The sequence below is a fragment of the Amphiura filiformis genome, chromosome 5 (assembly GCF_039555335.1).
Source record: "Amphiura filiformis chromosome 5, Afil_fr2py, whole genome shotgun sequence".
Lineage (NCBI taxonomy): Eukaryota > Metazoa > Echinodermata > Ophiuroidea > Amphilepidida > Amphiuridae > Amphiura > Amphiura filiformis.
In genome coordinates this window covers 38,554,005-38,698,183 of record NC_092632.1, presented here as the reverse complement: position 1 = coordinate 38,698,183, position 144,179 = coordinate 38,554,005, and the positions used below count along the sequence as shown (strand labels likewise).

The 144,179-nt window shown below is 35.6% G+C and overlaps 3 protein-coding genes across 3 annotated transcripts; 1 reads left to right on the top strand and 2 right to left on the bottom strand.

Moving 5' to 3' along the window:
- Positions 1-45,119: 45,119 nt before the first annotated feature.
- Positions 45,120-45,659, top strand: LOC140152174 (uncharacterized). Its single transcript, XM_072174474.1, has one exon. It carries the CDS (start codon positions 45,120-45,122, stop codon positions 45,657-45,659), a length of 540 nt encoding a protein of 179 aa, XP_072030575.1.
- Positions 45,660-74,252: 28,593 nt separating this feature from the next.
- Positions 74,253-132,217, bottom strand: LOC140153097 (transmembrane protein 151B-like). The gene is made up of 2 exons (XM_072175715.1): positions 131,835-132,217; positions 74,253-79,491 (listed from the first exon to the last, which is right to left on the bottom strand). Exons 1-2 carry the CDS (start codon positions 131,865-131,867, stop codon positions 77,473-77,475), a joined length of 2,052 nt encoding a protein of 683 aa, XP_072031816.1. The 5' UTR covers positions 131,868-132,217; the 3' UTR covers positions 74,253-77,472.
- A 3,148-nt stretch (positions 132,218-135,365) lies between these two features.
- Positions 135,366-136,787, bottom strand: LOC140152173 (uncharacterized). The gene has a single exon (XM_072174473.1). The coding sequence runs from the start codon at positions 136,785-136,787 to the stop codon at positions 135,366-135,368; it is 1,422 nt and encodes a 473-aa protein (XP_072030574.1).
- Between the last annotated feature and the right edge of the window lie 7,392 nt (positions 136,788-144,179).

Genomic DNA, 144,179 nt, shown 5'->3' with positions numbered 1-144,179 from the left:
GTTAAGTTGACACTATTGTTGACCTAATCAAAATCATCAAGTTAATTATGGCCGATTAAAAGCAAATAATTGACTAAAAAGAATATTCAAACTGATCGAAGCTTATTGTTGCTCTTTCAAAAAATAACTCTGAAAATGGTAAACACTTCCCATTTGCAAATGGGTTTGGTATGAATTAAACACGTAAATTGCGTATTATTGTGTTTTTATTGCATGGATATCCAGAATAAGGTTAAGTTTACATAAGTTGTCTTCGTTGAATCTGAGTGTTTGAGCTTCAATGGTTGCTTGTTTGCTTGCCTGTGTTTGTTTGCTTGGTTGTTTGCTCATTTGATCTATACCCCTGCTCCAAATTCAGAAATTATTAAAGTAACCCTGTAATTGCATAATTATATGACCCAGTGTTTGTGTTTTTATCTGTATGTGCTGAAGAATGAGGGTAGGTAGGTTGTGTACAAGAGGGGGATGTGACTTGAGTGGGTGGGGTGTCTTTGTTTGGTTTGCACACGTCTATGATACAAATAAATGTATTGTAAATTTGTAAGGGAACACAGAATAAATTACGGTGGTGCGGTACATGCTTTTCATTTGTAAGGAATTGACTAAAAGACGTAGCCTTTTGAGTAAATAAGCCCTTTCGATATTTCAGTGAAGTAGTAAATGTGCTTGATAAGAAGTTGATACCTGGAACATCGAAGGCAATATGCAATCAATTTTCTATTAAAATGTATGAAATTGCCGGGAATTCCCTTTTGTACATATCAGGTGCAACATTTTCAGTTGCCGCATTGCTCAGACCAGAATAATGTGCAAAACAAAAGTACACACCATTTATGACAATTATTAATCCCCCCCAATTGAAATATGCATTGAGTTCCATGCTGTTTACGCCCAACGACATTTCCACTTTCTCTGGATTATAGAATTAGCTACAGGAAACGTGATCCTTTAACATCGGTGTATTAAGTCAAAGAAGTTTTTGAATAATTCACATTAAATCTAGGGTCGAGTTATTCATATTAGTAGTTGCATCGCGAGCGATGATCGATTGCGTTTGGCACTGGATTGTTGAAGCACAAAATACGTGTCTCTTCATTGGGTTGTAATCAGAGTTTTATCGCTAGCAATAGAAATATAAATGTAGGCTGATAAGATGCCGATTTCAATATCTTCGGGCACGTGCTGACGTGCATTTGACTATTAACATGATTAAAACGGATCACATAAAAAAACCTTTGACTAATCCTCGAGCCTCCAGTGCTTACAGCCTTAATCTTATTGACTACCATTCCTTACTCTTATCAGCACATTGAATAAAATACTGTATAACTTATCGTCTTGCAAGGTCCATAAAGTCAAACTCACACTGTTGAACCTATAATAAAATGAAAGTGCAAAACAGGGTCGAGCGGAAAAATTCAGAGCTACGAGTCACGTGACACCCACGAAACTTGTAGCTCTTAATAATTGCATTATTCAACATGGGTTTAAAACAGCGACGAAACATGATATTAATTACTGTGTTGAGTGGTTAGATGATAGTTAGTAATGATGGTATAAGAAATTCATATGTTCGACAAGTGCATGCATGGCAGGTGATTTCGACGAAAAAGATGCGTAGTTATGAGCCCCTGCATAATACGAAGATTGGATTAAAGCAAAATATTTCATTCTTTAATCAAGATTTACGTTCCATTTTCCTTTTATAATTACCAATTTATTGAAAAGTATAATGTTTGAAATGACTATATTTGCACTCTAATTTGATGTGATAGACACTGCTCTATATCCGTAGAATATTGCAGAATAGAAATAGAAGAATTGAAGTGAAAATTAGATTTCAGATTCTTGGATGAACTGTAATACAACAAGGTAAAATGATAATACGACATGAAAACCACAGAATGTAAATAAACCACATTACATGGACCAACATTTGCTGCAGGGTTGAGAGGCATCGATTCCTGGGCATTATTTCTTTTTCTTATATCCACAAACTAAGAATCTCTATCCTAACACTGGACATTATTTGTTTTGTAATACTGTGATAAACTAATCTAGACTTTTCGGGACACAACGTCGTAATTGCTTGTTATACCTTTTGCATGTAATATAATATGTTGCATCAATAAACTGGACGTTGCTTCGGAAATATCGGACGATAATGACCCAGATATGAATCTTAGTGAGAGGGAGACTTCAGTCTGCTCTGAGGCAATCTCCTATTGGTATCATCAAGTCATGTATTCTATGCTGCAGGGCATATTAGCAAATTGATCAGATATCTTGTCGACTGTCACTGTCACCAAACATGATTCGACTTGTACATTCTGGATTCCCTATTTGCAATGCTGAATATCTGGAACCAGAAGCCAGCGATGAACCGTTTAAGTTTTGACCAATCAAGCTTTGATAGCGTAAGAAGAACCGATGCAGTTCATGAAAATGAAAAGTAGCCATGGGAGTAACTCATACTATACCTTCCCTTTCAGAAAAATATTATCAAGAGTGTAAGGATCTCCTTATACTGAACCCTTTCTTTTCGTCGATTTTTTTTAAATAAACATAAAACTGTATAATCTTCCGCAGGTCATAGAATATTTATGCATAGAATGTTTATCGTTACTTATAACTAAATTGAGCTCATGTTGAGTAATTTTTTTACTCATTTGTTGAGTTGTGACCTATATGAGCTCAATGGTGAGTAATTTATTATTCAAATGTTGAGTTGTGACCTTTTTACTCAATGTTAAGTAAAACATTTTTTGCAGTGCATTACTCTTTCATAAGGCAGATGGGAATTTAGCATTGTTCATTACAGTTTTAACAAGATAGTAAAACATCATGCTTGGCATCAACAATTCAGTTAGCTTATTATGATCAAATCATATGAACAAAAATAGGAATATAATTTATACGATTAAGCTTAATTGTCATTTCATTAAATATCATAATTTAGATTGGTTTATGTTGTCATTGATTGTAAATACTTATAGGATTTATTAGTAGCAGGGATCTGCATTGGAGCATGTTTCTCCATATTAATATAGTCTTCACCTGTCACAACCCGTTCTGGAACTTTATTTTGAATGTATTTAGGTAATTGGGTCAAAGTATGTAATAAGCTATTCCACGAAGATTCCACAGCTTGTTACTTCAAGTCACCCGCATGACAGTTCCAGTCGTAAATAGCTCTACCCACTCCGGGGCAACTCCTGTAAAACCTGTAAAATCAGAGTCAGTCACGTTCTCTTTGCACCCTGTTTATGCGACTAAGTTTTTAATCTGAGATCTGCCTGAAGAAAGTATGATATAACTGAGAAGTTCACGAAATCATCCAGAAACGTAGAGCATCTAACATCCATAAATACTAAATTGGCTTTGAGGTACTCATACTGAAAGTTCAGTAGCACCAACTTCCAATGGAAGTTCAAACATACTCAATTAAGTCCGTGCCAGCATGATCAGGAGGATCTATTGCAACACTTATTTGTAGTCATACTTCCGGGCTCCTGAATCATTGATCACAAGAAAGAGCTTTCTCGTGTAAGGGAGTGTAACTTGTTGAACTGGGCCCCACCAAATATACATTAGTATAGACGCTTTCGTGTACACGTACTGGCTTCTAGCTTTGTGTACAAAACATCGAACTCAGGTAATTCGGCATTACTTCACACTTGTACCATTCTCCATGGTGCGTCTACCCTATTTCGTAAGCAATATCCATATCTTCCCGTATTGCCGAGAGAAAATTATTCGTTTTGTGTACCCTGTCAATATATTTATTTCCCCCTAAAGGATGGTGGGAATATTATTGTATGCAACGGAAATACGCGTTCAACTGCTCGTCTTCTTTTCCCGCCTTTCCTTAATAGTCATGATAGTAACTTTGTCAAATTGCCAAATGTACCCAAATTTCGGATATTAGGTACACGGGTAAGGAATATAATGCCATTTATTCACTACTATATAAATGATATTATAATATTTATATATAACTAAGTACTACAACTAATCTAGCAAGCACAAAGCGTAATTCTTTGATATGCACTACTTGTTAATTATATTGGAAACGCTTTATTTTTCGTTCGTCCCACGGCTTATAATTTACTATTCTTATTATTCTTTTATACTACTTATTAATGTTCTGTCTATTGTAGTTTCAAATTATCAAATACTATGTAGCTATGAGATATGTTGACAACATCAATATTTGGATTCTTACGTAAGATTGGAGGAGGACGGGTTTAGTGAAGTGGTCTTCTCACTCGCTTCTCCTCGCTGCGGCTCGGGTTCGATTCCCCGCGTTGCCACATGTGAGTTTGGTTGCCGATCCATGCTCGTCCTCGCAGGACTTTCTCCGGGTGCTCCGGTTTCCTCCTGCTTCCAAAATCAGACTTCTTCCCATATCCCTATCTCGTCATATTTGGTTGGCATCCCTGAATTTTTTTTAAGCTTCTGAGTACTATTGGGCTATGCCTGAGTTATGTGTAAGAAATGCTGTTATAAATCAAGTAATCAAAGCACTCAGGATAATCATTGTAACACATATTTATCATGTTTATACGGACGAAAACAGTTTTTTTTAATCAAGGAGGCGGAACTGAAGAATGCATTTGTATTATATGCATCGGGGAAGGGCTCAATAATGATATTTACATATGTTATAACCAGAAGTCGATTAAATTTCGGAAACAGAGCTCGTATAACAATGTATTTTTGTTTGTTTTGGATTTTCGCTGACTACAGGGATTTATTTTGGACAAAATAGAATACGTAAACATCTTCATCCGGTTTGTTCGTAACGCATTAAGCACTTTATCCTATACTTACATTGTTGGCCTCTTAGATGCAATATTGTAGTTATGTTCCTATATGCAATACCCATGGGCTCAGTAATTTAAAGTAGGCATTTTAGTTTTTATAGAATGCGACCTTAGGGAATGGGGCTTTTTATTGTGCGGCAGTAAACAATATTAAGAGACTTAACCATCCACAAATAGATGTTCGTATGCATATGGCAAGCCAAGGGGTCCAAAAGCGTGGAACAGCTACGCGTAGCTTCTTTCTCGTTACGAGCAGCTGTTTGACCAATCAAAATAATCAAATTTAATCACGTGGTTGGGTCGTTAGCTGCGCGTAGTATAGTTATAGGTATCCTCTTTCACAATTATTATCTTGTAATTAATTTACGGAATTAGCATAGATAACGAACGGGTAAAGGAGGCCAAATCACAGCACGTGTCAAGAGAACATGTTGCTAATGCCTGGCTAAAATGACACAAAGCATATTTATTTAGTGTTTCCAAGTTTACACCGTGTTTAATAGCAAGTAACTTTATACTCGGGCTGTATTAGCGGTGCAGGGGATATGAAGGTCAAACAACAACTACTACTGATGTAAAGCGCTGTGTAAAGATATTGCAGGGAAAGCGATATCACATGCCACTGTGTAAATATGGAGAGAGTAAAATGGGTCATCATTTTTTTCGGAACGGGTGGGGGGGGGGTCCTAAATTTACAAAAAGTCGGCGTCAATAAAATTGCGGCCCTCACTATTTCGGCATCAAAATGTTATGACCCCTGACTCCCACCACCGATACACCTTACCCCTAGACAGGCTAAAATTGTATTGAAATCAGTCTTTTTGAATACAATAAACACACTATCTGTAGTCATCTTGTGACTCCCTACATTTTGTCATTATCAATTTATGACCCCCTCCCCTTATTTTTCTTTCCAAAAAGTATGACCCCTATATTTGGGATCCCCTTCCGAAGAAAATGATAGCCCCCTAAATATAGAACAATCATCATTCTGTTCAGATATTACTTTAATAGCACCTATAGGCCTACCATTTTTTGCTGATATACCGTACTACAGATATTTTCATTTACAAAAATTAACAACGTAATATTTGTGAGAGAGGATGTTTACATCAGCTCCACGTGTTTAAAACCGCGAATCTGATTGGTTAATAAGCTGCACGTAACGAGAAAGAAGCTGCGCGTAGCTAGTCCCACGTTCTGAGCCGCTTAGCTTGCCATATATGCATGCTTACATCCGAGTAGAACATTTTCAATTTATAGTTAAAACTGGATGGTTATTATATTCCGCTCGATTCGTTTTTCTTTGAAGCTGGTAAAATTGCTGATTGCTTATTTCTTCGGAGTCGTAATGATTTGGCAAAAATTACTGTTGACCTAATTAAAAGCCTGATTGAAAACAAAAGATTAATAGACAAAATAATTTGTAAACCTTGTTTTTAGCATTAATTGGTGTTCATCGGAGGGATAATCGTAAAAAAATGTAGTTGCAAAATTTTAAAAGTGTAGGGGAAAGATGTGAGTTTTTCCATAAGGGTGCATTTTAGCTTCTTTGTTTAGGTGTGGTATAGTTAATTTTGTATTGATTTCCAGAATAAGTTGAAGTCAATTTCCCTAGTTATGCTCTAGTCGTTGTCAACTGTGTTTGCTCGTTAAAGCTAATTTTATTTTTGTCCATTAATCTTTTGTTTTAATCGGTCTCAATTAATTTGAGGCTTTTGATTAAGTCAACAACATCATTAACCTTTGCTAAAGTATTGTAACTTCTGAGCAATAACCAGGTTAAAATTTACTGAGTTTCAAAGAAGAACAAGTCAAGTGAAAAGTGATTGCAGTCTTGTTTTAACTGTAGACAAGAAAGTGTTTTATTTGGAGCATGCATACATACGAACATCTATTTGTGGCTGGTTAAGTCTCTTAATATTGTTTACTGTCGCACAGCAAAAAAACGCTTTCCCTTTGGTCGCATTCAGAACCAAACTAAAATGTTTATTTTTGAAATACTGAACAAGGGGTACAAATTTGAACTTGCTCCGATTTTAGTATTAAAATATAGTGGCGTATTGTTTATTGACCATAGGAGATTGTTGACCGTTAACTTCTACAACTCATAACAAGTACTTAAGTAAAGAGCTCATTTAGGATAACAAGTATTGTAACTTTTCTTGATTCTCATGTCAAGAAAAACATTTGCCACCATTTTTACCAAAATCGGAGCAAGTTGAAATTTTTACCCCTGTACAACCCAAAAAATGTGTCGTTCTAACCGAAACATTAGAATCTTTAGTAATATCTAGTCTTTAGAGGTCACTAGGGAGGGTTCAAATCCAAAAATGCCTCCACATGTTAAAATAAACTATGAACCATGTACTTGATGTTGGAACCTCTCATGTTTCTATAAGTCTATAAAGTGTACTCAGTTTGGGAGCTGAGCAGCTTAACTAATAAGAGGCTGCTAATGTAAGTCTAAGAAATGGCTTCATATATTATAAACAAACCGGATAAAGTTGTTTATGCTTTCTTGGAATTTATACGACCTCTGATTGTAACGATTGTATCACTTGTTAAAAAAAAATGTCACTTTCCCTGATGCCCCCGAATGCAGATAACAAGTGAACAAATTTACAAAAGAAGCAGAATATAGTTGATGTCATATGTGAGTCGTAATTTTCAGCAGGTATTTTAGTCCCGTTCCTGTATAAAAGGTGAGATTGCTTTATATCACATCCTCTGTCAAGATGGAACGACATCCTACTAGTAAGTTTTAATGATACTTACATAATATCGAATACTCGAATTATACCCTGCAACAGTAATATTGCCAAATAAGCTACTAACCTACATTGCTTCATTACTATTGCGCAAGGGAATTTAGCAGTGTTCATAACAGTTTTAACAAAGTAGGAAAATATTATGCTTAACAACAAACCATTCTGTTATTACCAAATCATTTTATGCAACACGTATGAATCAAATCAGAAACGTAACGGATTTACGATAAAGCTTAGCTGGCATAACTTGAAATATCCTAATTCCATTTTGATTAGTTTACTTTATATCGTCAGAGATTGTTAATACTAATAGGATTTATTAGTAGCAGATATCTGCATTGGAACATGCTGTTCCATATTAATGTAGTCTTCACCTGTCACACACAGTTGCTTTATTTTGATTGTCTTTGGGTAATTGGGTCAAATTATGTAATAAGATATTCCAAGGAAGTTCCGTAACCCCTTCAATAAATGGCAATCAGAGGCTAATTTCAATAGTGAATCCGGAGAAATTGTTGAAGATCTAAAATCGCAAATTGTGTTTTACAAGTTTAGTTCTTCTGACTAGGCCTATCGTTTGGAGCAGGGGACGTTGTAATTAATTGGCTTTGTGGTACTCACACTGAAAGTTCAGTGACAGCAACTTTCAAAGAAATTTCAAACTTCTCAATTACATCAGTACATCTTAACCATAAGGACATGTTGTAACCTTTTTTGTTTTCAAATTCTAAGCCATACTTCAATACTACCTTGTTGCATTCGGTTCCACTAAATAATGAACATAAGTATAAACCCTTTCATTTGCACTTACTGCTTGGTTTCTAGCTATGTGTACAAATTTTAGGTACTTCAGAATTGTACTCAGGAGAGGAGAGATACTATTCGTTTTGTCTTGCTTACTCGGGTGCTTCCCCCCCCAAACTGCAATAGTTTTCCATATACTCCCGTACTGCATCACATTTTTTTCAAGCATTTATATCTCAAATTATTTGTGGCATGTTCATATCGTGTTGCATATCAATGGAGAGCTACTTTATTCACCTTTACAATGACATCAAATTTGAAACAATCACATTTTTCAAGGCTGGGTGCACCTCTTGTGAATTTGGTGGGATCGTTAACAGAATGTGCCAAATTAATCATTATTCTGTGCTCATTATTCTGTGCTCACACATGTCACGGGTAGAAAACTCATACGCAGCCACAACAGACTGGCCACTCCTCCCTTGCTGCTCACAGGCTTGTCATACGTTGGTATGGGATGGCATTCCATTCTTCAACCAGGATTCTTCACAGGTCATTCAATGTTCTTGCATTGGCTACTCTAGCATGCACAGTACACCAAAGCAGGTCCCACAAGTGTTCAATCGGGTTGAGGTCTGGGCTGATGGCAGGCTATTCTATTCTTTACTCTCCCATATGCTGTAGGTCATGTAGGTAGTCGTTGATTACCCTGGCTATGTGGGGTCGAGTCCCGGGCGGGTGTTGTCACCTTGGAGGATTCTATTAGGTCCCAGATTGCGACGATAGGGGATTGCAGCTTGGCACATTCTGTTTGAGACCCAACAACATTCACAAGACGTGTACTCAGCCGTGAAAAAGGTGGTTGTTTCAAATGCGGTGTCCTTGTAAAGGGACATAAATTAGCTCTCCTTTGATATGCAACGCGATATGAACATGTCATAAATAATCTGAGATATAGATGCTTGAAAAACTTTCCAAACTTTTATTGAGGAGATTATCTATTGTATATAGTATTAAATTATCAAATACTATATAGATATGAGATATTTGACAACATCAATAGATTGCTTCTTTTGTACGCTTTAAAAACAATTTATTTGGGGGGGGGGGTTGGAATAGCTCATTAGATTTATGTTCCTATATCCAATACCCATGGTCTCAGTAGTTTAAAAGTAGGTATTTTTGTTTGTACTGAATGTGAAAGGGGCCTCTTTATTGTGCGGCAGTAACCAATATTAAAAAATTAAGAGACCTAACCAGCCACAAATGTAGGTATATATATATGCTAAGCTCTGAGTAAAACACTTCCCCAGTTTTGCAGTTAAAACAAGATGGTGATTACGTTTCACTCGACATAGTTTTCTTTGAAGCTGGTTAAATTACAACCTGGTTATTTCTTAGGTATCATGATACTTGAGCAAAAGGTTAAGTTGACACTATTGTTAACCTAATCAAAATCATCGAGTTAATTATGGCCGATTAAAAGCAAATAATTGACTAAAAAGAATATTCAAACTGATCGAAGCTTATTGTTGCTCTTTCAAAAAATAATTCTGAAAATGGTAAACACTTCCCATTTGCAAATGGGTTTGGTATGAATTAAACACGTAAATTGCGTATTATTGTGTTTTTATTGCATGGATATCCAGAATAAGGTTAAGTTTACATAAGTTGTCTTCGTTGAATCTGAGTGTTTGAGCTTCAATGGTTGCTTGTTTGCTTGCCTGTGTTTGTTTGCTTGGTTGTTTATCTATACCCCTGCTCCAAATTCAGAAATTATTAAAGTAACCCTGTAATTGCATAATTATATGACCCAGTGTTTGTGTTTTTATCTGTATGTGCTGAAAAATGAGGGTAGGTAGGTTGTGTACAAGAGGGGGATGTGACTTAAGTGGGTGGGGTGTCTTTGTTTGGTTTGCACACGTCTATGATACAAATAAATGTATTGTAAATTTGTAAGGGAACACAGAATAAATTACGGTGGTGCGGTACATGCTTTTCATTTGTAAGGAATTTACTAAAAGACGTAGCCTTTTGAGTAAATAAGCCCTTTCGATATTTCAGTGAAGTAGCAAATGTGCTTGATAAGAAGTTGATACCTGGAACATCAATTTTCTATTAAAATGTATGAAATTGCCGGGAATTCCCTTTTGTACATATCAGGTGCAACATTTTCAGTTGCCGCATTGCTCAGACCAGAATAATGTGCAAAACAAAAGTACACACCATTTATGACAATTATTAATCCCCCCCCATTGAAATATGCATTGAGTTCCATGCTGTTTACGCCCAACGACATTTTCACTTTCTCTGGATTATAGAATTAGCTACAGGAAACGTGATCCTTTAACATCGGTGTATTAAGTCAAAGAAGTTTTTGAATAATTCACTTTAAATCTAGGGTCGAGTTATTCATGTTAGTAGTTGCATCGCGAGCGATGATCGATTGCGTTTGGCACTGGATTGTTGAAGCACAAAATACGTGTCTCTTCACTGGGTTGTAATCAGAGTTTTATCGCTAGCAATAGAAATCTAAATTCACGTTGATACGATGACGATTTCAATATCTTCGGGCACGTGCTGACGTGCATTTGACTATTAACATGATTAAAACGGATCAAATAAAAAAACCTTTGACTAATCCTCGAGCCTCCAGTGCTTACAGCCTTAATCTTATGATCTACCATTCCTTACTCTTATCAGCACATTGAATAAAATACTGTATAACTTAACGTCTTGCAAGGTCCATAAAGTCACACTGTTGAACCTATAATAAAATGGAAGTGCAAAACAGGGTCGAGCGGAAAATTCAGAGCTACGAGTCACGTGACACCCACGAAACTTGTACCTCTTAATAATTGCATTATTCAACATGGGTTTAAAACAGCGACGAAACATGATATCAATTACTGTGTTGAGTGGTTAGATGATAGTTAGTAATGATGGTATAAGAAATTCATATGTTCGACAAGTGCATGCATGGCAGGTGATTTCGACGAAAAAGATGCGTAGTTATGAGCGCTTGCAAAATATGTCATTTTTTTTAAATCAAGATTTACGTACCATTTTCGTTTTATAATTACCAATTTATTGAAAAGTATAATGTTTGAAATGACTATATTTGCACTCTAATTTGATGTGATAGACACTGCGCTATATCTGTAGAATATTGCAGAATAGAAATAGAAGAATTGAAGCGACAATTAGATTTCGAATTCTTGGATGAACTGTAATACGACAAGGTAAAATAATAATACAACATGAAAACCACAGAATATAAAGAAACCACATTTCATGGACCAACATTTGCTGCAGGGTTGAGAGGCATCGATTCCTGGGCATTGATTCTTTTTCTCATATCCACAAACTAAGAATCTCTATCCTAACACTGGACATTTTTTGTTTTGTGATACTGTGATATAAACTAATCTATACTTTTCGGGACACTAATTGCTTGTTATACCTTTTGCATGTGATATGTTGCATCAATAAACTGGACGTTGCTTCGGAAATATCGGACGATAATGACCCAGATATGAATCTTAGTGAGGAGAGTGAGACTTCAGTCTGCTCTGAGGCAATCTCCTATTGGCATCATCAAGTCATGTATTCTATGCTGCAGGGCATATTAGCAAATTGATCCGATATCTTGCCGACTGTCACTGTCACCAAACATGATTCGACTTGTACATTCCGGATTCCCTATTTGCAATGATGAATATCTAGAACCAGAAGCCAGCGATGAACCGTTTAAGTTTTGACCAATCAAGCGTTAGAAGAACAGACGCAGTTCATTGACAATGATAAGTAGCCATGGCAGTAACTCATACTATACCTTCCCTTTCAGAAAAATATTATCAATAGTGTAAGGATCTCCTTATACTGAACCCTTTCTTTTCGTCGATTTTTTAAAAATAAGCATAAAACTGTATAATCTTCCGCAGGTCATAGAATGATTCAGATTCAGATTCAGATTCAGATTAAATTTATTTCAAATTCGTGGCCCGTAGGCCAAATTACATGAAATATTACATTTGCATTGTTTACATTAAAAGACATTAAAAAGCATATAAAATATACATAAAAACACCATAACATTACTCAAAGAAATTAATTGCACTTGTTGAGACAAAATCTCACACTCACACTCATACTGCTCACACACCCCTACATCTACACACACACCCCACATACACCTCCACCCAAACTATCAGCCCTCCATATACACACACCCCCACACACCCCAGATGCTCAAAAGAATTTAATTTTATAAAGCAGTAATTGATAAATAACATAACAAAATATTGCACATAAATTGGACCAGCCAAATTAAAAGGGACAAATTGAATACATCAAGATAAAAATGCTGTCATAAAATCACAGTTAAAACACACCAGCTGAATATGAACATGATGAGATGCACTAATTAAGTAGATGAGTGAGATAGGGTATTGAACTGTTCCCATATCTTTTTGGTTTGGTTCTGGGGACCTGATACTGTTTAAGGGTCATATTGTGGGTCCTCATATTGTGTGGAAACCATTCTGAGTACCTATCAGATTCGACACATTTTTTAGCAAACTGTGTACAGAGATGTAGTCTTCTATCATTCAAGGTTTGGAGTTCCAACTGATCAAGGGAATCTGTGTAGGATGAGTAATTAGCACCAAGGATAATGCGGCAAGCCCTCTTTTGGATGCGCTCTAATTGATGTGCCTGGTCGTTGGTAATACTACCATGCCAGACAGGGCTGCATATTCACATGTTGGGCGAACATAACCAATATAAACAGAGACTAGGTCACCAGTTGGAACACCAAAGCGTTTGAGACGTGAGAGCATGTACAACCTTCGACTGCTTTTTGATACCATATTGTTAACCTGAGACTGCCAGCCAAGATTGGACTGGACAGTCAGCCCCAGGAGCTTAGTCTCAGACACCTCCTCAAGCTCAATCCCAGCAATATGAAGACTAGGAGGTACAGGAGGTTCCCTCATGAAACAAATCTGCATCACCTTGCACTTACTCGGATTGAGCTTGAGATGATGGTTTTTTGCCCAAGCATCCAAGTCCTGAACATCGGGTCTAATCTGGCTGACTTGTTTAGCAGGACGAACCTCTCCAAGGGTGAGATCATCGACATACTGAAAGCTTTTAGTCAGAGACTCCTCAGAAGCATTGTTGATCACACCAAGAAATGTGATGGGCCCCAGCTTAGTTGTGACCTTTTTACTCAATGTTAAGTAAAACATTTTTTGCAGTGCATTACTCATTCATAAGGCAGATGGGAATTTAGCATTGTTCATTACAGTTTGAACAAGATAGTTAAATATCATGCTTGGCATCAACAATTCAGATAGCTTATTATGATCAAATCATTCTATACAACATGTATGAACAAAAATAGCAATATAATGTATACGATTAAGCTTTATTGTCATGTCATTAAATATCATAATTTAGATTAGTTTATATTGTCAGTGATTGTAAATACTTATAGGATTTATTAGTAGCAGGGATCTGCATTGGAGCATGTTTCTCCATATTAATATAGTCTTCACCTGCCAACCCGTTCTCGAACTTTATTTTGAATGTATTTAGGTAATTGGGTCAAAGTATGTAATAAGCTATTCCACGAAGGTTCCACAGCTTGTTACTTAAAGTCACCCGCATGACAGTTCCAGTCGTAAATAGCTCTAGCCAATCCGGGGAAACTCCTGCAAAACCTGTAAAATCAGAGTCAGTCACGTTCTCTTTGCACCCTGTTTATGCGACTAAGTTTTTAATCTGAGATCTGCCTAAAGAAAGTATGATATAACTGAGAAGTTCACGAAATCATCCAGAACCGTAGAGCATCTAACATCCATAAATACTAAATTGGCTTTGAGGTACTCATACTGAAAGTTCAGTAGCACCAACTTTCAATGGAAGTTCAAACATATTCAATTAAGTCCGTGCCAGCATGATCAGGAGGATCTATTGCAACACTTTTAGTCATTAAATTTGTAGTCATACTTCCGGGCTCCTGAATCATTGATCACAAGAAAGAGCTTTCTCGTGTAAGGGAGTGTAACTTGTTGAACTGGGCCCCACCAAATATACATTAGTATAAACGCTTTCGTGTACACTTACTGGTTTCTAGCTTTGTGTACAAAACATCGAACTCAGGTAATTTGGCATTACTTCACACTTGTACCATCCTCCATAGCTCTCCATGGTGCGTCTACCTTATTTCGTAAGCAATATCCATATCTTCCCGTATTGCCGAGAGAAAATTATTTGTTTTGTGTACCCTGTCAATAAATTTATTTCCCCCTAAAGGACGATCGGAATATTAGTGTATGCAACGGAAACACGCGTTCAACTGCTCGTCTTCTTTTCCCGCCTTTCTTTAATAGTAACATTGTCAAATTGCCAAATGTACCCAAATTTCCTTGTGGCAATGTGTAGTCGGATATTTGGAACACGGGTAAGGAATGTAAGCGGTGACATTTATTCACTACTATATAAATAATATTATAATAAATAATATTATTATATTTCTACAAATAATACATCTAATGTAGTAAGCATAAAGCATAATTCTTTGATATGCACTATTTGTTAATTATATTGGAAACGTTTTTGCGTCCCGCGGCTTATAATTTACTATTCCTATTATCAGATTATGAAATAGGCTCATCTGTAATGATAAAATGGTTAATATTGCAGCTTTGTTAATTTTGCAGTGGAATATTGCTGCTTTGAATATTGTAGTTTCAAATTATACTAGAAATGAGATATAATAGATTCTTATGTAAGTTTGCGAGAGGGCGGGTTAGTGTAGCGGTGTTCTCACTCGCTTCTCACCCCTGTGGCCTGGGTTCAATTCCTCACGTTGCCACATGTGAATAGCAAGGTTTCTCCTGCTTCCAAAATAGGACCTCTTCCCATGTCCCTGTCTCCTCATATTCGGTTGGCATCCCTATAATTTATTAGCTTCTGAGCACTATTGGGTTATGCCTGTCTTTGGCCGAATGTTGTAAATAAAAAAAGAGATATGTGTAAGAAATGCTATTATAAATTAAATAATACAAAGCACTCAGGATAATCACATTTTTATACGGACGAAAACAGATTTTTTTGTTCAATCAAATAGGCGGAACTAAAGAATACATTTGGATAATAAGCATCGGGGAAGAGCTCAAAAATGATATTTACATATGTTATAGTCAGAAGTCTTGTATTTTTGTTTGTGTTAGATTTTCACTTACTGCGGGTATTTATTTTGGTCTAAATAAAATACGTAAGCATCTTCATCCGGTTTGTTCGTAACGCATTAAGCACTTTATCCTATACTTACATTGTTGGCCTCTTAGATGCAATATTGTAGTTATGTTCCTATATGCAATACCCATGGGCTCAGTAATTTAAAGTAGGCATTTTAGTTTTTTATAGAATGCGACCTTAGGGAATGGGGCTTTTTATTGTGCGGCAGTAAACAATATTAAGAGACTTAACCATCCACAAATAGATGCATGCAAACATCCGAGTAGAACATTTTCAATTTATAGTTAAAACTGGATGGTTATTATATTCCGCTCGATTTGTTTTTCCTTGAAGCTGGTTAAATTGGAGCTTACTTATTTCTTCGGAGTCATAATGATTTGGCAAAAAGTTAATATTGACCTAAGTAAAAAATTACTGTTGACCTAATTAAAAGTGTTAAGTTAACAAAAGGTTAATATACAAAAGAAACAATTTGTAAACCTTATTGTATGTAGCTTTTAATTGGTATTCTTCGGTGTGAAAATCGTGAAAAGTGTATGTGCAAAATTATAAAAAGTGTAGGGGCAAGATGTGAGTTTTTCTATAAGCGTTAGTATTTGCATTTTTGCTGAACCATGAAATGGTATCAGCCTATACAAGTGTATGCTATCTACTTACTAGCTTACTTACTGACTAACATTTTGGTCTGAAATGGATATCTCGAAATGGCTCTTTCTATCGTACCCTGAAGAAGCACAGTGTTTCGAATGAAAAACTATAACAATATGCAAATATTATGCTTGATAGGCCCTACAAATTATTGCATCACCAGGATATGATAGAAAGATGATAGAAAGAGTCATCGGTACCTAACCGAGCACAATAGCGATATAGGACCAAATTTGCCTTGTTTATGTACCTTAATCTAGCAACACAACTATAGATTAGCTTTCAAAATTATTATTATTAATATTATAATTATTATTATTATTATTATTATTATTATTATTATTATTATTATTATTATTATTATTATTATTATTATTATTATTATTATTATTATTATATAAAGGCGGAAAACAAATCTTTGCTCTGTGTGCCTTCTTCGAATCCGAACTACCGGACCCTCTATTCTACTCGTTAATGGTGTCCTGCTGTAGATGTTTCATCAGAGAATCATAAATCTTTCCTGAACTCATCATCTGGTTTTGTAAGGTGAAATTGCTTTACATAAAAGAGTGTGTCAAAGAGGAACAACATTCCGTTTAATGATATGGCGAAAATAATCATGTGTATATTACTCATAATTTACAAGCCTGAAACGGTGATGTCGAAAATCGTACCCATTACAAAAACTTATATTTAGTTTAGCTACAATTACATGTAACTAACCTAAAGTTCTTCATACTCTTTTTAAGACGAATTGGCATTTATTCATAACAATTTTAACAAACTGGCATTAAAATATTCAATTAGCTATTCATTAAACTATTCAGTTAGCTTCTTATGAACAAATCATTCTATACAACATGTATGAATCAAATTAGTAATATAATGGATTTACGATAAGGCTAAACTGGCATATCTTGATATATACCCAAATCCATCTGGGCTACAGCTTTTACTTTACGTCGTCAGTGATTGTAAATACTAGTAGGATTTATTAGTAGCAGGGATCTGCGTTGGAACATGCTGTTCCATATTAATATAGTCTTCATAAAAAGCGGCTTTGTTTCAATTGTCTTTGGGTAATTGGGTCAAAATATGTATTATTCTTATCTTGATATACCCAAATCCATTTTGGCTACAGATTTACTTTACATCGTCAGTAATTGTAAATACTAGTAGGATTTATTAACTACAGTGATCTGCGTTGGAACACGTTGGTTCATATTAATATAGCCTTCACCTCCCACAAAGAGTTACTTTGTTTCAATTGTCTTTGGGTAATTGGGTCAAATTATGTATTATTCTATTCTAATGATGTTCCGCAATCCCCTCAATGAAATTCATCCACAAGACAACTCCAGATGTAAATAGTTTTATCGAATCCGGGGAAACTCCTGTAAAATCATCTAAAATCAGAGTCACTCACGTCCTCTTTAAGGAATCGGATAGCAACGTCTGCACAGTATTTTTGTGGGACCTGAGAGTACATCAGACACACCAGTTTGCATTCTGAATGTCTTTCTAATATCAAATAATTTAGATTGATTAAAATTCGCGATATAATACAAATTTTATTGCAAATTATTCAAATTTGATAATTTTGATATTCTTAATTATCCAAAATTGTCAGGAAAAATTGTTTGGGAAAAAATGTATATCTACAACACGAGGGTCAAAATTTTCAAATGATGGATGGCTTTTCCTCCCAGCTGCATAAACTGCTACAAGCTACATATCATTAGGTTCATAAAGTTTACTTGTAGAACTGTTAAATGTCAAAAATATCAACTTTTAATAATTTGCCATAAAATTTGTATTATATCGCGAATTTAAAAAAAATGAGGAGTATGTTCCTCGTATTCAGAATGCAATTTTGATGTGTCTGATGTGCAAAAAATACTGTGTAAACGCTGATATCCGATCCCTTAAGTAGCACCCACTTTGTAGCGACCATATTTTTTTTCAAATCTGAGATCTTCCTGTAGAAAGCATGATAAAATTGAGAATATCTCAAAATATTACCCAGAATCAAAGAACATTTAAATATTCCGTAAACAGTATGGCATTGTGGAACTCGTACTGCAGTCAGCAGGTTCAGTAACAGCAACTTTAAAAGGAAGCTCCAAGAGGATCTATTGCAACCCTTTTAGTTATCAAACTTCCGGGCTGCTGAATCGTTGATCACAAGAAAGAGGCGTTGAACTTGTTGAACTAGGTCCTACCAAATGTAGTACATTAATAAGACCTTTCCATTTGCATTTACGGCTAGGTTTTCTAGCTTTGTATACAAAATATCTGAAACGCGAAGTAATTCGACATTACTTCACACTTGTACCCATCCTCCATGGTGCGTCTACCCTATTTCGTAAGCAGTATCCATATCTTCCCGTGTTGCCGAGAGGAACTATTCGTTTTGTCTTTCCCTACCAATACTCATTCTATTTACCCTAAAGGACGACGGAGTCTTATTGGATGCAACGGAAACACGCGTTCAAAGACTTGTCTTCATATTCCGCCTTACTTTAACAGTAACTTTTAGTAAACTCCCTTGTGGCTATGTTTCATCGGATATTAGGTACACGGAGAAGGAATGTATGCGGTGCCATTTATTCACTGCTGTACAAATAATATTTCTGAACACGAATAATATCTAATTTAACAAGCATAAATCATAATTCTTTGATATGCAGTACGTGTTTCATGTATTGGGAATGTTCTTTCGTTCCCCCGGCTTACATATTATTTACTTTTCCTGATATGTATTGCGTTCACCTGTGACGATTGATTGTCAATATTGCTGCTTATTAAAGTTCTGTATATTGTATAGCGTCAAATACTAGGTATAAAATATGTTGACAACATAAATAGTTCGCTTCTTTTGCAAGTCTATAATAATAAAAGGTGCTCATTAAGTAATACGAAGCACATAGCATAATCATTGTAATCACAACACAAAATTAAAACGAACGAAAGTCTAATTTTGTTCAATCTTGGAAGCGGGCGGCAGAATGTGGATAATGAACCGTGGTTATTCGTATTCTGGGGCATTGGAGTATATTACAAATCTTTTATCCAGAAGTCTGTTAAATTCCAGAAACACAGATCATATGTCAATATACATTTTTGTTTGTTTTGCATATTTTCTCATTGCAAGGATTTATTCTGGTCTAAATATAATACGTAAACAACTTCACCCGGTTTGCTCATAACGTACTAAGCCCTTTATCCCAGACGTACATTGGTAGCCTCTTAGACGTAATCATGCATTATTATAGTTAATGTTCCCATCTCTAATACCCATGGGCGTAGCCATTTAAAAGTAGGCATTTTAGTTTGTACTAAATGCAACCTTAGGGAAAAGGGGCTTTTTATTGTGCGGCAGTAAATAATATTAAGAGACTTAAGCAGCCACAAATAGATGTTGGAAAATATGCTAAGCTCCTAGTAAGACACTTTTACATTTACAGTTAAAACAAGATGGTAATCACCTTTCACTTGACTTGTTTTTCTTTGACGCTGGGTAAATTGTAACCTGGTTGTTCTGTAGGAGTCATAATAATGTAGAAAAGGGTTAAGTTCACAGTATTGTTGACCTAATCGAAAGCGTCAAGTTAATTGAGGCCGATTGAAACAAAGATTACTGAACAAAAAGAACAATTGGTAAAACTTATTGAATACAGATAGCCATGGGTCAAAGTTCATTACCCACATGTATTTTATCCTGCTTCGCAAATAAATGTAAGGCAATATTGCAAGGAATACAGATTCAGTTAAGGAAAGTTAATAATATACCGTAGTGTAGAAATAGGGCAGTGTGTGGATGGTTAGGTGTTACAGATTGAAAGAGGTTTAGGGAATTGACATCAAGGGCTTCGATTCGTAATAATTTTGAGGTAGCTTGTGGTTGTGGATTCGAGTCCCTGCAGGCGCTTTACCTTGCTTGCTTCAGCGTACCCAGATGTAGTGGGGACATGTTGGGGGATATTTACCGAGAGGAGTTGCGCTACGATTTCGTCCTTGTTGAAAAGAAATGATGTTGATCATAATATACAAAATGTAAATAAGACGATTAAAATATTCCAGTCAAAGTTCAACTACCCTTGCTAAAACTGAATTCCGGGACCTCGTAGGGGAATAAACAATCAAATTACTCTCTTAGGCGGCCGTGTAAATCGTGCGCAATTGCAAGAATTTTTGTCACTGTATATAATCAGTTGCAGCATTTTCATGTCTAATCAGGTGCAATAAGTGTCTACTTTTTAATTACTCAGATCGAAAGAATGATGCGAAACACGAATACCAATTACTGATTTACATTGAGTTCGGGAAGGTTTGTGCACAATGTATTACCCAGAATTCGCTGTTTTTGTTGTTGAACTTTGTAAAAATATTTCCCAAGAAGTTGTATAATAAACGTTTTAATGATTTAAAATGTCGAGTCTAGAACGTCGAGAACGTTTTCTGAAACCTTTTTGACAACATTATAAAAAATCGTTGTGAAAACATTTTAGAACCGTTACTAGAGGCAAAAGTTTAGCGTTTTCTAAAGAAAACTATAAAGGTTTTGTGTTTGCTGGGACGTGCTCACCGTGTCTAAGATTAATAAGCATATGCATTAAAGTTATTCCTAAAATTCCACTAGTTCTTTTTATCCAAGATTCTAAAGGAAACATGACGCTTGAAAGTCTGTGTATCACAGGTATTTGCACATTTTTTTTATCAAATCTAGGGACGCGTTATAATAGTTGCATCCCGAGCTATGAACGATTGCGTTTGACTTCTGACTTTGAATCGTTATCGCGCCTTTGACGCAAAAAATACTTGCCTCTTTCGCTGGTACCAATGTAAGCATGAACGTTATTTGGAGTTGATAAGTTGACGATTTAAATCTTAAACTAATCGCATAAACTTATAATTCTTTGACTAAACTACTTTCAGCCTAAAGCCATAATATAATGATCAATAACTCTAAATGTTAATCTTATCAACACCATTGAATATTATTCTGCATATCGTATCATATTACAAGTTCCCTGTAAAAATCGATGTCATTTGAGCAAATTAAGATCACAAGATTGAGCCTTTTTCAATAAAATTTGGAAGTGCGAAACAGGGTCGAGAGGAAAATGCAGAGCTACACGTTACTTGACACCCTCGATCTTTTACCTGTAATGATTCCATTATTCATCATGGGCTTAACACGGTGACGAAACATGATATCAATTACTGTGTTGAGTGGGTAGATGATAGGTACTAATGATGGTATAAGATATTCATGTGTTTACCATGTGCACGCGATTTCAACGAGAGGGACGTATAGTTCAGAGTTTCAACTCAAGATGTACATTATTTTGATCTTATATTTATACCAAAGTGCATTTAAAAGGGCATTTCGTGATCCACAGCATCATCACCCTCCCCACTTTCCTAAAAAAAAAGTTGGGATTTTTATACCACTTTAAACCTCTAGCTACATAATGTTTATGTACAAACAATTTCTTGCAGATTAATTCGTTTAGCAAAAATATTGTGAAATTTAAATTACGTTCTGCTACACCAGAACGAAATTACAACACGTTTATGGAGCAGTGTAATACAGGTAATCGGAATCAACTGAAATTTTGGGAATGAGCTTTTTTCGTGGATATCAACTGCAAAATGTCATTAAAAGAGGATGTTAAGATCACGAAATATTCCCTTAACGAACTTGCCGATTATGATGGGATAGACACTGACCTTCTACAGAGTTTCGAGTTGTATCGCTCTTTTTACCTAGTCTCAAAGCCGATGTTTATGGTTTATATTATCGTTTCCAGCTCACTACCTTCACGAATTGGCTGCATCAGGCAGAGCCAAGAGCAAACACATCATGTATGTGATAAGCTTTTCCATATCCAAACAGCACGAGATATGCAGTCTGTACATGAGACTGACGTCCCCTCCGAAGGAAGAAATACTATTATGGTTCATTTACCCAATACCAAATTCACTACGATGGAGAGTGGAAGTCTTGATTTTAGTACACAGATATTTCCAATTGTTCAGAAATTTTCCAAGTCAATGCCCCAGCAGAATACCACCGCCGGGAACTCAACCACTAGGACGCCCTCTCTCATGACAAGATAAAAGACGGTTTCCCAAATCCACTTGGTCTCCTCACTACAGATTAAAAACACACCACATTTCATGGATGATGGACCAACAACATGGTTATGAATATCCTTGTCTTTAGGTTACATTACACAATGGAAGAATCTGCTTATTCTAAGCTAGATGTTCGAATGTGGAACGCTGACGGGTTTGTTGAAATCCGTTGGATATGGCATGTGTCTTCCAAAGGGGTAGGGCACTATATAGATTGTGCAGTAAAAAATAGTTTTGCCCTTATGGGACACTTATTGCTTGTCATACCTCCTTCTGTTTCAAGATTACAATTTTGCTTGTAAAAAGGACTACCATATGCAGAAGCTGAGATATGAGAGTGGAGGCAGAACTTTTTGAATGACCCTCGAAAGATAATTAGCCACAATATAATCTTGCAAAGAAGAGACTGTAGTCTGCTTTGAGGTAATCTCCGTTTGGTGACATCAAGTCATGTATTCAGTGCTAGGAGATCTTGTAGACTGTCACAAACAAATAGTATAAGATTAAACTTATACTTACGTTCTATTTTTGTCAATTTATAGAACTCTGTAGTCTTCCACATATCATGGTAATGTTTATCCTTACATTATAACTTACTTTTCTTGTTTGTCAATTAGCAGTTGCGATGTTAAAGGTAGAATGTACTGTACAATATAGCGTGTATACTAAGCAATTCCGTATTTATTTTCTTGCAAAAAGTGTCCATTATTCATTATCGTAGCATAAAACAGAGGTCATTTTTATTTTCATCACATCAACAGATGACAGTAATATGCCAATGATTTAGATTAAACAAATATGCGTGCCAGTTAGAATTACAAGTACACGTGCCTCCCCTGATTTCATTATTTAACCCAGAGTTAGGAAAAAGCGATAGAACATGATATCAATTACCGTACTGATGAACGCATAAATGACAGAATGTAATGACGGCGATAAGATATTCATGTACTCATATAGCAAGAGGCGGCATTGTTGAAACACGTTCGTTACAGGTATCTTGAAAGCAGCTGATACACGATAGATGGCTTTTTCTTATTCTTATTCTTACTCGCCCTTTTGTATCTACAAGTATACCCAGTGCACGTTTCTTTTTCTTCTCTCTCCGACCTTCTTTTATCTCTTTTTATTTACCTCTCTCTATGTGTATCCTGGTTTTATTATACTTCTTCTCACTCACTCCCTCTCTCCCTTTGTCCCTTGTCATCGTCCCTTTGCTTTTTATCACTCGTCTTCTGTCCTCCACTTCTTCAATGTCTTTCAACAGCTTTGCTTTCTTTTCCAATTTCCAATTCAACTATTTATTGATTGATTGATTGATTGCATTTCCTGCCCAAGAGAGAACTCTTTTCTTTAACAAATGCTTTTTCCTGAAAGTTTATAAATTCATCATCCAAAAGCAGAACCATCTATTAGCTTCCAGAGATGGAAAAACAAAGCTGTGGCATTATCGTGATAAACATGACGCCAAAACCAGTATTGAAGTAGATTCGGTCAAAAGCAACAATATATTGTCTGGAAGTGTGCAATATACGAGAATCACGAAGAGGTCCTTAACATTCACGTATTATGCACTTGCTGTGTTTATTTGCTCCTCAATTAGGTTCTCTGTCGCCACCCAAACTTTTACAACCTAATGAATTTGTTTTGAATTATCCGACCACCAAATCATTAATACAAAACGTTCCTACATCACTTCAAGGCACTGTTATTATATTTGAAAAATAATGCACATACAATATCAACAAGGTCGTGCTTAAGTGACATTATTTTAACGATTATTTCAAAGAATGTTTCATGTGATACATATAGTTTCTTTGAATGCTGGGACGTGACTTTCATCTTTAAGGTGCTTGAACGCGTCATTGCCAAACAGCTCAATGAGTACATGTCAAAACAACATCTTCATGAACCATTGCAATCCGCATATAAACAAAATCACAGAACAAAGACCGCTCATATAAAAGTCCGCAATGACATTATGTGGGTCATGGAAAGACAGGGTGTTACCGTTTTGTTGCTGCTGGACTTAAGTAGCGCGTTTGATACCATGGACCATGGAATGTTAATCGCAAAACTTCACGATATTGTTGGAATGGATAGAATTGTCTGATCTGGGGTCTGTTCCGGACATCTGTTGTTCCTGATATACACTCTGCCTATTGGCCCCCATAACCCGCAAGTATGGTATGGAACTGCATACTTACGCCGATGTTAAACAAATTTATGTATCTGTGTTTCCCAACATCTGCTCATGGCGTTAAATGTGCTGTCCTGAAGTTCAGGAACGGATCTCCATAAATGTCATGAAGCTTATAACGCCGAGAAAACTGAGGTTTCAGGGCCCAGTTGGCTAAATTTAATGTTCCTTCTGTGCAAATTACGGGTGTCAACATTCCTGATCAGTCCAATCCTGTCAGAAACCTTGGGATCATGTTTCATTGCGATATGACCATGTTGCTAACATTTCCAAAGCTATCAAAAACTCATTAATATTGGTCGTGCCAGCAAAATGCTTACCACCGAGGCCACTAAACTCGATGTCTATAACATTTTACTAATTGGTCAAAGTGGCACTCTCCTACAGCGTCTTCAGAACATTCAACGCACCGCGGCTCACCTTGTTATCAGAAAGCGAAATTTTGAACCCATAACCTCCGACCTCATCGACTTGCATTGGTTTCCCATTAAACAACGTATGGACGTTAAAGTCCTTGTTATGGTTTTTAAATCCATCCGTCAACAACCCCTGAATACATGTTTAACGTGCTTTAAATTCATACTTGCTCCAGATGGCTCAGTTCTACATCTTCTTCTGAACCTCAATTTGTAGAACTTCGGACTGAACACTCAATTTTTGCCGACGGGTCATTTTCATGTCACGCTCCTTGCATTTGGAACCAACTGGCATATCACTTCAAACTTGCTGGCTCTTTGGATATATTCAAAAAACTGTTGAAACACCATCTTTCCTTAATTGCTTACAACGAATGACATTTTTGCTTTTAAATTAATGTAGTAGTAGTAAACACAGCCAAATTAAAAAGTCGCCACTAGTTCCCTCCCCATTTATTCAGAGTCTGGTGAGTTTATGGTAAACTAATTTATATAATAATTTTCTATGCACTTTCCTTCGAAGATTGATACCAAATTTGATATCAAAAGTTTCATTATCGTGAGCATAGGAACCTTTTAAAATGTTGAATGACAAAAATCTTCTCGTCCGTCGTGTTGTACTAGGAATTACATGATGCTCACTGACAAACAAAACATGCTAGTGTCGGGTGTGGCTGACGTGACGCAATGTTTCGTTCTGATACTCGCTTAGTAGATAAGATTGTGTTATTGACAGTTGTTTTTAATGATGATTTAAATAATTGATTGTGAAGTCTATAGGAAGGAGTAGAGGAAATTTAAAATGAAAGACAACGAGAAAGGGATAAAATACTTACTGTCTTCTCTCTCTGTCTTTCTCTCTTTATATCTCCTCTATCTCTCTTTCATTCTGTTTTAGTCTCGTTGCGTTCTGATTTGTTGTTTTTTCTTTGATTTTCATATATGACAGCATTTATTTCCGCACATAACTTTGGATTCCTTGATGTACTTGGATCTCAAGATACACTAGCACACATTTTTTTTAGTTTTACTCCTTGAAAACTGTTTTTTACTGCGCGTACTATTGTCATTTTTCCAAGTTACTCAGACAAAATACGCAGAACAAATATAATGCTTTTAGTGGTTCGTCTTTTTTGCTCAGGTTGAACAACCTACCGGATACTAATTCAAACATCACGTCATGTCTGTCTGTATCAGATAAACCAAGGTTATTCATTTTATTAGTATAATCAAGATAAACTCAACCAGTCTGTTGAACGGCTAGATTTATATCTTTAAGAGTATATTATTTTTTATATAACATGTTATTTTTATTTTCATGATGAAGAGGTATAATGTTGTTTCGTTTTATCCCCTTAAGTCCTATGTGTTATCAGAGATGGGTCATGTACAGGCCCGTAGCCAGCATTGTCAATCTGAGGTGGCAAACGTCAGTATCGTCCCTATTTTTCTATGCCTCTCCTTTCTTTCCCTTTTCTTTTTCGCTCTCCTTCCTCCACTTTCCCTTCTCTTTCCCCTCTCCTTCCCATTTCTTTCTCTTTCTCCCTCTTCTCCCACTTTCTCTTCTCTTTCTCCCTCTCCTTCCCGTTCTTTCTCTCTTTTCTCCCCTTCTTCTCGTCCCTATTTTTCCGCTTCTTCGTCCCCATTTAAGGTGTCCGAGGGGGCAGTCTGCCCCCTGCCACCCCGCTGGCTACGCTACTGGTCATGTATAAGAAATCTGTATGAAAGGTAAATATTTATTTATTTATAACATTCGGCCGAAGCCTAATAGTGCTCAGAGGCTACTAAATTCAAAGGATGCCATCCGGATATGACAGGGATATGGGAAGAGGTCCGATTTTGGATGCAGGAGGAAAACCGGAGCACCCGGAGAAAAAACTGTGAGGACGAGCATGTATCGGCAACCAAACTCACATGTGGCACCGCGGGGAATTGAACCCCGGCCACAGTTGTTAGAAGCGAGTGAGAAGACCACTACACTAACCCGCCCTCCTGTTTACCCTGTTTACATCGACTCACATGTTTTAAATATTATTTAGTGGAATTAATCACTTGACAATAGTATGGAATGCATACTCTGCATGTTCGTTTTAAAATTGTTTGATTGGCTTAACCCGATCGACCCTAAAAGTAAGCCCGACCCTAGACTTTTTTCTTATTTTCAAAGAAACAGTTCAAAGACCTTTATCCTACGCAATTTACGCTTAAAATGTATATGTAAAAAAAGTCCGATGTCCACTGTTGACTTGCATTTATATACCATTTGCGTACAAATCCTTGCACAGATAACAATTTCAAAAATGGTGCTGCTTTCACCAATCACTCACTTTCTTCAGGATACAAGCTTTGTTCCACCTGCTCCACGTTGACAGATGTGTTGTTTCAATAACCAGACATCAGCATGTCGATAGAAGAATACATTATACATTCCCTATTACATTGAGAAGGATAAGCCCTTTCGTGTACTCGAAATCTCCTTCATTGTATATTGCTGGATTAATGACACAAAGAGCTGTATGGTGACCTTTCAAAGTTATCGGATAAGATCAGACAGAGAAGGACTCGGTTTGCTGGTCACTGCTATAGAAGCAAGACAGAACCTATATCTCAACATATGGATGCCGAAGCATGGGAAAAGGAAACAAGGAAGGCCTGCCCTAACATATGTCGACATTCTGAAACAAGACACCGGACTTGAAACAACTGACATGACAACAACAATGCAAGACAGGAAGATATGGACGGCCATCACAGTACGAGGACACCACTCGACATAAGCAGGTAGGCAGGTAGGCAGGATTAATGACGCATTATTTGTTATGCAAAATGACTGGCTTACAGGCATGGGCGTCAATCCAGGGGACAGGGGGCCGTGTCCAAGTGAAATTGCCCATTTGTTGTTCTTTTCAGCCACTTTTTGACAATTTAGGCCGATTGTCCCCCCCCGCATTTCAATCAGGATTGGTGCTTATGCTTACAGGTACCATTCTTTGAAGGCACATAGAATATAAACATATTTAAAGCTAACAACCACTTTCTTCATACAATCTACCACAAAAAGATCTCTTTGGTACCCAACTAGTAGAACTAGAAAGTCCCATCTATTAAAAGCTCATTCTTTCACATTCACCTTATTATAGCCACAGGGGTTGTTGGTATTATCCAATGCAATCAACATCCTGTGAGATCTGGGAATATTTCTAAATCCATAAATACCTCTGACTGAAATTCTTGTTGAATCAACTTGATAACATGAGAGGGGATTCCCATCTTTCATGAAATAGCTTTACATGTAAACATATTAAAAAAATTCAAATTAAATTACATTGAAAGCTAGACTGTCATTTGCTGGTACACATTCACCTGCTATACATGCACATGCTCCGGTATTGTTCTCCGTGCACTCCCGGGGACATTTAACTTTTAATATGACCTCTCTATTTATGTTATTTCGCTTCTGACATGTGTCGCAAGCCTTTGTTTGACAAAAGGCACATGAAACGCACCAATACCAGCTGTGGATGTAGGCTTGGAGGCACAAATGGGTGGTTGGTTAGCTGGTGGAGTAATGTTAACAGTTTCTGAATATGGCACAATAAGGGCAGGTGCTTTGACCTTTGCTGAGTGACAAGTAACACATTTAGTAAACACACCTGCTTCCACCCTTTTTTACACATCATTTTATATAGGCCTCATAGACGTCTTGAGTTGAGTTGCAGAAACATACCATTAATCACGAACGTATCGGTTGTGTCAAACGTTTTGTCGTTTTTACCTTCATGTATTTTTAATTTAAAGTAAATTATCACATAAACTCAATGCATTAATGTTGTACGAAAAGTTATATTCGTCATTGTGCATTTATTTAAAATAGTGCATTTAAAAATGTAAAAACAACTGTACTATTACCATAATTTTGTAACACAAATTTTAGTGCACCCCACAAGAAAGCCCCAATTATCGGCAATCCGCATTCTACATCAGTTATTACTAGATTGCTGTTGGTGAGATTATTACTAAACGTTGACAACAAAGTGACAAATATGGGTTAAAGAGGCCATGTGTATCAAAAGACATCATTTGTATAAGAGAGGAGTCGTCCATGTCATGCATATGATGTGTGTTAAGGCATGCCGAAAAGAACATGTTAAGCTCACACAACAAAAGCAATTTCATCACCACCTTTATAAATTGTCCAAACGTAAACAGGTCAGAGGATAACATCATTTAAGACTAGATATGGCAAACATGTTATGACAATCTCCATTAAAAACATGTCCGATAAGCATCTGAACAACAATGGTAAACAGGTTAAGAAAACTCTTCTTAACACTGACGAGTGTAACCACCTTGTCAGTTTGAAGATAATATTTCCAGATAAAAAGGCTTCGAAAGAATAGCCGCTTCAAATTAATACTACCTTTTGAAAAATATATGCCCAGGACATACTTGACATTTCCAGCAAAATCTGGTATTATGTTACATTCATTTTTTTTTATAGCCGAGTGTCTTTTAGCTTGCTCTTTAACTTTTGTAGGGTTATACATTTAGTAGTGTTATTCATGTTGTTTCGGATCCCCTATTTCATTTGTAATGTTCTCATAAAATGAAATCAGGACATTAATTAATTATAATGGTTAGTAAGAATGTTAGCTCCATTACATTACATCCATTTTACTTGCATTGCTTTTTATTCTTGATGGAAATCGCGTTAGATGTTTGCTAAATACATGAAACAACGCAATTCTACAAGTGCCAATGAAAATTAATGTGAGAACAATTTCACACAATAATATCCGTTACAATGCCATATATCCACGTTTATTTTATTTGAGACTTTCGAAATCTACTTGGCCCGACAACCTGTCTCAATTTCATGTCAAAATGTCAGATGTTGGTCGCGGGTATTACATATGAATCTCCTATCTAACTTTGCCCCGAAACTCTATTCATTTACTGAATTAGTGGCGTAGCCCTATAGACCTATCCCAGCATTCAGGAATTACTGAGCTTTTCGTTTTACTAAGCATAGATCCGGTCAATGTTTGGCATAGTTAGAGGCAATGATCTTATCCTGGATCACTAAAGCCTAAGTACATACTTCAGTGGCAAAAGGCAGGCGACTCGTTGGTTTTCAATGACAGTGATCATACTTTCTTGCGCACCATCGTACAAAATAAAGTCATGAACCATCGATGTTTCTTATGGACTGGAGTACAGTTCTGGCGACACACCATTCCAAATAAAAGTTCATTGCCTAATGTGAGAATGTTGATTTGTATGGTATAATGTTTATAGGAGGGTCTCCTAACCAGTGGACCAGCTCGATATAAACAAATAACCAGAAAACATACTAAGCTACTTTGCAGAGCTGCCATTTGCATTAATTCGGAAGAAACTGCTTCTTTATCACTAAAAATATGCAAAAAGCACATTGATGTGACTTATTGATTGCAAATTTATATAGTAAAACTGTGCTGCATGAAGAAATATCGGATAGAGCAGCTGTCGAGGTACTCACAAGGCGATATACTCACCCCACCCATAGACCCCTATATATAGTATATAAAGTTTATATTTCTCACATTTGGTGCTTCCTATTTTCAGTGAAATAACATATAGGCGAAGTAAATTAGGAAACTGATTCCTTATTTTAGTTTCTTAAAACTGTGTCCAACATTAACTTTCTACCATATTCAAAACAGTGATTATTCTTTATTTCCGTGAAAAATGTATTTAAAATCAAATGTGTGCCAATTATTTAGGTTAAACATATATGCTTGCCAGTTAGTATTACAAGTACATGTGCCTCCCCTGATTTAATTATTCAACACAGGTTTAAGAAAAAGCGATGAAATAAGATATCAATTACCGTACTACTGAATACATAAATGACAAAATGTAACGACGGTGAGTCGGTGATAAGATATTCATGTACTCATAAAGCGAGAGGCGACATGATGCAAACACGTTACAGTAACTGGAAAGCAGCTGATGCACAATGTCTTTATCTTGGTTCTTTTCTTTACTCGCTATTTCCAATCTAGCAGTATATCCCCTTTTAAAGGGTAGACTAGGTATTGTAGGTCGAAGTAACCAAAATAATCGATTTTCGTTATCTAGATCAATTTTTTATTGATGTTTGACATTGACTTTGAAATGTTGTTCTTTCAGCCCTCTTTACAACATAACTAAAAAACAACAGGACCTACAAAAGTATATCTGTGATATTTGAATTCTTCTACACATTCGCTATGAAATGATCAATGCAATTTTTGCCAAAGCTTACTACCATTCGCAATTTGCTGTGAACCAAATGGCAACAGTTTAAAATAGTTGCTAACCTTAATCTGCCTCTTTCCTTCCTTTATCTCTTTTTACGAGCCCAATAACTCTCACTCCTTCTATCCTGCTTCTATATTCTTCTTGCTCACTCCCTCCCTCCCTCTTGGCCATTGTCATCTCCCGTTTACTCTTTCTCACTCATCATCAGTCCTCCACTCCGTCTTTCATTATCTCTCTGAAATTGATAAATCTCTCGTTGAAAAGCAGAATAATCTATTTGTTTCGAGAGACTGAAAAACAAAGACGTGGCCTTGTTGTGATTAACATGACGCCAAAAGGTGTATTGAAGTAGATTCGGCCAAAAAAACAAAAATATTTTATCTAAAAATGTGCTATACAGGGTGTCCAAAAGAAGTTGGCCTAATCGAATGTTGTGATATCTTAAAATGTGTTTTAACCAAGCATTCAATGTTTACATAATGTGAAAGCCACATATTTTAGCTTTTTATGTGATAAAATAATTCGGAAATAATGATATCAGAACCTTAATATTAACTCTCAAGACAATTGAAAAAAGAACCTTAATATTTAATAACTCCATCTCTGTGTTTAGAGTATTATACACTTCTTGTGCTTTTTTGCTCCTCAATTAGGTTCTTTTTCACCAACCAAAAATGTAGTGTTTAGTTCTGAAATCAAACTATATATGAATGACCTTTTCTCTTCTTTTGCATCAACGATGGGAAATGACAGACTATATGCCTATATAATCAAGGGTGTACAAAACCACCAGGAAATAAACATCAACATGTTGGATAGAATATTTCAGCTTATCATGCTAACCGGAAAATGATCTTTTGCGAGACCCAAGGAATAATACAACAAAATAGCAATGACAGTCCATTTTATGGACCAAATGAGATTTGACAGAAAAAATAATAGGAACACACTTAGTGTTTGTTGTATTCTTGTCACTGTTGACTTATGCAATAATTGCTAGTAATACTAGATATACGATGTCATGAATATGCCATCCTACAACGACGGATGGATAGAAATCATCAGTCATGAATATTTACTATCAAACAAATATAGTGAAGCACCTGAGGAGGTTTGACAAACCGAATATTAATTGACCCGGGGTGTGTAAGATTTGATATTTCCTCGTGTTTAAACCACATCATACATTCAAAGACACGATGCATGTATTCCCGTCATGAACGCCAACAAGTCTTAACAACCGTACAAACCTTTTAAAATGTTGAATGACAAATATCTCTTCGTCCGTCGTGTTGTACTACGAATTACATGCTGTTGAATGACAAATAAAAATTGCTTTACCATGTAGGGTGTGTCTGACAAACGTTACACAATATTAGAGAGCTTGCGGAATGAAGTTATTTTAACTGGAACGGCAACTTCAGAAATATCGATTGGATTTCTTGCTCAAATTTACTCCAACGCGAACGTATGGTTGGTTACTGCAACAACAGCGTCTTGTCGCTTAAACTCGGGACATGTGTATCAATGTGCGTTCAAAAGAAGGGCATGTGTAAGAGCTTGTAACGACTACATCCATTAGTCAAGTGGTTATTAGTCCCACTTCAAGACAAAAGACTCTACCTTAAGAGCTTCGTTTGAGTAAACATGAATGAACTCGCGATACCACTCAACATGGATTATGTCGGGACCCAGCGTTAATCTCCTTATCATATTATTTTGAAACTAGCTATACGTTTCAATTAATATTCTTACGATAGTTATATATAGGCCTATATATAATATTATTTAATAAAGGATCGTCAGCTTTGTCAATTTCATATTCCAATTTACTTCGCAAAGCCTAATGAAATACATATTCTTTATTTCTTTCCCCTCCTTCTGAATCTCTCTCCCCCTTCCCCTCCTGTTTCCCCTTCCCTACCTTTTCCTTATTTTCCCCTCCTTCTTGACCCTCCTATAATTACCCACTCGCACTCCTGTTTTCCCCTCCCCGGTGATTTTGTCAGGGTTTTTCTGTTAGGAGGGCGTGGGCCGATTCTCAAAGGGAAAGGTTTTTACAAAAATGGGCTTAAAATGGCAGAAAAAAAGGCCTAAAAGCGTAAAATATCACGACGGCCAGCATCCAAAAGGGGAGGGTCAAGAAGGAAGACAAGATGTCCCACGGGGGAGCCCCCCCCCCTTGGCTACCAGCAAAGCACCTCCCTGTCCACTTCCAATGCCCTCCCTCTCCTCCTCCTTACCCCCTCTCTTACCAGGCACAACCTATGACATGTTATATATAAAAATGTTATGCACCTGCTTTACTCTTCCAGAAGTATCGTATACTGCTGGCTCAAGTAAAACCAGACCATTTTACGGGAACTTAATCCCCTTGGCGTTGAAGTCAAGCTAAAAACTTGGTTCCGCAAACTGATTTGGTGTACGCCATGAGCACACACAAAAGTATATATCAAGTGTGACGTTTGGAACAAAAATTATTTTGATATAAATCAATCAATAATTTTCAGCAACATGTAGCATGTTTTTTACCCAACCAACTTAGATTTCCAATAATTGGTCTATTAACTGGATAATACATAAGTGGTAATTAGGTAGTCTATGAGGAAATAGGCAAACTATTGTTCTAAATTATGACGTATTTCATCATAATTTACGGCACACTATAGATTCTCGCGTTAACTTTAACTTCAAGCGGCTTTAATGGCAGAGTGGTTTTGAATACATAATGATCATAATCCTCTATAATCCTCTAGACGTTAAAGTTTGTGGTTAAAGTAACTTCATTCCGCAAACTCTCTATTGAGTTTAAGTATACGTGTAGTAGATTTTTACTCATCTGTGAGTATTGCCTTTACTTTCTTTTTTCTCTTTCTCCTCCTCTTCCTGTAGCACTTATTTCCGCACATAATTTTGGGTTCCTTTAAAAGGGAAATGGTGAGTGTATTACCCATTTTGTAGTTGTACTTGGATCTCGAGATGCGTCTTCATCGTAATTGTATTGCTCCCTGTTGATTTCGAGGGTAGAGAGACAGAAAGCTTTAACACACAATCACCTGCTCACACAAAATGGGCAAAACGTCGCCAGGATACTATAGAAGATACAGTCCATTAATCATAAAAATTAGTAATAGAAAACAAAGGAACTTTCTGGAGGAAATATTGATGTTTTTAAGACTAAAGCAAGGAGCCATCCTCTTTAGTACAATGTTAAAGGGTATAGAATAAGGATTTCCAAATCTGGAATATCTCAAAAAGTTATACTGTCAGCTTTATGTTCATTTTGTTCACAACCCTCAATTTGTTAAATCCAAGTGTCATTGAGAAGGACATTACCCAAATGCCCCCCCCATGTCCCACATTTCCTAAATGCGTCAGCATCGATACTATAGCAGGATTTATATTCATCCTGTGAGATTCATCCCGATTTTGTTCATACAATATTGCAGATGTATTACTTTTTGCATCACTAAATTATACAAAATCGTCAAAACATCAATGACTTCAATACGTCTTTCCTGTAACTTTACAATAGCTACTTGCTACTTGCTACTCGCAACTTGCTACTTTCAGTCTCTCTCTCTTCCCAACTATCCCCCTCTTTCTCTTTCACTATACATCTATGTCTCTGAGTAGCATATTTTTGCACACCTTTCCACTCCTCAAAAGGCGTTTTTACAGTCATGGACAAAAGTTTGGAATATTTTTATTTTTGTCTCAAATGCAGTTTTCAATCATATTAGGAACAGGTTTATTGTTCTGGAGTAGTTCTCGGTTGAATCTAATTGAAAGATATGTCGTTTGATGTTTACATCACACAGTTGGTCAATTAAACAAAGAATTACAATGGAAGGATCACACAATCGTAAGACTTTTGGGTGGTCTCTTTGTATCACAAATTTAGATTAAAGACACTAGCAAACTTTATTGTTTAAACGAAAAGATAAGATAAGTCTCTTGCTTGAGAAAACACAACTCACTATTTGGTGTGTCCACCACTTGCCAGCACAAGGTCATGTACACGACGTGACATTCCCTCGACCAGGTTTGCCAAGGTTCCTTGTGGAATATCTTGGAACACGAAATTGTTCCCGAAGTCTCTTTTTGCAAACGGAAGCATAACTGTATCAAGAAAATGCAGGTGTTGGTCCTGGTTCATGTGTCCTTTTAGCATGTAGAAGTATGATTGTAACCTACTGTGAAATGCTCCCCATACTGTGATTCCACCACTATCTTCCTGGACTCTAGGATACAATCCTCAAGCAGGGCTTGACCAACCTGTCTTCGGACCTTGAATCGGCCATCTTTTCTATAAAGGAGGAACCGGGCCTCGTTACTGGAGATCACATTATGCCAGTGGCCTACTATCAAATTTCTATGTCTCTGTGACCAAAGCAAGCGCGCTTGCCGATGTCTTTGCAGAAGTATCGGCTTTCTTATTGGTCGTCTTGCGAGAAAACCTGCACAAACCAGTCTACTTTTCACACGTTTCCTAGTAACAGGCGCGTTTATGGACCTCAGCATTCTGTTCGTAGCCGAGATGCAAGCTCCGTGCGGCCATTGCGGCAACGTCTCAGGAGAGATCGGTCTTCCCTGGCGGTTGTCTTTCGGGGCCGACCCGACCTTGGTCTAGGTGTAGAAGTTCCGGTTTCTCGACGTCTCTTTAAAGCGGCACCAATATCCTTCTGTTTGTAGCCGCGATAACGTAAGTCAATGTCGCGGGCGTATAAATCTGCGCTCAACTTGCACCCCGTGATTTGAAATATGGTATACTACAGACAGATGCAAAAAAGTAAAGCTGGTTTCTTCACACGGTAATGCAAAAGCAATGTAACCTTATGAAACATATCGCTAAAATAATTGCGAAAAGGATGCCCAATGGTTCATTGGTCAGGCATAAGAGGCCATTGTCCTACATTACGTATTGTGTGATATGTAATGGTACCTAAGATCTTGCCAGACACCCGTGATCCATTTTGCATGGCTGACGGGTCACTGGTGGTAAGAAATCAGCACTTAAAAACAGGGCTAGGCAAAAAAATAAATATATTCCAAACTTTTGTCCATGACTGTACTACACCTGCTTTTATATTGCCTTTTTTTCCATTACCAAGATTTCCTCACAAAATATGCAGAAGAAATAAGACGCTTTTAGTGGTTCGTCTTTTTCCTGTGGTTGAACGACCTATAGGATAAAAACATCACGCCTGTCTGTCTGTATCAGATAAACCAAGGTTATTCATTTAATTAGTTTAATCAAGATCAACTCAACCATACTGTTGAATGGATAGGTTTGTATCTTGAAGTGTATATTATTTGTATGTAACATGTCTTTTTTATTTACATAAGAATGATATTACTTTTTATCCAGATATTATGCCGAAGTTTTTCTCTTTGGTTTTATCAGAAATGGGTCATGTATAAGAAATAAGCATTGAAGGTCAATACCCTGTTTAACCGACTCGACATGTTTTGTTTATAGGAATGAATCACTTAACAATTATTTGTTTTGTTTGTTTAGTTTTATTTCGTTCTTTTTTGCCTGGGTTAATCAATCAGTGGATGTTTTAAGGTATCCTCTGTTCTTCCATAATCTGCATGCTCTTATTCAAAAATACAACAAGAAATTGTCTTTCTATAACATAATTGTTATGATAAAACAATGAGGTTATTTTTATTATCTACGTGTAATTCTGTTTTCTAATTTGGTTTTTATATGTTCGTTCTACTGATATGTATTGCATACTACATATAATGATGCGTATTCAAGATGTCCTCATCAGGTCGATTACTGGAAGCTACACTGGAATTTCATCCAAGAACGCTAGAGCTGGCTAGAGTACTATACATGGACATCCTCCGGTATTCATAACAGGTGGTTGCATTGTTCTCCATGCACTCCCGGAGGCAGTTAAACTATTATTGGGAGGCCGCTTCTGGCACTTGTTGCAAGCGTAAAATATGTGTAAAACTATATACCTTTGTTGGACAAAAACGGGTGACCCGCAGCTAACAATACATCTGTAGATGACATGTTGATGACATCCAACGTAGGTTTGGCGACATAAAGGGGTGGTTGGTTAATTGCATTCATCCTGGTGGATCAATGTTGACAGGAACATTCTTAGTTCCTGAATAATGGCACCACAAAGCAGGTGTTGTGACCTTTGCTGATTGTAAAGTAACAAATTGAATGTAACACACCTGCTTCCACCCTCTTTACCCATCATTTATATTATAGCTCCGTATAGACGTCTCGAGTCGAGTTACAAAATCACGCCAATACTCACGAACGTGTCGCAGATTAAATAAGATAAATTAGCTTTAAGCCGACTCAATAGATTGATTCATTGACAACCTGTGTCAAGCTTTTTCTCGTTTTCACCTTCATGTACTTTTTGAAGTAAATTATCATAATAACTCAAATGCATTAATTAAAGAATGCTTTAGGCGAAGTCTTAATAGTTGTTCTCCGTGCAAAACATGAACTTTGCAAACTGAAAACCCAACAATACCATATCAATCACACTTGAAGAACTATTATATTATATGATACTATCCTTTTTCTTGACTACTTGAATGTCAAGAATTGTTAAGAATCATTGACTTCAATTAGTTCTTGTTGAGGGCGAGAGATTCTTCACTTAGTTCAATAAAGAAGGAATGGTACTGAGAGAATCGTTGTATTCACGTGCTGAATTCATAGTTCACTGCTAGCGTTTGGTGAAAAGTCATTAAGGAGGCCTTACTGATCACATTATTGGGTAAAAAGGAATCGCTTATGGCTTGCGACTAGACCGTGTCACTTCGGCTAAATTTTCATCAATGCAGATTGTATTATTGTAGAAACTTCAATTAAACAATATTTCAATTCTTAAAGCTTACTGCGACTACGTGTTCAACGTTGCTTTATAGTATAAATAACAACTTTTATTTATTTATTCATTTATTTATTTATTTATTTATTTATTTATTTATTTATTTATTTATTTATTTATTTATTTATTTATTTATTTATAATGCTCTCTCTTTATTGGGATTGAGCACTCTATTTTAAAGATTCATATTTTTATATAATATTTGGTTTGTCAAACTCTCCAGGTGCTTCACTATATTTGTTTGATACTAAATATTCATGACTGATGATTTCTATCCATCGGTTCTTTGAATTTTTATACGCTCTCCCTTTATTGGGATTGAGCACTCTATTCAAAAGATTAAACTATGAGTGAAAACTTGTTATCTGTTTATTAATTAATTTTTATTTATTTTTATTCATTTCTTTTATTTTTTCTTTAATGTTTTGTTTTATGAATATGTGATTTATTTATATACACGTATATTTTTTCGTTAAAATATTATGTTTGTGTGAGTGTGCATTAAAGTGCATTGAACACTTCTACAGTGGGAAATCAACAAAAGAAACAATGAATTCTGCCAGTACGACATGGCTGCATCTGGATGAACTATAAAATCGATAAATTTGAAGAAAAATAATATAAATAGGTTCTAAAAAGAATTCAAACGAATGCCGTTAGCACAAGTCAATGTATGTCCATGAAAATGGAGCAGAGAGATAAAATCTGTTGCTTTTTAGGTTGAACCTGGAGGCAATACTGTGCCATCGTTTTAACAGTCAACAGTTTGCAATCTCTAGCCTAAAAAGCTAGGCAGGTGAAGCTCACAGTAAATGAGATTAAAGCACCACTTATTCTTCACTGCATGAAGAAAGCTTTTTCAAAATTCCAAGATGATGGCTATTATATTTGGGAAATATCACAAATGCATTCATATGATTGATTTCATGATAGATATCGTAAAACACGACGTGCCAGTAAGAAAAGGCATCTGTTAAATTTGCTTTTATTATTTACAATGCACATGTTGCTGGCTATGTGCGTTAAGTGTACGCTTCATTGTTTGTCATACGTTGAGGATTTTAAAGCGACTGTAGTCAGGGTTAAGTTGCACTAAAAATGTGTCTGTTATTTTGTTATACTAATCTGCATAGCCCAAAACAGCACCACCAACGTCAAGCTCCAACAGGAAGCAGACGAGGATTGGGAGATTTGGTCAGTCGATTTGAGAAAGTGTTACGATGTAGCACGAAACGTCATCATAGGTATGTTTAACATCATTTTACCTAATTTGCAATTGGATTTGATAACAAGAAATTTGGCAAATGATATTTATTGACAATCCTGATGAACTTATTTACGGATAATCTGCATATCTTTGTGCATAATCTGCAATGATTGAAATAAAGAACGTCCCTTCCACGTATGTTTTGCAAAATCTTAAATGGCGCAAACTGTATCCTTCTTAAGCTCGAGTAATAACAAAACATGGATGTACATGTAAATTGTCCATTTTACAAAGTAACAACTGTATTACATGTAAATATGACGTTGATGTTTTAACATAAACTTTAGTGCGCCCTAACATTAACTTTATCAGCCGTCCGCATTCCACACCAGTTATCACTAGATTGCTGCAGATGGGATTATTACTAAACGTTGACAACAAAGTGACAAATATGGGTTAAAGAGGCCATGTGTATCAAAAGACAAGACACATCATTAGTATAATAAGAAAGGAGTCATCCAACGTATGTCATGCATATGATATGTGTTAAAATATGCCGACAAGAACATCATGTTTGGTGTTATGTAAGTTCATATAACGAAAAACATCTTTATAACTTATCCAACCGTAAACGTCAGTGGGTAACATACAGAACAGATACAAATCTCAAACAGATGCAAACATGCTCGATAAAATCTCAACAACAATGATAAACTAGTTAAGAGAACTCTGACGAGTGTAACCACCTTGTCAGTTTGAAGTTGATATTTCCAGATAAAAAGGCTTCGAAAGAATACCCGCTTCAAATTCATACTACCTTTTGACACTAAAATCCATGACATACTTGACATTTCCTGTAAAATCTAATAATATGTTACATTCAGTTTTTTTTATAGTTGCATTCATTAATTATAATGGGTAGTAAGTAAGCTTGATCCATTTCCTTCATATTACTTGCATTACTTCTTGTTGGAAATAACGATAGATGTTCGGTAAAAGTGGCAATGAAAATGTGAGAACAATGTCACATAATAATATCCGTTACAATGCCATATATTCACGTTTATTTTATTTGAGATTTTAGACGACTACTTGATCCGCCAATCTGTCTCAATTTCATGTCAAAATGTCAGATGTTGGTCGCGGGTAAATACATATGAATCTCCTACCTAACTTTACCCCGAAACTCTATTCATTTACTGAATTAGGGGCGTATCCCTATAGACCTATTCCAGCATTCAGATATTACTGAGCTTCTCGTTTTACTAAGCATAGACCCGGTCAATGTTCAGCATAGTTAGAGGCGATGATCTTATCCTGCATAACTCAAGCTAAGTATATTCTTCAGTGGCAAAGGCAAGCAAATCGTTTGTTTCCAATGACAATGGTCATATTTTCTTGCGCATCATTATACAAAATAAAGTCACAGATCATCGCTGTGTTGTGAGCATGTTGACATGTAAAGCTGTAGTAATGTTTAACAGTTTCATAAAGTTTTTTCTTTTTTTTTTGCAATGCACTTTTTATTAAGGTTGATCAACCCTGTATTTCAAGTGCGATTACGGTATGTTAATTAGAGACTAAAGGTGTTGTTTTAGCCCTGTGATGTAACTATCGTCTCATATAACACGGGCGACATTATTTTAAGTAAAACAACGAGGCAAAGTTGTTTTACGCCAAAATAGACCAGCTGAAATGATAACACATCCAGAAAAATATAAGATACTTTGCATAGCTACCACTTGTATTAATTTGGAAGAACCTACTTCTTTATCACAAAAAAAAATGCAAAAACCATATTGATATGAATAATTAATTTCAAATTAATATAGTAAAACTGAATTATTTTACATGACTTGTGCTGCATGAAGAAATATCGGATAGAGCAGCTTTACAACTTGACTTCACATGAATGTCCTTGTACTCACTTGGCGATATACTCACCCCTACACACAGACCCCATATATAGTATAAGTAGTAGTAAGAGTATGAGCGGCGTGAGCCGCGAATATTCTTACAAACTAGTAGCACCCACCAAAATGCTCTTATAAGTAGGAGGTGTGCTCTTATAGCCAGTTGTCCTGGTCTCAAACTTGTCATCAACTCCAATATGTTTATCTATATATAAACCTGTCACCAACCATGCCAACTCCAATTCCTTTACCTTTGACAAGAGTTGATCTACATGTAGGGACAAGGCAGTTAATTGGGTAATTTATTGCATGGGTCTGAGCATAGACCATTTAAAATGGTCTATGGGTTGAGGGAGCAAGTATATGGTCATTGTATGTCTCTGGACTGGGTTTGACAGTTTGTTGTTGTGACAGCCTGGATTCCTTCCTATACATGTTTGCCTTGCTTTCTTTCCTTCTTCCTTTTTTTCTTTCTTCATTATTTTCTTTCCTATTTTCTTTCTTACTTTGATTCTTTCTTTCCTTCTTCCTATACATATCTTTCTTTCTTTCTTTCTTTCTTTCTTTCTTTCTTTCTTTCTTTCTTTCTTTCTTTCTTTCTTTCTTTCTTTCTTTCTTTCTATCAAAGGGTACGGTGTGCTACTAAGTTGGTATATCTCACATTTGGTGCTTCCTTTTTTCAGTGAAATAAATATATAGGCGAAGTAAATTAGGAAACTGATTCCTTATTTTAGTTTATTCAAACTGTGTCCACCATTAACTTTCTAGCATATTCAAAACAGTGATTACTCTATATTTCCGTGAAAAATGTATTCAAAATCAAATGTGTCCAAATGTGTGCCAATTATTTAGGTCAAACAAATATGCCTGCCAAATAGCATTACAAGTAATAAATAATAAATACTGAACTTATAACGCGCACAAATTTCCAAGGGATGCGAGGCGCGAGAAGAAGACAGAAGGAAGGGAAACATCATATTTGGGGGAAGAGATAAGTTTTAAGGAGACTTTTAAAAGTCCCAGTGCTATGGGCCATTCTGATGACTATTGGCAGCTTATTCCAAAGACTGGGGCCAGCCACAGAAAAGGCAGTATCCCCAGCCAGTTTGAAGGTTCTAGGGATGACAAGCGAGTTACCAGCCGATCGGAGATAGTATGAGGACTGGCGGATATGGAGCAATGAAGAGAGGTAATCAGGAGAATCCAGATTGACACATTTGTAAGTGTGGACAAGCGTACGAAATTTAATTCGTTCAGCCACAGGAAGCCAGTGAAGCTGGGCAAGTAATGGGGATGTGGAAGTGAATCTGGGCTTCTGGAAGATGAGGCGGGCAGATTTGTTCTGGATACCCTGCAGACGTTGAATGTTTTTCTGAGGGATGCCATTAAGGAGGGAGGAACAGTAATCTATCCTAGACAATATAAGGGCACGCACAATGTTATTACACGTGTTGAAGTCAATGAAACGTCTTATCCTGCCAAGATTCCGTAGTTGCCAATTAAGGGACCTACAAAGCTGAGTGACATGGTCGGACATCTTCAAGTCACCATCAAATACAACGCCAAGATTTTTTATTGAGGCGGAGGGTTTGATAACATGCTCATCGAGGTGAAGAGTGTAAAACTTCACCAATTCATAATGAGTAGCAGAGGCGGCAATGAAATATTCAGTTTTTGCCATATTGAGCTTGAGTACATGTGCCTCCCCTGATTTGATTATTTAAACCAAGGTTTAAGAAAAAGCGATGAAATAAGATATCAATTACCGTACTACTGAATACATAAATGACAGAATGTAACGACGGTGAGTCGATGATAAGATTTTCATAGAGCGAGAGGCGACATGTTGCTATCCAGCAGTATATACCCTTTTTAATCTTACTCTTTCTTTCCTTTGTCTCTTTCTATGAGCCCAATAACTCTTAACCCTTCTATCCTGCTTCTATAGTCTTCTTGCTCACTCCTCTCTCCCTCCCTCTTGGCCATTGTCATCTCCCGTTTAATCTTTCTCAGCTGCTTTCTCACTCATCTTCAGTCCTCCTCTCGGTCTTTCATTATCTCTCTTCCTTGTTTCTCACCCACTTTGTTTTCTTTTCGAATTTCAATTAACTATTTATTTATTGATTGATTGCATTTCCTGTCCACGAGAAAGATCTGCTACAGGTTTTTCTTTTACTAACGCCTTTTCTTTGAAATTTATAAATCCGTCGTCGAAAAGTAGAATAATCTATTTCTTTAGTGAGATTGAAAAACAAAGATGTGGCCTTGTTGTGATTAACATGACGCCAAAAGGTGTATTGAAGAAGATTCAGCCAAAACACCGATAATATTCTATTTATACAGGGTGTCCAAAAGAAGTGGGCCTCATCGAATATTGTGATATTTTAAAATGTGTTTTAACCAATCATTCAATGTTTACATAATGTGAAAGCCACCTCTTTTAGCTTTTTATGTGCTGAAATAATTCGAAAATACGATATCGGATGTATAAAAGACTCTCAAAAAGCCTCTCAGGACAATTGAGAAAAGGTCCTTAATAATAACGCCATATCTGTGTTTAGAGTATTATGCACTTGCATTTTTTGCTCCTCAATAAGGTTCATTTTCACCATCCAAAAATGTAGTGTTTAATTGTGTAATCAAAATATGAATGTTCTTTTTTTTTTTCTTTTGCATCAAGGAAGGTCGGACTTTTCGAATTTCAATTAACTATTTATTTATTGATTGATTGCATTTCCTGTCCACGAGAAAGACCTGCTACAGGTTTTTCTTTTACTAACGCCTTTTCTTTGAAATTTATAAATCCGTCGTCGAAAAGTAGAATAATCTATTTGTTTAGTGAGATTGAAAAACAAAGATGTGGCCTTGTTGTGATTAACATGACGCCAAAAGGTGTATTGAAGAAGATTCAGCCAAAACACCGATAATATTCTATTTATACAGGGTGTCCAAAAGAAGTGGGCCTCATCGAATATTGTGATATTTTAAAATGTGTTTTAACCAAGCATTCAATGTTTACATAATGTGAAAGCCACCTCTTTTAGCTTTTTATGTGCTGAAATAATTCAAAAATACGATATCGGATGTATAAAAGACTCTCAAAAAGCCTCTCAGGACAATTGAGAAAAGGTCCTTAATAATAACTCCATCTCTGTGTTTAGAGTATTATGCACTTGCATTTTTGCTCCTCAATAAGGTTCATTTTCACCATCCAAAATGTAGTGTTTAATTGTGTAATCAAAATATGAATGTTCTTTTCTTTTCTTTTGCATCAAGGAAGGTCGGACTAAATATAATCAAGGTGATCAAAACAACCTGCCAAAAAAGCTGCTGATAGAGTAATAACATGCTAACCGGAAAATGGTCTTTCGCGAGACCCACGAAATAATACGACAAAATAAGAATGACAGCCCTAACCATTTTATGAACCAAACGAGACTTTACAAACAAATTGGGAACACTAAGTGTTTGTTGTATTCTTGTCACTGTTGACTTGTGCTAATAACACTAGATATACGATGTCCTGAATTTGTACTCCTACAACGACGATGGATAGAAATCATCAGTCATGAATATTTACTATCAAACAAATATAGTTAAGCACCTGGGGAGGTTTGACAAACCGAATATTAATTGACCCACGGTGTGTTATATTTGAAATTGCTCATGTTTACACCACATCATACATTCAAAGACACGATGCATATATTCTCGTCATGAAAACCAACAAGTCTTAACAACCGTACAAACCTTTAAAAATGTTGAATGACAAATATCTCTTCGTCCGTCGTGTTGTACTACGAATTACATGCTGCTGAATGACAAATTGCTTTACCAAGAAAGCCAACAGCACTCAAGCATTTCTTCAGCGAAACATCAGAAGCTGCCCACAAAAGATCAAAGCCAGATGTTATACTACACTTGTCAGGCCATTGCTTGAATTCTCCTCAGCTGCATGGGCTCCTCATCATAAATCCGACATCAATAAGCTGGAGTCAGTTCAGAGGCGTGCAGCCCGTTTTGTGATGAGGGACTATCACCGCACGAGCAGTGTATCAAACATGCTCAGGCAGCTTAACTGGCCAACTCTCCAGCAACGCAGAGACACGTCCAAGCTTGTGATGTTGTACAAGAGCTATTATGGTCTTGTTGACATACCACCATGCCACCTTGTGCTGCTGTCATCACGTACAAGAGGTCACAACCTAAGATTTGTGATCCCTCGAGCCTCCATCTTGGTGTACCAACATGCATTCTTCCCCAGTACCATCCGGATGTGGAATGCTCTTCCAGCTTCCTTGGTCACCGCTCCATCCTGTGAGGCATTCAGAGGAGGCCTGACCAACATCATCCCTTAAGCATCATTGGAGTTTTTAGCCGCACTGTACAGCACCTTCATCTATTTTCTGCACCTTTTGTGTTTTTCTGCACCGCACTTGCTCCATGGATGTGATAATACTCGGCCACCGAGGGATACATCTCACCACAAAGAAGAAGAAGAAGGGTGTGTGGACAAACGTTACACAATATTTCGTTTTAGTATACGTGTGGTAGATTAATTGTACCCATCTCCTCATCTGTCAGTATTACCTTTGCTTTGTTTTTTCTCTTCTTTTTTTATAATATGGCACAATTATTTCCGCACATAATTTTTGTTCCTTTACGAGGGAAATGGTGAGTATATTACCCATTCTGTAGTTGTACGTGAATCTCAAGATGCGTCGTCGTTGTAATTGTATTGCCCAAGTAATATTGCTCCCTGTTGATTTGTTAAGTCTAATCGTCATTGAGAAGGACATTACACAAATGTCCCACATTTCCTAAATACGTCAGCATCGATACTATATAGTAGGATATTTCTCACATCTATATTCATCCTGTGAGATTCATCCTGGTTTTGTTCATACAATATTGCCGATGTTAATTTGCATCACTAAATTATACAAAACCTTCAAAACATTGAAGCAACACGTCTTTCCTGTTGCTTTACAATAGCTTGCTACTTGCACGCATGACTCCCCCCTCCCTCACACATTCTATTCCCACTTTCTCTCCTTTTCTCCCCTCTTTATCTGTCTTTCAGATTAGCATATTTTGCACACGTTTTCACTCCTTAAAAGACGTTTTTAATGCACATACTATTATATTGTCTTTTTTCCATTACATAGATTTCCTCACAAAATATGCAGAAAAAATAAAACGCTTTTAGTGGTTCACATTTTCCTATGGTTGAACGACCTAAAGGATACTATTTATATATCATGAGTCTGTGTAGCGGATAAACGAAGGTTATTCATTTAATTTAGTTTAATCAAGATAAACTCAACCAGTCTGTTGAATGGCTAGATTTGTTAACTTAAGAGTATACATAAATTAAAGAATGCTTTAGGCGAAGTCTTAATATTTGTTCTCCGCGCCAAACATGATGGTTTGCAAAATGAAAAACTAACAATATCATATCAACCACACTTGAAGAACTACTATACTGTATGATACTATCCTTTTCTTGACTAATTGAATGTCAAGAATTGTTAAGAATCGTTGACTGCAATTAGTTCTTGTTGAGGGCAAGAAATTCTTCACTTGGTTCAATAAAGAACGTACTGAATTCATAGCTCTGTGCTAGCGATTAGTGAATAGTCATTAAGGAGGCCTTACTGCTCACATTATTGGGTAAAAAGGAATCGCTTCCAACTAGACCGTATGACTTCTAAATTCTCATCAATGCAGATTGTATTATTGTAGAAACATGGCGAATACTTCAATTAAATAATCTGTTTTAATTAGTTTAATTATGTATGATTGTATTTTATTTATTGATTGATTTGTTTATACTTTTTATTTATATATGCGTGTATTTGTTGCTTTAACAAAATACGTGTTTGCGTGAGTGTGCATTAAAGTACATTGAACGCTTCTACAGTGGGAAATCAACAAAAGAAACAATTAATTCTGCCAGTACGACATGGCTGCATCTGGATGAACTATAAAATCGATAGATTTAACGAAGAAGAATATAAACAGGTTCTAAAAAGGATTCAAACGAATGCCTTTAGCGCAAGTCAATGTAGGTCCATGAAAACGGGGCAGAGAGATGAAATCTGTTGCTTTTTAGGTTGAACCTGGAGGCAATACTGTGCCATCGTTTTACCAGTCAACAGTTTGCAATCCCTAGCCTAAAAGCTAGGCAGGTGAAGCTCACAGTAAATAAGATTAAAGCACCACTTATTCTTCACTGCATGAAGAAAGCTTTTTCAAAATTCCAAGATGATGGCTATTATATTTGGGAAATATCACAAATGCATTCATATGATTGATTTCATGACAGATATCGTAAAACATGACGTGTCAGTAAGAAAAGGCATCTGTTAAATTTGCTTTTATTATTTACAATGCACATGCTGATGGCTATGTGCATTAAGTGTACGCTTCATAGTTTGTCTCCAGTTAAATTGAAGATTTTAAAGCAATGTTAGTCAGGGTTGCATTAAAATATGTCTGTTATTTTGTTATAGTAAACTGCATATCGTTTTATATAAATAGAAAATCCAAGATATACATCCAAAATGGTTGAAATCATCCAAAGGTAAAGTGCTCAACCAAAAAATGGGAGCTAAATAATTAATTAATTGGACTTACGAAACAATTCTGTAAAGCAATGTAGCGGTATCAAGTCCAATTAATTAATTATCGTTTTATATATACATGTATTATTAAAAGAACTTTTGTTGAGAGTTGGTAGTGATAAATGAATTAATCATGTCACTTCTTACTAGGTTCACAGAATGTACAGACGATACCACTTTATTTATTACTTATACCAATTCTGGACTACAAACATTCACCTGCCAAGGTACGCCAGTCCAGCAATGCCTCGAGATCTATTGTAAATTGCACATTTATAATAGTATCACTTCAAACATTAACACTTCAACATGCAATTTCATATAAAGCTTGAGCGTTACAGGGTTTGCGCACTCATCGCTTAGCTAGCATTTTGGGCACAACGAAGTTTGGCGGCTGCATAACGAAATTCTCTGGAGGTACAATATTTGCCCTTTATGAGCGACCAGCAAGTGTAGCGGAGTCAGTACTCTCTGGTTCTACCTCATTCATTTTAACCTAAATAACACTAACCTAAGTCAATAAATCCAAAAGATTGTAATATAATCAAAGTCGTGGATTTTACTGTAGGAAACTATGGTGGGCTTTGATGGCTGGCCTTTCCCCTAGGGTATGATGGTGGGTTAACATTTAATCAAACATTTGCGTAAAGGATAGATATACTATTACCTCAAGTTTTTGAATAAAGAATACCCTTCCACTTCGTATATTTTGCGAATCTTGTATGACGCAAACTGTATCCTTCGTAAGCTCGACTAAAAACAAAACATGGATGTACATGTAAATTTCGTCATATGCGACATTGTCCATTATACAAAGTAAAAACTATATTACATGTAAATATCACGTTAATGTTTTAACATAAACTTTAGTGCACCCTAACATAAACTTTATCAGCCGTCCGCATTCCACACCAGTTATTACTAGATTGCTGTAGGTGGGATTATTACTAAATGTTGACAAGAGAGTGACCATGTATCAAAAGACGAGACATTAGTATAATAAGAAAGGAGTCATCCAACGCATGTCATGCATATGATATGTGTTAAAATATGCTGAGAAGAACATCATGTTTAGCGTTATGTAAGTTCATATAACAAAAAACACCTTTACAATTATACGGCATGTAAAACTGGGTCATTGTTAAGAAAAGTTTAAAAAATGATGGCGCTATTTATCTAAAATCTTGTTTGCATCTTTACAAGGGGTAGACACTTGTAAAATGGTATTAGAACATCAGCAAAAAGACTAACAAATGAAGAGGAAATTTTCAAAAAACTTTTTATCATGAAACTTATATTATTTGGCTAATTTAAATTTAAAATATATGTAAATAGCGCCCTCAATTTGCACACAAATGTACAGTTTATAGAATTAAAATTACCACAAAAAAGCAGAAAAAGATGAATAATCTAACATAGAAATGAAAATCTATGTTAAAAATTGCTACAAAATAGATGTATACGAGTATATACCATGTATACAGTTTATTAGTGTGATAGCTGTTGGTATTATTCAGGTCTAGAATTGAACATTATTAAAATGTTTTGTTAGCAATATTAATAAAAGATCACATCAAACAATCAAGATAAATTGTCCAACCGGAAACGTCAGAGGGTAACATACAGACCAGATATGTCCAACATGTGATACAAATCTCCAACAGATGCAAGCATGTCCGATAACAATCTCAACAACAGTGGTAAACAGGTCAAGAGAACTCTTCTTGACACTGACAGGTGTAATCACCTTGAATCAGTTTGAAGTTGATTTCCAGATAAATGGCTTTGAAAGAATAGCCGCTTCAAAGTCATACTGACTTTTGAAAACATTATGTTATGGACATACTTGCATTTCCAACAAAATCTGGTATCATGTTACATTTAGTTTTTTATAGTATTTTAGCTTGCTCTTCAATCTTTGCAAGTTTATACAGTTAATAGTGCTATTCATCTTGTATCAGCTCCCATATTTCATTTGTAATGTTCTCATAACATGGAATCAGAACATTCATTAATTATAATATAAGAATGATCTTTTACTTTCCTTTTATTTGCATGACTTTTTTATGCTTGATGGAAATCGCGTTAGATGTTCGCCAAATACCTGAAGTTGCTTGCTACAAGTGCCAATGAAAATTAATGTAAGAACAATTTCACACAATAATATCCATTACAATGCCACATATCCACGTTTATTTTATTTGAGACTTAAGAAGTCTACTTGGCCCGACAACCTGTCTCAATTTCATGTCAAAATGTCAGATGTTGGTCGCGGGTATTACATAGGAATCTCCTACCTAACTTTACCCCGAAACTCTATTCATTTACTGAATTAGTGGCGTATCCCAATAGACCTATCCCAGCATTCAGGAAGTACTGAGCTTCTCGTTTTACTAAGCATAGATCCGGTCAATGTTTAGCATAGTTAGAGGCGATGATCTTATCCTGGATCACTAAAGCCTAAGTGCTATTACATACTTCAGTGGCAAAAGACAAGCGATTCGTTTCCAATGACAATGATCATACTTTCTTGCGCACCATCGTACAAAATAAAGTCACGGATCATCGCTGGCTCTTATAAAGTACTGGTCTGGCGACACACCATTCCCAATAAAAGTTTAAAAGTTCATTGCCTAATGTGAGGATGTTGACGTTTATGGTAGTAATGTTTTCCTACAATTATGCACTTTTCTTAAGGTTTATGAACGCTGTATTTCAAGTGAGATGTATGTTAATGCATTGTACGTCTGTAAATGTAACAGCACAGAAAGCTAGGGAATGGAAAATGCTTCACCTCTCATTGCGTGATAGACATTGCAAACATACAGAAATCAGAAAAGTAACCCAAGTCAAAGATATCTTGCAGAAGTTTAAAGAAACAAAATGGAGATGAGCAGGTCACTTATCAAGAACTCAGGGTAACAGGTGGACGAAGAGACTTACAGAATAGCAGCCAAGGACTGGAAAGAGGATAAGAGGAAGACAAAAAAAGACGTTGGAGAGATGACATCACCCCCTTTATGAGTACAACAGCTTGGGAATCAGCGTCTAGGAAGAGAAGTAGAGGGAAAATGCTGGATGAGGGCTTCACACAGCAGTGGGTGAAACAGCCTGATGAGTAATGATTGTACGTCTGTACTTTTCAGTTGATGCAAACAATTAGTTAATATAAGTTGTATAATTTGTTTTCGTACCCCTCTCCCTCTTAATTGTGCACCACCGAATTGTCGTCCTTCCTCTATCGTGTATTATCTGCTTGTCTATGTCTACATTTGTCTCAGTCTTTATCCCAGGTCTGCTTGTCTCTGTCTCTATTTGTCTCAGTCTTTATCCCTGGTTTTATTCCACTAGCTTTTTTCACAGATTATGTTATATTCAGCTGTCTGCACCAACTAATTTTGTCTTTCCGTTCTTCGGAATCCCTCAAAATAGGTCTCTAGCAATACCGTGGATCTCCTAATTACTAGACCAACTCGATATAACCAAATGACAAGGCAACCAGAAGAACAAAAAAGAACATACTAAGATACTTTGCATAGTTACCATTTGAACCGTACTTTTTTATCACGAAAAATATGCAAAAACCGCATTGATGTGAATTATTGATTGCAAATTTATATAGTAAAACTGGCATACTTTACATGACTTGTGCTTCATGAAGATTATATCGGATATAGCAGCTATTCAACTCGACTTCACATGGATGTCCGGGTACTCACATGACAATATACTCACCCCCATCCAAAGACCCCATATATAGTATATAAAGTTGGTGTTTCTCACATTTGGTGCTTTCTATTTTCAATGAAATAATATACATGTATAGGCGAAGTAAATAAGGAAACTGATTCCTTATTTTAGTTCATTAAAACTGTAAACTTTCTAGCATATTCCAAAAAAAAAGAGTTACTCTTTATTTCCGTGAAAAATGTATTGAAAATCAAATGTGTCCAAATGTGTGCCAATTATTTAGGTCAAACAAATATGCCTGCCAGATAGTATTACAAGTACATGTGCCTCCCCTGATTTGATTATTCAACACAGGTTTAAGAAAACGCGATGAAATAAGATATCAATTACCGTACTACTGAATACATAAATGACAAAATGTAACGACGGTTAGTCGGTGATAAGATATTCATGTACTCACAGAGCGAGAGGCGACATGGTGCAAACACGTTGCAGTAACTGAAAAGCAGCTGATGCACAATGTCTTTGTCTTGTTCTTTCGTTTACTCTCTATTTTCTATCTAGCAGTATATCCCATTTTTAATCTACCCCTTGCCTTCCTCTCACTCCTTCTATCCTGCTTCTATATTCCTCTTGCTCACTCCCTCTCTCCATCTCTTGGCCATTGGCATCTCCCGTTTAATCTTTCTCATTCAGCTTCAGTCCTTCTCTCCGTCTTTCATTATCTTTCTTCCTTCTTTCTCATCCACTTTCATTTCTTTTCGCATTTCAATTAAATATTTATTGATTGATTGATTGCATTTCCTGTCCAAGAGAGAGCTCTGCTACAGGTTTTTCTTTAACTAACACCTTTTCTTTTAAATTAAATCCGTCGTCGTCATTTAAAGTGTTTAATTTCTAACCACAATTATATAGCTACAGGCATTGAAACATTTTCCATTACCATTTTTAAGAAATTTGTCTTCTATTTTGATTAATATTTTATAGGCCTATATGGATCATAATATTTTTTTATCATCAAATCACATTGATTCGGTACAATTTAGATGGAATAATCCAAAATTAAGAAATACTGAAACCAGTATGCAAGTAAAGTGTCAACAGATGTCCCCAAAGAGCATTAATGTAAAAATAACATGGGTCCACAAAACTGGTTCTATATATAGGCCCCCTAACACTTATGGGTCACAAATGCTCAAATTATTTCTTGATGGTAATCATTCAAGATCAAGATTTAGGGATATGTAGAACATTTGGAAAGAAAATCATGTTCATACTATCTTACAATGTACCTTTGTATCCATGTGTAAAATAAAAATGTACGTTTAAAAGCATTAAGAATGAATGTGTATGTTTTCTGGTTAGTAGAGGCATATTCACGTAAAAATATAATAATTGGGCTTTGCAGAAGAAAATTCGAAGAATGACAACATCATCACACACATGTCAAGTGTCAAATATCACTGGCTTGTGTTGCACTGATTGTGAACTCCCTGAGGTAATTACTACCTATTAGGAGGGAGACCAGTTCACAGTCATTTATAGGTCAACCTCCTCCTGCGTGCCAGTGCTATGCAGCAATTTCCAGTACACAATGTTATTACCATCGTGCAATTAGCATTGTCCCATTGTGCAATTTTGCACTATAATCAGCAAAATTGCACAAAGAAACTGCGTGCATTTAGTGACATGATCCCTTAGTGAGATTGAAAAACAAAGATGTGGCCTTGTTGTGACTAACATGACGCCAAAAGGTGTATTGAAGAAGATTCAGCCAAAACACCGATAATATTCTATTTATACAGGGTGTCCAAAAGAAGTGGGCCTCATCGAATATTGTGATATTTTAAAATGTGTTTTAACCAATCATTCAATGTTTACATAATGTGAAAGCCACCTCTTTTAGCTTTTTATGTGCTGAAATAATTCAAAAATACGATATCGGATGTATAAAAGAATCTCAAAAAGCCTCTCAGGACAATTGAGAAAAGGTCCTTAATAATAACGACATCTCTGTGTTTAGAGTATTATGCACTTGCATTTTTTGCTCCTCAATAAGGTTCATTTTCACCATCCAAAAATGTAGTGTTTAATTGTGTAATCAAAATATGAAAGTTCTTTTTTTTTCTTTTGCATCAAGGAAGGTCGGACTAAATATAATCAAGGTGATCAAAACAACCTGCCAAAAATCATCAACATGTTGGATAGAAGCTGATAGAGTAATAACATGCTAACCGGAACATGGTCTTTCGCGAGACCCACGAAATAATACGACAAAATAAGAATGACAGCCCTAAACCATTTTATGAACCAAACGAGACTTTACAAACAAATGGGAACACACTAAAGTGTTTGTTGTATTCTTGTCACTGTTGACTTTTGCAATTGCTAATAACACTAGATATACGGTGTCCTGAATTTGTACTCTTACAACGACGATGGATAGAAATCATCAGTCATGAATATTTACTATCAAACAAATATAGTGAAGCACCTGGGGAGGTTTGACAAACCGAATATTAATTGACCTGGGGTGTGTTATATTTGAAATTGCTCATGTTTACACCACATCATACATTCAAAGACACGATGCATATATCGTCATGAAAACCAACAAGTCTTAACAACCGTACAAACCTTTTAAAATGTTGAATGACAAATATCTCTTCGTCCGTCGTGTTGTACTACGAATTACATGCTGTTGAATGACAAATAAATATTGCTTTACCGTGTAGCACAATATTTCGTTTTAGTATACGTGTGGTAGATTAATTGTACTCATCTCCTCATCTCTGAGTATTACCTTTGCTTTGTTTTTTCTCTTCTTTTTTATAATATTGCACCAATTATTTCCGCACATAATTTTTGTTCCTTTGCAATGGGAATGGTGAGTATATTACCCATTCTGTAGTTGTACTTGAATCTCAAGATGCGTCGTCGTTGTAATTGTATTGCCCAAGTAATATTGCTCCCTGTTGATTTGTTAAGTCTAATCGTTATTGTGAAGGACATTACACAAATGTCCCACATTTCCTAAATACGTCAGCATCGATACTATAGTAGGATATTTCTCACATCTATATTCATCCTGTGAGATTCATCCTGGTTTTGTTCATACAATATTGCAGATGTTAATTTGCATCACTAAATTATACAAAACCTTCAAAACATTGAAGCAACACGTCTTTCCTGTTGCTTTACAATAGCTTGCTACTTGCAAGCATGACTCCCCCCTCCCCCACACATTCTATTCCCACTTTCTCTCTTTTTCTCCCCTCTCTATCTGTCTTTCAGATTAGCATATTTTGCACACGTTTTCACTCCTTAAAAGACGTTTTTAATGCACATACTATTATATTGTCTTTTTTCCATTACATAGATTTCCTCACAAAATATGCAGAAAAAATAAAACGCTTTTAGTGGTTCACATTTTCCTATGGTTGAACGACCTAAAGGATACTATTTAAATATCATGAGTCTGTGTATCGGATAAACGAAGGTTATTCATTTAATTTAGTTTAATCAAGATAAACTCAACCAGTCTGTTGAATGGCTAGATTTGTTAACTTAAGAGTATACATAAATTAAAGAATGCTTTAGGCGAAGTCTTAATATTTGTTCTCCGTGCCAAACATGATGGTTTGCAAAATGAAAAACTAACAATATCATATCAACCACACTTGAAGAACTACTATACTGTATGATACTATCCTTTTTTTTTTTAATTGAATGTCAAGAATTGTTAAGAATCGTTGACTGCAATTAGTTCTTGTTGAGGGCAAGAAATTCTTCACTTGGTTCAATAAAGAACGTACTGAATTCATAGCTCTGTGCTAGCGATTAGTGAATAGTCATTAAGGAGGCCTTACTGCTCACATTATTGGGTAAAAAGGAATCGCTTCCAACTAGACCGTATGACTTCAGCTAAATTCTCATCAATGCATATTGTATTATTGTAGAAACATGGCGAATACTTCAATTAAATATTCTATTTTAATTAATTTAATTATGCATGATTGTATTTACTTATTGATTGATTTGTTTATGCTTTTTATTTGTGATTTATTTATATATGCGTGTTTTTGTTGCTTTAACAAAATACATGTTTGTGTGATTGTGCATTAAAGTGCATTGAACACTTCTACAGTGGGAAATCAACAAAAGAAACAATTAATTCTGCCAGTACGACATGGCTGCATCGGGATGAACTATTAAATCGATCAATTTGAAGAAAAATAATATAAACTGGAGGCAATACTGTGCCATCGTTTTACCAGTCAACAGTTTGCAATCTCTAGCCTAAAAGCTAGGCAGGGGAAGCTTACAGTAAATGAGATTAAAGCACATTTATTCTTACTGCATGAAGAAAGCTTTTTCAAAATTCCAAGATGATGGCTATTATATTTGGGAAATATCACAAATGCATTCATATGATTGATTTCATGACAGATATCGTAAAACATGACGTGCCAGTAAGAAAAGGCATCTGTTAAATTTGCTTCTATTATTTACAATGCACATGCTGATGGCTATGTGCATTAAGTGTACGCTTCATAGTATATCTTCAGTTGAGGATTTTAAAGCGATGTTAGACAGTGTTGCACCAGAATATGTTTGTTAATTTGTTATAGTAATCTGCATATAGCTTTATATATATATATTATAGAAAGAACTTTTGTTGAGAGTTGGTAGTGATAAATGAATTAATCATGTCACTTCTTACTAGGTTCACAGAATGTACAGACGATACCACTTTATTTATTACTTATATTTAATTATGGACTACAAACATTCACATGTTCACCTGCCAAGTTACTTCAGTCCAGCAATGCCTCGAGATCTATTGTAAATTGCACAAGTTGCACATTTATAATAGTATCACTTCAAACATTAACCCTTCAACGTGCAATTTCATATAAAGCTTGAGCGTTACAAGGGTTTGCTCACCCATCGTTTGGCGAACATTTTTGGCACAACACGTTACACGCTAAACGAAAACTACAACACAATTTGAATCGAAGTTTGGTGAGTGCATAATGACGATGATCTGGAACTTAGGTACAATATTTTGCTCTTCATGAGTGCCACGCAAGTATGGCAAGGTCGGTACTCTTTGGTTCTACGCCATTCATTTTAACCTAACTACCAAGTTCAAAGTCAATAGATCCACAAGAAGTTAATATAATAACAGTCATGGATTTTACTGTAGGAAACTATGGTGGACTTTAATCATGTTGGCCTTACCTCTGGGTATGATGGTGGATTAAGATTTGAATCAAACATTTGCGTAAAGGATAGATCTACGATTAATTCAAGGGTTAGTACAAATGCTCTTCGTGGGACAAGGGATACATACCAAATATATGTACATGGTCCATTGCATATATGTTATATGGGATGTTATTTTGTTCAGTGCAAATGGAAATAAACCATGGGTGGACATTGTATTTAAATTCACGTCATTGTCCATTCTGTATTAAACTATGACATTCCTATCGCAGCACGTAGTATGTGGGCCTATGTTTGAATAAAGAACACCCCTTCCACGTCGCTTTGCAAATCATGTATGGCGCAAATTGTATCCTTCGTAAGCTCGTGTAAAAACAAAACATGGACGTATAAACATATACATTGCGTCATATGCCACTTTGTCCATTTCAACAACTGTATTACATGTAAATATGACGTTAATGTTTTAACATAAACTTTAGTGCGCCCTAACATAAACTTTATCAGCCGTCCGCATTCGACACCAGTTATCACTAGATTGCTGTAGGTGGGATTATTACTAATGTTGACAAGAGAGTGACATATATGGGTTAAAGAGGCCATGTATCAAAAGACAAAATACGTCATTAGTATAATAAGAGAGGAGTCATCCAACGAATGTCATGCAATGATGTGTGTTAACACATGCCAACAAGAACATTATGTTTAGCGTTATGTAAGTTCCTACAACAAGGAACACCTTTATAAATTGTCCAACCGTAAGGGTAACATACAGACCAGGTATGTCCAACATGTGATACAAATCTCCAACAGATGCAAACATGCCCGATAAAAATCTCAACAACAGTGGTAAACAGGTCAAGAGAACTCTTCTTGACACTGACAGATGTAATCACCTTGAATCAGTTTGAAGTTGATATTTCCAGATAAAAAGGCTTTGAAAGAATAGCTGCTTCAAATTCATACTGACTTTTGAAAACTATATGCTACGGACATACTTGACATTTCCTGCAAAACCTGGTATTATGTTACATTCAGTTAAGTTTAGTGTCTTTTAGCTGGCTCTTCAACCTTTGTAGGTTTATACAGTACACAATATAAATAGTACTTTTCACCTTGCTTTGGATCCCTTAGTTCATTCGTAATGTTCTCATAACATGGAATCAAAACAGTTAATAATTAATTAAGAAATTCTTTTAACACCAAATAATGTGTCCGAGGCAGCAAAAACGTCCATTTAAGAACAATGGTTTCCACATTTCCTCATTGACTGCAAAATTACTTGTCATGTATTAGTTAAAAGACTAATGATTGGAAATCTAATTTGGTTTGGGTAAAAAAAGCACACCACATGATGTTGAAAATTAGTGATTGCATTAGGTTAAAATATATTTTGTTCCAAACGTCAAGCTTGTTATATACTTTTGTGTGTGATCATGACGTAAACATATCAGTTGGCGAAATCGCGTTCTGCTGAAAACTTCAATGACAAGAGGATTAAGTTCCCGTATAAATGGTCTATATTTACTGAAGTGAGCAGTGTAGCACACTTCTGGAAGAGTATAGCAAGTACTTATATTTTTCAATATAACATGTCATAGGTTGCGCCTGGTAAGAGACGGGGTAGGGGGTAGGTGAGGGGCATTGGAAGTGGACAGGGAGGTGCAGTGGCTGTCGCCGTGATATTTTATCTTTTTAGACCTTTTCCCCCCATTTTTGTTAATAATGTTTCCCCTTGAAAGTCGCCTCCCCCGTGCCCTCCTAAAAGAAAAACTCTGACAATGTAATGCCACTGGGGAGGTGGAAACTAGAGTGCGAGTGGGGTATTATATAAGGGGTAAAGTTTGAAAGAGCAAGGATAGATGGAGGGGATATTAGCGCTGGGTTCCGACATAATCTTGTTCAGAAGTGTAGCGAATTCATTCATGTTCATTCAAATGAAGCACCTAAGGTAGTTTTTTGTCTTGAAGTGTAACGAATAACTTATGACGAAACAAAAGGTAGGCATTTTGATGCAGTCGCTAACAAGTTCTTACAGATGCCCTTGTTTTGATCGCCCATTGACAAGCGACAAGACGCTGTTGGTGCAGTAGCGGTTGAAGAAAAAACTCTATTTCGTAAACTCTCTATTGGCTGAGGTGCGGCCGAACCCAGTATTTAAGCGTTTTTACTGGCGTAACGTTTTCAAATTTATTTGTGTATAACCCAGTTTGTAAGTACGGGTCATCAACGCTTACACAAACATAACTATTTAGTCTGAACACAAGTCTGCATGAAAGACACGGCCAAGTGTGTGATATGTCTTTCGTAAGAGATTGCTGTTTACATACGTCATAATTACTTTTACTGAAAAAACATTTGCACTTTTCTTTCCAATACTGTCATATTGTAAATTTTCAAATGGTGAAGGCATTAATTCAATATCTAAAACAGGTACTTTACCTGATGACCCCATTGTGGCATTGGCTAAATAAGCTGTATTTCCTCTCAATAGGGTTGATTTATGGGGTTTTTTTCTACTATTTTGTTTCCTTAGGTTACTGACTAACTGGTTTTCCGAACATTTCCGATTTTCATTTGAAATGGTATGTGCTACAAGTGCCAATGAAAATTAACGTGAGAACTTTGGTTAAGTTTATTACGTATGAATCGCCTACTTAACTTTGCCCCGAAACTCTATTCATATTTACTGAATTAGTGGCGTATCCCTATAGACCTATTTCAGCATTTAGGAATTACCGAGCTTCTCGTTATACTAAGCATAGATCCGGTCAATGTTTAGCATAGTTAGAGGCAATGATCTTATCCTGGATCACTCAAGCCTAAGTGCTAAGTACATACTTCAGTGGCAAAAGACAAGTGTTTCGTTTTCATCCAATGACAGTGATCATACATTCGTGCGCACTATCTTAAAACTAAACCCTAGGACCATCGCTCTTTCTTGCAAACTAGCGACACGCCTTTCAAAATAAAGCTTAAGTTCATTGCCTGCTGTGAGGATATTGACTATTATAGTAGTTTTGTTTAACTCTAGCAATATTCAAATTAAGATTTAATTTAAATCTGGTCAACCAGACCTATTTTTTGACGGACGAACCGACGTTGCGACTGAAACCTTCAGTCTTCAGCTGGGTTGAGATGCAAATGACCTTGAGTGCCGGACACTTCCGGTATAGATGCCAATCGACGAGGAATGTCCTTTATGATTCTGTCCCAGCCGTGTGAGAGTTTGGCCCAGACTCTTCTTCCACGGTTGCTCCGCCCTCACCCATATGGCCTCTTTCACACCACGCTCAAACCAATGCTGCTCCCGATCTAAACATTTAATATCTAAAAAGAAGAAAGAGACCACATTACCATTAGCTGCTATGTGCGACAGATTTATTATGATGTAGGACTAGTTAACATCTCGTACCCCTCGTAAATCCAAGTAGTTTTTCATTACCCTTATCCACCATCGGAAATAGCATTCGTAAAATAGGCACGGTACTATGTTCAATTTTGGAAATAATGAATTGATCGATATTCAGGTAGTGTATTATATAAACTGCACAGCTAAACATGCCCTCTTGTAAACTACAGACAAACGATATCTATTGAATGATAGCGTGTTCTGATTATATTAGGAAGATATGTCCCACAGGCAACGCCATTAGGTTGTTCCCATAAGAATCTTGACATTGTCCATGTCTAGCTTTGATAGATATGAACACGGGATCGTGTCTTTACTCCCATCAGTTGCGGGTCTCACCGTCTTTTATTACCACGCCACCAGGCCTTTTAGTTTCCAAACATGAAGTGGTTAATATCGCTAGATATTTTAATAGCAACTCACGAATCCAAAGACGGAACGTGCCTCAAAATATTCTCTTTTTCAAGACATGTGTTCAAGTTTGTGACATGTTTGATTGATCTATCTAGCTCATAGAATTGAAAGAAATACAACATCCTTACAACGAATAAATAACAACGGGCAATGATTTAAAAAGAAAAAGATTTCACAATAACACAACACAGAACAGGTGACAGCATTACAAACACTTGTTAATTGTTGGTTATACATACCTAGACAAAATGCAATGCTTTGTAACCACCATTTGAACAGGATTTAGCTAAAGCAAACAAAGACTAGAGGTATTTAAGAATTCTATAGACATAGGTAGAAGCTTATTATCCTCTTCTACAAAAGGATTATTGATTGATTTAAAAGGTGTTTGACTGGCACTACCAAAATGAGATACCTGTAGCACCAAGTAAAGTCGGCAAATTGTATTTCGAGTTACAGTGCAAAATGTGCATAAAGGTTGTATTCGTATGTACCTAATGTTTGTCCTACATGTTTCTCATTTTAGTGTCAGTCAAACGCCAATCTTTAATCCTATTGTTGAAAAGGATAATAAGCTTATACTTATGTATAGAGTTCGTAAATAGCTCTAGTCTTTGTTTGCTTTGGCCAAATCCTGTTCAAGTGATGGGTTTAACTAACAATCAACAATGAGAGGACATTCCTGAACCTCGTTGACTTGGGGATGATTTGAAGTGACCGCCAATTATGACAATTTGATATGTAATACCAGCGATGTAGAAAAAGAGAAATAATGTGGCACCAAAATAATGTACCCTTTTACTGAAGCAGCAAAATTTAAGAAGCCATAACTCCGCTTCTGGATATTGTTTGAAGTCAAATGATATATCATTGTATAGCTTATGGTATATATTTGCTAAACACGAAAGAAAACAAAATTGACCAGGGCCGACTTTACGAGCGTTTCGATGTGGACGGTCACATTTTACACCGTAACTAAGAATACAATTTGCCGACTTTACGGTTCATTCGTGGTGTACGGTCACATATAGAGTTTAATAAGTTGGTGCTTGTTGTTTCCAAGCAAACGGGCAAAAGGAATTGGGAAACAATGGGGCGTTGCCGGGAAAAACATTTTTTAATTATTCATTAGCTTCCCGACATCCTATTATATTTTCAGGTATATTTAAACCAAGAGCACATGCAAATAAACAACAAGTAATGTCAATTATACTAATTACATATTAACACATAATATAACACAAGAGATGATATTAAGGAAATAATACCATGAGCATAACTTACATTTACAGACAAAACTCTCATCGTGTGTTTAGAAAGATGCTGCTAAAAGGATTTCAGAAGCCATTATATTTATGACACTTCCCCAATATTTTTTCTGGTGTTTACTATTATGTGTAGATTATATAATTCTTAAGATTGGTATTACATATTGCTTTCTATACACATGCATTCGTTTTCAGACACCTAAAGGTTACCATATGATGTCCAAAAGTTTGATTTAAAGAGTGATTTACCTGCCTCTCTCATATTCAGATTTGCTCCCGGACACGAAAATCATATAATATTTTGCACATCATACGCACGGTTATCATTCATCAATTACCCATCAGCATCACTCATAGTCACGCTGTGCATATATTTTCACCACATATAAATACATTAACGAAAATGCTATTTATCGCGAGTTCATTCACCGAAGTTAATACTCTTTACACTCCCAATTACATTATAAAAATGCACCTCATTTGCATGGAGAATTTATCGCAGAGAGAGGAGAGAGACCACCTTTACCATTAGCCGCTATCTGCAACAGATTTATCCTGATGTAGGACTAATTACCGTCTCGTACCCCTTGTAAATCGAAGTAGTTTCACATTTCCCCTATCCACCATCGGAAATAGCATTCGTAAAATAGGCACGGTACTATGTTCAATTTTGGAAATAATGAATTGATCGATATTCAGGTAGTGTATTATATAAACTGCACAGCTAAACATGCCCTCTTGTAAACTACAGACCAGATATCTATTGAATGATAGCGTGTTCGGATTATTTTTAGGAAAACATGTCCCACAGGCAACGCCATTAGGTTGTTCCCATAAGAATCTTGACAATGTCCGTGTCTAGCTTCGATAGATATGAACACGGGATCGTGCCTTTACTACCACCAGCTGCGAGTCCCACCGTCTTTTATTACTACGCCACCAGGCTTTTTGGTTTCCAAACGTGAAGCGGATAATGTCGCTAGATATTTAGCAACTCGCGGAACGTGCCTCAAAATGTTCCCTTTTCAAGACATGTGCTCAAGTTTGTGACATGTTTGATTGATTCAAGCATATATCTAGCTCATATTAGAATTGAAAGAAATACAACATCCTGACAACGAATAACTAATAAAGGTGAATGATTTAAAAGGAAAAGGATTTGACATTAACACGAAACAGAACAGGTGAAAGAATTACATACACTCGTAACAAAACCTCTTGCTACCATGAGACGCGCCTTTTAATGTGCGTACATTTAATGGCTTGCAAGTTTCTATTGAATGTGTAGTGAACAGAAACCAACCCTACCAGCCATTATTTATGTATGTTTTTTCTGACCGTGCCAAACATCTTACTTGCATGCAGAAACGATCAAGCATTTCCGGAAAATATATCGAAACGTATCACTCCTCATACAACCAAGTGCTGCTGTTGCTCGAATCTAATTAATTTTTTAGCCAGCGAGGACGAGTAAGTTGTTTTTTGTGTTAGTGTCAGGTATACGGTAAGCTTTATAGGTTAATTCTAATTGGAGACGAATTTAGCTCCAAGTATTCAATAAATGCCACAGAGTGATTCACACAAATTTAAGTGACACATTATATTAACGAAAGTAGACTAAGCGCTTGACACAAATCTCTATTCGTTTTGTTTCTTAGTCCTTGGCTCTGTCCAATCAGTATGCCATGTTCAGGAAAAGAAGCCCGGAAGGCAGGGTGTAAGATATATGCCAAATCGAAGAAAATAGCTTCGGAGAGTATCACAATCGCGTCCAGCTCATTAGATTCCTGCGGCATATAATTAGAGTTGAGAGGAAAACAGTTCCTAATCAAAACAATGTCGTCGCAAGTATAGGTACATTTCGGTTTTTCCAATAAACAACGCGGCATCAACAACACCGGTCTTCTCTTACCAGCTTTGTAGGTCGCGGTTGTATTAGAGAATAGTTTCAAAGCATATCCAGAGGCAGTGGGACCGTTCATGGTGGTTGTAGAGACGGTTGCTTATTATTATCAACCGAGGCAAAAAAGAGTGTGATCAGCTATCAATCAATTTTGGCCGTGTATGCCGCTAGATTAGACGACCAACTGTTGCGGCTTAATAAGGAATAGTCTAGCAACCCATTCTGTTTTCTTTGACAAAATACAGCGCCCTCGTCGGCCTGTTTTACGGAATGTTTTCTCGCATACTCATACTTCTGTATTTAAAAATGTTCATACCTAAAAGCGGTTATAAGTGATTTGCCAAACCAGAACAGCCTAAAATGTATTAATATTGTTGTATTTTTGGAAAAAGCATAAATGGAGCAGACAAACTGATCAAGGTACAATCTCACTTCGAATTGAGAGTAGAATAAAAGTACGTCCATACTATTATTATCGCGCGAGCGAGGCTGTCGAATTCGGACACCATTATCAACATACGTACGGTAGCAGCCAACGCTGAATAAAGCAATTTACACTTTACAGAACGAGTTAATGGAATGGAGTGAGACATTGTGATTAAATTGGCCGATAGAATTTGACGGTTGTTTTAATAGCTCTATTTAGACGTTCATAAATAACTTGTAGGTAATTAGTAATTGGTAACAGCCATGTTTAGATATTCGGTTTACTTAAGATCAACTTTGAAACAACTTTTAGCCCTTTATTAACGGCCCATGTCCTCACGGTAATCACCATCGACCATCAGCCCATTTCACTTAGGTGCGACCTTGCATGACGGTCGTAGGTAAATGCTAATTATATAGAAGAAATCTTAATATTTGGCATAGCCGTTCAAGAGGATCTTTTCTCTGTTCTCTTAAATATCGAAGTTATTCAAGTTTACAAGTGATTTAAATATGCTCGAAATTTCAAATTCATTTAATTCTGATTTCGGCACAAATTGTCTTCCGCTTGAGAAACTCAAAATCCAAACATTACGAGTACAAACTTTATTTCTCTATACTTTTCTATGCTTAAATGGAATAAAAGGATAAATGTTAAAACTGATACTACTATTGACATTTTATATATAGACGCATTTGAAAGTAGACATTTCCATTTCAGACTCATTTTAACTACTATACTGTTACTGGAGAACACATTTTCCACAAATTCATCGATTTGTAACGTTTTTAGTTAAAGTTTATGCGTCATAGCTATAATATTAGACGTCTCAATACGTATCCTTGGGCACAATAGTTAAAGGTGCAGGCTAAAATGTTAAGGGCTCAATACCTGGAGCAATACCCTTGGCAATACCGAGAAAGTTTAAAATATAGTATTTACGTACCGTGTTTTGTTAACTATTATTCTTTTTATTCTTTTTTATAGATAAGGGTAGATAACATAATACTGCAGAAAATACATAATATACCAAAGAAATTTATTATCAACTATAATTGATTCTTTGAATTTAAACTTTGAATTGGACGCTTTATTTGAACCTTTTTGATTACTTTTTCTAAAATAAGTATAAACTGCAGCTAATGGTTAAAATAATTTCGTTTAAACAAGTTTTACATTTATTTTATTTGCCCAGTTGCGACTGTTCGTGCGGTCATTGCATCTTATCTAAATAAGGAAACTATTAGAATCGCTTCTAATAGAAACTGTCTCTAAATACACGGAAATCCTCAGAGGACTTTATTGAGAGGTCATGGTTAAAAACAATTGATTTATCTTTAGACAATCATTGAACAGGACGTTGAACGAAATCAATAAAAAAGAGACAGAAAATATGTTCAAAAGGTCAATGTTGTCTTCGACACGTCCCTTTACAGAGGAGTTCACATTTGCCTTTTTAATATTGGTAACATATTATATTAAAAAAATTTCATCAGTTCAAATTCTGTCTGAGACTTGAAATATTGTGTTATTGCGATTTATTTAAGAATATTATTGTGTTGAGTACGGCATAAAGGAAACCAAAGTGCTTTTTGCGTTCAATATCACACAGCAGCAGACGTTTTTAGTCAATGATGATTAGTTTAGAGACAGAAACAAAATGTTCCCGTTGACGTCACGGTATTTGATTTCTTGAAGTTAAGACTAAATTCGGCAAGTTCCAAATCGGTACATTGATATTTAGCTGGGAGGAGTAAAATGTAGGCTATCAATTAAATCACACTTTCTTTGGGATTCCTGCATCCCAAACATATGAGAGTACTTCTAGACCATTTTGTATATCATGAAGACGTTGTTGCTTTGTTTCTACAGACTGTCAGGCCTATGTGTTATGATAGTCAGTTTCGAAAAGAGTAGGATGTTTGTTACTAGGGAGGCCTTTTATAGATTAGCATTGGATACCCTTCTGCTGCTTAGGGATGAAATCAAAACTCGACCAGCGGTCGACCGCCGGTTCCAGGCAGTATTGTCAGGTTTCTATTGTTCTAAACAATGGAACGCGGTTCAGCCGCCGATAACGAGTCGAGTTTTGATTTCATTCTTCAAGCAGTCAAATCGAATAAATAAATAAAATAAACAGGTCCTTGAAAGACACCTCTATCCTTTAAGGGGGTACTGCACCCCTCGATAAATTTGTGTCTATTTTTGCATTTTTCTCAAAAACTAATAAGACAGTGGTTACAAAGTTATGTATATTATAGGGGCAAGGAATCCAATTACTACACTGGAATTTCAGTCACCCAAGCCAAGCGGTTTGTTATTTATGATAAGAAATAAGGTACCGCTAGGATGTACCTCGTTTCCTATCATATATACTGAACCGCTTGTCTTGAGTCACTGACATTTCAGTGTAGTAAATTGGATTCCTTGCCCCAATAATATACATAACTTTTGTTACCAGTGTGTTACTATTTTTTGAAAAAAATGCAAAAATAGTCACAAATTTACCACAGGGTGTAGTACTCCCTTAAGTGAAGAAATAACATTAAAGTTACACAAGCACCAGTATGCTTAGAGTGTGACAAAGAAACAATTGATAGATCTACTCCAAAATCTTTTTCAATTACAAAATGCTCTACATTTTGATAGCACATAAATGTAATGATTCTTACTATCTTGTTACACGTAGAGCTTATAATGTCGATTATTGCTTCGCCTCAGTGCTTGGAAAAATATCATGCCTGTCATTATTAAAAGGCGATATCGTCATTTAAGAATGCGCGTGGATAAAAAAAAAATAATTCTTTTATTCAATCTGACATTTGAAAGCTACTGCGGTTTTCATGACATAAGGTTGATGGCATTGCTTTATCACGTAATTTCCTGACATCAGCCAGGATTATGTAAAGTATCATGATTGCCAGTTTTACTCATCACTATATTGCTGTTAGTTCACAATCACGACAATTGATAGTCGCGTTCATTACTCCTTATAGTTTGTATCATTGTGGAATATGGAATATGAGTATGACCATGGTTGAACATGGTTGAACCATGAGTATGACCATATCAATTTAAACGTATTTTCTGGAATTTCTTCTTTGAAATGTTCAAATGTGGTGCAAACAACCTTTTATTTCATTTAAAAAAATGACTTTAACCCCAAGTTTTCAATGCTCTACAATGTCAAAAGCAGACAGCATGACCAGATCTGAATATTGAAGCCAATCTAAAGACACGATTCTGTTTATACTGCCCTACAGTTATCACCATCAGACATTCAAATCAAGATTTTATAAAATATTTACATAACTTTCCGACATGTCTACACTACAATGTACATAACAGTATTGAAAATAAGTCAATTTTATGTACGCGTTTAAGGAGTATCAGTGATCAGTATGCTTCGGCTATATTTATAAATACGTATTTATAAATACGCACGTAACCACCTCCGCGCTGCTTGTAGACAGTAAGTCTCAAAGTGACCTTCTACTTTGAATGCAAAGGCGCGATGCAGTAAACAACACGAGACTACTGTGCAGCAAAATTGTCTATTTTGTTCAACTTTGTAATTATAATGTAAACGTTTCCGTCGATAAATATTTTTTCCGTCGGCAAATACTTTCAAAATGTTGTTTTTCATAACATATTACAAATTCGAAATCCCCCATGTATAATAATTTTGCTATTAAATTAGTACTTAAATTTGAAGATCTAAGAGTTCCTATCCTTTTCTGTGTAGTGGGCAATGGCATGAGGATTTGGTCACGCTTGCTATAATATTTTGCAGTAAAGCTTTGACGAGCGCGTACTACCGTTGCAAGGTCAGAGCTAACAACGCGTACGGCGCAAGGTTCATTCATCAATTTCGACTCGGCAACAGCAGATCGCATCAACAGCCAATCAGAAAAGTTTCAACATAGTAAATACGCGATGTTGGAACGGCGGATAATAATTAACACGAACAGAGCGGGCTATAAGTTTTATATACTTTTTGAAATATTACATGATAAAATCGGCTTACATAATTATTGATCGTTTGGTTGTACAGTTAGACATTTTGTACGGAAAAAGTCTGAAAATCCCTGTCACGTGTTTTTATTTGTTTATGTTATTTACAGACAGTGACTCAATTCCTTTGATAACATCCACCAAGGCATCGGTTGCTACATAGAAATCCCAACTGGTGGCCTCTGTTTACTACAAATATATAATAGATTCCGAGTTGTGAAGAATGATAGTGAGATAAATGTTGAAGCAGATGCATGGATGCTATTGTGCAAACTAATGCCAGTATCAGTTGACCTGTGTTGTACTCCGTGAATGGTAAAGAACTCGTAACTATGACAGGAAACGGTTTAAATATAGCCTTATAGTCATTCCTAATACAGAGATACATGCCCGTAAGCGTACCATATTTGACAGCCTTTCGATTCTTTAAGTAGATTTGCACGGAGATAATGCTTCAATTCCCCTGGATGACAATTCATGTGTTTTAAACATATTTCATGTTCAAAATATATGTGTTTGGAAAGATAGTTCTTTTTATATTAGCATTTGACTTAATTTTTATAGTTTTAGTTGTGATTAATACACTCGTTAGATTATACTTGGAATAATTATGTTTTCCTTTTTAGTAAATGGGCTAGGCAAATCACTGTTTCATAATTATTGTTTTCTGTTGAGATATTCTGGTATGATGCTGGGATGATGAGAGTCTACTCGGGTAGCTTGTCAGCAATCTATTTTGGTTATTGCCTTCTTTCAACAGTAACGATAGCGATTGAATAAACCTTTTTTATGCCATCGTTTACATACATCGTATATGTCACAACACAGGCGAGGCATAATGATGTGTACACACAAAACACCCCCAGAAGCCAAAAGCACTAACTTTGCTACCATAGTCACCACAAAAGAGGCATGTAGGGGTGCGGCTGCACCTTACCGCATGGTCCTCCAGTAGAAGTGTACTCTATACCCAGCAAACACAAAAATGTTTTAAAACGTTTTAAACAGGTTATATTTTGGGTTTTAATAACATTTTACTAACATTAAAACATGTTGGGTATATAAAGGTCATGAAAACGTTTAAAACGTTTTGCATGAAACATACAATACAACAATGTTTTCAAAATGTTATTGTAAAATATTTTTTGCAAACATTTTTTGCCAAATATTTTGTCAACACTTATAACATTATATTTGCAGTAGGTTATCAAAAAATGTTTTTTCATGTTATGAAAACGTTTTATACCCTTTATATGCCCTTTATATTTAAACGTTTTCAGGCAATCTTTTCTAACCTTTTCGATAATGTCGAAAACGTTTTGTGTTTGCTGGGTAATCAGGTCAAAATGTGCAAGTCGATCAAATCTATTACAGGATAGAAAAAACAACAACAATTGGACCACTTTATATGTAAAACTGTTTACATAAATGGGAAATTTCGACCCTACGTCTAATGTTTACATCCTACGTAACACTTCAGCAAGAATGATCAGTGTAATCCAAAAAAAAATCATCTAAATATAAGAAAGTACTGTTGTCAGAAGATAGATAGAGAGAGAAGTGCCACTTTGTCTTTGAATGGTATTTATCATGGCATTCAGTTTCCTTGAAATATATTTGAAAGCTATTGATTATTTTATTTGGTAACGAAATCCTTTTAGGATTTAGAAATGCATTTAGGCACACAAATATTTTAAAAGTCAATTTATCTTTCGTATTTCATTCATGCAATGACGTATGCATTGTTGATACATTTATCATTACTTTGATTATAACATTGCATTTGATATGAGAGCTTGTTTTGACTTCTTCATCTCTTTGCATTATAGGAACGTACAATAAATAAAAGTGAAATAAGCATAGAATAAATTGACATTTCCGGTATAAAGATAAACAAGAGTCGAGTAGTGCATAACCAAAAAACAGTTTCAAAGAAGTCTTAGTATTATCCTCGTAATCTTAAGGAATCGGATATTAAAGTTTGCACAGTATTTTTTTTGTGGGAGCTGAGAGTACATCAGATATATCGAATTTTTTTGATAGGGTCATAAATTCAGGTATTAATTTCTAACATAAATCATTTGATGGAACTTCCTAATAAAAAACAAAGTGACATATACCTCCTTAAGGCGTGTTGGAGTAGTCTTGGTCATTCTTTAAAAATCAATTTTTATTGTCTAAATAAGGGGATTAATGAAAACTTGAGGATATGAATGGGTATGGAATGCACATTCTAAAATTGCTTAATGTATTGACGCTCTTGAGATATAGGGTCCACAAGTTATAAGTTCCCCCTTAATACTTTTTTTGATAAAAATCGAAAAATATTTTACGAAATGAAAAAGTGTAAAAAGGTATGTGTAGCCTTATTTGTTTTACACATATGGGCCAAATTATAGCGTCACATATCATTGCGTTCAGTCACATTGGTTCATTATGTAAAAAAGACACCGTTTTTAACGTTGTTAAAAGTGGCATCTGAGTCCATAGGAATCAACTCTCAAACAATACAGTAGGTCAGGCCTATTCATGTGTTTGTTATTAAAGAAAACCTGACTGCTTTGGACTCAGGTGCAACTTTTAAAACGGTCTTTTTTTACACAATTAACCATTGTAACTGAACGCAATGACGTGTGACGCTATAAATTGGTCCACATGTAAAAACAAATATGGCTACTCTTTACATTATTACATTTTGTAAAATATTTTTCGATTTATTAAAAACATTATTAGGGTGGAACTTATAAGTTGTGGACCCTATTATGTGTCGTTTTATAAAAACAATACTTTCAGACACTGCGCCTGGACATTACATGCAAATAAAAATAATTGAAACAAGATTCATTTTAGAAAACATACAATAATACAACTGTTTATCGTGTTTTATTTAAATTCTTATGAATCCAATCAGCTAAATTAACAACATCTAACCATGATAACAGACGCTACATGTTATTTCAGTTTTGTTGTTTGCAAACAGAAATGTTATCAGTTGGTTTGATTTATAAAATAAAATGCTTCAGAATCCATGTTCAGGATTTAAAAAAATGAGTTCAAAATACAATTGCAGGGTGTCCCTGAAAGAACTGTATCGACAGAAGCTGAATTTTGTAGGTATTTTAACGCATAAACAAAATTTTGACAATTTGAAATAAATGAATTTTACGGAACTACCTCATTTCCGTTCCACGGAGTCAAATATCTATATCAATGACAACAGACGCCTCATGCGCTAATGATGCGCAGTGATTAGCACTCCGTATTCAGATCATCGATTGATATTTGAATCCGAGAAAAGGTTTGAAAATGAAGGAGTTTCGTAAAATTCTTACATTTCAAGAACGGTGTGGTCGATTGTCAAAGTATGCGATAGTTGAATTATTCTTCAACCACACTAGTTATTTAGTTATGTTTAGTTGTTGCGTTAAAATACCCAAACAACTAAGTTTCCGACGATACAGTTCTTTCAGGGACACCTTGTACCTCACATTGTGACACACGCACGCCCTGTACACCCCCTATACACACACAACAATAGTCACACTCGCACACGCACCCCAACAAAGGCCTAACATCGAATGTTGACTTTTCAGTTTTTTACTTTTAAGTCGTTTATGTCACATTTTCTATTAGGTGAAAGCCAGTATGGTTACAACAATCGCCTTGCACATATTTGTCAATACAAAAAGGTGGTTGATTGCCGCATGCAAAATCTTTGGATATAGTTTATAATGTCAATTTATTTACAATGTTTATTCATCATAATGCCAAAACTTATTCACGATCAAATTGTACAAACCACATTCAGTGTGCACTAACTGAAGTCAATTCGATGGCGTAGTGTACGTAAGAATATGATCATTGCTAGGTCAACTGGCTCACGCTTTCTTTGTTACGAACCACTGATCGAAAAGATCTCAATACAAAGCCTTTGGCATATCATAATTCCGAACAGGTGTATGTGCCCAGGCTTGAACCAGTAATCAATGGCTACTAACGTGCACTACGGCAGCGAAATACAAACGACTCCAAGATATGAATTATGCAACACTTACTTTTTACCACCAGTACATGGTACTTTGGCACGTCAAAATAATTGCAAGGTTTGAGGCTCATATTATGTTATTTTTGGTCTTTATAGAAATACATGGTGTCATTGTAATAATGCACACCAATGGAGCAAGTAAGCAGTGATGTGGCACGACAGTTATTTTGGCACACTGATATAAATATTAATACACAACCGGAACAACCAGTTCCGATGCGTTTCTCTCTTTCTCTTATGTGAAGGTAGCGGTGACTCGTATCACAGAGTTTGGTAAAATCTTTGTGTTAAGTTTCCAAAGCAACAGTTGTAATAAGCGTATCCTTCTTGATTGCCAAATTGTTACTTGGGCCGGCAAAGACCATGAAAGCTATCTCCCGGCAGGACCATACAACTGCGGTTCCAGAAGTGCAAAGCAACCAGTGTTTGTATTTGGCACACACTGAGTGTTGACCTTTTGAATTGGCCAATATCCCGATGTGATGCCTTCCGTTACCTCCTCCCCACATCCACATGGCAGTAGCAAGGACAACCTTCGTGAAATTATATGAAAGCTCTAACCATCACTTTACTCATACAAATGCATATTTGAAATGTATCGTCAAAAGTGTGCAAAACATTACAGGATAGAATTTGTACAGTATTATCATATGACTACATATAATGTCGTTTTATCACAATGATAATTTTGAGTGCATTATGCATTATATCATAGGTTTCTTTAGTGCATATTATATTACTAGTAATACAGCATAGGATTACATTCAAAATCAAACCAACAAAACTAGTTTTAGTGCTAGTAGAGAAACGGGAACTAATGAAATCCGTTGTATGCATGCGATACTATTAACGTTCGCTTGTCCAATAACACTGTCGCTAGTCTGAAAGAAATAAAAGGTTCGCTATAATCTAAGACAGAATAAAAAAGACTAGTTTGCGTATGTTGTAACTATCACTCAAACTCTCCATGACCTTTGATTGGTTAGTACGCTTAAAAGGAAGCTCGGTTCATCTGGTGCCTTTATCGGAGAAAAGGAATCGCATAAAATGGCGATAAATTACTGTACTTTTACAAAGTTTTTCTAAGCATTGTTGACACGGTCCCTTCAGGAAAGAAAATGTCCTATTACTAAGACCAACTTTTCAGACGTATGTTTGAAGGCGCAAAGCTAACAATAAGGCATGCTGTTTTACCACCGCGTTCAGAAACTCAAACATCACGACAACTCGAAAACGTCAGACGAAAACTAGTCTTTTTAAAATTCTGTCTCCGAATATAGTCCGAAACATTCAATAGTTCGCTAGTCCGACAGTTAGGTTACATACTTGGATAAATGTTAAGGTTGGATTAGGGTTAAGGGCTGGGGTATGAACGTTTGGACAGTATTTATTTTGGGACATTAGAGCACATCAGACATATCGAATTGCATTCTGAATACGAAGAATGTCATTCTGATATCAAATAATTTTGATTTTTGAAATTCGCAATTTAATACACATTTTATGGCAAATCATTAAAAATTGATATTTTTAATATTTAACAGTACTTGAAGTAAACTTTATAAATCTGATGATTTATACTTAAAGTGTATGTAGGTGGGATGAAAAGCCGACGATCAATTGAAAATTTTGACCTTTCGTATTGAAGATATGGATTTTTTTGGGAAAAAATCCATATCTTCAATATGAAAGGTCAAAATTTTCAATTGACTGTCGGCTTTTCCTTCCTGCTACATACACTTTAAGAATATATCATTAGATTTATATAATTTACTTCGAGGACTGTTATATATCAAAATTTGAAAATATCAAATTTTTATAATTTGTCATAAAATTTATATTATATTGTAATTTTCAAAAAATGAAAATTATTTGATATCAGAAAGACATGCTTCGTATTCAGAATGCAATTTGATAGGTCTGAGGTGCTCTCATGTCCCACAAAAATACTGTCGAAACGCAATAAACGCTCATTTTAGATCCCTTAAGGCAGGGTTTTGGGATATTGTTGTGGTTATGGTGAGGGTTTAGGGTATTAGCAAACATTTCGGACTAACGCACCTTGAGACGAACCTTAGGACAAGCGGATCCAAACCAAATCCATTTTTCTTTGAACAGTTTAACATTCCAGACTATTGGGGCCCGATATCAACAAAATACATCAAGGCCGCAGGGCTGGCAGGCCCGAGGCCGGAGACTCACATAGTTGACTTCTTTACTAATGTAGTTTCAATATAACACATCGCATTATTATTTTATCCATTAAACGACGCATTGCTCTGGCGGTATTCAACACTCGAAGAGAACCTCTTCGCGAACTTCAATTATGTTAAAATTGAAAATACCACGCATGTAACTTCAAGTTGCGCAAGGTCTTTTTGGGAATGGTGCATAATTGAAATCATCTCCTTATATGAATGCACATCTATGTAGTTGGAAAAGGTTGTCTCTTTTCATAAAGAAGCATGAAATAATATTCTTCACTCTCTACCTTACCCTCCTTGCCCTTTCAAAAAATTAGCGTGGTGATAGATTATCCTTGGGTGTTTCAATTTGCTTTGTGATATCAGAATAGATTCCTTTTATTAAACTGTAACTCCCCAATCATACTATTTGACAGCTATTAGAGTATGTCACTGATGTACTTGTTGCAGAGTTATACCCCTGTGGCTGATGAATTATGAGTTCTTATATGAAGAATAATTGAAAGAATAATATTTGATCACAAAGTTGACTTGACTCGCAATCCAATTTCAAATGATTGGACTGTAACGTGTCTTACTGTCCCACACCCGTGACTAACATCCAAATTTAAAGTTTAGTACAACTTTTGCATTGCAATGACATACATAAAGTTAGTGAATGCAAACATACAACTAAATTACTTTCTTTACAAGATCTAGTATCTCGTACAAACACACTATGTTATCGTTGTATTGAGGATCACCGTCCAATTCAAACCAAATATGTGTTAAGTATCACACAATCTTGAGGCTGGGGAAATCATTGCGGGTGTAGCGTGTGCTGTTACCCTGTTTAAATGCATGTACTTCACGCATTCGTGAATTTATATTCTTCTCTGGGTTCTCTTGTCTCTCATCGCTCAATATTCGCGTGATCAATTAAGCTTAATTTATACTGCAATCTGTAGCGACGAGCGACTGATAATTAACCAATAGTGTTGATCGTTTTGTCGTACGACAGATATGATCTTGATGATCAGACAAAAGTCATATATCTTTGACAGTGATGGAGTATAAATCAAGCTTTAGAGAATAGTAGAAGGGAATGCGAGCATGAATAATGCATCTTAACTTCGTTTGCATCCATCTCGTATACAATAGAGGAAATGCAACAGCCATTCTAGACATCAGTTGCAATCATACTATAGTAATGACAAATATGGGGGAGCGTGATTATGCGTTATGTAAAAAGCCCGAATCAGATTTCAGTTTAGTAAAGTCTTATAATACTAAAAAGGGAGCCTTTTATGACGAGCAATCAGAATTTTGCGAAAATAATAGAGGTACAACAAGAGCGTTTTACTTGTAATGAGCTTTTAATGAAATATTATGTATTCAATATGAAAACGAAAGCACTTTCTCGCAAAGATGATCATCTACCAAAATTATCGATAAATTCATACGTTTGAATGTTAAGGTTAAATTCCCAAAAAAATTGCAATTCCATTGCGCTGTTTTCTTTCTCTATTCTTGTTTGAAATGCTCTTCACGTTTTTGCATTATTTACATTACTTGTTCCCATTTGCAAGTATTCTCAAATTACTCACGTTATATAAGGCTTTTATTCCTCACTTAATGGTGTTGCTTTTATCGTTTCTAACCGTATTTTAGTTGTGGCGTAATCATTTTACCCGCTTAATCTTGCTTTACAAAACACCCACATCTGCTCCAAGGATGCATGATTTATCACTCTAGGGGCTTTATGCATACTCGTAGGCTTTATAGGTCACTATAATTCTCTCTACATCTCCGGTGCCTGGTTTAGGTGAAATAGCAAAATAATCAGCACTGACCTTGAATAAAACTTGTTACAAATGATGCGACGCTACTAGATTTTAAAATTAACAACCACAAGACTCGTGTGATTAGTGAAAGATCGGTATTTGCTAAATTACGACCACTTCGTCTCAGCTCAAGTGATAGCATTTCGTGCACATGGAATGTCTGCTTTGGTAACCACAGCTTTGAAAACCTTACATAATAATTTACCTATAATGAATAAAGAACCGTCTCTTTTGACGGCCTCATATGTGATACCTTTGGCCTTGAGGACTTTCAGCAATATTTAACAAATAATTGCTAGAAAATACTTAGTGGCACATACGATAACGTTTAGATGGAAAGGAATGAATCAGCAATGTTAGTAATTTATTTGATGATATATAATGCATTCTGAGCATTGTTTCAAGCTATAATTGAAGACCGAATTAAAAAGACTAGTTTGCGTCTGACGTCCTGTCAACCAGACCAAAAATGCCGTACTGCGCAGGACAGCAACCAATCACAACGCGCCGTTGCCCTGGCGTCAGACGCAAACTAGTCTTTTTAATTCGGTCTTCAATTATACCACGTATCATAATGTCCTTTCCTTAATTGTTTTATCAAATTATGGTCCAATGATGATTTTAAAAAAGTAAGTAAGCTGTCATCCTTTTATCCATTGTAATCAGATTTAAACAATCGCTCACAAGTGCTGTATCTTAATAGATTAATTTCAATTTAACATGTACTGTTGCTTGATATAGAAAGACTATGTTATGAACTATAAACACTCATTTGAAGGTAAATATGCTTTCTTACTTTGATATACTTTGTACACTGTGCGTTCAGTTGTAAAATAACAAATGCAACAACAACATCAACAAACAATAACATATTTCTCGTATAAACTCTGGCAGTTGTATCAAACATTTGGTTTAGAAATTATAAATAACAAAGGTCGGAATAAGAAAATCCTTCTTCAGTAAACTCCAATGAAGTTTCAAAAAGTAAAATATATAAAGTCTTAACTCAAAATTGTATAGACATTTGGTATTGGAATATAGTAAATACACACATACTGATTAACATTTATATTGAAAGTCACCAAGGCAAATGGAAGATCGTCATTCAATTTCTTGTCATAAGGAAGTTTCAATATTCATGCTCTCATCTTGACCTCCTGATGTTTGTCCTTCAGACGTTTGATCACCTGATGTGGACGCTGGACCACCTGACGTTGAGACCCCTGAAGCTGCCGAAGCTGTTTTTGGTCTTGATCCTCGGTGCGACTCATTTGATGCCGATTCTTGCGATGGCACTTGCATTTCTATAGCAACTTCATATGCTGGTGGGGAGCATCCTGGAGTAACAGGTATGTTGGCACGACTGAAGGCAGTCGGTGTTTCTGGTATAGCAGTAGCACGGGCTGCAGGAGGGTGGTGATGTGGCCCTTGTTGATGACATAGTACTGTTCTAACACCTTTTGAGTCCACAACTAGACAAGACTGCACTGTTCGTTGATGCTCCCCATCGCTTCCACGGTCACCACTACCAAGCATCCGGTTTCCTAAACACAGCGGTAATGACGTAGGTCTCTTGCGTGATTTATTTGGTCCTATTTTTTGACCATCGCCAGAACAGCTGTTTTTTCTAGTTCTAACATCAGTTTCATCAGTAAATGATGTCGTATGTCGGACATCCCCGTTAGGACTTTGTATTCCTGCACCGCTAGACCTAATGCCACCGGTAATGCCATTAGGTGTGGTACCGTTTTCTATAGGTTTTGCATTCCCATTACTTAACTGGTGCATAGAACCAGACCCTGTGGCGGATGGAATTAGTTGCATATTACTTGGTACGTGACCATTAGTTCCTGTACTGATACGATCTTTAAGTGGTATTTGGCTTATACCTACAATAGATCGATAAGCCCGTCCGAAGGCTCCAAGAGGACCTCCCAGCAATGGTGATGTCGCAGACAATCTGTGAGCACTGCTAATGGATGATGTCCGTCCTGACCTGCCATTGACAGTTAACCGTCCATTGCTTAACAAACCATCGCTTGCTCCGAAACTTCTTGATGTAGTAAGAGTTCCATTTGGAGTCTGTCCAGGTCTGCGACAATTACCATTAGCAAGATCCATAAGTAGCGCTTCAGAATAACTAGGTACAACATGTCTGTTCCCTCGAATCATTGACTCCAGACTTCGATCGCTATCTGCTGTGCTAACCCGTGTTAATTGCATAGTTTCTCCATTCCATGTATCGATAGTTACCATTCCACTGGCAAAATTGGTCCCAAATAACTTTTCAATTTGGTAATCAACCAGAGCAGTTTTATATGAAACAATTAATCTATACGGCCATGAAAGCAAACATAGTGATAGTGTCCAAAATACTGTTAAAGAAAAATACCAAGGAAGCTTGTTCGAAAATGCATACGACACCATTTCGTCAGTAAATTCCACATCGGTCAGGCTTAGACCTTCGCGTGTCTCCATATTTTCATCACGTCCATCGTTCTCGCTGAAAAAACGAGCACGTTGTGAGAGATAATCATATTCGGCTTCCTCATTCAAAAACATGAAATTTTTCGTGAAAGTAACTCGGGTAATGGGATAGTCTTCTAAACAAAGTAGATGCTTCGAGACGTCTTTAACACCACACTCCGTGAAATCGAAAGCACCCGCCGCAGAATGTGTATTAATACGCTCATAATATTCCTGTGTTGTTGTATACGTATCACCATGTCGATATCTTGTCACTTGACGTGTATGGCGATTGTAATGATACGAAATAGCTCGCCACCATACCACAGGATACGCTTCCCGTATCCTCCTAATTCTATCATAAACCGTATCTGTATCCTCTTTATAGTAAATCTCAATACGTATCTCACTGTACCAACATTCAACTAAGTACACCAAATATAAGAGCACCAGGAATGCGATGGGAATATACATATAGCCGTCTTCGCAAGGACTGTCTTCTAGTTTTACTGCCATTCCTTTGTAAGTGTAAGCAACCACTTCCACAAGAGTAAGCTTGCACCAGAGTACCACCGCTAAGCTGCCGTACATGAGAAGAGTCAAAATGAGGCATTTCCAGTGGGTCTCGTCTCGCAAGGCACCGCATAACGAACGTCTGATTGGTCTTTGCTGTAACGACAAAAAAGAAAAGAAAGAAAACAATGATTACTACTGTGTTCTAATTTTACAAAAAACATTGTAATACCAATCATTTACAGAGACACATGGTGACCTTTGACATGGTCTAAAAAGCGTGATACAGTCATGGATGTAAACCACTCTGGATGTTAACATTAATATCACGGGCAAGGAAAATACCACTCCTTACTTCATCCAAGATGCATGCTTCATCATCCATCTTGAAGCAGTTTTGTAATGACATACAAAATTACCAGCAAAGACATGAGTGTGTAATTTACCCAAAGTAGGTAATCACGAAGGGGGTATTCCCAATGGAAATAACCATTTGCGTTTCAATTAGGATACATATTTTTGGTAGACGGGTAAAGGTATGCGCATGCGCAAAGTTCATAACGGTGATGCTGGAATTTGATGAATCGTAAAGCTGAATTTAATTTATATTACATCGCTAAGCGATAGCGATTGGTTTTTAGCCAATGAGGTGAAGAGCTACTTCATTTGTCAAATACCAATGGCTCGTCGCTCAGCGATGGAGTATAAATTCAGCTTAAAACGTCGTAATTACTTCATTGATAATGAGACACCAACCGGTGATATTATTTGTTATGAGCAGTTGAAACAGGTATTTTAAACGTAAATAATGACGTTCCTGTAGCCATCATGTTATATTGCACAAAACCGTAAAAGTGTAATGGCTCTCCAGCTTGATTGGTATAGCTCCATGATCAATGACATCGTTTAAATATTGATGTGAAGTTGCTGCAATTACATTTAGCATTGTAGACAAATTATTTGTTATGGGCAGTTGAAACATGTATTTTGAACGTAAATAATGACGTTCCTGTAGCCATCATGTTATATTGCACAAAAGCGTAAAAGTGTAATGGCTCTCCAGCTTGATTGGTATAGCTCCATGATCAATGACATCGTTTGAACATTGATGTGAAGCTGCTGCAATTACATTTAGCATTGTAGACAATTCCCTCTATTTCACGCATGGATCGTTTCAACATCGCTCTGACATTAGACAGATAAATTATTATATATGTTGTCTCTTATATGTTTGGTGAAATTCCTGGGTGTTAGTTATTTCAAGGTTGTTTCGTGTTTCAAACAAAGTCGGTCGACAAGCCCTTGCCTTCGATTTATCACTAGTCCATCGACCTAGCTAAAATAAGAGCCCATTTGCAAACAAGTTCGAAGAGTCGATGTTGTTTTGAATTACAAACAAGTTCTTATTTGCTTGTTGGAATACAGTACTCATCAACTCAAATATAAAGCACTCTCTGTATATGATCCATCTGTGAACCGTGAACCAAACCTGCTGATTATGTTATGCATTACGACTCTTGTTCCAAAACAAGAGGTATAGTGTTATATCGATTAAGTCTAAGACACCCCAACAAACACGTAAACTAACACTTCGCACGTGAGTTTAGCACAAACTTATACATAAGCGATCACATGTGGGGAATTTAAAGAACATGCTTTGGAAAATGGTGAGGGCATTTACTATTACTGGATGACCTACATTTGGGAGTAATTGTCTTAACGATTTGTAGGATAACCAATTGGATATTATGTAGAAAATGAGCTACGATGCTTATCTAATCGATCTAATTAGACATTTTGGAGACAGCAGCGTACTTTTCCAAAGGAGAGTTTTGCCAGGAGAGATTTTATCAGGAGAGATTTTAAAAAAGGAAAAAATTTTCTTGGATCATTTACTGTCACAATATGTGTTCTTATATATTGTATTTAGAAATTACTTAGCAAAATGAATGCTAATCCTTATTGTATTGTTTATTCATCAAAATTCAAATTATACGTTCACAAACTGACAGTTCAAAGCAAACTACTTGCAGAATATAATAATGTATACGTAGCGGTAAACGTAAATAGAAAGCAACATTATACTTCTACGCAACTCAAATTTGGTACACTCACCGGAGCACTTTCCCGGGTCACTTTTACCGGCGTCTTCAGCGGATGTTATTGCTCTGAAGATTTGTTGTTGGTAGTGATGTGATTGAGACACCTCCGATAACGACACAGATGTAGATGACGTCAAACTAGCAACAACAAATCTTCAGAGCAATAACATCCGCTCAAGACGCCGGTTGACCTGGTGAAAGCGCTCCAGTGAGTGTACCAAATATGAGTAACGTAGAAGTATAATTTTGCTTTCTATTTACTTGCAGAATACGTAGTATAATATTGTGAGTTTCGAATTCAAACATTAAGATAAAGGATGAGCCACATCTAGCCATTTGATAAGAAGGCGTTTAATAGATTTGCTTAGGAAATGAAGTACCCGTATGTTAATACTCAAGAGAAAACGGGGTTGACTATTCAAATACATGCTCAGCAGACCTGTACTGATATGGATTCCCACCATTTAAGGATATGTTAGATCTAAAACATGCCATTACCAATGCAAACGCTACTTCACACGCTGACTTAAATTATATTAAAATTAAAGTTCACAGGATTGCAGTCGGTTCTTGTTTAAGTCTCCACTAAAAAGCAAATTCTGTTGACATTCAAACATTCAAGGACATTGTAACTGTAAACAAGACCTGAATTGCATACAAAAATATACCTGTATGTCAAATAAATAGTCGAATTGAGTAATTGAGAATCGCTGAAATACTAATTGCTGACGGCATATGGCGATAACATGTCAATCTCTCCTCTTGATTCATATAGAATTAAAGAAGAAAGTGGAAACGTGTATTGAACTTTTGTCAAGTAAACAAATAAAAAGGATTAGTTGACCGACTTTAATTCACATTTGAGAAAAAAAAAGGTTATGCTACATCGAGTCATATCATCCTTTATTTTTCATAGATGTTTACGAAACTAAAGTATTCGTCTTGTTTTTGACATTAAGTTCAAAACACATTGTTATTGTGAAATTAATAAAGGAGTAGGGTGAGAAATAAATATTCAGGCTATTCCAAGAACATACTCCTACTTTAACCAAATACCTAATAATGGAAATTTTTCTTGTCATATTCCTTCTTTAAGGTAAACAGACTCACGTGATCCAAGTTTCTATAAACCAGTGATCACCCAATACGTAAAACCGAAATTAGAAATAACTGACCGTAATTTCTTGCACAGAATGCTTTGTGGTCTCGATTTTCAGATAAAATCTTTCTTCGTAAATGAGCAGATGTGTCTTTTTAATTAAAATTAAATAAATTCAATTTTCTTTTTTAATTATATTTCTCTTTCCTATTCAGTTTAAGCTTAAACTTGGTCAATTTGACGACCCATAAAGGGATTTAGATATCTCTATCGGGAATTGCATCATTGCCTTAGCGCTGGACTATTTCCCAACCTTTGTGAAATACAAAGATATATATTCCCACAGAGAGTATCCTGGCAATATGTCTTAAGGAAGTGTGTAAGTTTGCTAATATTTACATGAGCTTCAAAATTTGACATACTTTTACCTGACTATTAGGAGAATCAATGATTCTGGCTTATTAAACGATTGCTTGTTGGGCGTCAATGTAGGTCACTTAGATAAGGCGTTCTCATATTTATAGTATTTTTAGCCGGTTTAGCCTTGATAAGATCGTCCTAAGTAACGAGTATTTAATTAAGTAAATACGTCTAAAGTGGTCCTTAATGACTAATAATAGACCATGGTTGCATTAGTCATAAACAAACGAGCATCGAGATTTGTGATATACGATTTTTGTTTCATTATGACGGTACGTTAACTTATTACGTAAGTGAGAGTGTCATTCACATTAGATAAATATATTTGTAAATTTTGAATCTCCTAAACTAATTAAAGCAGTATCCGTGGCCTCATTTCATGTGTTAAAATGTTTTACCCTAACAATTGTGGCTATTTATTGATAATTGTTAAAGCAAATGAATTATAAATGCATTTTCATATCACTATTACCAATCCTAAACAGCGCACTCTTCGTACTTCATGTATACAGAAAGATTAGTTAACTCGCAATACTCTCAATAGTTAACTCTCAATACAAAAATGTTAACCTCCGTAATTTTCAGCTGTTACTACTACAGCCTTCGTCAATGGAATGTATTTTTGGTCAAAATTAGAATATATACAGTCAGTTGCACTGGACGTCATAAAGGTACTTACTTCTTGTGTCATTAATATAGAAGGATTAATCAGTAATATAGAAGAATCACAATTTTCTATTATGAGCAGTTACTGACATTGTCATACATTATTGTCTATAGTAGCCGTGATTATCAGACGTCCAGACATTTTGAAGACTGCACCTGCAGGACATGAATTCATATAGCTACTCTCCATAATTAAAACGCTTGAAGCATTTCGTATGATTTGTTTCCGAGAATATGCCAAGTATGTACCAATTGCTCTAGGACTGAACAAGTATATGAATACTACATTGAATCATTCAGGTTTTTCCAATAATACATAATAACGGCAAAATTGAAATACGACATACCGTTTTGTTACAAAAAAACCCGATTACCTTTGGCAAAGGTAGCCTTGAATTTTGTCAGCAGCTCCCAGCTGCCATTATTTGATATACTTTTGTGTTTCCTTTATGATACCGAACAAAGTAAAATTGTAAGCACTTCATTTTGAACTATTGCCTGTTTTTAAAAATGGGCATCAGGTATATATTTATGTAGTAATCTTAAATTATTAACTCTTCGAGGTCACCCTAAAATTGGCGCCGGGAGAAGCAAAGCATGTGCATTATTGTACATGGACATACGACCTCCATCGTCAAGTGGTCATTTGTTGTACTAACACTAAACATAAGGCTAAAATTATTCTCGTAAAAAGTGCCTAGTGCTTAGCTAAGGATGCTTGAATAGCTGGAGTGGTCGTCTGCTGGGAGTTGTGGATGTGCACCACATCATTAAGGCTATATTTTTCTTGAAAAGAGCTAATTCAGGAGTGGAAAATACAAACATAGGAGCGGGGGGAAATACCAGCAGGCGCCATTTCTATTTATTTGTGTTTTTCTAAATCAAAACAACAATGTTTGCTATCACTCAAGTTAGCTCTTAAAAGTGAAATTTGAAGCACGCACAAAAGTTATAGCGAATCGGTTTGTATATTAGGTCTGTTTAGATCTATTCAATTTACATCAGGGCGATTCTACTACATGTAATACCTTTGACATTCCTTTCTGCATGTATAGTAAAAAGTATTTATTCATCATGCCCTTTTTTTACAAAAAGCATTTAATCATGCTATTTAACATCATCAAGGAACGCTACAACCCATTGCATCCACAATCTCTCCTTAGATAACCTCATATCCGTAGAGTGTGAAGATATTGATACCCAACACTTGATAAATGAGTTTCAATGCAACTAATTGTCCGGTCTTAAGCAGTAAAGTCACATGGTTTGATGAAGTCTTTGTGATTACTTTCCAAACCAACAGCATTAATAACCGTTGATAATCCATTGTGACTTACAGCGGATGACAGCGGTGGCAAATTGAGGAGGCCATTGGCATTATCTTCCGGCAAGTCCATACGGCTTGTTTTCGCTGCAGGTTCCGGATATGGAAATTCAACCTTATGTGCATCTTTTGCACACACACCTAAAGTAACACTTTATTATAGAGACAGATTCATTGGAAGCATTCGATTTGTAACCTATGCCACACTACACGCATTTGATCACACGTCATAGAACTGCTAAATGAACATTATTAAAAGTATAACCTGCGGCAATCGATTTCAATTCCAGCGTATAGCAAATAAAGACACATGCGGCTATATTCGTTGCGCAGGTGTGAAATACTGTTCAAAATATATAATTTAATCGGTGCCTAGAGTGTAAAATGTTACACGGGACAGAATTGGCGTTGTAGTCATAAACAAATGATGATTTACTTCGTGACATTCCATTTTGTCTGTGCGCGATAGAAAGCAATATAAATGATATTTACGTTTTTGTTTATAGTATAATAATATTTAAAATCAAAATGTGGAAATCGGTATTTGTTCTGTAAAAATGAAAATGTTTAGCATAATACATTATGCAAAGACTTACTCTTAGCATTATTTTGCTGATTGACATGTAAACAGTCATTCGTAAGAAGTTAATGTAGTATATCAAGTGCACCGTTTCCCATAGGAAACATACATTTCATCAAGCATATCAATATTTGTCTTTTATCAAAACATCCCTACTCAAGATGTCACTTTAATCCGGAAGCAATGGATCATGTTATGGCATGAGATCATTGGCTTATTATGTTTACATGGTTTGAGAAGCCAAAACTGACATTAATGTATTCTGGTTCGTGTTGTATATTTTGCGTGAAATGGAATACTTCTTACGGATAATTTGTATTTTCTTTAACTCTCAGACGTTACATAAACATGGCAGATGCAACATATCGCCATTTCTATGATAAGATTATGAAACTGACAACTAATTCGGATAATTATTATCACTTTAATAGTAGAGTATCAAGTTCATACATCGTTACTACAAACATAATCATTACCATGGTTACGTGGTATAGATTCTGTTACATAGCAACCATTTTCATATCAATAACATATTATAAAAACATGTCAAATATGTTAAATCAGTAAAGGCATCATAAAAAGCTCCAAAGTAATTAATTTTATATTGAAATAATCATGATTGATGAATTTCTGGTGAGTTCTGACGATATCTTTTCGTGTATGTGTAAATGAACACTTGATATAAACATAATTATGATTGATGAGTTTCTGTTGAGTTTTGACGATATCTTTTCGTGTATGTAAATGAACACTTGTCATTGCTAATTTAAATAATTGCTGGGTTATTTCGTACGTGGACCTTATTAAATTGACCCAAAAACAGTACTTATATCATTTTGTTTTTGAATAGGTGGTTTCCTTTCGGGCCGTCAGATCTGCCAGACGTCTCCTTAATCATTTTGTTGTTCTTGATGTTGATAAGAATGTAAATCAAGCTTATCTAGAACTTATCTAAGTCAAAGCCTTAGTGAACCAAACATACTTTATTAGGTAACGATCAAAATTGAGACGAAAGAAAATGAAACACACGGGAGTTTAGACAAGTGTACCTATGTTATTGTGACTCACAGAGCACATATTGAATTCACAGAAATAGAACTCTTACACAATCTGAAACTTAATCTGTAGCTATCTGTCAACTCGACTTATAATAAGACATTTCACAATGTCGTGTTCTTAACTATACGCATTTGTCATTTTCGGTTCAACCAACCAACCTATGGCTGCCGGTATGTGGCCTCATATCGATTAAATGAAGCATTTAGTATTGAGTGCAAACGGTACTGTAAATAAAATCTAGCACCAGAGAAATATGCCCATTATATGGCCGATTTTACACCGGTATAGGAATTGATTGACATTGATATCAAACACATATAGAACCACAATTACATGATCTGGTAATAACCCAAATGGTAGCTTATTAGTCCAATATTAACTTGTATAGGTAATATGTTTTATCCTTATGGGAGCATTTAATTTTTACTTCTCATTTTAAATAATTGATTTGAGCTGAAAACACTTAATAATGTCCATTGCCGAAACGGTGCAAATAGTTTTTCAATAGCAGGTTAAATTGATAACGTAGACATTCTCGTTATAAATCTTAAATTTTTTTAAAAATTAATTAAAAAACCACGTGAATTTGTAAGCGATTGCAATCCCTTTTATTTAATGAACGTCTTTGAAATCATATCAAATCAAACCAAATCCATCAATCAAGTCCCACCCGCGTCACTAAGATAAATAACTCTTGTTATTTCATACAAATATATAACTGCCCTATACATTTTAGATTTATAATTTTGAAAAAAAAAGTACATTAAAACACAAGTTTGGAAATGCAAGGGATAATTTGGAAAGCTTTATATCACGAATGTAATTTGAATCATAAAAAATCGAATAAACTTAATACAGATATGGACTTCTCATATATGACACAAACGCATACAGGCATAAACAGATATCGATAACAATGCCAAGAAGATTACATCAAAACAGCAACAAATGTCACATCAACAACAGATATGGATGAACCAGTGGAGAAAAAGGAGTGAATTAAATTTATCTAAAAATAAAACGCAACGCAACAATAACACTTATTGCAGAATTAGATTGGCAAATGGCACTCGCTCAACACCTTAGTGTGTTGTATCTGGTAAAATATACAGTATAGAAAATATTTTGTGTACAAACCAGCTTTATAAAATCATAGTCGGATAAAGGCGGGTTAATACCATAATTTCGTAATTGGACAGATAAAACTGTAGTAAACGTTTTCATGGGAAGACTCCCAACAATAATTATCATGTAAATTACATGCCATTACCTTCGGAAATATTCTACTTATATTTGTTCGAGTGGCAGCAAGAAACACACCGCTAATGTACCCGAGAAAGCAAAACTTGGTCCTCTGTCTGATTTAATTTAAAGAAAAGTAATAGTTTCAGTGCCACGAGCTTGAAATCTCACCATGAGAGTATGTAAGATTTGAATTACTGATTAGCGTCATTTTCTGAGAGTAAATATTTATATGGAAGTACTTTACGAGGCGGCAATAACACATGGCTGTTTTTAATCAAGCAGTTTCTTCTTTTAATGTATATTTTGATCAACGAAGCCTTAAGATATCTTGCTTTGAACATATAGCTGTGATAAATAATGAATTAATAAATGGTCTGGTTTGTTTTTAGATAGATGGATGGTACTACAAACACAACTAATACATTGCCGACATGTGTTGTAAAATCTAGAACGCCTTTAATCTAAATCTTTGGAAGATAGAGACATTGTAAAGCGAGGTGGGGTACATGTAATCCCGGATAATGAAGCGACTTATTAAGCGAAACAAAGTGAAGGGAAAACAGCGCAGTACTCTTATTAAAGCTCCATTATATAGTGTCTTCAGTGCAGTGCATTACTTGATAGCGGGTATTTAATGTAAAAAGGGAGACTCTGTTGTTCATCTACTCCTCCAGGGAATGTAGCGTTTTGACATGTTCTTGACGAAATGCAACAAAAGACTGTCTTGTAAATATACAATAGTGGTATCGGTGCTTTTAAGTCCCTCTAAGTCTGTTGGATATATCGCAAGAAACATTCATTATGACACAACAAAAAAGTTGTAGTTTATATTATCTCTGCTAAATTGTTCATTTTGCTTGAACTTATACAAGAGCAGAGTGTGTAGATTTGTGCATATTTAACATTAAAAAAGCTCGCAATACTACATATTATATTATGCATATATTTAGTCTTGATTGGAATGTAAACAGTCACCCATAGGAAACATACATTTCATCAAGCATATCAATATTTGTCTTTTATCAAAACATACCTACTCAAGATGTCACTTTAATCCGGAAGCAATGGTTCATGTTATGGCATGAGATCATTGGCTTATTATGTTTACATGGTTTGAGAAGCCAAAACTGACATTAATGTATTCCGGTTCGTGTTGTATATTTTGCGTGTAATTGAATACTTCTTACGGATAATGTTTATTAACTCTTAGACATTATATAAACATGATAGATACAAAAACTGCTGCCTTATTTTCATAAAATTATACCAAATCTGAAAAATATGAACTTTGAATACTATTATTACTTCGTGGAGCACCTGGTCTGTAGTATAAGGAGTTATATAACTGCAACAATGGTATACATCAATCTGCGTTTGTTACCAAAACATGACAAAAATGTTCCCATCGCTCCATACCTAACTGTATTTATCAACTGCTTTAAAAGGGTGGTTTCATTTCGGGCCGTCAGACGTCGCCTAAATCGTTTCTTTAAATATTTATACAAAATGTAATTCAAGTTTATCTAGGACTTATCTAAGTCTAGTCCTTACGTGAACCTAACATACTTTATTAGGTAACAATCACTAATTGAAATCGAAGGAAAATGAAACACCGGGGAGTTAAGAAAGTATACCTATGTTGTTGTGACGCACATATCACACATTCGAGCATTACAGTATTCACATAAATAGGACCCTGACACTTAACCTGAAACTTAATCTGTAGCTACCTGTCAACTCTAGTTATGATAGAACATTTCATAATGTCGTGTTCTTCACTTTACGCATTTATCATTATGGTTCAATATGGCTACCGGTATGTTCTCTCATATCGCTTAAATGAAACCTTCAGTATTGAATGCATAATGTAAATAAAAGTTAGCACCCGGGCAATATGCGTATTATAAGGCCGATTTTACACCGGTAGTAGTAATTGATTGACATCGTTATCAAAACCACATAGACCCATAATTATTATCTTGCAGTAAATTGGCAGATTATCTGAACCATAGATTATGTTTATGAGAAAATTTAATTCGTTTCTTATTCTCATTTCAGATGTCTTGTGCTGGGTGCCAATTATTGGGCTGTGAATGTGGTCCATGAAGCTGTTCCATATCATTGCATTTTGCTGTTGCGTCAGTTGGACAACTGATTGGTTACTGACATGTGTTTAGAGTAGAGCAATCCTGTGTGTAATTTTGGTTAATTTTGATGGGCCGGATTTTAAGATATGACCTTGTAAAAATTGGTGTTTTTTTTTGGCTTAGTGTATATAATATATACCAAGTTTGTATACAGAAAACACTCGGTGTACTGAACAAAAACACTTAGATGAACCAAATGGCGTACATGTTGAGCCAAACACCATAGGTTTGGCACTAATAATTGCCTGAAAAGAATATTAGATTGCCTCACCAGTGCAAATAATTGCATTTGATAGACCAGTTAAGGCAATCAAAGACGTAAGCAATTTGATGTGAGATTATATATAATATACTTTCTACTTTCAGATATTAAATTGATAACGTAGCAAATTTCTTTACTAATCTTATTTAATTGCATCTGGATTCATAAAAATTGCATCTTCTGTCCAGGTCAGGCTCATTCAATAAAAAAATTTCAGCGATCTCAATCACTTTTAATAAACATCTTTAAAATCAAATCAACCTCATCAATCAAGTCCCAGTCACGTCATTAAGAGAAGTAACACTTCTTATTTCATATCTTTCATATCAGTATAACTGCCAAACACATTTTAAATTGATAATTCTAGAAAAAAAATACAACAAAATTAGACTGGATACGGGAATAATTTGGAAAGATGTATATCACGAATGTAATTTGAATCATAAAACATCAGATAAACTTAATATGGTATTCAATTACTTAGTAATCACATTTGATGCAATGAACTTCGTAGTAACACAAACGCATAAACAGGTATCGATAACAATGGTAAGACAATTTACATCAATACAACATCAAATGTCACAGTTATTGACATACCAGGGAAGGGGGAAAAAGAGTGCATTAATTTTGTCTAAAAATAACATTTTGCAATAACAAACATGTCACTGATCAAGCTAACTGTAAAATCCACTATAAGATTGACAAAGGGCACTCTACAGCTAAACATTGGGCTGTATGTGGTTAAAAAAACACCGAGAAAATGGTTTGTGTAGACCTTATAAATCATAGTCACTTTTGAAATAATTGCGGCTTAATACAATATTTTGTTATTGGGCAAGCAAAACTGAAGTAAACGTTTTTATGGGAAGACTCCCAACAATAATTATCACGTAAATTAGATGACATTTCCTTGAGAAACATTCTGCTTTTATTTATTTAAGTGGCAATGAGAAACACACCGCTAATGTACCCGAGAAAGCAAAACTTAGTCTAGTAGGTCTGGTTAAATTAAAAGAAAAACAATATTATCAATGCCACGGGCTCGAAAGTTTACCATGAGAATGTAAGATTTAAATTACTGATTAGCGTCATTTTCTGAGAGTAAATATTTATATGGAAGTACTTTACGAGGCGGCAATAACACATGGCTGTTTTTAATCAAGCAGTTTCTTCTTTTAATGTATATTTTGATCAAAGAAGCTCCGAGATATCTTGCTTGCTTAATAGACATAGAGCTGTGGTAAATAATGAAGTTAATAAATGGAGTGGTTTTGTTTTTAGATAAATAGGTGGTACGAGCACAAAAAATAATGCATTGCCGAAAAATGTTGTAAAATCTAGAATGCCTTTGGAAATCTTTGGAAGATAAAGACATTGTGTTTTAATTTTTATTTCGTAATTATAACATATAGTAATAGTTTATTGTATCATAAGTCACCATTTATTGTATCTATTAGAATGTAACATATAATCATCGTTTATTGTATCAGAATGTAGCCTATAGTCGTCCTTTATTGTTTCAGAAGACAAATACAAATTGACTCCAAAATACAGTCCAATCTTAGTACAAAATAAATTTTGATTAAAATTACCACATGATGGACAAGATATTTTGTGACTGAAAGATTGCCATTGCTAGCTGTGCATTTGAGCAATAAGCAGCAATTATATACACATGAGAGCACGTTAAACGTTAAATCCCTGGCTAATATGACGCATTACGGTCTGATGCGTTCCGGAAAATAATAACTCGTCATAAACTGAAATGATTTAGATTTATATAGCTGCCTGGTGGAAACTCTACATTTGTGTTATTATAAACCATCATCTAATTTTACATGGTGATCCTTAAACTTCAGCTCAAAAAGAAATGTTTTTTTCTGGGAGCTAATGGTAAAGTCAGCCGCATCTTCTAATTATGGGTTTTCATTGGCATCGTAAAGAGAGCAATGCGAAGGAATCCTAACCACAAAAGGGAGTGATTGCAGTTGATGTTATTGGTAGAGTCTTCCTACATAATTTTACGTTGCAAATATGAAAATACAATTCCTTTACTCAATGGAGTTCAATATGAGGTCTTAGTCAAGCAACAGCCACTAAAAAGGATTTCTTAATTACTTGCACGGCTGGATGTTAATGGGTAAATTACAATAGCTCATCATCTCGAAAAATAGATTATTTCAAGCAAGGAAAAGATATTCTGCAATCAGCTATACTAATTCAATGTTGAATATGATCTTAGTCCTTCGCATTGATTTTTTCGTCATTATTGATTTTTTTTACCTTAATGAAATTATCTCAGAAATCACAATTTGATTAATAAAAAGCACGCACAGATTGATACTGCTTTTAAATAGTCACTTTTATAGAAACACTGCGCATCTTTGCAGTACTAGTAACCCACATATGGAATAATAAGAGTATTTAGCCACATATTACCACGAATACAGGCTGTATCACTTTTGATGGTTATTGAAAAGCCTGCTTCTTCCAAACGCAACATATGGTCTTCTTGAAATGGCCATAATTTATAGTTAAATGACTGTTTATGACATTAATCAACAAATCATGTGGATCCTATGTTGCATGTTGATGTGGCAGTCATGTCTATATCACTGGAAACTGATGGGTACCAATCATTTTGATACAGCCTGTAGGGTATTATGTCAAGAAGTTTCTTTAATGTAGTAAAAGCACATACCTTTGATATCAAACATGTATAAAGTGAAATGTTCTAAGGTGTTTATTCCTCTGCTGCAATTGGTAACCTTGCCAAAACTTCCTTAGCATTTTATCTGAATCTGAATATGATGTAATGTAAGAAACAATGACCTTGAAATTAACCGTGAAGTGTGATTTGTAAACAAATTGAGTGTTAATAACTAAAATTGCCTTTGTATTTTTATTAATTTCGCCTTAATGAAAAGAGAGTAGCCATTATGGTAAATAAAAGGCACCATTTTATGCATTTACCACCATTTTTAGATAATTTTGGTAACCACACAGAGTATCGCTACCCTTAACAAAACATTCGTGAAATCAAAACATTGCCAGCATTTCTTAAATGTCACTTTTTGGCAATAAATCATTGTAGAAATCCATCTAGGTGAAATGTCATCCGCATAGACTGACAAACATGACTTAATTTGAAAATCCACATTGGTTGTAAAAACAATATTCTTTGATATCAGACTTTGTAAGATTAAAATACTCTCCCTAGAATATTATTGCTTTTACATTAAACCTAAGCATAAGATAACAGAAACTGGCTATTGCTTAAGTTTAATCAAATTGCAGTTTGCTTAGTACTTGATAATGTTATGAAGCGAATTTCAATCGCAATTTTCTAATCTTGAAGCCAAATATTAAATTCATCCAGCTAAGACGTAATATTGGAATCTATTCTATAACTACGGGTATATTTCATTTGCCGTTATTTCATACAAGCAAAGTGGCCATGTTCCTTTCAATGTAAACAATAAGCGAGAATCTCCTAAACAAATGCCACAGATTGGCTTCTTCATCGTGTAAACTAATTGGTTATGTCCCCTTCAGTATATTTTGTCAGCCATATAGTGGCCTGCCTGTTATCCCTAGAATATACGGCTATCCAAGTTGATTCGCATTTTGATAACTTGGTAAGAGTTTATCTGACCCATATAGAAGGCTCTTATTTTTATTGTTTTAGCCACAAATGCCCAGTGGTATTAGAATGATCTGATCAATGCGAGTCCTTTCGGTAGTAAAAGCAAGCCAACATACGGTATATTGTTTTAGTAAATGACCAGATTTGTAGACCATAATAATTTTATACAATTAACAGAAAGGCACATTTAATATTAAACTTTCAAGATCACTGGACTTAAATTTTAAATCAATAAGTAAAAATAATCTATTCCAAACGGATTAAACAGTCTCACACTAACAAAGAATAAAGATGCAAACTGGGCAAATGTGACACAAAAATGGCGGGAAAAACTCACGTTTTGAAAGTATGAAACTTTTTCCCCACAAAGTATTTAACACAACAGGTGTAGCGTATTATTGAGCTCTTCTCTACCTGTCAATCATGTTTTGTTCTCTAGAAAAAGATCGGCTTTTACTTTTCAACAATTATTCATTACAATATGAAGAACTTTTAGTCAAAAATTATTGACATGTTTTTTCACTTTAACATTATTTACTCGTCGCTCAAGCACATAAAATAACTTCTTCTAATAAACTGCATACCAATATCCAAACAATCAGCGAAACAACTTCTTTAACACATTTTAAGCGCCATTTTTATTATCTGACTGTTGCATATCTTCGCAGTCATGTCACATGTCAGTTCTTCAACAGAAATGATAATGAGGAATGTGTAAGAGAATGAATACATCATCTTGTTTTTGTTGTCAATATCATTGATTCAACACCTTTTCATTTGTAATTCATGATGCGCATATTTTCTGAATAACTGAATAAAACAGCACACTATAAATTAACACCAATCCATATTGTTACTAAATCAGAACTGTTGCATGTAAGATTTACGTAGGATTTATTGAATACGAAGTGTAACAAATGCGATTGAATTAAGTTGATAGTTAATTGTCGCACTGCCAAATTCAAGAGGTTTGCGTAATTCAATCGAATTGTATCCTGAGGTATATTATATTGTTATATAATGAATAATCTAATTGAGCGTGATTCAAATCTTATTAAATACGACAATGAGTTCATAATTTTGCGCTCATAAATGTACATTCTTGTTAACAATTTCTTCTAGTCAATTACTTAGATGAACAATACCGAACAATGGCAGTTAATTGGTTTGCGCAGTTTGGTGAAGCATTTGTTCATTACAATACAACTACAAGCTACATTAATAAACGCTTCACAATAACTAGTTGTATATTGTTCGAGTGATATTCAATCCAAGTTTAAATGCCTTCAGAATGTGTTTCAAATTATACATTTTTGTACGAAGCGCTTTGACTACTTTCCAAGGATTTCTTCAGGGTTCGTAATTTTGTTTAAATAAATACGCTTAACCGATTTTTTTCAGCTCTTAATTAGAACATAAAATATACGTCTTGAGGATTAAATTTGCATGAAGGTATACTCTCAATTCAATAATGAAGTATCCCGAAAAATATCCATTCTCTTGACGCATATTATTATATTAACAAAGTCAGTTTTATCCCTGTGGTATTTATACTCCTACACAGACCTAATATAACCTGAAGATGAGGCACAGCACCGGTTTACACAATTTGTACATTGGATGTAAAGGTAAATCCTTTTACACGAAATTCTTTTAAGGGCGGGAAAAATTCACGATATTGCTGGCGGCCATGTTGCTCCGGATGGATTGCCTGCGCAAAAGCAAATCACGCGCCGCAAGAGAGTTCTATATATTACGTTTGCAATTAAGCCCGCTATCAAGTTACTACCATCTTTCTTCCACTCATTGTTATGACGAATCTGTTGAGGCATGCCGATTCCATGAGTGAAAAAGAGGGTATATTTTACGAAACACAAGAGCAAAATGAACGCGGGAAAGAATCATCTGAATTTGTTTGCATCCCTGAAGCTTCTTGAATGTGTTACGTACACTGCTGTCATATGCAATGAACAGATTGATAGGAAGCTTACTATAGTAGTAGACTTCCTTTATTATACTATTTATATTGCTAGACTGATGATACTTTCCCTAACTTTATTATGGATTTTATTTGGATAAACAAAATGAATGGGTTTATTTTTAAACCTGTCTGTGCTAGGTTTAAACATTTAGGTAAGAAGAGCGAGCGTGTTTGCAATCATGTTGAAGTATACTGGTGTATGTATTTGGGTTATATTAGTTCTCATGTGGACAGGTTCCTTCTCTGGCAAGCGGTCGTAAATTGGATCCAGTATTCTTTCAGGTGGTGTATGACGTGCAGTCCCTAAATTCAGTAAATTTTCATCGTCAACCGTGTAATTGAATGGGATCATTTTGAAATTTTAAAACGCTTGAAATATCACAAACAAATAGGCCTATGTTGATAAATAATATAAATACAAGCTAAAGCCGTTGGGGTTCGATAATGAACCCCACAAAACTAACCGAGTATATGGAAAATGCCATACGGCCGGGCGGTTTCACGAGTTGCCGGCTCGATCATGTCATCCGCCGCCTGTATTCTTTGTAACTTTCTTGACGGTGTTTTTTTTTATATTTCTTCTATAATTTTTCTTACTATATAATATCATCCGAGGATGTCCGAGGATTCATGATCACCATTTTAAAACAACTTGTTACAACATACTTGACTCATGAAACATTAATAAAAGTTCCTTCAATTAAGATGTTATTTACTCTTGTTCTCACGTCAAATTTCATGAATCTATTTACGACATTTAAAATTGAAAACTTAAGATTAACGACTATTTACCAATTGCACTTCGTCCTAGGGGAAAAAGAAGCCATATTCACATTTAAATGCGAGTGACTCAATGCATTTGTAGACTAATGGATCTTCGTGTAAATAAAACTTAACAGTTGATAATTTGGAACATCACCAAGCAAAGGTAATGGATGGATGGATGCTATACTAGAGCTGGAAAATGCATATGACCAGTAAGGAATTGTATGGGGACATTTTGCCTGACGTAACTTCAAAAATCACCACAAGACAGCTACGGTTTGCAGAACACTGCAAGAGAGCCAAAGGGAGAATAACATCTGATCTGGTTACTTGGAAACCAACACAAGGAAAAAGAACCAAAGGACGTCCCAGGAAGACATTTGTGGACCTGCTTCAAGAAGACACAGGATCATCAGTAGCAGAAATTGAGACCAGCATGCAGAACAGGCGGTTTTGGGCGAGCCATCATTGATACCCTACAGCAAGAGATGACGGAGTAGTAGTAGGTGTAAGTTGATAATCAGTCACAGACAATTATGGTAACCTATGACCTTGCCCTTGGCTATGTACACGTCAAGTAATAACATTTCTATAAGAATTGCAAAACAATTTGGATCCACATAAATGAGTGCAATTAGTTCTCCAGTTGGATTTGGTTAAAAAGTTAAACTGTTGCCCGTATATCCATTGGAAAATAACCCAACCTGAAAGTTACTTTCCACAATAAAGAATAGGTCACATGTTCTGGATACATCTACTGACTTAGCTGACCTTGTGGACTTCCTAGTCCAGCTAAACTAACCTCATAATGAGATTAACTCAGCTCAGCACAGCAAGCGTAGGAGGATATTATTATTATCATATAGAGGTCGTCAGTGTGACATCATTTTCGCCAACTTGTGGGTAAATTAATATAATTCAAGTATAACATAAAGTACGCGATAACCTAGAGATAAGTACACGGATTTGCACCCATGACAATAAAGCTAAGGGAGATGCAACCTTATCGGTCTATATACCAGCTTTTACCCACAAGATGGCGAATGGCTGGCGCCCTTTATCCCATAATTATTTTGCACTCTCTTGTTGTAGTACTGTGAACGGGTGAGTCATGTGTTCAATAAAACTTCACACAACTATTCATTGTTTCTAAAACCCATACATTAGATATGTATTATACTCACAAATCATTTTCTTCACTATCATAAAGAGGAAGAAATGTCTACTACCTTCGTGATCATAGCCGACTATTCTCCCGTCTCATTACACCAAACGGGATTTCAACTGATCCGCCTTCAAGTCAGAGCACACGAAGGCATACCTCTGCCCATATTACTTTACATATGACAGGGAACGAGACAATCTTGCTAAGTATTATTTCTTGGTTGTGTACACTTTGACCTTTAGCCTAAATTTTCTTCAGTAAAGCCGTCTTGCCTCTAGGTGTTGACACATGCTGCTTAATGGGATCATCCAATCTTGCACCTGATTGAGACCGGATTATTGAATATCACCCCGATATCATTTTCTGAATAAAATGAAGGTAAGATAATATCGGCTGCGTTTTGAAGAGATTTCTGCTTCTCAATCCAAGCTTTATGATTGGAATGCTAATGATCTTCAACACTCTATGTCTACCTGTCTATCACACTTAAACTCTCTCAGCTCAGCTTCTCTCACAGAATGACCCGGGAGAATGACTCACAGTTTTTGGGTACGGTATTCAAAGCTACCCTTAAGGCGGCGATGGAAAGTTATTTATATGTTGTTGCTTACCGAATTTTATGCATAACAATTGCGTACATTTTACGAAGAGAATATTTCTTAGTAGTACAATTTTGACTGTCATTTCAAGAACCGTTATTATTATAAAATTATGTTCCTCACTTCTTTCACTGTCTTAAGTGGTACATGAATCTCAGAGCTGAATCAATCTGTCAGCTCCATCGCACCTAACAAATTCTCAGGCAGATTTTAATGTATTCAAGATAGAATTGACTTACATATATATTTTTTGAGAAATTTGACTCAAATAGCACGAGATCTGAAACAATGAGAACACACTGGATGTGAGCCTTTCTTAAGCTTGAGACATTATTTTCTTTGTTCCTTTGTTTAGTATTAAAGCATTCAACTCACTGTTGTCGGGATATCGGTGAACGCCCATAATTTTACAGTATATATCAGGCCGTTGCATTACAAACGGGTTAAAATCTTCATCAAGAAAAAAGTTTATTAACGACATTTAATTTACGATGTTCTTGCATTTCACTCTCTATATCTCCATTCCTACAACCTCAAACATCAAAGATCTATACAAGATTATCTGGAGCTCAACTTTCACAATTACAAAGAAAAACAACCTTGATTTAGAAAGCATGCACTCTAGCTTTTAAATAGAAACCATGCGTGTTAGCTGTGCGGAAACACGAGTCTGGGTATCCCACATTGAAGTCAACATTCAGTTATCAGATAAACAGAACGTGACTCCCGCCTTCATTTTGAGCACATAAAACCCGCAAAGACACGTGTGCGGATTCAGTATTCTATTGGTACATGACGTCTTATTTATTTTGTAAAAAAAGGGGAATGTGCTAAGTAGGTTGGTTAAGGGAAAAATGTGCATTAAGAATTGTAAACGATAAAGGCACAGTGTTTAACTCTTCAAACAATGCGCCTTAGTGCTTAGAATGTTTAATCTGGGCACGTTTGAATCGGGACCATCTTTGTATTTGAACTAAAGTATGCTGTAGTTTCAAAAATGACGTTGACCTTATACAATGTAGTAGCAAAAAGCTGAATAAAATGTTACCACGGTCTTTAAAATGCTTAGATAAATACATCTAGCCATTTTATAACGCGAGGCTATATTGCTTTTCAACTTGGTGATACCAGAATTCACTCACATGTACCTTGAAGGTAAATATTTCTTGTAATTGTTTTTGATGTACAGTCAATATAACATTTCCACGTAAGGTACTCATCTATTTAGGACACCTAAAAATTGTATTTGTTTTAACTATCATCCAAATTTTTGCTCCGTCTTGCTGTTCTTGGAGTAAATATTATTTTGTATACGTTTGTTTGATGACATGTAGAACTGTTGAACACTGATGGCGCTATTTATTTTGAATCTTGTTTGCATCTTTATAAGGGGTAGACACTTGTATAATGGCATTAAAACATCATGGAAATGAGTAACATATAGCAAAGAAATTTTCAAACTACTTTTTATCATGAAATGAAAGGAATAGCTCATATTATTGGGCTAAATTAAACATATGAAAATAGCGCCCTCAATTTTCACACAAATATACAATTCATAGAATAAAAATTAACACAAAATGGCAGGAAAATTGATAAAGAAAAAAATCTAAGTTAAAAATAGCTATACAAAATATATGTGTGATAGCTGTTGGTATTGTTATGGTCTAGAATTGAAAATTATGTAATGTTTTGTTAAAAACATCATCGAATAACCGTGGGCAGTACCAATTATCATGGAATTTAAAATCATTAACTGATTAATTTATTTGCCTTAAATCAATTACTCACTTCTTTTAGCTTATTATTAATAATATCTACTCGATTTTCAATGTGTTTATGTCAAAAAAGAATAGTGCTATCATAGGCAAATTGAATAAAATCTAGAATATTGCTAGTAATTGTTATGCCAATAATATAGAATATAAAAGGTGGCAGACCACAAATTATATCTTTTAGGTCCGAATCGCAAGAGTTATAATTTTCGAACCATTCTAATACAATAACACGAAATTCATAATATTCTAATTTATAAATAATCAGTATAATGATCAATGGTATCAAAGGCCTTTGGTAGGTCTAAGAATATCCCAATATTGGTTTCATTTCTTTCAACTGCTATATGACCAATATGCTTTTTAGTATTTCAAAACACTCCCGTACTTTGAAATAAGAACACTGTATTGACTTAGTTATTCTCTGGCCCAGATATTTATGATATAAAAAATCTGTTCGCAAACTGTTCTACAATTGCATGATTGTCTTAACAAATCTGAAGGACAACTACATATAACTAATGAATGCAGATCTCTATTTCATAATAATAATATTGAGTGAGTATATAAGCTTGCATTTTACTCATTATAAATCCAGTCCAATATTTTCTCTCTGCACGAAGGGTCATATCGATTTATGTCTCTCTATCTCCGTTGCTGAAAAACAATGTCAGCTTTCCTGAGACTAGGTTTCAGACCTGTGTGCTGTGTTCCAGTTTCAAGATAAAACGACGACATGATACGAAAGCCTTTGATAAATTACGATCACGTTCCTTGCCTTTCACTCGCTAGCATTTTAAGTTCTGCTCGATTTCAGGAGAAAATCAGTATTATCTAATGTCGGGAAAGGTATGAGGCCAAATTAAAGGCCATCAATATCTACTTACTTCTTTTCTTCGCATAACAGACAACAAAGTCTCCAATGGGAACTGCAGGTTTATAAGATGATTAATAATTTGTAAGGTCTGAGCACGGAGCAGGAATATTTTATGCTCTGTTGTCATGGTTGTGTTACCTCTATAGTTCAGGTGCTAAAAGTGTTGTTTGGGAGGGTTCTCTCTTGTGATCAAACCCGCCAGCTACAAAGCTGTCACTGTTTAAATCTATTGGGTCCTTTTAATAAAATCACCTATTTCAAGGGTGATAATACATTGAATGTATGAATAAAATGTATAGGGCATATAAATAGAACATAAAGTGAAGTAATAATTGAGGTCAAATTATTGAAACACGATGAGGTTGCCAATTTCATCGTTAATGCCTGATGTTAAGGGGGTACTACACTGCCCCACCATGACAAAACAAGTTAACCGACATTTTTGCGAAATTGATTTTTTTATGTTTTTGAACTCTGGGCAACTCGTTACATATGTTGAACTAAAAATATTTTTTGTAAAACATCCCAAGAGCTAGATATCAGCATGTCGAAATGAGTTAACTGCATCATTTACCTCATAAAACCATGACAAAACAAGTTAACTGGCAAGGCCTATGGAGTTTTACACACTTAACACTTCATTGATTATTATTGATTTTTGAACAATGCTTGAGCAATTCACAGTTTGGTCTCTAATTCAAAACTGTGAAATTGCAGTTAACTCGTTTTGTCATTGTGGGGCAGTACACCCCTGGTCAATTTTATGCCTATTTTAGCATTTTTCTCAAAAATTATAGCACATTGGTGACAAATAAGATATGTATATTATAGGGGCAAGGACTACAACTACTGTACTGAAAATTCAGCAACTCAAAGCAAGTAGTTATTGATTTATTGATCAAATATTGGTATTCCCTCATTTTTGACTGTAACTCCACAACTGTTGTCTGTGCTGAAATAAAATTTCCAGTACAGTAGTTGTAGTCCTTGCCCCTATAATATACATATCTTACTTGTCCCCAATGCGCTATAATTTTTGAGAAAAAAATGCAAAATAGGCACAAAATTAGGCAGGGTGTAGTACCCCTTAAACAAGTTTTAAGGATTAATCAGAATGTACATGTAGATCTCTAGCCAATTTAATATTGCAAAATAAGCCTTGCATGCTGATGATATTAATACAAACATCCTTTTGGAAAGACTAACTTTTGGTATTTTCTTAAATGATTTTTGGCGACCCTGAAGGTGAAACGAAAAAACAAGAGCCTTTAATAATCAACATGCTGCTACTAACAGTTGCCTCAGAAATTACGTTCCGTGCAATTGAACGGTCATCGGTGGCCATTTTAACCCGTAACTTGCTCATGATCAGGGTGACAGCACATATCAACTATTGAGTCAATACTTGAGCAGGCAGCTCCCTACTTCTCCATTTTGCTGGCTTTTAATGCAATTTATCAACTGCTAGGTGATTATGTGTAAAAGAAAAGTCAATCTACTGTACAAGTGTGTAGGCCCTATTTATAGATGTTAGAAACGGTATTTATTTTCGTAACTAAATCGTTGCATAATAAATTATCACAAACTCATCTACCTGTTTCTACTAGTCTTGCTTCTTTATTATTGCGATAAAAACATTCAAACACTTATTTCTAAAAAATATAAAGAAGGAAAAAATAAATTAAAATTCCATACTTGCAAAACCGCATTACTAACTGCTAATAAAATCGTACTTTCGCTATTCAGATCACGCATCATGAACAAGTGATGGATAAATTATCCGAACGATCTAATCTTGGAAATCTAACATATTTTGCCCTCCTACAGCTTTCTATACACTCATATTGAGTGTGCTATGCGACACCTAATGCTAACAATCAAAATGTACTGATTATATCCTATAGATTTAGAAATTACCTGGCGCACATGAAATAGCTTTACACAATTTGCCAATTTCAATCAATTAGTGTACATGTATTCAATTTTGCATTTAATATATGTTATGAAGAAGAATCTCGTAAGCACTAATTAAAATACTTGATTAATCCATTAAGGCACCGACAAATTGCTACAACATCATTCTTATGAAAGTTATAGTTGTCATTACTACTCAAAATTATTCATATTTTTAGCTTTGAGGCTTTCATACCGAAACATAGTACACACTTTCTATAACTCATGTTTTCATTAGTCAAACCGTTTGCTCATCTGCTTAAAATAATTTAAATGTTAAAGTAACTTGCCGACTTTCCGACAGCTTTTTGATATTTAAAAAACAACAATAATCTTATGTGCTATTAGGTACACCAGAGAGGAAATTGAAGTTATAATTGGGAGAAAAAAAGCGATGTCTTTGAGAAATTGGGATGTGTGACCTTGCAAATCGCTCCCGTTTTGAGTTCATTAATCGACAGACACAAGGCATGAAGTGATCAAGCCAAAAAGTAGTAAAGCTAGCAAACTGGGTTTTTTTCCGGGAGATCGCGTTTTGGATTTGGTGACACATTTTCCGCGATTGTTAAGCATTCTAATTGAGAAATCAACACACCACAATATATGTTTTTGAAAAGAGTATGGTTAATATGATGAAACACACATGTTTCAGTATCATGTAAATACCGTAATTCACTAGTGAAAGTGCAGACATAAATATTGACCAATTAGGGGGAATTTTAAAGACTGGTTCTGATAGACAACAGCTGATCTTGTTCTGTGTGATAAATGCCATGTCAATATCGGCAGATCGGTATGTCCATACTGCGTTTACTATTGTGTAACCCTAGATTAATAGTCAACTATTTTGAAATGAGTTGTAATCGGAGACAGAATTAAAAGACTCGATTGCGTCTGACGTCATCTGTCAATCAAACTCGGGCACTGTTTGTTTATGAGTGTCGTGGTGATTGTGTTTCTGAACGCGGCGGTAGACCAGCGTGCCTTACGGTTAATTTTGCACCTTCAAATATACAAAACATCTCAAAAGTTAGGTCTTAGTAATCCTTCCTGAAGGCACCATGTCAACAATGTCTAGAAAAGTTGCTTTTTGCCTTGTAAAAGTACCGTATTTTTTCGCCATTTTTTGCGAAAGGGTACAAGATGAATCAACATTCATTTACGCGCTAATAAACAATCAAGGGATGTTTGATTGACACTGACGTCAGACGCAAACTTATTATGTCTCAGATTATGGCTGTTCCCTGACCAAGATATTTATAATACAATTGTCTTAACAAATCTTAAAGACAAGTACATTATAATTATGAATGCAGTGTTCTATTCCATAAGAATAATATTGAGTGAGTATATATAAGGTCGCCTTTTCCTCATTATACATCCAGTGCAATATTTTCTCTCTGCACGAAGTGTAATATCGATTTATGTCTCTCTATCTCCGTTGCTGAAAAACAATGTCAGCTTTCCTGAGACTAGGTTTCAGACCTGTGTGCTGTGTTCCAGTTTCAAGATAAAACGACGACATGATATGAAAGCCTTTGATAAATTACGATCACGTTCCTTGCCTTTCACTCGCTAGCATTTTAAGTTCTGCTCGATTTCAGGAGAAAATCAGTATTATCTAATGTCGGGAAAGGTTTGAGGCCAAATTAAAGGCCATCAATATCTACTTACTTCTTTTCTTCGCATAACAGACAACAAAGTCTCCAATGGGAGTTGTAGGTTTATAAGATGATTAATAATTTCTACGGTCTGTGCACGGAGCAGGAATATTTTATGCTCTGTTGTCATGGTTGTGTTACCTCGATAGTTCAGGCGTCAAAAGTGTTGTTTGGGAGGGTTCTCTCTTGTGATCAAACCCGCCAGCTACAAAGCTGTCACTCTTTAAATCTATTGGGTCAATAATAAAATCACCTGTTGCATAGGTGATGATACATTAAATGTATGAATAAAATGTATAGGGCACATAAATGGAACGCGAAATGATTTGGATATTGAGGTCAGAGTATTGAAACATAGCACAGTTTGACAATTTTGTATTTTATCGCCAATGCCTGATGGTAACAAGTTTTTAAGGATTAATCAGGAAAAAGGTATATGTATATCCAATCTGATATTGCAAAATAAGCCTCACAGACGTTATACTGACATGTTCGCTAGTAATATTAATACAAACTTTCGATATTTTCTTAAATAGGTTTTCTTTTGACGACCCTTAAGGTGAAACTAAGAAAAATAATCGTTTCGTTTCCGAGGAACAGAGCCTTTAATAATCAACTTGCTGCTACTAACAGTAGCCTCAGAAATCAATTACGTTCGGGACAGTTGAACGGTCATCGGTGGCCATTTTAACCCGTAACTTGCTCATGATCAGGGTGATAGCACATATCAACTATTGAGTCAATACTTGAGCAGGCAGCTTCCTACTTCGCCATTTTGCAGGCTTTTAATGCAATTTATCAACTGCTGGGTGATCATGTGTAACAGAAAAGTCAAATCAATCTACAAGTGTGTATTTTATAGATTTTAGAAACAGTATTCTTTTTAAACTGAATCGTTTCATAATAAATTATCACCAAATTGTCTACGTGTTTCTACTTGCTTCTTTATTATTTCAATACAAACATCCAAACACATATTTCTAAAACTATTTTGAAGAAGGAAAAAATATATTAAAATTCCATAGCTGCAAAACCGCATTACTAACTGCTAATAAAATCGCACTTTCGCTATTCACATCACGCATCATGAACAAGTGATGGATAAATTATCCGAACGATCTAATCTTAGAAATCTAACATATTTTGCCCTCCTACAAGTCTATACGCTCATATTGAGTGTGCTATGTGACACGTAATGTAAACAATCAAAATGTACTGACTATATCCTATAGATTTAGAAATTACCTGGCGCACATGAAATAGCTTTACACAATTTGACAATTTCAATCAATTAGTGTACATGTATTCAATTTTGCATTCAAAATATGTTATGAAGATGAAGACGGGTCTCGCATGAACTAATTAAAAAATTTGATTAATGCATTTAGACACAGAAAAACTGCTACACAATCATTCTTGAAAGTTTTATCAATCATTGATACTCACCATTATTGGTATTTTTTCCTTACATTAAAATTTTCTTACTGAAAGATATAACACACTTTTTATTGCTCATAGCTTCATCAGTCAAAACGTTTGCTCACCTGTTTAAATTATGTTATCAATTTTAAACATTAAAGTAAATTTTACCCTTTGCACCCATTCCGACAGCTTTTTGCTATTTTCAAAAATAATCTTATTCAGTGCTAAGTACACAGTGGAGGAAATTGAAGTTATATTTTAAAAAGCCCGATGTCTTCAGATGCATAACCTTGAAATCACTCCACTTTTGATCAATTTAATGCAATAACTTAAATAAGTATGATTAAAATAGCTTTATACTTGATTTCTCGGTCAAAACGTTTGCTCGCTCGCTTAAATTATGTTATAAAATTTATACTCTTACCACTTGCACCCTTTCCGACAGCGTTTTGATATTTTCAAAAACAATATCTTAATAAGTGCTAAGTACTCAGTACCACAGATGAGACTGAACTGATAATTTTAAAAAGCGATATGTCTTTGAGATTTGAAAATCACCCCGCTTCTGATTAACTTAATGTAATACCTTCAATACTAAATAGCTACCGTATACTCGATTCTGAAAGTAAATTAATCAATAGTCTAAGTCATTGATAAGGCTGGCAAAATGTGCTCGTATTTGGATTTGGTGGTATATTTTCCGCACTTCTAATTCTAATTGGAAAATGCACACACGACTGATATTTGAAACACTCAGTTGCACACAGAATGAATTCAATTTTTTTTTTTAAATAAATAATATTGTGTTTATGTATTTATGCTTGTAATATGTTCAGCGCCTTCATGTAATGCGCTTTATAAGAATAAAATATTATTATTCATTATAAAATTATAAGAGTTTGTCTTAAAATTTAAATCAAAATACTCTGTTAACCTAGAAGATTTTAAAAACCGTGTTTGAGTCGTAAATGATATGGTGTAAAAGATCATGGTGTCATCTGAGTATCCTAGTATGTTATTCTACATTCATTTCAACAACATGGAATCATGTTTTGTAATGCATCATGGATGTTCTATCCACCTCTTCTGTTTTTGCATGATATCTACTCCCATTAATCATCGGCATTGGTTCATATACACAATACTATGCAATCTACATTGATTCGAATCAAATTTTTCCCTACCTAATACACGCTAACAGACGCGGGCAACATACAACCGCCGACTCAAATAAGACTTAGGTTATCGGGACTGAAATGCGCGCCGAATTAGCCATACTAATGCATGGCCATCATGTTATAGCCCTGGTTAATCCAGATTAAAGTAGGCCGTGTGTGACGATATCTGTTATTCATCAAACATATTAAAAATTCCTTTGAAGGTAATAATCTGTGAGACAGATACATTATATCTTCAAAAAAGCTTTGAAGATGGTAATATTGCATTTTTGTGTGGAAATGTCAACGATATGTGAATATGATGTAGCATAATGATACCCTACCCAAAAGGTGAACAGTAATCATTCTTGCCTCTGCGTGCCATCGGAATACTAATTTCGGAATCAATTTATATTATGTACTGAGAAATTTAAATTGCGAAGCGGGGTTATAATAGGGAATCAATCAGGTCGGTACGAAGATGGATTGATACAATGTCCGGATATATAACAAGAAGAAGCTTCACGTTTTCATGTGTTACATAGCCCTTTGAAAGCCATAAATTTATGACAAAAAAGCAGTACGACCCCGTAAGACCACTCGAGAGGAAGTTAATTATCTACTAAAGGCTTTCATTAAATGGCATCCAATGCTAATCAATTTCCGTCAAAATAATCTGCCTGCTCTTATCATTTCTTCCGTTTGAAACTTCCCGAGATACAGGCATTTTGTATCGCAAATTGAGCTTTAAGTTAAATCACTGTAAAAGATACATGCTACAATGGAAGCGGATTCAACACGAGGCAAGACTGAATGTTCGCTGCTTCCGGTTAGATTCACGTGCACTTGACGTAAATGGTGATATATGTTCAATTCAACTGTTGTAGGGATGATGCCGTGAAAAAAGATTGATTACTTCATGTTTAGTGATTGATTTACATATACGTGATATATATGTAGCATGTTTAGTAATAAAGATAATCAAAAAATAGTTCTCAACACATTTAAGATGTATCACACGACGTCATTAGAGGAGCACATGTGACATTAGCCCGTCATCGACAGGCAATCATGTCATCTCAGACGCAGTGTCAAAAACTAAAGCGTTGCTAAATCAAACTAAATAATTATTGTGGACGTGGTGTTGAGAATTGTTGGCAACTATAGATATTAGTACACGGAACTTGTATGCGCAGCATAATATCTTATATGGGTTACGCGTGAAAGGTCAGGCAAACGCAAGAAATTTAATAGTACCTATAGTTGGTCTCGCCTCAAGTTGAGAGTAACGCCATATTGGATTTCGCAGTGGCATCGAGTCGCATGCAATAACCTAATCCCGTGGGGTATATAGACACGCGTAAACGGGCTATTTGTTCGTACGCTGGCGACGCAACCATGTAAACGCACTGATTCGAATCTGCCACTGCAAAATCCAACATGGCTTTACTCTCAACTGCCCTTCCCCCCATAAAATATGATGATTAAAAAACGCAGTACATTATACTCCATAAACAGATATTTGAGGTATCTTATTACTTCTTCAGTATAGCGGTGAGGAACAGCATTTAGTTCTGTTTAAATGAAGTCTATGCCAGTAGATGACCAGAGCTATCAGTCCTTCGTCAAAGAGTGAAGTGATGTTCGTTATCGCTCCAGTTCTTAGATACATTTACTACATTTATATAGAATGTGTGCGGATGACGTCACAGGGTATTGTCCTGCTATCCCTCGAGTGCTTTCAACCACGATAACATCCAAGGCCGTAATGTTAATTGCGGAGCAAGTGCAGCGGATGATAAAGTCCTCGCAGTCAGTCTCGATTAGGATATCGCACGTGTATTCGTACACTAGCTATGCCCTCAATACCCTGGACAACATAAGAGAGAAGACTAAGAACATCAGGGGAAAAAATCAGATTTATACAAACAACCGTTCATACAATTCCATCAGCCTCATATGTTGCGAGGAGAAATATGACATTACACTGACATGTGTATCGAAACGTGTCATCACGATCATGCTCGTGTGGGAAACAATACGAGCAAAGATACACGATGTAATTTGTACTTATGTCATCTTGTACATTCTCAAGTGTTTTTAAACATGTTTAAAATAATATTTCTAGTCTCACGTGGTTGCTACGTTGAAAACAGAGAAGCAATGTCAATCGTGTTTTAGAAACATTATATAATTGGATCTATTCGCATGACGTAGAATGATCTGGATTGAAATGGTGTTAATCGTGTTTTAAAAACATTATATCTGATATAAATTGGATCTATCCGTAGGACGTAAAATGATCTGGATCAAATTAGAGTGATGTGAAGCATTGATCTGTATGGGAGTTCTCATATAAACCTTCGTTTCGGTAGATGTTCAAATATTCTCCAAAGTATCCAATATTGTCATTGTATGGTTGCTTACATTTGTGATTATTTTGTGACGTACGTTAATACTGGTAATATCAATTTTCGTAACCAACAAATAGGGAATTATTAGAAGCATAGCGCAACCGCAGAGAAATAAAAACTTCATTTATAGAAAAATGGCCTTGACATAAAAAAAAAAAAGTAATTACAACTCGTCTTAGATTCCTATCGGAGATCAAAACAAGGTAAAGAAAATACCGATTCCTGGTTCATGAACCCAATGTAGTTACTTCTAATCAAAATCTAAGCCTGAAAACTTCACTTTCCATCCATATTGAAACTTTTATGCGCTTCAAGACTCCTACGTTTATCTCCCAGAGCCCTATGAATCGTACATTTTCAATTGCAACGCTCACTCCTTATACTCATAGCGACTTTTCTCTTATTATATCTTATAGCTCTAAACCATCCCGTGGTTATGAAAGGTAGGCTGATTGAATCTTACGTTATTATTAGTCTTTGGTAATGACAGAAGTTTAAGGCGAAAAATATCTAGGGAAGACACCTCCGGGAGTCAGTGTTTGCAACGTACTAGACGACGGCGCAGTGTCTACCTCTATTTAGTATAAAACCTTAAAATATTTCGTTTTCTGCTATGTTGTGATAGACGATTATGTTATAATGATCACCCTGCGCATTTTAATCCATTCTAAAATAGTTAAATATATTATTTACAGATTGAGGTTAAGCTTGGGATTACATTAATAAAACAAAATCTGCCCTGGGTATTGTTAGCGCAATATGTATATTAAACATAGACACTGTCGTCGTTCTGTTATATAAGATTAACGCAGTTAATGTAGTTTAATGCATTACTAGCACTAATTGAGGTGACAATTTGGATTCTGCTGTCAACATTATCTGAAGGTACATAGATCTCAAGAAGTTTTAAAAACAAATCATTGCACTTTTTAGTGAGACCATTAACAAGATAAGTTTTGAAAAATCTCAAGATGTGCAAAAAGAACTGTATTATCTTGCTAATGGACAACCAGGCGTCTCGCTCTAATGCAAATATGGTCCGTGGCGCCATGGGATTCAAAATCCGACGCTTGTAAGAAAAAAACTCATGGCCAGTTCTACATTACATGAGAACATTTTAGTGATATCTGTATCAGACAGACTTTCAAAGCAAGAAGTCCTGATTGATTGAGTGAGAAAGAACCTACTAATGCTGACTCATAGGAATCCACAACATGCTCATCTATCAGGCCACAGTTCCTTGACCTCAATACATTTGCACTTTCAGTGAATGACCTTTAAAAACTCATACTCTGCAATTTGAGGTCAACTTTTACACTATGATTATTTTGCCATTGGGATGAGGTCATTGTGATCCATAGTGACTGAGTGTGAAAATGAGCCCCCAACTTGTACATAGACCCATTGCTCCTTGAGTTTCCTGGAGAGTTGTGTTATGGTGGATATGATAGCAATGATGGTGAAGCCAGTCGATGGTTTGTCCGTTTCAGTTACCTTTTTTAGTTCTGCCTTTATGAGACTTGCTAACATCGTTGAGTTTGTAATGCCCGTTAGTCTCAAATTAACTAGCACCTGATTGCACATGTTCATGACCAAAATAGCTTTCCGCTCAAATGTAATTTAGAGTGAACACTTAGACAATTGTAGGACAGGGTTGATCGGTCCAATGTTTTGAAATTGCAACTTTCTAAACACATGTTTGAATGGTTAAGGGATGAAATCAAAACTCGACCGGCGGTTGACCGTCGGTTCTGCCCTGTTCCGTCCGGATTCCATTGTTTAGAACAATAGAAATTGGACTGAACCGGACTGAAACCGGCAGTCAACCGCAGGTCGAGTTTTGATTTCATCCCTAATGTTATTGTCTAGAAAAAGATCCACTATATGGAGTACTTATGCACACACCAACATAAAATGTTGATGTGCTTACAGGTGCACTGATTAAAATGACATGAAAGACAAAATCGGCCATGCAGGAGCATATGCGATGACGGCTTAATAGAAATAATGCATTCCATAGTAGAATAAAACATTGAGCCTAATGGGTCCAAAAACTGGAAAAAGACGCTATGCTAATCCTTGAATCTTAAGCATCCATCTACTATGTAAATATTACATATGTTTTGATACACTTGACAATTTATTGTGTTGTTTCTATGGATAAGAAAAGAAGAGTAGCCTCTAATGCATTTCAATTGGGAATTCACTCGCAAAATATTAGCTGATGTGCGCAAGTACATGCCGTTATAGTTTAATGTATTAAAAGAAAACAATGATTGATTAGTTGAAACATGTCAATGTCATTTCCAACTTTGAAATGACAGCGGCAATGCTTAAAAGTCTGTAAAGTAATGTTGTTATGACTTCTAAAAGAATAAAAGTCATGTGTGCATCTTTATATAGTTAATATTTTGTGCTTTGAGACCTTAATGCATTATACGAAGACGGATATCATAAGCCGTAGAATAAGAGGATCATGGTGATTTAATAGTTTGGAATAACATCAGTTATACACGATGGAATACATCGACATGGACTATAGTTGCCGTAACCATGTCTTGGCTGCGCTACTATGACACCATTAACCCCGTGAGTTTTCATTATCAATTGGACCAATCAGCAACATTGTTACAATAATTTCACCACGCAAAAAAATTGGGGTGAATTATTTGCAATACTCCATTCTGATTGGTAATTAAAATGAAGATATCATGTAATTGACCAATCAGAGGCAATGTTAAATCGGCAGGTAGTGCTCAGGGGGTTTAGAATTTCATTACAGCATGTCATGTAATTCTTGTAAATTCATGGGTGAGTTAACTTCCGTCTAGATTCATGAATTGATTGAATAAAATGTTTTTGTTTCCTGCTATGTTACGTTCTCACTGAATAGCCGGGATAAGTTAATGTTTGTAAACATACAATGCTCTTGATTTTGAAGTTTTAAAACATTTGTCTGCTCATATCAAGTGGCTCAATTTTGACTTTCGGAAAATTAGCTATTTTAACCATACAAACCTGTTTTTCATCAATTGTATTGTACCGTATTGGAGTAATGATTTTTGAGGACATCCAGGATAATGAAAGTCCACATTAGTAGGTAATTATTTCTTCTTATCAATGAATACGAATATTACATGGTCTATTTGAAAATAGGTTGTTTCTATGTGTTGTGTGATAATGTTTGCATAATAGATTCATTGCATTTTTATTTTTAAGTATAGTAAAAAAAGCATTATTTATGTTGTTCTAAATACCGAAGATTAGATGATATTCTAGACATTCTAAGTCCAATAAGTTGTGCACAAAAATATCGCTGTTGTCCAGAAGTACAAATTCACAACACATAATTACCTTTACCTTTATTTGAAAACCCGCGTTAATCTGTACCACTCCACATTTGGTCATATTTTGATCATCTCACCCGTATATTACATGCACTGATGCAAGTAGACCAATTTGTATCATAATGTTCATATGAAAGACCTGTATTGTTCTGATACGCTTCAGCCAAAGAGCCCTATCAATTATTCATTTAAGCAGTATTTGGAAGATGATGCATATAGTTTAATGATGAGGAAAAAGAACATCACCGCATCGAACAAGCTCAGCTGTTGTTATCAATAGATCATTACTAATGTACGGTGCAGTATTTACGGCGTTGTACGCTAATGGTATAGATTAAGGTTAAGATCAAGGTCCAGATAAATTGTTAAAAAAATAGCATTTTCTTATCGATTTCCACACGAATGTTTGAAACCCACGTTAATCTGCAACTGCACTAAATCCAGATCATTTGATAGCGTTAAGTGCGTTTTCTGTTACATATGGCGCCTCCCGCGATGGTTGCTCATACAACTGTGTCCAACGTACAGTATTTGATCCCCTGTCCATTTAATCATTCTTTAATTTTGAGTGTCTATAATTTTGATCTGATTACCCACATAGAATAGCGCCCGTCCGCACGTCCTAGAGGACCTGCTTTGTCTAGTACTAGGCAGTACAGATATTAGTAGCAGCCTGTCCAGTTAACCAGTTGCTTTTTTGCTGACTTTACACATTGCCTGCACATCCCATGTACTGTCGGAAGAATAGACCAATCTGTATCAAAATAGTCCATGTGGGCGACCTGTGTTGTTCTGGTGCGATTCAGCCAGAGAGTCTTATCAATTATTCGTTGAATCGGTTTTGGAACATGATGTATAATGGTTTAATAATGAGAAAAAAGCACATCACCGTATCGAACAAGCTCAGATGCTGTTATTAATAGATTATTGCTAAGGTACCGTGTAGTGTTACATGCTAACGTTATGGCTTAAAGTTGTCAAGGTCGAGTTAAATTATTTGCCCACATCTTGGACATGTTGAAGAGCAAACTAACTAACCTTTACGTGAGGCACCTGTTTTAATGAAGAAACCTGTCAAGTTTGTTACAGTAAACCGTATTAGAATTTAATAAGATGTACCGAATTGATGGCTGAAGACAGTGGCGTAGTTTTCTTTTCGACATGGAGGGGATGGATGGGGTTGGAAACAATTTCTTGAAGTATAGTGAACCCACACCCTTTTTGCAACAGAATGAGTTTATTGTACAAAAAATAAGCTAAAATGGTGGAATATGGTGCAAAAGTGGCACAAATTTTGGCAAAGAGTGTAAAAATTTGCACTTTTTTGGCTAAAATAGCCAAATATGAGGTTAATTTAGTTAGAAACCCATACACAGGCGTCAACATGGGGGCTGATTGCATGGACAATCCCCTCATCAAAATATTGGAGGGAGTTCATCCCAAGATCTGCAACATGGCTTAGCTGAGAATTGGATATAATAATGAAAATGTTTTGTTAAACTTTCTACCATCTCACAAACTATAGTGTTATGTTTGCTTGTTTAGAATTAATGCAACATTTTATACAGAAATTATGCGAAGTTACTTTCCTCATGGTTTCAAATCTCGAGAAACATAGGTGACAAGGTAGATGGCCGACCATAAAAAACTCCTCATATGCTAGAGTTTGTTATAAAATCGCCTCATTTGCTAAAGTTTGTTGTATTTTCAATGTCTATATTGCCTCAAATCAGTGCACCATACACTTCATCAGCAAAATGCTCTTGTAATACTTATCTAAAATGTGATTTCTGATTTCAGCAAGCGGATAGTATAAACTAAAACATAATCATCTTAATTTTCTAAACATCAGTCTACAGAAAAAGCCATTTCAAATTCTATAATTCAAAAGTGAGTTTACAGAAACGATGCAGACTGAACAATCATTTTAGCCATGTAATGATACCGTACAAGCCATTCCCATCAGGCCTTAATACAAACAAATCGCGAGGCATATTGGCAGATTGATCTGCGTTGTTGGTACTGCCTTACCATGCAAGCGAGCACTCAATCTGCCTTCACCAGTAATCACACGCATATAGCCTGCATTTGACATGAATTGAATTGCCTTGCTCATGATTGCCTATGTCAATATTTTACCACCATTAAGGTGCCTGTAACACCACTGTGTGTCTAGGTATGTGTGTTTATACAAAGTAAGTAACAAAATCACTCTGTATGGTCGCCAGTTAATGGGTGCTTGAGTATGTGTTGGAATCACTTAAATAGTTAAAAGCATTCATAAGATGGTGGGCTTAACATGCCATTGTTAAATGAGAACATAACCATCTGTAAATGTTGCCACTTTATGACCAATTATTTCTGTTATCAAGATGGTAATCTAAGATTTGTAAAGGTTAAAATGGCTTCTGAGAACAGGATGAGAAAGCTCGAGTACTTACATTTTCTTTCATATCAAAACATTGTAACTCAATATGGTGAGCTGTTAGAATGGCCTCCTGTAAGTCATACAAGATTTATTCAGCAAATTAACTCCTTTACCATTCTAATTATTTCAATAAGAATTTATATTCCTGTATTATTAAAATGTTTCCAACTACCCACATCACGAATACCTTTAAGTGCAATATGCATCGAGTCAAACAGCATTAGTGCCAGGCAAGACATCAGAATAAAATCAAAGAAACTATATACATGCACTAAACCAAGCGTCAATTCAATAGTGTATACTAAACATGGCGCATAGGTCGTTTGTATCTTAAGGCGATTCAGTTCATTTCAATAATATTTCCTTAACACGTTCCTGAGGTCTGAATCTTTCTTCCTGTCTTTTATTGATAGTTGATGATATTATACACATCGGTTATGAACCAAAGCGTTTGTCAAAAGCTTTCAACCACCTGTAGTTCGATTAAAGTTGATTAGTATTTCTCCATTAACTGTTACATCAAAATGTCAAATAGTTATGGTGAGGCCCATCATATAGAAATGAAATGCGATGCTACTTGAGCTATTAGCTTCATATATAGCATTTCTAAATACTTGTGTACAATGCAGCAACGTTAAATGAGAACATAACAATCTATAAATGTTGCCACTTTATGACCAATTATTGCTGTTATCAAGATGGTAATCTAAGATTTGTAAAGGTTAAAATGGCTTCTGAGAACAGGATGAGAAAGCTCGAGTAAGTGCATTTTCTTTCATATCAAAACATTGTAACTCAATAATATGTTGAGCTGTTAGAAGGGCCTCCTGTAAGTCATATAAGATTTATTCAGCAAATTAACTCCTTTACCATTCTAATTATTTCAATAAGAATTTACATTCCTGTATTATTAAAATGTTTCCAACTACCCACATCACGAATACCTTTAAGTGATAATATGCATCGAGTCAAACAGCATTAGTGCCAGGCAAGACATCAGTATAAAATCAAAGAAACTATATGCATGCACTAAACCAAGCGTCAATTCAATAGTGTATACTAAACATGGGCGCATAGGTCGTTTGTATCTTAAGGCGATTCAGTTCATTTCAATAATATTTCCTTAACACGTTCCTGAGGTCTGAATTTTTCTTCCTGTCTTTTATTGATAGTTGATGATATTATACACATCGGTTATGAACCAAAGCGTTTGTCAAAAGCTTTCAACCACCTGTAGTTCGATTAAAGTTGATTAGTATTTCTCCATTAACTGTTACATCAAAATGTCAAATAGTTATGGTGAGGCCCATCATATAGAAATGAAATGCGATGCTACTTGAGCTATTAGCTTTAAATATAGCATATCTAAATAGTGATGTACAATGCAGCAACGTATTTTAAATCCTTTTTTAGTTTCTAATGATATTAATTGTCATACATGTTAATTTACACATTTTTGATGTATTTAAAATTCGGACTATAATGTTTGTGATATCAAGGTTTATGAATACGTATGATATACTGCTATATATCACATTTTATCGCCATCAGGTCAGAAGTAACATCTATGAGTACACATTAGCATACTTCCTTTGCCACGTATTCATGCGTGTATGGAACAACATGGGCATTAACGGTTATGTATGGTTTCTTTTTGCATCGAGGAATACTAAAAGCCTCTTTTCATGTTAAGTGAAATTAACTGTCCAAGCACTGACTGTCCTTGCAGGCGTATCGTGTTAAAATGAATTACATGTAGGGGCCTATAGTTGCAGTTGTGTACTATTTTCAAAATGTAATACATACATGTTTTATTAAATTAAAAACATTCAAGGACATGCTATCTCTTGCTCAATACTTACTCACGTGTATGATTAGCGGCTTAGAGGTTACCTGTGTGATTTTCTGAATAAAATGACAATATCGCAACTAAAGTAGGCTTTCCATGTTTAGGATGTCATTTCAAAATGTGAGCTTATTGTTATAACTCCTGAAATTAGTATTCCTTTAAGGTGGTACTACACCCCTTGATAAATGTGTGACTATTTGTGCATTTTTCTCAAAAAATAATAACACACTGGTAACAAAAGTTATGTATAATATAGGGACAATGAATCCACTTACTACACTGGAATTTCAGTAACTCAAGACAAGCGGTACATTATTTATGATAAGAAATGAGGTACCGCTAGAGTGTACCTCATTTCTTAAGATATATAATGAACCAATTGTCTTGAATCACTGAAATTTCAGTGAAGTATTGGATTCCTTGCCTCTATAATATACATAACTTTTGTTACCAGTGTGTAGTTATTTTTTGAGAAAAAATGCAAATTTAGTCACAAAATTTATCAGGTAGTACCACCTTAAATTGTGAGATTATAAATAACTGTTACATGTATTTGCAGACACATCCACAACTACAACTATATACAACTACACACCCCTAAACACCCCGCCACACAAACCTCATCCCACACCATCATACACGCACCTATAATGTTTTATGATAATCTCAAAACTGTAGACTTACATATTAATTAATGATGTGTTTGTGCTATACACAACTACTTCCTTGCACTACCAAACATAATCTTCAGTGATAAAGGGTGTAATCACTTACGACACACCGTATATAACCCGACATTAAAGCCTTTTCTGTAAAACGTTGCTGTTTGCTGGGAAGTCTGTACTATGAAAAACATAACCCAAAAGACCTGTTCTTAATAATACCTGCTCAAAACCCTCAACAACACTTTGTTAGCATTAGTATCGTAACTACCAAGGCAAAACGTGTTGCATGGTTGAAACATGTTCAGTTGTGAAAAGGGAATTACTTGTATTCCCGTTAGAATACGTAGATACGTTAAAAATACGTGCATTGACACTCGTTGTAGGAAGTCATCTGCTCTCATCTAGTAGAACAAGCAACGTGTATTTATTCTACAACACACCACTTTACATTACCAATGAAGCTGAGTCATGTTTATATTTTAGGCTGACTCTTACTCTCATTGTATAGCTCTATTTTGTACCCAGTTCTTTTAATTGAAACGTAACTTTCTACACTTTTTCAGTTAAATTTATGGGGTATATTTATTTCAAAATCAATGATTTAGTAACCTCTACTTAAGTTTTAGAAAAACGGCTTGGAAAGGCATTAAAAATATATAATGAAATCCCCATTGTTTATTGAGCTATGTCTTCGTTCTGCGAGTAGTGACAGAACTGCATAAAAATCAAGATATCAAACAAGTGGAAATCATATTTTGAAAACCTAAATGAAAACTAATGTCTGGGCCTGTTTCATAAAGATGTATACGATTAAGTTATAGTTATATAATTAACATTTGGATAAAACAGGCCTCTATAATACAGGGCGCATGAAAATAAAGTAGACAGTTTGAAAAATGCCACTAGATTTAAAAAGTACGGCTTGAATTATTTAGTCAAAATGCTCAAGTTGATAGCCGAATCAACATCTTGTCCTCCCACAACTGTAAAATCACTGGCGTGTGACCATTAACAAAGACTCAGTACCTAGTACAAATGCAGTTGCACGAAATATTGCAGCTGGGTACAAGATGGTCCTCCTACACACAGAAGGAGATATGTGAGGGAAAGCCTTGCAGAATTGTTTGGCAATCATGTCACACAGATCAGACCACCCCGACCTCTCATTAGACGTGGTGTGAATGCCATGATGAAGGGAGCTAAAATTTGCATACAGTGGAATGGTGTCCATGTAGAAGACTAACACTGTTAATTATTGTAAAGAAATTGTGAACATGTGATTTTCATTATGTTTTTATTTGAATTGACTTTGCGCAACTGCATTTTTACTCGGCACACAAAAAATAGCCTTTTGAGTCCTTATTAATTGTCACACACCAGTGATTTTACAGTTGTGGGAGGACAAGATATTAATTCGGCTATATATATTAGTTAGCGCATTTTGACCAATACCTCGTACTTAATCTAATGGCATTTTTCAAACTGTTTGCTTTATTTTGATACGCCTTGTATTGTTTAAAATGTTTGGACCTAGTTATTGTATGGCGCATTTGTTTTTTATCTTAATATTTTCCAGGTACATTTCAAAAATACGTTTATTTTATACACATAAAAAGCGTCTCTGCTTAATAACATTTCTATTTAACCGATCACGAATTTTTATATTGCTTATTTTGAATAATCCTTCATGTGTCGTTTCTTTCACGTTTTACACGTAGACGCCTGCTTATATTATATAAATTTCAAACCCAGTACTTTCCAGAAATCAACAACGATACAATCTATTGATTGTTCATAATAATTTGTATCCCATTCAGAGTCGTTAAAAGATATATTTATCACTGAAGAGGCCATATTATTATCATTAATAAGAGAATGCTTATTGATAGTCAGACAGGTCAAGGTTTGGCTTATATAAGATACCTGACTTTAGATTAAAATCACTATAAAAAGTATTCAATTTGCTCTGGACATTGAGATAAGACGGACTGGTCAATATTGCCGGACAACATAAATCACACCCACACCCGCCTACAAACTGTATTTTCGCTGTCTTTTATCTTTTGACATTTTAACATGTAGCCAAGAGTATCTGTTGTCATGGCTGTAATTTGTTTACTTTCTATTATTCATACAGTATGCTTATATTTCAAATATAGTTCTTAAAGACGTCTTTGTGTTTTGATGACTGTCCAGATTTGGCATATCCCATTACAGATAGTTTACACAAATCAGATATAATAGTTGATGGGAGCAAATAAGAATTGTTGCAGTTTAGTTTGGTCAGACAGACCTCCTGTGATATTTGGCAGCGATGATTTAGTCGACTATATAGGTTTGTATGACGGGTTCAACTTTAAAAGCACGGGTAAGAACAGTATAAAAAATGCAAATCTTTCAATTTGTTTCAGAGTCGAAAAGATCAATATTTTGCAAACCATCAACAAATTATCATTTCCTACCATAGTATACATTCTTTTTTGTTTATTTATTGATTGTTCATAAAGATTTGTATTCCATTTAGAGTCGTTAAAGGCTAGATGTATCACTGAAGAGGCCACGTTATTGACAAAAGAATGCTTATTGATAGTCAGACAGGTCAAGGTTTGGCTTATACAAAATACCTAATTTTAGATTAAAATAACTATACAAAATATTCAATTTGCTCTGGACATCGAGATAAGACGGACTGGTCAATATTGCCGGATAACATAAACCACACCCACACCCGTTTACAAACTGTATTTTCGCTGTCTTTTATCTTTTGACATTTTAACATGTAGCCAAGATTATCTGTTGTCATGGCTGTAGCTTGTTTACTTTCTATTATTCATACAGTACGCTTATATTTCAGATATAGTTCTTAAAGACGTCTTTGTGTTTTGATGACTGCATAGATTTGATAATGGCATATCCCATTACAAATAGTTAACACAAATCAGATATAATAGTTGATGGGAGCAAATAAGAATTGTTGCAGTTTAGTTTGGTCAGACAGACCTCCTGGGATATTTGCAACAATGATTTAGTCGACTATACACTATTATCATTTTCTAAGATAGTATGCATTCGGGGTTTTTTTCTTTTCTCTTTTTACGACATGGCATAACTGGGCATTAACAGCAGAGACAAAAAAAATCATTTGGAAGCTGCTGACGAGGAAGCACCCAGTTAAAGATTAACCTCCCTGCTGAAGTTGCCCCTTGATCTAATGGCTGGAATTTGGACAGGAAGAGAATTCCAATTGTTTATTTATTTATTGTTCATAAAAATTTGCATCCTATTCAGAGTCGTTAAAATCTGGATTTATCACTCAAGAGGCCATGTTATTAATAAGAGAATGCTTATTGATAGTCCGACAGGTCAAGGTTGGCTTATACAAAATATCCCACTTTAGATTGAAATCACTATAAAAATATTTAATTTTCTCTGGACATTGAGATAAAACGGACTGGTCAATATTGCCGAACAACATAAACCACACCCACACCCGTTTACAAACTGTATTTTTGCTGGGTTTTTTTTATCCTTTGACATTTTAACATGTAGCCAAGATTATCTGTTGTCATGGCTGTAGCTTGTTTACTTTCTATTATTCATACAGTATGTTTATATTTCAGATATAGTTCTTAAAGACGTCTTTGTGTCTTGATGACTGCATAGATTTGATAATGGCATATCCCATTACAAATAGTTAACACAAATCAGATATAATAGTTGATGGGAGCAAATAAGAATTGTTGCAGTTTAGTTTGGTCAGACAGACCTCCTGGGATATTTGCTAGCGAAGATTTAGTCGACTATATAAGTTTGTATGACGGGTTCAACTTAAAAGCACAGGTTGGAAAAGAATATACAAAATGTAAATCTTTCAATTTGTTCCAGAGTCGAACAGGTCAATATTGTGCGCAAACCATCAACAAATTATCATTTCCTACCATAGTATGCATTCTATTTTTGTTTCGAGTTTGACACTTTGACAGGTAACCACTGTTGAAAATTGTCTGTCTTCGTCGATGTAGCTTTTCAATATTTTGTATTATGCATACACCAGCTCATATTTCACACAATATTGCGGGATGAATGTGTGCTTTGATTTACAGATTATGATTATGTATGCCACTCCAAATAGTGAACACGTTTGCTAGGGAATATTAACTAGAGAACGGAGGTTTGTTGAGCCCAGACAGACAGCAATTTTGGTGAGTAATAATGATGAAGCAGAAAGGCTTGTAAAACTAAAAAGGGGTCAGATCGAATGTATTCCATTTTAATATGTTTGCCTCCTCGTTTCCTTTTAAAGGTGTTGTTAGATGGGATAAATAAGAGCCTTAGCATTTATTAGTTTTAATCTCGAAACAAACATGTTAAGTGACGATCCATATTTAAAGAGCTTATTTCCAAACCGTGTTAAGTCCACAACCACATGTTTCTCATTTACTTGTGTGATACAATCACAATTACTTTGACAAGTTTGTCATATGAGTTGTACCATCAACAAGCCATTGTTTACCATAACAATGCTGCATAACAATATGCAGACTATTGTTCTCATTTGGGAAACAAAGGCCTCACACAGTATTGTTACGGTCCACTGTTTGCTTTGTAATGGTGCATCCAACTGAAGTTATAATACCTATAGCATCACAACCCATTGCAATATCACACAGCTAAATTAAAACATGTGTTTGTAGACTTAACACGGTTTGGAAATCAGCTCTTCATTTGTAAAGCGTGAATTTTGAGGCACCGTTACTGTATATTTCAGATAGACAGATTTAATTTTCCATCAAGCAGACAACAATTTAATATGAACAAAGATAACTACATGTAGATATGGGGGTACAACTAAAAGCTAAATCCTGGTACTTGTTGCACCGTTTAACAAAACCTATCAAACACAAAAGCAAAAAACACATCCAAAGAAGACAGAACCAATGGTATAGGCAATACACACGCAAACATGCAGAGATAAAAGAGCACAATTATAATATGATCGGTTACCTAATTTCATTTAACTATATTGTTGCATACATAATAAATATTATTACATTACATTTATATTAATTGATAATCAATTTTCTTATGCAGACATTATCTAATTATGCATGGTGCCAAGTATCTCCTGAATTGAACTAGAGTTTTAAAATATTTTAACTCTAATTATTCTCAATTTCATTCAACAGTCATGATAGTTTAGTATGTCTTGTACCTCGTATGTTGCTCTCCAAAACAGTACCCGTGACCTTGAGGAATTTTGGAACCATGTTGGAAATCATCCTTGTTTTCTGTCCGCTTTAGATTATTTAAATAAATACTCACTAACTTAAATTCCTTTTACATAAAATCCAATCAGTGTGGAGTGGGGACCAGTGAACCAGACCAGTGAAGGATCGTGACATGAAACCGTATTGTCTATCTCAAATATAAACTAATCAGGAGTCAGATTTTGTCCATGAGTGATGGGAAAGTCTTGCATGGTTTATCAACAAAACCGTGATACGGAATCTAACATTGCAGGGCCCATTTGAGTAATCACATCGTCGGACTCTATACAAGTATTACGCTTCAGAGATTTTGATTAAACGTAGTAAACGGTTAAATGCTACTAATTAGAGCTGGTCAGTGCTTGAAAAAAGAGAGGAACTATTTTCTTGCATGGCATCTGAAAAATGTGCTTAAAAATAACTGATAAATACCAAACTGTATAGCCGGAAATGTGCACATTTCAGATTAACATGCAGAAATGACATGTTTCCTACCATTATCTTACAGTTTTAATAAAAAGCTCCCTAAAATTCATCCGCTGCACATCGATTATCCCACCCAGCCTATCTGTTCCCAAGAAGAGAGGGCGGGCTATAAAGTTATGGTCTTTACATTTTTAAAACAGAAAAAAGGTTTTTTTGTCATTTGGGGATTCAACCTTCTACTCTTAATTGATAATAATGACTTTTCACTGGAAGGATTCCATGAATGGGAAAATTGTGCTTGAATTTACCTATTTTCCCATTGAAAACTGTTTCATAGAGGATTAGCTGTATTAAACCAGCAGGAGGGATTTGCATTGTTGAGCATATCATAGATATCATTGATCTTGATCATGATGATTGATCATAATAATAATCTATAACGTTTTATTAGAGTATGTACTATCATGTCAATGACCAGACATCAAGATTACATGTTTTACATTAGCTTAATCCTTACACATTAATTGATTCCAGAATGTGCAGCAATAAATTAAAATATCATCAATATTGCATTTGAGACTGGGAATCCCCTAACCATCATAATGGGCGTAATTCAAGACGAGTTCAAGACTTGCAAGTAGTGATGTAGTACACAGACTGTAGCCATCACAGGCAAATGGTGGCTGGTTGCTATTGGCATAACATCTTGACGCTTTAAGGCAGCCGGGGTGGCACCTCGGTCACCCGTCAACAAGCTCATATTATAATAATTATCAACGTCTCCTGCCCCTTTAAGCTGTCCTATTCTTTTTTATTCTACATATCCTCCGAGGTTTACTTCAATTTGCTTGTTGCGGTCATATTAATTTGCTTCAATGAAATCATTGATAACGTCTTCAATATAGTACTTTTCTGTGTATTTGGGTGTATTCATATGTTAAGGAGCTACGTATTCTTGTTTTTTAAGTAATCAAATCAAAATGTTAATGTGCATGGTAAGGTTATGAAGCAACGATTATATCCAACGTTGATATGATACTCAGTTTGGTTAGTACAATACGCATACCATTGCACATGTTGTTTTTCTATATACAATATGACAGATTTGGTTAACAGGTGGAATTAAGGCAGTATAACGCTATTGGGAACATTATCATACTGCATAATACTACCTTCTTCAGATAAATGAGTTTGCACTGATCGTATGATAACTTAAAACAGTCGCAAATCATGATTTAGCTTGTATACAAACAGATCTATTGATGATAATGTGACAAGAAGAGTATAAACAAATAAGGAATAAACATCACAACGTACCTGGACGTTCTATGCATTGCGTGGTACGTTTTTGCGGTCATTGATTTAAGGTCATTTCATGTTCATGATGAAGCGTACACTTGCATAAGGTTATGCAGGGATATCTTTTACGGTCATCCAAAGCATGGAAAATCTACGTTAGTATTATTATTGACAAATTTTTTCATCAATAAATGTGCAGGCCCCGGGAGTGCCTGTTTGAGGCCGTTGGGTTGTATTTATTGAAATGATTGTCCAAATTGACAAACAAACATATAGAAGATTTAATTATTAGTATTGACAATTTTCATTATTATAAGTATTGAAAATTTTCATGAAGATTGAAAAATTGAAAATAAAGAACTATAGAATTACATAGTGAGGCATGCATCACTGTGAAAAGGAAATAAATTTCCGATCGTCTTTTGAAATCACCTGTATGATTTGTATCAGGGCTTACCTGACTTCACATTACACATACTAATTATATATTTGCATTGATGTATCAATAAATGGTCTAATGTTTTCTACCTGCTGTATCTATATGTAATATTACGTGACCAATTAGATATTGACATTTGTATGGCATTGCACTTTGATTAGGTAATAATACCAATAATTAGGAGCTAAAGCAATATTGATGTAGAAATATTTTCAAGCTTAAAATATTATCATATTATTCTAGTGTCATAACCGTTTTACGTATGTAACAGTACATGCTTACCCAGTAAAAAACACAACTTTTTACAGAAAGGGTTGTATTATAAAGGGTATAAAAACATTTCTACAAAATGTTATTTACCTGTTGACAACATATTTTACAAAAATGTTTGCCCAAAATATTTTACTATAATGTTTTTAAAAAGTATTCATGATCTTTATATAACCCGACATTATAAATGTTATTTAAACGTTTTGAATAAACGTTTTAAAAACAATTTTAGTGACTCAATGTTTTGCATCACGTTTTATGAATGTTATTAAAACGTTTTATATGTGTAGTTATTTTTTGAGAAAAATGCGAAATTAATCACAACAATTATCAGGGGGTGTAGTACCACCTTAAATTGACACGAATTATACACATTTATAAATTGAAATCTTCCAAGACTTCAATTAACCTAAATTAACCTAATAAAAATGCAGTGCCAGCATTTCAATTGATAACCAATAATTGTACACAAGATTTCAGTTGAAGTCAGCTACGCAACATTTTATTGCATACAAATAATTATCACTATCAAGTTTCCTTAACGATTTTTGAAATGGGCTTTATTGGATTTTAATGTCAATTATATATCTCCTTCAGCATGCCAACACACAGTCTAGTAAATGCATTAATGGGCATATCAATGCATACAGTATCTCTCTGATCTTATCATGTAACACAATATACATGATAAAAGGATGTCCATGCTTTTCATTCAAATACAAAATGTGAGTAATAGGTGCAAATATTGTAGCCGGATATATTTATATGGTTAATCTTTACTATGTAATTGCAAAGGAATTAGGGTACATTTATTTATATCCAAATAAATAAATTGAAATTTTTGGGTCGAAGCCATTCAATCATATTTAGAATTGAAACGAGCAAGCTGTGCACAAAACAAGACATATTTAGTCAAACTCGATAATATGTTTGGTGCTGAATCACGAATGACATATCCATCTGGCTTACAGCGTGTAGAGATGTTATAGAAACCACTGATTATGGCACCTTCGGTGTTTATGATCTAATAAATAACAAGCTAGTCTAATAAAGCTGCGAGGTTTTCCTATTCCTGAGAATCAGTACACATTCGTGTGGTTATCATAGTGGGATATTATAGAACGTACATTGTATACGTAGCGTTTAATATGGGTGTTTTATAGCTTGAGGAGTGTAAAGCAAAGCGTAGCGAAACGGTGCAAATTACTCATGAAAAACGGATTTGTCTTTCGCGCATTGTAATCAATTGTTATTATTATATATATCTTTGTGCCGTGACGCAGTTGCAGTAATTGAAAACAATGACAGTTCTAGTTTCAGTTTTATTCCCAAAGATTTGTGCGATTGTTTTTTAATGTATATGTGTATTATTATAATTGTATGTTATATCTGAAATGAAGAATAAAATTATTTGACCGTAAGTCGTAAGCTATTCATATAATACGTTTTAGTTAACACAGAAGAATCTTTCGTGAGTATTTTGATTTCACACACATGCATTTTGTTAGTGTAGGTTTTACATGATGACCGTTTTTTCTAGTGTAGTTTTAAATTATCACGTTTCACACGTTGTTTTTCTCCAATGTGACCTATTCTCATGGTATTTAAGTGCAGATTAACAGGTGGCTTGGAAAATAGTATAATCCTATTGGGAACATATTTGTACTGCCTGTTGCTCTCTTCTTTAGATACATAATTTTGCACTGATCGTATGATAGCTTAAAACAGTCACAAATCATGCTTTAGCTTGTATACTAACATATCTAATGACGATAATGCAACAAGAAGAGTATATGAGAATAACAGTCACGACGTGCCTGGTATTTCTATGCATTGTGTCGTACTTTTTGCAGTTAATTCAGGTTCATGATAAAACGTACACTTGCATGATGGTATGCAGGGATTGTTTTTGCGAGGTCACCTAAAGCCTGGAAAATCTACATTAGTGGTATTATAGAGGAATTGTTCCATTAAGGATGTGCAGGCCGCGTGTGTACCTGTGTCGGGCTGTTGGGGAGTATTTAATGACATAATTGTCTAAAATAGACGAACACAAGGTTTATATTACTGTTAGTATTAACAATTTTCATGCCGATGTAAATTTTGTAAATTGGAAGTAAAATAAAGGACTTTAGAGTGAGGCATGCATCACAGTGAATAGGAAATAAATTTTCGATCGTCTTTTGAAATCACCTGTATGATTTATAATGCAATCAGGGCTTACCTGACTTCACATTACACATAATAATTATATATTTGCATTGATGTATCAATAATGGTCTAATGTTTTCCACCTGCTATGTATATATGTAATATTACGTGACCAATTAGATATTGACATTTGTATGGCATTGCACTTTGATTAATGGATAATACCAATAATTAGGAGCTAAAGCGATTTTGGAATTTATATAGAAGTATTGTCAAGCGTACAAGCTTACAATTAATGTGCTTTCGTGAAACTTTGATATCAAATCATTAAAACAAATGGCGGTTGCTATTTATAATTCCTCCCACGCCGTTATCTTCGGGTCCTTTTTCCATCTATCAGGGTTTTCTAAGCTGGTATTTCTTCTACGACCTTTAAATTTGCATTATATGTATTTACGATATTCTAGTGTAGTAAGCTTTTCACACGTGTGTCACGTATGTAACTATACATGCTTAGTTTAGAGACAGTTATTAAATTGAAACGAATTATACACGTTTTATTACAAACGGAAATTTTTAATCAACTCAAATTAGCTTGATAAAAATGCAGTGCTACATGTAGCATCTCAATTGATAACCAATAACCGTATACAAAATCTCAGTTGAAGTCAGTTACGCAACATTTTATTGCATACAAATAATTATTACGTTTCGTGAACGATTTTTGGAATGGGTTTTATTGAATTTAAATGTTAATCACATATGTCCTTCAGCATGCCTACACGAAGTCTAGGAAATGCATTAATGGGCATATTAATGCATCTAGTATCTCCATGATCTTGTCCTGTAACACATTAGCACCAAAAGAATAGTGATTTTATTTTAATGTTTTCCATTCAAATAAATAAATAAATAAATGTAGATATTCATATAGCGCTTTATGCCGTAAACAGCCTCAAAGCGCTTTACATTTATTCCGCTGTCATTAGAATATGTCGGAACCACTTTTGCTGCCTACAATGGCGCAGGGTTCATCAGTACAACGACTGTGACTACCCTTAACAGCTTCCCATTGCACCTGAGTGGAGTGAGGCAAGCGAGACAAAGCGCCTTGCCCTAGGGCGCGACACGGTGGTGGGACGGGGACTCGAACCAACGCACGTCGAGCAAGCTCTCAGATTGAGTCCAAGGCCGTAACCACTGAGCCTCCGTGTCATTATTACAAGTGTGTGTAATAGATATGAAAATGTTCGTCAAGGAATTAGGGTATATTTATTCAAATCCAAAAAATAAATAAAAATGTTGGGTCTAATCCGTTCAATCACATTCAGAATTGAAGCGAAGATGTGCGCAAAAGAAGACACATTTAGTCAAACTCGATGATATGTTTGGTACTGAATCACGAATGACATATCCATCTGCCGTACAGCGTGTACTCGCGTGTAGAGATGTTATAGAAACCAATGATTATAGCACCTACGGTGTTTATGATCTAATAAATAACAAGCTAGTCTAATAAAGCTGCGAGGTTTTCCTATTTATTACAATGTGTACACCGTCGTGTGGTTATCATAGTGAGATACTATAGAACGTATACATAACGTTTAATATGGGTGTTTGATAGCTTGAGGAGTGTAAAGCAAAGCGTAGCGAAACGGTGCAAATTACTCATGAAAAACGGATTTGTCTTCCTCGCATTGTAATCAATTGTTATTATTATATATATCTTTGTGTCGTAACGCAGTGGATTCAATCTTTCATTGCAGTAATTGGAAAGCAATGGCAGTTATAGATTTCAATTTTATTCCCAAAGGTTTGTGATATTGTTTTTGAATGTAACTGTGTATTATTGCATTTGTATGATAATATCTCTGAAATGAAGAATAAGTTATTTGACCATAAGTCTGTCAAAATATTCTATAATAAGTTTTAGTTAATAGAGAAGAACAATTCGTGTGTATTTTGATTCTATATAGATGCAAGTTTGCTAGTGTAGGTTTTAAATCGTCCAGGTATTGCAATAAGTGCTATTAATGTATGCTATATAAATATCGCACTATCCCTGGATTGTAGTAAAGGCTCATAACATCCATATTCACACACCCTGAGACGTGTAATCAGTCAGTAGGATCATGAAGCTATACATATTCTAGTAGATTGATTGTCTGATATAAAACATATGATACATGGACTAAAATATAAAATAAATGAAATGAATTATATATACCCGTCTGCTTAGAGACAAGGAAACATGTGATGCAAACTTCACCTATGAGATAGGCTTACATCCTGACTAGTATGGTGACATGCATAGACCTGCTATGGTTGACGATGCAATGGTATACTCTATATACTTCTACCGTATAGGTAAACTCAAGAAAAAATATTGTTGTTCGAGGAAAGCCAGCTATGATGAAATGAAAGATGCAACCATTACTTATGTGCGAAAGATAACGCTATTTATAGCCATTCATTTTGATAATCCTAAAGTGTATGCAATGTGAAGTTATGTCGAAATACGTTAATGTTCAATATTATTGAGATCACTTGTTTGATGGTAATATTATTTTTTTCGCTCCATTTCTGCTCTGGTGCTTGGAGATACCGTCTAATTATTTTGACATGTTGAATTTTGTATGTAATACAAAAAATGTCTGGGTATATAGAAGTGATCGATGAAGAGCACTCTCAAATTTCATAAACGATTGAGGTAGCACGTTCCTGCAATATATTTTTGGAGTTTGATTGAAACGCTATAGGTTATTATACAAAGAAGGCGGGAAATGTAAACCTTGCTCTAAGACCTTTCTCAGCTCATTAGATTTTGTAGCAAACGTTTTAACCGAAAAGAGACAACCACGCTGTATCGGCAAAACAATGCAGAAGACCCAAGGGCTAAAACTACCATAAAATTAACTTGCGTCTGCCAATTAAAGGGGCTAGTATATGGGTTGAAATGCACTTGGATAATTTTTAGCAGACTATAATGCTATGGCGGGAGGAAATATGTTTGAAAAGGATGCTGTTGTAAAATGAGCTACCCTCGGATTGCCCACACTTCGCTCATATTTCTCATATTATTGACTTATCCGCGTTGCAGTAATTCAGAAGACAAATGAAAGCCTTTAGCAACACACGTGTATGTGCATGAATTAAAGCACTGTGGAGCACATATCCTGAAGAGGCCGTATAATCTGCATCATGTTAGAATATGGCCTTTTTATATTATTGAAAACGTCAAAGTGTAGTTATTTAGTCGGTATAAATATTTAAAAGGAATACTTTTTTATATCTATACCTCACGTATGTTATTGATATATCCAGCAAATAATGCTCATGTATGTTTAATATTAGCTGGCAAGGCCATGATGTATCATCCATAGCTGTTTTTCATACGATTCTATTACCAGTGATTTACATTGCAACCTGCAACGAAAGGTGTGCTCGGTTACAGGTATATCCAGCCAACACATATTCGTGTATGGGGCACTGCATGTCAGTCAGACATCTAAGGCTAGGTTTACAGTATATCTGTTGCAAGCAACTTTAAGTATAAAGCCCTTCGTAAACCTCACAGATTGTATCGACTATCGTCCTCGAGTATCCAGGTAATATCGTTTGTGTTATTTCAGTTGATCTTTGTTATAAGTATCAAACACGGCGCATCTGTATGATGAAGGATATCATTTGTACAAAACGTCGGTAAATGAAGCTTTTATCCAGGCTTTTATGTCCACGCAACAAGAGGAATATACCGTCAATATAGTGTCGCCTATATCCAAGTCTTTCAATATAGTTTGGTGGTATGTCTATGGTATGTATTCAACAAGGTAAAAAGACGATTCTTTACCATCTCAGCTGCACATGGTACAAATATAAGCAACGTGATGTTTACGGCAGTGTCAGCTCCCTCAAGAACGCCCAGGGAAAGGAAATGAACAACATTTGTCGTACAACACTGACAATAGAAAACGTAACACAAATGGACAGACAGAGAGACAGACTGACAGACCACAGACATTTTATGAATGCTTACCTCTAATGACGTCGTAGGGTTTTCATTGTTCATTTTTCTCCCACGAGCTCCCAATAGAAGTATTTTCCTGTCGTTTGTTTCTTGACATGACTGTGTCTTGTAGTCACTGTAGCCGATCTCAGCGGCTCTCTATTCCTACTACTTCTCTCTATGTGTGTTTAATACTGAGGAGGAGCATGCGTGCGTCTTCACCAACTGCTCGTATTACTATGACTAAGTATCGGCGCACTTCCTCCTACATGCCTAGCTCAGTCAGTTGACGTCGTTTCCTCAATTCCTTATCATGCATCCGAATTCACCTGTATTGATGTCATTTTAAGGAACTGACCCCGCCCTGTCAACCAACCAGCTAACAGCATTCAGACCAACTCTGATGAATTAAGCACGCCAATCTGCGCTTCCAATTCTATAATTTGGTACAAATTACCATTAGAAATCCAACATAGTAATGCCCTTCATCTATGCTTACTCGGGTATTGAATGTAAGGTGAAAAGCCAGTCATGGAAACACGGTAGTACATAATTTATTCATTCTTCGATTATTAGTCATAACCTTTAGGGCTTTCATTTTCATGTTTTGATGTTCGGCTAATTGACTGGGAAGGGTAGAATTATGACAATATTGACTTTAATTGACGGGTTCATGAAAAAGTGTTATAAGTGCTTTATAAATTCTACGAACATGGAACAGCAAGATTTATTTATCTTGAGGTAACTTGATTTAATCGACCAAGCAAGATATTTGCATACATGCCAATACAGAGAGGAATTTAATCAAAGAAAAAAACAGCTTAAGATAATAAACAAGTCAGATTTAATATGCACAGCAGTGCTATTCGTCAAAAAAATGGAAGTAGTCTTAATTGCTCGACGTTATCCCTGTACCATCAGGGATGTGGTACCATTACCAAAGCCAATAGTCTTGATAGTAGTCTATTCGGAATAATCATGTTAACAAATTGAAGTTGCAATACGATTATGAATTCCAGTATGGTCCTGTTTTCTTAGAGAAGCCACGAAACAGTAATGGTTTAACATTTATATAAGTTGTGACGTACATTCGAATGGCATCTGCACGACATGTCCTTGTCTGTTGAATATTTAAAGCCACTAATGCATGGAAATGACACTTAAAGTAGATCCTGATGCAAAATTATGCAATTTTCCAAATGGGATTTTTCATTATTTGACATACACTTTTGATTAACTTGAGTATCGACCAAATTCCTTTGACATTTTCAACGTATGAATTTGCATGTCGGAATTATATAAAGAGGAATATGTCAATTATTGTAGCTTGAATATTACCTTTTGCGTTGTTTAGCTTTTAAATAACTTAAGTTTGTTAAATGATTTTGCACCGATAGATATGACCACTTTATATCACCTTATACATAACCAAACATTCCGGGAAACGTGAAATACTCTATAAAGTAAAAGAATGCAACAAAATATCTAACAAATTCTGGAATAAAATGTTAACAACAACCCTACCCTTGCAACGTTACCGTATAGTGTAATCAACAGTAATTGAACCCTTAATAACGCTAATGGTATTTTCTTGACAGTATTGACATAACCACGGGAAAATGGGAAACGGTGAAAGAGCATTCAAACATAAAGAATACATCCAGCATTACATCCGGACGGACCTATATTAATTGGTATTCACTTAAGCGTTAAGTGCACGTTATTACTATTATTATTATCAGGGATCAGAAAGTGAAGATGGTACTGTCTCTGCAGTAGCTAGTTAATGGTTCATAGCCTAGGTGATACAAGTTCATACAGCATCTCAGGTAATGTTTTCCAGAAATAGGCTGCACCAGTACGTTCAGATAAACAGAGCAGCGCCTTCGGGTGCAACAGGCGATGTAATGCATATATCCCAAGGGGCCAGACGCACAACACGATACAGAATTCTCTTATATGATGTATGATCTAAACTAGATGGCAATCTTTTGAATGGTATCTCCTGTGGCCAATGACTTAGCTTTACTTAGCCAGTTATGAGGTTTATGCTAAATGAATGCATTGGTGGACATTATTTCTAACTGCCAATAAATGTATAGTATAATGCCTGCAGAATATAGTAATGAGTCTGATGTGGCACCCACGGAGGCGATGTAAGACTACAATCGCGACGTGAGGATAACAAATGGATCTCAAAACTCCTGGGAAACACTGCTGGTCTAAGGAATGCATACATAGCATTGTCTGAAACTTTGTGAAATGTCGAAAGAATTTAATATTCAGTCACTGGATGGTTGGGGTTATTGAAATAGGTCGTACATTCGGCGCAAAGTATTGTGTTCCCTGTTATTGGTTGGTTATTGATTGCTACTCGCTGGCCAACGAATTATAAATTTAGTAGCAAATGGGAATCCTGATGTACAAGAAATCGATTTCCATCCTTTACTTCAAGTAATATTGCTCGAAGATATATCATTTGATTTAAGAATTATTGGAAAATGTGGTACCTTACAAAAATATTTTATTAGTCGTGTAATTAATCATAGATACCTAGCACTAGATGGTATGTTCAATTTTTTAAATAATTATTATGTGCATACAATTTGGTAAACCATGTAAACCGTGTGTGCAAGTAATACGACCTGGTTCGAAGTGAGGAGCAAACTGTTGCACAGTGTGGTAAAAAATGGACACCGATTAGTAAACATCAGTAATTCTATCAAGCGCTTCTTCGTCTTGGTTGAGTCGGTAAACATCACTTTTGAATGCATATCATGAGGTCACTGAAAATGACTGATAACATAACCTGGTGACTTGCATGAAGTTTTAAGTGACCTTGAAAAATATTGCATGGAGAATCATCTGCTTACATTATCTTTTGAAGGTTTGCACTGAGTTGTAACAGCAATTTCTATCATTTAGTTATTGTTGTGATGTGGGAAATAAGGAGTACATGTAAACTTCTTTGGTGACCTGGTATTCAGGATATATTCTGCTGACGAACTTGTGTTTCTTTCATTCAGCGTAAGATGTTGGTAAGATAGCACCTAAGTTATAATACTTTAGAGCATGGTTAATCTCCCGGGTTTTTTTCTCCGTCAGATGTCAGATCACACAAGGGTTGAAATCAAAACACGACCGGTTGACCGGCGGTTGAACCGCATTCCATTGCTTACAACAATAGAAACCGGCTTCAAACGGACGAAACCGCCCAGAACCGGCGACCGCCACTTTTGATTTCATCCCAAACTTCGAAGAATATAGAATGGTTGATGGTATCAAATGCCGCTGAGTAGTCTAGCAACACTAACACCGCTTCATTGCCAGCATCAACAGCTAGTAGCAGATCATTCATCACGCGAAGCAGCGCGGTTTCTGTGGAGTGATATTGACGGTACGCCGATTGTGCTGTCGAGAAAAGTTCATTTTCTTGCAGGTAGGTTTTCAGCTGGGATGCTACCACTTTCTCTAGAACTTAAAAGGTGAACATTAAATTTGCCACTGGTCTGTAGTTGTTGAGATCATTTATGGGAAGGTTCTGTTTCTTGATGCGCGGTTTTACGTGAGCCGTTTGTAACTTGATGGCACAACCCCCGATTTCAAAGAACCATTTATGATCTGCGTAATGTATGGCAGTAATACGTCAATGCAGTCTTTCAGTAGAAATGTCGGTACTGGATCCAAGTCACATGTTGTTGACGCAGATTCTTTTATTATCTTCAGGACAGTCTCTTCCGATACCTGAGAAAACTCTGTAAAATGGCTGCTGCAGCTCTCTGGAATGTCCACACTGATCTTAGGTGGAACGGTTGCATTGAGAGTGTCACTTATTGACTTCACCTTGTCATGGAAAAAGACACCAAAGTTGTTAGCCAGGGTTTTGGCACATGTGTGCTCAAGCAAAGTTTGTGCAGAGTTGGGAGAACAGAGCTTATTTACACTACGGAAGAGATCTTTGTCATCACTCTCCGAAATTTCAGTCTGGTAATGCCGACATTTGGATTGTTCAATAAGATCTTTATATGTCTTGCATTGTTCCTCATAAAGTTGCTTGTCAATTTCGAGATTGGACTTGATCATTTTGCGTTCCAGACGTCGCTTAACCCGTTTTGCTTCACGAACTTCTTCCGAGTACCATGGTGCGTTTGGTCTCAGTGTAACGTTTTTGGTCTTTTCAGGAGCATGATTATCGAGAAGTTCACGGAGCACCAGGTTAAACTGCTCAGCCAATGCAGATGTATTAGAAGCAGTAGCCAAAGCAAGCGGAGATGATCGAATGTCGTTTTTAAACTGATCAATGTTAATGTCGCTTAGTTTGCGATAAGTCACGCTCTTTCTTGAGGTTGAAGGACGAGGAAAGTCAAGCACTGCAAATAATGCAACATGATCCGAGGGTTGACCTGGGAGCAGCTTAGTAGCACACACAGGGTGCTTGCGAGTGATTAGGAGATCTAAGGTGTGACCGCCCTTATGAGTAGGTCCTTGGATATGCTGATGGAGATTAGCAGAATCCAGAATGTCTAAAAAAGATATCGCTTCCCTGTCGGTATGGTCATCAACATGGACATTGAAGTCCCCAGTCATAATGAAATGACCACATATTGTCATTGTTTCCTCCAATAAAGACGAGAAGTCGCGTAAGAACATTCCAGATGTTAGTGTATTCTCGTTGGAAGGCGGAGGCCTGTATATGGCAAACAGCCTCAACACAGATGAATTGTAGGTCACCGAAAGGTCCATATGCTCAAAACTGTTGAACTGTATCGCATCATTCAATGTCACCTTCAAAGCACTTCGGTAAATCACACAAACACTTCCTCCACGTGATGGGCGAGGTACATTGCAGTGTTGATAGTCTGGTAATGTCGAATTTAAATCGGCAATGATAGTATCTTCATAACCATTTCCCCATAACCAAGATTCGGTGATGACAAGGATGTCCAGATCTTTGTCCATGATCAGATCGCATATGGATGTCATTTTCTCGTTCATAGAGCGTGCATTCCAAACACCGATTTGAAGTTTGGGCGCTATTACTGGCTGCTTATGTTTTGATACATGACTATTTGGGCGTGAAACCTCAACCTTTTAATTGAGATACACCTCTAGTCATAGATTTGTATTGAGATGAACGCCGAGTTACGTGTACTGGAATAGAGAGTTTATTACGTAATCTCCCTCCACGGTATCCTCGCTTTGTTTCTTTAGCAATGTTACCCCATACATGTAAATCCCAACGTACCCTTTGGAGATTCAAAGTGAGATTTAACCAAATACTATAGATTCACCTCTTCAATGCACTCCACATTATGTTGCTCCTAAGAACTACAAAAACGTTTTGAGCTTTACTTGAAACTTCATCGCGTGTTAACTTCAGCACTTTGGCCAGCACACTGACCTGCTGATAAGGTTAGGGGATATAGTATGTTATGAACAGTCTGTGTAGTAAACTACGTTTTATTTTACAGACTGGGGGTTTCAACAGGTTCGACACTTTTCTTAATTAATTAAACTCAACCTGCAAAAGCTTGTCGAGCGATATTTTATCTTGTTTGAAAGATATACTTGTTAAACTGGGAAAACTTAAATATCTGGAGAAGGAAACAAAAAGACCTACCCAGGAGGTCCCTGGAATCTAGAAACAAGGACCTTCATTGAATTGAGACACAACATTGGAATTAGATCCTGTTTGGGACAACCTGATCAAGTTTATTTATGTATTCATTTTTTTACTTGTTTATTTATTTATTATATATTATAGTACCGTCGTGCACGGCAATATTTTCAAGACAATCTTGAATCTGTTATAATGAACATTAACCCGTAATTACCTCAATTACAGTGATGAGAAAATTACCAAATGAGACTCAAAAAACCTAGCTACTAATGCCAACCAATTAAGTGCTAAATTACAGCATATAAAGTGCTTATAATGATCAATTGTCGGCTTTACACATTTACCTCGTACAATTCAATATTCATCGTATTGGATACTTTCCCAAATAGGAAGAGGGCAGCAGAGTATTATCAAGAAACCTAGTGTACATTTTTGGTGGATAGGTTTTTTTGTCAAGAAACGTGTTTTTGGTTTTTTTTGTGGGGAGGAGGGTTGGTAAAATAACCTATAATTCATACCTGTGGAACATCTCGAAATACATCTACTTCGAGCGCATACTCAAAGGTCTTTGATCGAAAGCGCATACTCTGATTTTGTTCAATGCAAGTATATGGTAGATATTTTCACGACAGAAAGATAACTCCCTTGAGGTTTTGCACTTAATAAATACACAAATACATTTTAGAAATCAACTTCTGTACTTATTTCTTTTAACTTTACATATTGCTGCATTGTATTTACATTTGAAATTAATAAACATCTTCTTTTTTCAAATGTCAAGGTTGTCTGAAGCATATTTATATAATGTTGCAGCTGTTCTAAGCTTCCCTTCTATTGTTATTAAGCAAATGGATAGAAAGCATTATACACTCAGTAACACAACATGAAAAATGCTAAGTCACCTGGCATTGATAATGTAGCTTCTGAGTTGTGGAAGGCAACTGGGAAAGAAGGGATAGACCTAATGTGGCGTCTATGTGGTATCATCTGGAAAAAGAAGAAATGGCCGAGAGACTGGTGAAGGGCCGTATTTATTCCATTGCCAAAGAAGGGAAATTTGAAAGAGTGTGCCAATCACCGGACCATCAGCCTTATTTGTCATGCAAGTAAAGTGCTTCTGAAGATCATCATCAAGAGAATGAAGAACAAAATGGAGCAAGAAATATCTGATGAGCAGGCAGGATTTCGTGAAGGAAGGGGTACTAGGGACCAAATTGTCAATATCAGGAATGTGATTGAGAAATGCAGAGAGCATAGACTTCCTCTTTACATGTGCTTCATAGATTACAGTAAAGCTTTTGACTGTGTTAGCCACCCTCAGATGTGGGAAACTATGAAAAAGAGGGGTTTCCCAAGTCATCTTGTGGATCTGATCAGCTGCTTATATGAAGACCAAGAATCGGCAGTCAGAACAAGTAGTGGAGACACAGATTGGTTCAAGATTGGAAGAGGCTTACGACAGGGCTGTGTGCTATCACCAAACCTATTTAACATCTACTCTGAAGACATAATGAGAACAGCTTTGGAGGGGTTTGAAGGTGGAGTGAAGTTTGGCGGTACAAGAATTACTAACCTGAGGTACGCCGATGATACCACTCTTATTTGTAGCAGCAGAGTAGAGCTGATTGATCTTTGGAAGCGCATCAAAGAGGCCAGCGAAGAAAAACACCTTCTCCTGAACACAAAGAAGACAAAAATAATGGTTGTAGACAGAGAGCGGAAAAGTGATGAGTTTGTGATAGATGGACAGCAGATTGAGGAGGTGAAGCAATTTGAATATCTGGGTTCAATGATTAACAACAGTGGTGACAGCACAACTGAAATTAAGAGAAGACTGGCTATTGCAAGGACAACTGTGCAGGGCATGTCAAGCATATGGAAAAGCAGAGGCCTATCCATTGACCTCAAGGTACGCCTACTTCGTGCAACTGTGTTTTCCATTGCCACTTATGGATGCGAGTCTTGGGCTATGACCAAGAATGATAGGAAAAGAGTAGATGCTTTTGAGATGTGGTGTTACAGGAGGCTTCTACGAGTGACATGGAAAGACAGGAGAACAAATTCCTGGATCCTCGACAAGATTGGTACAAGTCTAACCATCAGAAGCGGCATAATGGAGAGAAAGCTGAAGTACTTTGGCCATATTGTCAGGAAACATGGAGGTGTAGAAAAACAGATTTTGCAAGGGGCTATGGAAGGCAAACGAGGAAGAGGACGTCCACCAACATCTTGGACTAATGACGTGAAGCTGGTTTCTAACCAGGGAATGCAAGGTGCAACGCACTTGGCATCAGATCGAGTGAGATGGCGTACTCTTGTGAAGACCACAGCAGCGCTACACAGCGCCACCTGACACAGAGAGAGAGAGAACACAACTAACAATAAAAAAGGATTTGTTTCTATTGAAGATCACTCAGAGGCAGTTTTGCAAAATACATAAACATGGATTCAACTACATATCTGTAGTTGGATGCAAATCATCGTCTTAAATTAATACTTACAAACACTTACCAGTTTTTGCACTTTATTTACGTCCGGCTGTCAGGTAGCCATTTTTAGTCTTGATAAAATAGCATCACATTTTATTTATTTAAGTATGTATTTATGTATTTATGTATTCATCTTTTTATCTATTAATTTTCATTAATTTACTCATTGTATTACCGTCGTGCAGGTGAATAACTTCAAGACTTGAATCTGTTATAAGGTACATTAACCCGTAAATTGCCTTAAGGATAATTGCGATGAACAGTGATGAAAAAATGACTAAATGAGCCTCAATAAATCCTAGCTACTAATGCCAACCAATTAAAGTGCTAAATGACAGCATCTATAGTGCTTGTAATGACAAATTGTCGGCTTTACACATTTACCATGTTTACTTCGTACCATTCAGAATTCATCGTATTGGATACTGTGGAAACAGCAAGAGGGCAGTATTTATCAAGAAACTTCGGGGTTTTTTGGCTGTTGTTGTTCTTTGTTCTTTGTTTTGCTTAAAGTATAAAAATACGCGACAACGACAAGCCTACTATGATTCATTTGGAGTAACTTGTCTCGTATGTACATGTTGTACATGTTGTTATTGAGGAGCTCATTAATTACTTGTATTATGTTTATTCTGTTCCTTATTTTGGCCAAATGTTGCGGTATAATCCCGGGGTCCAAAACCATTTTACTTTTTCCAAGCCTCCAGACCATATGTGACCGTCCACGGCGAATGAGCCGTAAATTCCTCCCCCGGTCAATTTTGTTTTATTTCGTGTTTAAAAAATAAACATTATAAACTTAAAAATGGAATATCATTTGACTTCAAACGATATCCAGAAGCGGGGTTATGGTTTGTTAAACTTTGCTCCTTCAACAAAATTATAGCTTTTACGTTTTTACATGTGTCTCTTTTTCCACATTGTTGGCAATAAATATCAAACAGTCATATTTTGTGGTCATTTCTAATCATCCCCAAGTCAACGAGGTTTAACAAAGTTCTCTCATTGTTAATTGCTGGTTATGCATACCTGTACAAAATACAATGCCTGGTAACCCATCACTTGAACAGGATTTAGCAATGTAAGCAAACAAAGACCAGAGCTATTAAAAGTTCTATAGCCATCTAAGGTAGACGCTTATTATCCACTTCAACAATAGGATTATTGATTAGTTTTTGACTATTGAAATGAGACGGATGTCGGGCCAGCTTAAGTTACCGATGAATATGACCTTCGTACACATTTTACACCGTAACTCAGAATACAATTTAGGGAATTTACGGCTCATTTGTGCTGCCGGGTCACATATTTGGAATCCTGAGGTTCTCATCTTCCTTTTCTCATGCCATTAACTTTGAATGATGGGTTGGACCAGATATTTGGGCCTCGTTTCCTTTACTAAACATGCATTTTAACAGGTTCAATGAGGTATAGTATTAAAGAGGAATTTAATGTTTTAATGTTTTAAGTCAAACAAACCCTTTCCTATCTTTAAATAGGTTTAATGACATCACATCGACAAGTAGAACCTGTCAGTATCGTTTAATCTGAGACAACAACATTAATATGATGATGTGGCTATGATGATGTTATAACGGTTTTTGTCCGATTATCATTTGGATGCCCCTACCCATGGAACATGTATAGAGGCTACGATGAGGGAAAACTGTTATGGATTGAGCAACGACCATTCGAACAAAAGAAAGTTAGCCATACTAAATCAGCCGGAATATTTTATTATGTGATTTTGTTCGATAGGTTATTGATTGGTCAAAAATGAGCAAATGATATAGATATAACCTACATCAAAAAGAATCCAAGTACAAAATTCCTAATATAATAAAAGCCAATGAAATCAAAATAATACATGATCAGATTTGTAAAGATTGTCTCTTGATAGTAACAACCAAGGGACTACTACAGAAGCTCATTGACATGCGTAAATGACATAAGACCTGGATTTGAAATTAAAGTGTCTCGTGAGAACCTTAAGATTACAAGAAATTAGGACAAGTCAACTACTGATATTATTCTTACTGACAATATCTGACTACAAATAAATTTGCTTCTAGTAGATGAAGTGATTGAAGTGTATTATATGGATAGATAATGAAGAGGCCTATATAAATCTGAGGTTCGATTCCCGGGCGGGATCACTGTTTCTACTTGTCTCCTTTATCATTTGCGACGGCGAACCTGGTGAAAAATTATTTTTATTATATATAATTTCCGTCGATCATCCCACTGTTTTTCCATGTCTATCTTTGCCAGCGAACAAAGTTTATTTGGTTTAGTTGTGTATACATGATTAATCTAGATGCGCGTTTCATTTGAATCCATGACTAAATTCTTATAAGAATAATTCTACTTCTCGGGTCCCCTTCTCAAATATTATACATACAAATGTGACATTGTTGAGACAACATTGTTTGTATATTCCAACGAACAAATCAAAGCTGAAGCCACTTAGACGTATCTTGCAGACATGTATCCTTTCCGCTTATCTGTAAAATACGTTTTTTTAAACCTTTTATGAACCGTTTCTCAATAAGCTAAACTACCATGTAGCTGTTTGATATCTATCAACTATGGGTCCTCCATGGTACTTTTACTGTATTTAATGGTAAAATAAATACGGATTATCGGGGTACGATTTGACAACATCAAATTCTCGGTATTCGCAATAAGGGCGCCGCCAGCGGTTTGCGATGTATTCGTGATGTATCATGGGAAAAGGTCGACATCAAGTCCGCAATACGAATATTACCATGCTATAACATATAACACGTGATAATATTTTTAGTTTGCCAATATAACGGTATTACACGCAAATCGATAGAGAAAAATTAATTGTGCACATTTCAAATCACATTATTAAGTATTATTGAGTATCGATTCGCGTGTAACACCGTTATATTGACAAACTAAAAAAAAATTGTCACGTGTTCCTATATAATAGCATGGTAATATTCGTATTACGCGGACTTGATGTCGACCTTTTCCCATGATACATCACGATTACATCGCAAAATCCGCTGGCGGCGCCTCTTATTGCGAATACCGAGAATTCGGTTCAAACAACAGGTGTACAGAGGTATTACGGTTTGGTACAATGACGTAAATCAATCAAATTTGTTTAATAAACAACTGTCTTTAATGAAACTGAATTTCGTTATATAAAATTCATGACAAACAAGGCTATTTATAGATTTTAATATTGCAACGAAAACAATAAGAGGTTAAGTTTGTTCCACCTACATACAAATTCATGGAACATACACTGTAAAAAGTGTGCCTTGACAATGGCGTCTTACAAAATAGGTATGAAAACTTAAAGAATAGACACATTTGACCAACATGCCCAATTGAGACGTCTTCCAGAAAGTCATAATACCGGCTTCTTGCATGAAGACATGATTTGTGTCGTGTCGTGAATGTTGAGATGTCTTGCGTATATACGTGACTTGTGTTTTACTAGGGAAGCGTCTCAAAACTGTCTTCAGACGTGACTTTTTTTCAGACAATACACACGATTCGCTTTCTTATGTTTAATATTATTTTGGACGTGTGCATTTGCCAAGACACGATTTTTAGAGTGTATATATACTTAACGCTCGAATGTGATATTAGTCCATCGTTCCATTTTGTTTTATTTCGTGTTTAAAAAATAAACATTATAAACTTAAAAATGGAATATCATTTGACTTCAAACGATATCCAGAATCGGGGTTATGGTTTGTTAAACTTTGCTCCTTCAACAAAATTATAGCTTTTTACGTTTATACATGTGTCTCTTTTTCCACATTGTTGGCAATAAATATCAAACAGTCATAATTGGCGGTCATTTCAAATCATCCCCAAGTCAACGAGGTTTAACAAAGTTCTCTCATTGTTAATTGCTGGTTATGCATACCTGTACAAAATACAATGCCTGGTAACCCATCACTTGAACAGGATTTAGCAATGTAAGCAAACAAAGACCAGAGCTATTAAAAGTTCTATAGCCATCTAAGGTAGACGCTTATTATCCACTTCAACAATAGGATTATTGATTAGTTTTTGACTATCGAAATGAGACGGATGTCGGGCCAGCTTAAGTTACCGATGAATATGACCTTCGTACACATTTTACACCGTAACTCAGAATACAATTTAGGGAATTTACGGCTCATTTGTGCTGCCGGGTCACATATTTGGAATCCTGAGGTTCTCATCTTCATTTTTCTCATGCCATTAACTTTGAATGATGGGTTGGACCAGATATTT

Bases quoted from the DNA above. Each gene is read 5' to 3' on its own strand.
- LOC140153097 (XM_072175715.1), bottom strand. From the start codon at position 131,867: ATGAACAATGAAAACCCTACGACGTCATTAGAG. The intron at 79,492-131,834 runs GTAAGCATTCAT...TTGTCGTTACAG, and splicing joins ACCCTACGACGTCATTAGAG to CAAAGACCAATCAGACGTTC.
- LOC140152174 (XM_072174474.1), top strand. From the start codon at position 45,120: ATGACAAATTGCTTTACCAAGAAAGCCAACAGCACTCAAGCATTTCTT.
- LOC140152173 (XM_072174473.1), bottom strand. From the start codon at position 136,787: ATGACATCCATATGCGATCTGATCATGGACAAAGATCTGGACATCCTT.